A 144,179-nucleotide genomic window follows, 5' to 3' on the forward strand; every position below is an offset into this window, starting at 1 on the left:
TCTAGACTGTAACTCATCAGTTTCTCTAGGAGGAGGCTGTGGGAAACCATATTGGCTGTGGGAAACCATATGATTTATGCACTTGCCTTAGACATAATGTGGCACCTACTTTTAATGAAAACTGACCATTTCAGCTTTTCCGTTTTTCCTGTCTCTATACATTTTTTTACTCGTATGCAAGGAAAGAAGAGAAACTTATCCATACATATGTGGCACCACATGCTATCCTGGAACGAGGCTAAAGCATGACAACTATGTTAGTACAAGACTATGTGCTCCAACATTTCTTGCTTTGTGCTGCTTATTGGAGAGTTCCCCCATCTCATCCTTGTAGTTCTAGTTAAAACAGGTGTGTTTTGCTTCACAGATAATATCTCATCTTTACTTTGACTATGCACTGCAATAATATTTAGCAACAATGTTCTTTTCCTGTAAAACTGGGCAGTCAACTAGATCAACTAGTGCTTTAGTTCATCTATTGGAAGTGGTTCATACGGACTAAAAGTCTGGAATGGCAGGGCCACCAGCTGCAGCACCCTTCATTGTCAAATTGCGGGAAGGGAATTGTCAGCAGGGTAGTACAAAACAATGAAAGAATAATGTCCATCTACTTGGGACAAAGTGGGTTTGATAGGATAGCTTAACAGTGGTGCACACGTGGAGTGAGTTATTCAAAAGAGTAGCCAGAGCAAAAAGAACTGAAGGAAAAAAATCGAATATGCAATACCTTATGCCCCAAAACAGATGAACAGTCCAGAGAAAATGTCTGTTTGGGATAACTGCAGGAGCCAGGAGCATAGAATCATCCTGAGGAGAAATCACAGACCATCAGATTGCCAGCAGCTCAAAAAAAAAAAAAAAATGTAAGTACCATTTACAGGTTTTAAAAAAAAAAAAAAAAGTTTTATATAGAGTTGTTTCTGGCTTTGACTATATAAAAATTCTTGAATTTAACTTGAGCTGGGGACATTTCAGGACATAATTGTTTTACAATTAAAACCACTATTCTGCTAAGTTATTAATTTGAATTTATTTATCTAGGTGAAGAATATGTGAATTATAAATACTACTGGCACATCAGCCTTGCAAAATTCTGTTTGTTCGCTTATACATGACAAATATGTCATTTTGGCAAGACAATAAATTAGAAGGATTTTTTTTTCCATCAATCAGTGTGATGCAAGTATAAAGGGGAATTTACATGGATGTAGTTGTTGCTCATTCATATTATCACTTGGCTTTTATGCCAAGGCTAACATCCTTTCTTTCATGGACACTTATATAATGTCTGCAAGTTATTTAAACTCTAATTCTACCCTAACCTCATGTGACATACTGTACGTTGAGCAACACAGCACTTCCTACCTTTGTGCTGGACAACAGGGTTAGTTAGCAGTGACTCAAAAGAACGCTGTCACCACTGAGTTATTATCACCATGTAGTGCAGTATTTTACAGCAGCATACTTTCAGAGAGTTAGGGAGAGCTGACCATATATGGTCTAACTTCTTCTCGACTACATTTAAGATACTGCTTCTCACCTATTCTCTCGTATTGTTTTAGCTAAACTCCAGCTCTCCATTTAAAGTTGCTTTATATTTATGGTTTCCTAAACACATTAAAAATCTTTTAAAAATAAAAATATTTGCCACTTTTCAATCTCTAGTGGTTTTCCTGATCATTGTTAAATAAATCATATCACTTAGAAATGAGCTTGGAGCATGAAACATCATTGTCGTGGTTTAGCCCCAGTCAGCAACTAAGCACCGTGCAGCTGCTCGCTCACTCCCCCTGCCCCGATGGGATGGGGGAGAGAATCGGAGGAGTAAGAGTGAGAAACACTCCTGGGCTGAGATAAGAACAGTTTCATAATTGAAATAAAGTAAAATAGTAATGATAATAATAACAATATAATAATGATAATAATAATAATAATATACAAAGCAAGTGATGCCCAATGCAATTGCTCACCACCCGCCGACCGATACCCAGACAGTTCCCGAGCAGCGATCGCTGCTCCCCAGCCAACCTCCCCCCCCCACCCCCGCCCCCCCCAGTTTCTATACTGAGCATGATGTCATGTGGTATGGGATAGCCCTTTGGTCAGTTTGGATCAACTATTCTGGCTGTGCCCCCTCCCAGTTTCTTGTGCGCCTGGCAGAGCATGGGAAGCTGAAAAGTCCTTGACTAGCATAAGCAGTACTCAGCAACAACTAAAAACATCAGCGTGTTATCAACATTCTTCTCCTACTAAATCCAAAACACTGTACTATGCCTGCTGCTAGGAAGAAAATTAACTCTATCCCAGCCAAAACCAGGACAATCATGAAAAATATGATGTTTTAAAAGTATAATTAAAAATCTCTGTCTGAATATTATTTTGGTGCTACCATTTGAAAAATAAAATTAGTTGATCTCCCCACCCCCACCCCTGAAGCTAAGAGGAGAGAAGCAAATTAACTTATCAAAAAATAAATGGCAAGATGATGATGGTAAAAGCCATCTTAGCTTATAAACTTCATACACAGTAGAAACAAAGTGGGAAATAGATGTGAAACCACACAAAGTCTTTGGGTGATGAATCTGAGTTGGTTTCACCAGGGAACATTATTGTCTTGATAGAAATTAAAACTATACCCTGAGCCTCAGTAGAAAAACTACTGTACAAACATGAAGATTTACTAAAGGAAAGACAAAGGGATGCTTACATTTCTAACAGTTTATATCTGTTATCTCTCCCTAAAAGCCATGAATTTTTTCATGGGTTTGGACCTGTTCTGAACAAAGTGTGTAAATATATAAAGAATAAGATGAGTGTATCCACTTCTGGAATATATCTTTACTTTCAATTTAAACTACAGGACTCTCTCATCTTGAACTTAAAAACACTGATGTGCCTTAGATATTCACTCCCTCCACCTGACACATGATGTAACCTCTTTTATAATCTGGTTGCAGATCTACCTAGTACAGCATAGCATATGATGCCTAGTGACTAGTGTATGTTACCTAGTATAATTACAGTCACTTTGTTTCTTTAGCCGTAAGGACAACCAAAGTTCTAACTCCTTTTAGTGTTACTGTGTTATATAAAAGCCAGATTCCAGGATGTGGACATTTTCACTAAAAACTACCAGAGTGTCTGCTAAATCTGGCAGACAGATTATTTTGGGAGCACTATGAAGTTATTGTAGACAAATTCTTTAGTCTAAACATTCAGTTTAAGTCTCATCCCATCACAAGTTAAAGACTTTTGTTATGCCTGTGAGGTCCCAGAACCACCAATATTCCTCCTGGACAATTTGGGATCTGAATGGAATTGACTTCAAGTGGAGAAGATTAATAAATAACATAGCTAAAGGAAGTGAAGTTTCAAGAATGTCCCAGTATTCTGGCTTTCAGGACAACACTGTATTGTCATGTTTGTGAGAGTCTATGAACTTGTGAGATCCAAAATTTTGCTTAAATAATTGTAGATTATTTCTACAATTCAGCACAAGAAGGACATGGACCTGCTGGAGCGGGTCCAGAAGAGGGCCACCAAAATGATCCGAGCGCTGGAGCACCTCTCCTACGAGGACAGGCTGAGGGAGTTGGGGTTGTTCAGCCTGGAGAAGAGAAGGCTGCGAGGAGACCTTGTTGTGGCCTTTCAGTACTTAAAGGGGGCCTACAGGAAGGATGGGGAGGATCTTTTTAGCAAGGTCTGTTGTGACAGGACAAGGAATAATGGATTTAAACTAAAGCAGAATAGATTTAGACTAGACATAAGAAAGAAATTTTTTACAATGAGGGTGGTGAAGCACTGGAATGGGTTGCCCAGAGAGGCAGTGGAAGCCCCATCCCTGGCAACATTCCAGGTCAGGTTGGATGGGGCTCTGAGCAACCTGATGTAGTTAAAGCTGTCCCTGCTCACTGCAGGGGGGTTGGGCTAGATGACCTCTAAAGGTCCCTTCCAACCCAAAGCATTCTATGATCTTCATTTAATTGTTCTAACAGATCAAGTAACTGGGGATTTAGTAAATTAAAAATGCCATACATGAGGAACTAGATTTTGCATTATAAAACACAGGGCCTTGCACTCAAAGCAGGAAAATCTGGGATGATTCAGTACTATATATCAGTTGCACCGTCGCAACCCCAGGCTTACTGCTGATGTGACCCTTATGAAGGTATCCTTGCAGGACACCTGGCTAGCTGGCTGTCCCTCCCACTTCCTTGGCTGCGAGAGTCTTTCCCCGGGTGTGGGCCTTTAAAGTCTCTTTTACTACTCCAGCATTCTCATTTCACAGAAACAGAGGACAGCAGGTCAGAGAATAACTTTCTAAATGAAATGTAGTAATTCAGTTTACATTTTATACATACATACATACAGATGTGCATGTATGCATAACACACACACAAAATAGATATATAAAAATATATATATAAATAAAATATCCATGTAATAGTATCTGTTTGCAGTGCAGGTGAAAACAAACACCTGATACGCGTACAACAGGCTATACATACCAGTAAGAAGATTCATTCTATATGGGGATCCAAGATGATTTCCTTCAAATTTATGAATATGGGAAATCAGAACCCATGCTCCCACATAAGACTGTTTATGTGGAGTCAGACTCAGTGCTACTTCTCTTTTCAATGTCTTTTCCATCTCATGCCATTAAAGCTGTACTTAAAATTTCTCTTTCTTCTGGACAATAAACGCAGGCCACAGGGTTCCTAAATCAAAATCCTGTACCACATATGCCACCTGTATAATGTTTGCTACCCCTGCTAGCACCCAGCACACGATGGCTAGGAGAGCATATACCAATAGGCTGTGTCTGGGGTGATCCACCTTGGGAACACATTCCTAACCTGGAGAAGTCAGCAGGCAGCAGCCCTCCTGAGCACAGCTGTTTTCAGACCACTGGGCTTAATAGATCCTTATGGGTTCTGTCTTCCATTATTTTCTCAATTTGATTCACAACTCTTGCATTGTGCCCTCTATATTATCTGGCAGCAGTGAGTCCACACGGTAATTATATCCTGGGGAAAAAAAGATTTTCCTTTTTTTTATTGTTTTTAATTTAAACTTGGCAATTGTCATATTTTTGAGTACTAAAAAAATTTCTTCCTGTTCTACTCTGCACCAGTCATGATTTTTAACCTCTATCATCCCTCTGCCTTCATAATTTTTCTCCTTTATGAAATGAAAGGTCCTATTCTAAGGAACAAGCTCAGCAAATTAGAACATGGGGAACTCTGACTTAATATTAAGAAAAATAATTTACCATGAGGGTGGTGAAATACTTGAATGGGCCCAGAAGGCATGTGGGATCTTCACCGCTGGCAATATTCAGAACTTGTCTGGGCATTGCCCTGAACAAACTGCTAAAACTGGGCCTCGTATGTTTCATGAAGAAACATACACTTCTGCCCTCTAAGACATCCTTACCTGTAATCATCCATTATCTCATAATGGCTTCCTTTTGTGGTAGGTATTTAAGGCAGGATGTTATCAAAAGCATTTTGTTAAATTCAAGCATCGCCTGGGTTGCCCTAAGCATGTGTTGCAGACAAATACCACAACAGCACAAGGAGCAAACAGAATTCACTAGGTCTGACTTGAGTGCTGCTTCTTAGCCTGTTTCCAGTACACGGATGAGAAAAGTAATTTATACTACCTGAAAAACCATGTTCACGAGTGACATATTGGGCTGGAAAAGGAAAAAAAAAAACTGTCAGAAGAATGCATAATGCTCTCAGGAGGCCCATTTCAGATGTTTTGAACCCGAAAAATTACCAGATGAAACCAGGAGAGGGCAATGAGCACACAGAATATTGTTGATAGCTAGAAAGGCCCAAGTTCTTGAATGGTATGGTATTTTCCTCTTTTTAATTAAGGGGTAAATATTTATTTGTCCCATCACTGGCTCTGAAGAAGCTGCATTTCTGAGGTTAAATATTGCATTGTACATGATAGGTCTAAGGGTCTCTCAAAACAAAACAAAGGTTTCCACATCAATCTTGCTAAAATAAAAAACAATTCAGAATTGCTGCCGAGAGTTTCCTCTTGGGCTAAATGGAAGAATGTGTTTAACTGGAAAAATTCCCAGAATTAATGCCACAGAAATTTGCATTAAAAAACCCAACAATCAGCATTTAGAAGTGGAAAAACCATTGCAAAGATCTGTTCTAAGAAATTGCTTTCACAACACTCTTCACATGAATGCACTCTCTGAGTTGCTTCTTTCCCAACACATTATTTTAAGAAGCCTATTTAGTGCATTTTGGTCTCTTTCAGAATGTTTCACTTTTGGTGAACTCTGAAAAATCTATCTGTTCATCAAGAAAAGGAGGACAGCATTTGTTTGGTTTTCCCAGAAAGAAAGCTTGCTGCTATATGTGTGGCTGTTAGGTCCACTGCAGGGATAAACAACAATAAATTGTCCTGCTGAATTGAGCCATATAATTTTCTTAGTTTTCCTTAACAGGAAACTCCCTTTAAAAAGACAGGGTAACTTCTAACTTCAAAGATGCTACAATACCAAAAAAAAAAAAAAAAAAAAAAAAAAAAAAGTTGCTTTGGCTGAAACAAAAATAACCTTTTCCAATGGCAAATGAATAAGGTACATCATTATCCTCAGGTGTAAACAAGTGCAGGGGTTTAAACTGGAGGTTTTTTATAGCTGAAGTGGAAATATGTTCCATCAAAAAAAAATTCTTCAGAAGCTTAAGTCCTGAATTTTTATTTTTCAACCTTAGTAATTTAGGCGGCATGTGTTGGATTCTGGTTTTGTCCTAAAGGTATTGGTTTAACATTTTATAACATAATATTTAAAGTCCTGAGGAATTCAGAGTACTTTCAGTATCCACAGAAGCAAACAAATACATATTGCCTGCATACCTAATAGTCTAGTGGTTTACCGTAGTGAGAAACTGCCCAACACATTTTATGGTTTAACCTCAGTGCTTAGTTTGTTATGGGTTCAAATGAGTTGAGTTTGTGTTTCTCAAGGATATCACTATCTCACACGTAACATACATACTTTGTCCACTGTTTGGAATATCTTTCCAAAAGAATATATTTTAAATATCTGTATAGTTTATGTAAACATGATTTCATGTGGTATGAATAAGAACACAATCATTTTCTGTCACAGAAAGTGACTGAATTAAACCTTATATTCTTAAACAGAACAAACTTTATTATTTGTGAGATCATTACTTTTATAATCAAGGTGCTGCCACAGTGAGCAAAATAAAAATGAAGGCAAATTTATCTCAATGGTATTTTGAAACCTAATGAGATAAGAGATGCTCTCTAGATGCTATATAGCCACCAATGATTCAAAAGAACAGGAATGAATGTTCCAGCACTCATTTTTTTTGCAGGCTTCTTGGGAGAAGTATATCTCAGTAAGGATTTGATCACACAGAGCATGGAGGTGCACCAGACACTCTGGAGTGCACAGGTGAGACAGGACTGGGTGGGTCACACTAACCACAATGGAAATTTGTCCTTTTCTGGTCTCTGTTTGCTACCTTTTAATCCCAAAGAAAGGAACCTGGCCAGTTTCTTCAGGCATGGGATATTGTTTACCTGATATATTTTAAACCTGAGCAAAAGCTGCAAATCATGATGTAGGACTGAGTACATGGAGCTCTGCAGTCCCCCAGTACCAGGCTGTTTTTGAGCAGTCCCTCCACCCAGTATGCCTTTACACTAGAATGTGGATCTTAAATATAGTTTTATAAACTACAACTATAGCTGTGTGTTCTGAACATAAATTTTGAGTGATGAAGGAAATTCAATTTTTTCAGGTGATGCAGTATTCATTCTGATTCCAGCATTCAGAAAGCAAAAGCCACGTAACAAAAGAGAAGACTTAGCAATTTCTCTTAATTAATGTGTTTGATGACTCTCTGAGAAAAAGGTGTCAGACTGTCTTCAGGTACTTGGATATCAAAACTTCCCAAAACGCATCTGGGGGGTAAGAAAGTCTCTTCCACCCAGCTGACACTCACTGGTGGTTTTCTCAGTCCAGCAGCACTCCATTGTTTGGCATGAAGAATGCAAAGTTAGATAAATACATTTTCAGCACACCAGATACTGCATCCAAAACTGCTCCTTTACAACAACATGCTCCTTTCTCACAGGTAGAAAGCCAGTAAAGGACAGTCACTCCAAAGACCAGATTATGGTAGGGTTCACGTCCAAAGGTTCTTCAAAGCTGCTGCAGCTCTTCAGCACAACTCTGGCCCTCCCTCATGAAGAAAGAAGCCAGAAGAGAAAAGTGAGGGACCTTACAAAGGTGAGTGAACAAAACTTTGCTTTATTTTTTCTTACTTCTCCAGTCAGAACTTTCCATGCTTAAAACATGTTCATGCTTGTGTTGCCAGGTGTTTTCTTACTACAGGTGCTGTCCTGAATCACAGCTTCAGTGGAGGTGTTCAATTCAAATTATAAATAAGACATTGTTTTGTTTTGTTTTGAAGTGAAGGGAAAAAACTATTGCATCAGCTGACTCTGGGATGTGGTGTGCTCTCTATCATTTGATCTCTTTAATCCAAGACTGTCTTTCTAAAAAAAGATATCCTAGCTCAGTGACTAATTATGACCTTTATGCGAAATTACTGGGTGAAATTCCATTGCTTGTGTTATACAGAAGATCAGACTGTATAAGTCCTTCTTGGCTTTAAAATTTTGTAAATCCAAATTCTAACACATGTAATCTTACTTACAGATTTCCCCAGAGGTTTCTATAAAAGAATATTTCATTTTCTTCCTGTCCAACACTGCTCATTAACACTACACTAACAGAGGTGACATGGTATTCCTCAGCGGTGTGCAAAGAACAGTGATGGGAGAGATTTCTACAACGTGCTTTTGAATCTTCCATGATGTAGTGCAAACTAAAGCTACTACTTGTTATTGTTTAGTCTTTGGCAAATACTAACTTGTAAGGACAGTACAGTAATGATGGAAAAGCAAATGGTAGTTTGAGAAAGGCAGTATCTTACCCCTCTTAATTAACTCAGGCATTTTAAATTGTGCTCTGCTCCTACTTCCTACCACAGTCAAATTTAAACTTTAATTAACCAAAGTTTTACCACAGGAGAGTTGTGCTGGAAACCATTCTGATTTTAATATAAAGTAAAATGAGAAGCCAGAACTACAATAGAAAATGTGAAAAATACAGTATCTGGAAGAATTTTCATTCTTTAAAAAATACATTGCAGGACATATACAAACACGTTAAATGCTCTACTCTCAGCTGCTAAGTCCCACCCTGGTGTAACTCAGCTGATTTCCATGGGAGTTGTTCGCTAGAATTGAGTATTGTCCATAAAACTTTAAGGGGGAATCCAGACACATTGTATTCCTTGTGTGTCTGGGGGGGAAACACCTGCTTCTGGAACCAGACATTCAGTAAGCTTCATCCCCCTCAAGCAGCATCTTTGCTTCTTAAAATTGCCAATGCTTATTCAGGTTCTCTCTTCCTACAGGATCTCTTCTGCTGATATGGTTCCTAGAGAAGCCCTATAGGAGTTCCTATAGGCTCTGCTCTTCATTCCTCATGAGGTCTATGGCAGTGAGTAAAACAATGCCACCAAGCCAAGACTTTCTTATTCTTTATTGATTTTTCATGGGTCTTTAGAGAAACTCCTTCTGGCTTCCTCTACGAAGCCTGACTTCAGTGGAGCAGTCACAGTAACCTTCCACTAGGAAAAGTAGAAAACCTAGCAGCAGGCACACCTCCCTACAGTCCTTTCAGATTGTTGTGCTAGAAGATGTAATCTGGCATACTATGACTGGTGAGACACCCCGTTCTGCAGAACAGCTACCACCCTATTGAGTTCCCCATAGCAAAGCACGGGCGGTGACCAGATATATAAAAACTCCTAAAGCTTAGGACTGTATGTATCTGTTTATGATTATCTGTGTATTTGTATAGATCAAACAGTTTGATTTTGTTCAAGCTATGCAGGGAAATGGTACTTGTACCTAGATACAACATTACATAGATAGATACATACAGGAAGTTTTGCTAAACAAGAACATGTACAGAAAGAAATTAGCATGGCAAAACTAGACTAAAAGAAAAACTACTGTGGGTTTAGCTGTAGATTTACTGGGGAAGATAAGTAAGGGGTTTAATTGTTCCTGGTTTCCCCCATCTCATGTCCTCACATCCTACTTCCATGCCACCACACAGATAACTCATACAAACCCAGCCACTGTGTGAAACCACAGCTTTTCCATAGTGCCTCCAAAGCTACAGAGAAGTCAGTATTGTACCTGAGTCAAGACTGTTTGTCATCTGTTCTCTCCCTCATCCCATTGCCTATCCTCCTGTAGACCCTACGGGCAACATCAACCCATTGCCTGGCCTGATGCAGTCACACAGCCCAGGCATAGATCACAGGGGACAACACAAGTCAGCTGGAGGGATGGGGAAGGGGCTCCACTTTCTCAGATAAAGGCAGCAGCCACCTCTGTCACTACAGTATTCAACTGACATTAGCACAACTGAGTGTGTGCATTTCTGAATAATGTATCTATTTTCATGGAAGTTTGTGTTTGGCTACATGACATCAAATGTTGAGATAATTTTGAATGCTTTGAAATGACACACATGCAGTACAATTTAAACCAATTACTGTGTTAGGCTTCAACTCAGACAGAATAAACCCAATGAAATCAACCTGGCATACTATACCATGAGAGCTTTTGAGCTTACCCTCAAAGATCGGTCTTCAATTAGTAGCTGCTTGAGTCTGTTCACTGTGAGGAGAAAATAGTAGCTACCATCAACTCTTATTTCAGCTCATTAAAGCCAAACAAGCACTTTCTAAGTATATCTCTTTTCTTCTACTCTTAGTTGGTAAAGCAAATTTTACAGTCATTTCCCTGGTATACCTTCAACATCTTTTTATAAACATTCCTTTCATTCTAACTGCATGACTTAATGTTTTACTTCAAATAATTTCTCCAATCATCTGAGCAATAAGAAGACCTAAAGTGAAATCTGAAAATTACCATGGATGAAAATAAGAATTAGATTAGGAATGTGTTTCAAAAAGGATCTACTATAAAGCAGAATAGTAAAAGAGTTCATAATATTGGTATGTAAGACAAAATATTATGATGAAATTTAGGCCAAAGGGAAAACCACCATGGGTGTTTTATTTGAGTCAGAATTGCTGAGTGTCAACTTTGTTCAATAATACACACAGCTGCATGAGGGCTTTCACATATTCTAAATGTCGCATCTGTTCAATACAGCATTCTGTATTCCGTGCTGCTCTTCATATTGCAGCGGTGGCCAAAAGTAATAGTCAGACTCAGTGCCCTACTGTGAGCATCACTGAGCCTGTACATAGGAAGCCATGTCCCTGCCCTGGAGAGCTTAATATCTGGTTTGAGAAAGGACATAACAATTGTAAAAAACCCAAGAGAGCAGTAATGAAGAAAGATAATGGGACCAAGATCATGTATTCAGATAGGATGAAAATATGGACAACAAAAAACTTGTCAATAGGTTTAGTGTTCTCTTCATCTTAAAAGGAAGGTAAAAAAATGAAGTCAGTTCTTCCCAAGACAAATTCAATTAGACACTACTTTTTTCAATCTTCCTAGAATAGTTATACTTAGTTATGCCTAGAGAAAGAGATACTCAGCAGCCAATAAATGCTCACCAGTCCAGAACATCAATTTAGGCAAACTGGCATTATCTCCACTGTTGTATGTAAGCTGATTTGTTTCAGGACTGGAAGTATACCTATTTTCACAGAATCATAGAATCATAGAATAGTATAGGTTGGAAGGGACCTTCAAAGACCATCTAGTTCCAACCTCCCTAACATGGGCAGGAACACCTTTCACTAGGTCAAGTTGCTCAAAGCTCTGTCCAACCTCACCTTGAACACTTCTAGGGTTGGGGCATCTACAGCTTCTCTGGACAACCAGTGTCACACCACCCTCACTGTAAAAAAATTTCTTCCTTATATCTAATCTAAGTATAGCTGCTTTCAGTTTAAAACCATTGCCCCTTGTCCTGTCACAACAGACCTTGCTAAAAAGTCTCTCTCTGTCTTTCTTTTAAGCCCCCTTTATATACTGAAAGGCTGCAATAAGGTCTCCCCACAGCTGCCTTTTCTCCAGGCTGAACAACCCCAACTGCCTCAGCCTGGCCTCATAGGAGAGGACATGTCCTCATATTGCATCCCTCTGATCATTTTTGTGGCCCTCCTCTGGACCCACTCCAACAGGTCCATGTCCTTCTTGTGCTGAGGGCCCCAGAGCTGGACACAGTGCTCCAGGTGGGGTCTCACCAGAGCAGAGTAGAGGGGCAGAATCACCTCCCTCGACCTGCTGGCCACGCTTCTTTTGGTGCAGCCCAGGATACAGTTGTCTTTCTGGGCTGCAAGTGCACATTGCTGGCTCATGTCCAGCTTTTCATCCACCAGTACCCCCAAGTCCTTCTCCTCAGGGCTGCTCTAAATCCTTTCATCCCCCAGTCTGTACTGATACTGGGGATTGCCCTGGCCCTTGCTCTTGGCCTTGCTGAACTTCATGATGTTCACATGGGCCTATTCCTCAAGCCTGCCAAGGTCCCTCTGGATGGCATCCCTTCTCTCAGGCATGTCAATTGCACCATTCAGCTTGGTATCATCCACAAACTTGCTGAGGGTGCACTCAATCCTACTGTCTGTGTCATTAATAAAGATATTGAGCAGTACTGGTCCCAGTATGGACTTCTGAGGGACACGCCTTGTTACTGATCTCAATTTGGACATTGAGCTCTTGACTGCAACTCTTTGGATTTTGCCCTTCGTGAAGCCATGTTGGTTGTCTCTAATTACCTCTTGGTCATCCATATGTCTTGACATAGCTTCCAGGAGGATGCACCACTTCTGTTTATGTAATCCCCACAGAAACCCTTTTCCAGGGTTTAGAGATGAAACTTTCTATACATAACTCTATGATAAGCAAAAGAGAGCCAATGTGTCTTAATAATATCAGATATTTGCTTGCTAATACCAAGCTAGGAACCAAAATGGAGTTGCAAATTTGAAGGTATTTATTTTAGAAACATCCTGCCCCCTGATCAGACATTTACATTTTGAGAACATCAGATACAGCAAAACACTGCTGGAGATATCTAGGAGGGATTAAGGACTGATAGATGCCTAAATTATACTGTTTTTCTATGGGAACTTGGCTAATATAAGGCACCTTTTAAGTCTGAACCTGCATCTTTGTCAGAATACATTTTGTCAGGTAGGTTTCTGTGTCCTCCTAGAAGTAGATCTCATGGTGGAGAAGTTGGCCTATCCATCTGTTTCTATTCTTCCCTCATTTCTTTTTGAATACGAACTGCAAACTGTATTTCTAATGTCCTTGTGTGGTGGGTTGACCCTAGCTGGATGCCTGCTGCCCCCCAAAGCCACTCTATCAGTCCCCTTCCCAGCTGGAGAAGGGAGAGAAAACGTAACAAAAGGCTCATGGGTCACGATAAGGACAGGGAGAGATCACTCACCAGTTACCATCATGGCCAAACCAGACTCGACTTGCGGAAAGTAGTTTTATTTGTTTAATTACCAATCAAATCACAGTAGGGTAATGAGAAATAAAATCAAATCTTAAAAACACCTTCCCCCACCTCTCCCTTCTTCCCAGGCTCAACTTTACTCCCGAATTCTCTGCCTCCTCCCTGCCAAGCGGTGCAGGGGGACAAGGAACGGGGGTTGCGGTCGGTTCATCACACGTTGTCTCTGCCGCTCCTTCCTCCTCAGGGGAAGACTCCTCGTATTCTTCCCTTGCTCCAGTGTAGGGTCCCTCCCACTGGAGACAGTCCTCCATGAACTTCTCCAACATGAGTCCTTCCCACGGGCTGCAGTTCTTCATGAACTGCTCCAGTGTGGGTCCCTTCCATGGGGTGCAGTCCTTCAGGAACAGACTGCTCCAGCATGGGTTCACCACAGGGCCACAGGTCCTGCCAGGAACGTGCTCCAGCGTGGGCTTCCCAGGGGGCCACAGCCTCCTTCAGGCATCCACCTGCTCCGGTGTGGGGTCCTCCCCGGGCTGCAGGTGGATATCTGCTCCACCACGGACCTCCATGGGCTGCAGGGGGACAGCCTGCCTCACCATGGTCTTCACCACGGGCTGCAGGGGAATCTCTGCTCCCGTGCCTGGAGCACCTCCTCCTTCTTCACTGACCCTGGTGTCTGCAGAGTCGTTCCTCTCACAAATTACCACTCCTCTCTCCAGCTGCAGTTGTGCCGTTTCCCCCTGTCCCCCCCCTTCGTAAACATATTATCCCAGAGGTGCTACCACTGTTGCTGATGGGCTCAGCCCTGGCCAGTGGTGGGTCTGTCTCAGAGCTGGCTGGCATTGGCTCTATCAGAAACAGGGGAAGCTTCTAGCAGCTGCTCACAGAATCCACCCCTGTAGTGCCCCTGCTACCAAAACCTTGCCATGCAAACCAGATACACCCTGATACTCGCCTCTAAAATATTCTCTTTGATACAAAGACATGGAGCTTTTTGTTTGTTGTTTACTGTGTGCATATTCTTCAGCGAAAACAAGTAGTAGACAATTAAAATCCTAGTCATAGGGATATGGGAGTTCCTCTGCCAGTTCTTTATGACCTTCTTCATTGTCCCTTTTGTGCATTCACACTTGCATTATAAATGGCATTATTGATTGCTATTTTAATTGAGCCTTTTTACACACCTTATCAGTATAGCACTGAATTCTTTTCCAATGTCAGTTATGAAAATTCATCTTGGGCTTTGAAAGTGGGGCTTTCTCTGGTATTTTTCCATCAGACATTGAAGTTCCACAAAGAAAATTACCTGTTTCCATGACAGCCATGCAAATTCAGGGATGGTTGTGAAGACAAAGATACTGCACACCAGATGGAAAAGAACTATCGGATCCATGTATATAGGAGAGTTAGGAATTATACCTACTTGTAAACTAAGCAACCTAGATATGATGAATGAGACACAATGAATCTGGAACTCCTTTACGCTATTTTTGCAAAGTTAGCTTTGTTTAGAGATACCACTGCTGGACTGTGTAACTATCTTTGATGAGATGCATAGTAAAATCATGCTCCAACATTTCTGCCAAGGTGTTCTGCTCTTACATTATGTTGGACAGTGTTCCACTTTGTGAAAGTGTTACAAGGACTTCTCCCCTGCTGAAGAGGAAAGGAAAATGACAGATTTGAAATGTTAACCATTCCTCCCCCTTCATACATAATGTTCTTAATCTCAGTACAGTCTGGTGAATGCCTCAGTTCAAAACTAATTGTTTTCTCAAGTCTTCCTCAGCTTGGACTTACCAGCTGGATTTTTTTGCTTTTGTGCAAAATACACAGAAGGGAAGGCTCATTTTGGAGCCCTGCCACAACAAAGACATGTCTGTGTATAGAACTGTTCATCCAAATATTTGCTTTTTCTGAATTTACTTAGGCTTTGCAGGTTTATCATGACAACGTCTTCTCAGTATACAAAAACTTCAGTAAAATTAGGTAGTTGTGTCTGAGATGGTATTCAGTTCTTGAGCACATGCTCTGCTGATGGAGAGAATTCAGGACTGAACTCCCTAAACAAAAAAGTTTACACGTGCACTGTACATATCTAATTTTAATTTTATTAACCTTGCCAAATGAAACTAACTGGTACCTATCACAGGTATTAATGCACATATAGTGGGCTCTTTACTTTGAGTGTCTTGGATTTCTATTCCTTTGTACATGTCATCAGACAAGTTACTGAAATCAAAACAAACATACATGGTTATATTACTGATGGTAAGTTTTGCATACCATTGCAATGAATACTTCAAAGACAATAGTTAGGAAAGCTTTCATTGCAGACACTGATGTGTAAGAAAAGAAATAACTTTGGTGGATTTTCAAATCTCTGATTGAATTTTCAGTAGCTGCCTATTTATATATTTATCTCACTTTTTTAGAAATCTCACTTGAAATCTCACCAGAAACCTTTGGGATAGAAACAGAAAACAAATACAAAATTTAGAAAACAATATTCAGAGATGAAATATGCTATAAATTCAAGAAGGGAGAGGCATTTTGTTTAATTTTCACTATGCTCTTTTAAAATCTAGATTCAAGTAAGGAACCATGTAACTTCATGCTGTGAAACCGTTCATATTCAGCTTTACCAACACATCAACACTCTAAAAATACTGCTAGTAAAATCTCATTGCAAATCCTGATTTGACAAAAAATCCACTGACATCAGCAGGCTTTTTATCTTCAGGTCTCACACAAGAAAAGAACAGCTATCTCAGGTCCTGCAGCTGCTTTTCTTGGTAATGCTGTCAGATCCTGCAACGATAGACAAGTGTGCTTAATTTCCTTCATTGGGCATAGATATGAGCAATTCAGTAGCTCTGCCCACAGTGTATAAAACAAAGTAATTACAAACTAGTTTTGTAATGCAGATAGATAAACCCAAAATATTAGATAGGGGCCAGGTGGCATTTCGACTCATAATTTTGAACTGAGATTACCTACTAATAAAATTCTAACCATTTTCTTTCTTCAGCACATTGACAAGTTCATTCAAGCAACAAAAATCTGTATGTTCCTTTATAAATTCAGAGCAGAAAAAAGTCTGAAAGTTTACTTTTGCACTTTACTTATGGTCGTAGGAAGCTGCCTGATTAGAGACATCAATATCAGACCTACAAATGGTAGCTAAATTTAACTAGAAGATTAACTTTTGAGAAAATAAGTTCTTACAGTCTGCTCCAAAGACTACTGATGTCAGGAAAGGTCTATAACCCTGGTTTCTAATTAAGTTGGTTTGTCAAAAAAAAATCTCATTACAGGCCTGAATCTGAAAATAATAAATGTTCTTAGTTTCTAGTGAAGTTCACATACTGTGAAAACTATCTTAACATCTTAATTCCAACTATTAAGGGGAATTCATTATAGTGAGGAACCTTTTAATCCAGTGCAATGCCAAGTGAGTTTCTAAATAAAGATAACTGGACCTGCTGTAAAAGGTATGTCAGAAAAATCCACAGTGTTCTAGTGTGGAACAAGACTACCCAATTCTGTATATTTGAATGCAAAAAATGACAAGTTATAAAAAATATTATAAGTAAAATCTGCAAAACAAGATACATTTGAATAATCTAGTTGCAACTCTGTTAATGCAAACAGAAAAATCAGTCTTTTGTTTATTCAAGCATGACTCAAATGAGTAAACTAAATTTTTCTCAGATACAGAAAGCTGAAACCAACCACCACTCTTCAAATTTTTTTCATAGCGACTCCTCAATAACAACCCTACGATCATAAAACAAATAAATACTAGCTTCCAAGTAATATACTTAACACATATTAAGTTAGTCTAATTTCATTCTAGGATTTTATAAAATTATTTATATTTCTTGCTTCACGTATGTGACTTTAGCTAAGCATCCCAATTTAACACTAAACAAGAACACAAATTAGCTATCCTATAACAACAGAATTGATGATTTTTTAAAAATTACATTAAAAGTGACAAATAATATGATTGGTGTAAAATGTCTGTCATTTAAAATAACTTCCCCTTTTCTACACTACCACGCTTTTTTCATCTACAGACTAAACAGTAAGCTTAGAGAACCTTAAAAGGTCTTTCTTAGGATGTGTACTAAGACAAATAGATTTGGTTCTGCTTGGAGTTTTTTTGTTGGTTTTTTTTGAAGAACAGGTTAATCTTTTTCCATTTTCAAAATTCACCACTGCTGTTTAATAGTGGTGTACACCTAAGGAGGACTCCAGATGCTACACATGCCATTGAAGACATTTTTCCATTTGCAACCTTTGAATGAGGACTGCAACAATCTACCGTTTAAATTTAAATATAAAATACCTCCTGATCTCAGGTTTTGAGAAATCACTATGATTGTTTACTGATATCTGCTTCAATTAGTATCATTATCTGGTGAGGGAAAATTTAGTTTCTCAGTTGACATAGACTGTATTTATTTCTCTAGATGGCAGAAATCAAAATCCCCAGTGCAACAAGTACCCAGGCATACCAGTCATTCCAGCCAAAAAAGAAAGAGGTAGGCAAATGCTTAAGTAACTAAATTAACTCTGATCCAGTATCAGAACTGGGCTTTACAAAGAAGCTGTATTAACTTCATGAGCAGGCTTAATACCAGAGTACTTGACAGTTTTTAGGGCATTTTTAAAGCAATCACAGTACCTGGCTTGCTTACAAGACTTTTAAGGTATTGCAGAGATTTTCATCTCCATACCTCTGGTCACAGATATTGGTAGGCTTTTTGATGGTCTAGACAGACCCAAGGTATAAAAGCTAGGTATAATTAGGCAACCTGTGAGGAGGGGACAGCAGCTGAATGGACATAGGCACCTAATCATAAGTGAAGGACATGACTCTCTAGGGATGCTGATAGTGCTTTTTGTGCTTTATGAAAGCTAAATTAACAAATAAAACTTGTGCTATGGAAACAATGGCAAACAACTTGAATGGCTGTTAAATGGGCAGGACTAGCCTCAACTATGCTTTCTTCAGTTTCATGAAAAATAGTTACTTAATCAGGCAAAAAAAAAAAAAAAATGGCTAGAATCCTACTGTGTGGAAACATTGTCTAATATCACACATTGGGCAACAACCTGCTGTTTGTAACACTAGTAAGATTTAGAGGAAGATTAGAAAGACAGAAACCTCATTCCTTCAGTGTTGTATTTTCCCTATCTTCAACCTTTCCATTTTACTCAGTCTTAGTCACTGATTGTTCCAGGCAAACCCTTAAATAGAGAATAATATTTTGAAAGCCACAATGAGAAAGATCAGAGGGGATGAGCAGTCTGCAAATATGATGAATAAGAGAACCCAAACCCAACCACCCCTGCAGCAGGCTGCCCAGACTAGTACTAACTGGAGCATCAGGCATACCTTGCTTGTGGAAAGACACTGGTTACTGGTTCTGGCCTGGGGCCCAGTCCAGCAGATGCTCCCCACCAGCCTGGTTATCACTAACAACCAATCATTTTGCTACTGGGGGTATTCCCAAGTAGGAAGACTTTGCTCTCTTCAATGCATACCTGTCCTATGCTCCTTGGTGTTCTCCAGACTGGGAATTTTTACAGTCAACTGCTGATTTCCCAACCCTCTAGGTTGGTTGGGTGACTGCAGGGAAGTGAACAGTGCTGAAGTAAGTCCACTAGGCTGCACACTTGTCTGCAGCATGGGTCTCCCAAGACCAACAGCAGAAAGATCAAGCAACTCTGGCTCGGTGAGCAGTGGGCACCAGGCACTGGTCACAGGCTCTGACCCACCTGTCCACACGGGTAACTGATGCCCGGGATGGCACTGCTGATTTCAGGGGCTGTGAGGAGCTGCTTTAAAGCTAAGCACCACTGCTACTAATTGGATAGCAGTGTAAATCAGCATTCACAATCCATCACAGCCACCACAGCCACACCACAGGACTGTGTTTTGCAGGATTTCAATTATTAAGTGTGAACTGTTTGAAGTAATATGCAATTAAAATAAACTACAATACAAAGAATGACAGGAGAACTGTATCGAGAACATCGAAATGCAGCGGCAAATATCCGCCTGCCCAGTACCATGTGGACCATTAACCTGAGGTGGGGAGGCCAGCAGTGGCAGGAAGCTGCCTTGCGTGTACCTCAGGAGGGCAAAACGTTCCAGCCTGGGCTGATGGTCTTTGATGGGAATCACTGAAGAAATATCCTCACCACCGAATTTTTGGTGAAGGAGAACTTTTGTGTATTCTCCTCCATTCCTTTGCACGGAATCATAAGCAAACAGCCCTTGGAAAAATACACCCAAAAGGAGTTTTGGCTGAAATCCACAGACCTTAATTTGTTTGCCTCACTGGGTGATTGGATTTATCAAAACACAGCATTGATGAACTCTTGTAAAAGCAGGAAGGGAGGGAGAGGCTTTCGGGCCACAGCCTGCCCCTCTTCTCCAGCACGGTTTTGGGGAGCCTCTGCCCGAGCCCGGTTTATTTGTTCTGGTGACGGGGCTAAGCCTCTCCCATGTGAAATTTCACTTTTCAATGAAAACTTACTCCGGGAGGAGCACCGCCAGTATATTTCTCGCGTGACTCATGCGCAGATAACCCAAAAGTCAATAGTCAAGAGTTTATTTGATGGAGGTTTTCTCCTAATTGAGAGGTCATTAAGGGGATCCGACTGTTACTCAGCGCCGAGACGAAGGTCCCCAGCAGCTGCTCCAGCCCGGGAGATGTGCCGGCCAGCACATTTTCCAGAAACATGTTTCCTCTCTCGCTAGCGGCCCCTTCCCCCTCCCCGCCACCCCGTTTCTAGTCTCTCCAGCGCTGATGAGCTAATAGCATTTTTCCTTTGCATACTTTGGCGCTGCCCCACGGCATACTCTGGCAGCCTACGTGTGTCTGAGCGCGCCCGCCCGCCGCAGGCTCGGCTCGGCTCGGCGCGGCGCGGCGCGGCGCGGCTCGGGGCGCGGGGGGAGGCGGGGGCGGGGGGGCACGGGGGAGCCCCCGCCGCCGCCCGCCGCGCCGGACCTCGCCGCCCCGGACCCCCCCGGCCCCCCCCGAGCGGGGCGGGCGGGGGGCGGCCGTGGGGGAACTGTCAGGGCCGCACGTTTCCAGCCGCATTACGTGAACAAATGGCGGGGGCGCAGCCAGCCCAGCCAGCGGGGCTTGTGTAACTTTGCGAGCGTGCCAGCAAGTTTAAAGTCCCTGGTCTCTCCTCCTCCTCCTCCTCCTTCCCTCGCTCCAGACACCAGCGCGGGCCGGAGGACGATGAGAGGCTGATTGTTTGCTCCGGCTCCCATTCGCATCCCCCTCGCCTATAAATACCGGGGAGAAGAAAAGCCGCTCCCGCCGCCTCCCCCGGGCCGGGTTTCCTTCCCGACGGCCCGACCTGCCCGATGGCACCGCCCGGGTGCCGCCGCGCCTGAGACCCCGCTGCCCGCCTAACCCTTCCAGAGGCGCAGCCCGCACCCCCCCGGCCTCCCCACACCCCCCCCACCCCCGCCCCATCCCGGGCAGGAAGGCGCCCCTCGCTCTCCGCTCGCCTCCTCCCCCCTCTCCCCCCCTCCCCCCCCCCCTCCCCCCCCGGTTTCGCCCGTTTCTCTCCCCCGCCGGCACCCAGGAAAAGAGGAGAAGATGCATTTCGCGCCGCCGGGGCTCCTGCTCGCCCAGCTCCACGCGTGCATCTACTGGAGCTGCCTGTGGCCCGCCGGCGGCCAGCAGCCGCCGCCGCGCCGCGACCCCCCGCCGCCCCCCGCCGCCTGGAGGCAGCGGATCCAGTGGGAGAACAACGGGCAGGTGTACAGCCTGCTCAGCCTCGGCTCCCAGTACCAGCCCCCCCGGCGCAGGCAGGCGGCGGAGCCGGCGAGCAGCCCCATCCTGCTGCTGCGGAACAACGGCACGCTGCCGCGGGGAGCCGCCGCCCGAGCCGCCGCCGCGCAGCCCCAGCCCGCCGCCGGCAGCCGGGGGGGCTCCGGCGCACGGCACTGGTTCCAGGCCGGCTACCAGCCTCCCTCCGGGGGTCGCGCCGCCGCCGGGCAGCGGAGCCAGGGGACCGCCAGCCCCGCGGCCGACGGCTCGGCCAGGAGCCCCTCCTCGGGGGCGTCGCGACCCAGCGAGCCCACCAGCCCCGCCGGCGGCGCCGGGACCGACGGCAACCGGAGCAGCACCGGGGCCGGCAGCCTGCCGCCCCTCAGCAGCTTCAGACCCGGGCGGGAGGATGTCATGGTAGGAGACGACCCCTACAACCCCTACAAATACACGGACGACAACCCCTATTACAACTACTACGACACCTACGAGAGGCCCCGCCAGGGCAGCAGGTACAGACCCGGCTATGGCACCGGCTACTTCCAGTATGGTAAGAGCCCTCCTTTCCGTCCCGTCCCGTCCCTTCCCTCCCCTCCCGCCGGCCCCGGCCCCGCCGCGCCGCCCCGCTCGCTCCCGCGCACGCCGCTGCCAGCGCGGCGCGTCCCGTCGCGGCGGGCTCCGGTGCGGGGCTCGGCGGCCCCGCCTGCCCCTGGCTCGGGGCAAAACCTGACCGGGCCGGCGTTTGCACGGCTCCCGGCCCGCGGGGGAGACGGCTGGGCGGCAGGCCCCCGCGGCTGGGGCTGGGCGAGCTGCGGGGGGCACGGCGGGAAGCCCACCGCCGGGGTCCGGGCGTCGTGCTTGTGATGCGGTCTTTGAGAAAACCCGAAGGGCCTGCGCAAAAGGGAGAGCGAGCTCAATGTCGGGGGGCTGGGGTCCGTAGCAAAACGACGGCTCCTAACGATTGGGATGGACTCCAAGTATTTGCAGACGTGTCCTGGGTTGATCTTGCTGTTATGTGGTTGGTTTGATGAACTGCAGGTCTCCCTGACTTAGTCCCGGATCCCTATTACATCCAGGCGTCCACATATGTCCAGAGGATGTCCATGTATAACTTGAGATGTGCTGCCGAGGAGAACTGCCTGGCAAGGTAGGCATCACCCCGGCTTGTGCCTGTTCGCTGTGGGTTCTTGTGCTCCTGCGCCCACTGCAGAGTACCTGAGGACAAGGTGAAGAGTGGAGAAAAAGTGAGGCTGGAGGGCCTGAGGAAACACAGCCCAGCCTGTAACTTCTTCTAAGCCTGTGGCAGATGGTAGGGTGTGCACGTAAGAAAACAATGCCGCCATCTTAGAGAGACAAACTACAGGTGCTTTGAGGAACCTGCATTTTATGAAAAGTTTTATTGCATGTTGCTATTTTCAGGCTCATTTGAACATATCTGAATTTTGCAAAACGGAGGCACCTAAAAAACCCACTTGCATCTGGTGATTTTCATCTCCCTCCTCTAATCCAACCAGATCGTATACTACTCCATTTAAAAAATCCCACTATTCTTAACCGGCACAAGTTACTATTAAAATTATAACATGCTAATTGTTTCTGGGCCTATGCCTTGTCATGTCTCTTAAGACTAAAATCTCCCTGAAAAGTGTTTCAAAGTCTCTTTAACGTGTTGAAATAACAGCTTTGCTATGAAGTTAGGTCCTGTCCAGTTGGCAAAGAGGGATTTTTCCTGTTTTGTTTGGAAAGAAATCAGCATGGCTGTTTTTGACCATTTTAACTTGTTTGATACCTTATCATGCGAACCAGATTTATTTATTTACCAGCATCATTAACTGATGTCAGACTGTTTTCCAGGGTCATGCTCTTTCTTCACTTGCTGGAAAAAGAAAACATGGCATAAGAAGCAGTATTTTTTATGCTAACTTTACAGTGAAGACTAACTGAAAAGTTCTTGCTGGCTATCAACTGAATAAAATACTCCAGTATTTAAAAGACTGTAGATAATAGCTATGTGAAATAGGAAAACACAGCCTGAGGCATATATCTATTCATTTTGTTACAGCAGAAACAAACATCTGTTGTTGTGATCTTACATGCACAGTGAGTTATGTTGGTTAACAGTAACTAATGAAATTGTATTTTTTGATACCAGAGTAATCTTACAGCTAAGTGTTGATCTGCTTCAGAGACGGAGGCAGAGTCAGTTAAACTCCTGTTTATATTATTAGAAGCAAATCTGAATCTTAAATCTTACCCAGGTCTTGGTCTGACACCAGGCACATCTGAGCACACCATGTGGAAATCTTGTGCATCTCCAATGCATGAGCTTTAAGGGGGTGGAAAAGATCTATGCTATCAGTTACTTCTGAGACAACGAGAAGGTTTTTTTGACTGTTTCTTGCAGATACTTATGGCTCTTTTTTGCATTATTACAGTTCAGCTTATCGAGCAGATGTTAGAGACTATGACAATCGAGTGCTCCTGAGATTCCCTCAAAGAGTGAAAAATCAAGGCACGTCAGATTTTCTGCCCAGCAGACCCCGTTATTCATGGGAGTGGCACAGCTGTCACCAGTGAGTGAAGTGCTCAGTATGGTACCTTCTAATTATCTTTTTCACTAACAAATTATGACTTATAAGGTGACATTTTCTAAAACCGCAGTGAAGCGGGGGGAAGCCATGGGAAAACTTTAGCCTTTTACTGTCTGATTAATTTTGTGGTAATGGTAATTACTCTTTATATAGCCACAAGAAACCAAAATGAATATGAAGCTTATCTATAACTATAAAACTCTTTGAAGTATAAATTCACTATAAATACAAGTCTCAAATCAGTTTTAACAGTGGCACCTTGTCCCTTCAAGTATATTTTACATAGGTTATATTCCAGTTACATTTAAGTGGAACCAGTGAATAAAAGTCCCAATCATGTTAAAATAACTGTGGAAACCCTAAAATGTACATTTACTAGCATGTTCCCTATAATACATAATACATCATTGTAAACATTGACCCATAGCTCTTGACGTGAATTTCATGGGTTAGTTCTTGACAAGGAATGATCTGGTCAATATGGAAAAGAGAAGATACTGAGTTGACTGATCCCATTATCGAAATCCCTATCATATCATGATACTTTCACATAGCAGTATTGCTCTAGAAACAGCAAAATTGCTGGAAACATAGCAAGGCAAATGTAGAACATTTTCAACATTTTGGGAGCAGGTAACACTGCAAACTTGTACATTTTCAGAAAATTCACATGCAACAGTTTGCAGGTTTGTTCCAATTTTCTCTATTTCATAGCAGAACCAATTGTAAAATACTGGAAGGCTTATCTTACTTACACCTTACTTAAAATACAATTCTGCTCTTAGGGGTATGTAAGTGATAACTTAATACTATTCTATTAAAAAATACTATGTAATGTGGGCTTGATCTAAAGGCCCCTGGAGTCAATGGAATATTTCTTTCTAGCTTCAGAGGCTTTAAGCTTTGAATGAAAAATCAGTATCACTGGAACAAATACTTTCAAACAAAAGACTGATACTACTAGTTTATAAATCTCATAATGATCAAAAAGCGAAAACTAAATCAAACCAAACAAAAAAAGCCTCCGTAAATGCTTTAGTTAACCCCCACCCCTGAAAAAAAACACCACCAACAACAAAAAACCCAACCCTGGTGCTTATAAAGCTTATAGATGGATTAAATGGATAGGGAGCAATTGACATCTGCCATTTGTAGAAAAGCAGTTTCTTACTCTGCCACGATAGCTCAGCTATCGCTATCCAGATGCAAAGTGTCTCTGATGTTGATTCAGGTCTTGGACAGAAAATGCATTGGCTATAAAAAAATGCATTTCTCGTGATCATTTCCATGCCAGTGGAACAAGCTCATTTGGAAATGAACTATAGCTGCTAATTAGTTTGGCTAGCCATCAGACTTCAGTGTTAGTCATCATCATCTGTGGACTGGTTTTAGAGTTCTTGACATGCATGCTTGTGAGACTTGTGTGCTCCTCTTCATTTTAACAATATTTTTGAATTCTGTTTAATTATATCTTTTTCATATAACTCTTGAGCTGAAAGCATTCATAAGTAACAGCAGCCAAATGCTGCCCAGACGAAGTGCAGGTAGATAGTACAAGTTTAGTTTTCCATGTGTTTGGAAAAAGTGAAACTGCAAGAATAATAGGTCTCCACGTCCACAGTAAGAGCTAGAACTCACTTTGTGTGAGAGCAAGGAAGATGCACCACAGTGCCCAGATCAAAAGCATACAAATAAAATAGAGACTTTTAAAATAGAGACTTTTAAAATAGAGACTACATTAAGTATAGACTACAAAAATTGTTGACATTGGATGAGATCTGCATTGCCAGTACACAGAAACTGATTTCTTTATGCAGATTTTGATTTCACTGTTATGAATGTGTTACACTGATTGAGGGCCATGGAAATGTGTAAGTAAATTGCTGGGATTTTGCTAGCAAGTAGCAAACTTCCCTGGAATTTATAGTATGTAAGGTAAGCACTCCTAGTGAAACTCTGGCAAAAGGCAGTTATAAGATGTACGATTCAAATATGAACTACTTGGTACTTGCTATTGTTATTGGAAAGGAGCTGAAATGGGAAATTTTGGAAAAAACAGTGCTGCTATGGAGTCTTTCCCTTAACAAATTAAAATCTATTATTTATTTATAGAAGATGGCATTATTATAGTAATTGAAAATTAGAACAATGAACATAAAACCTAATTGAGTGGCCAGTAGTAGGAAGGTAAACTAACACACAAGTTCTGTGTACTAAATAAAATTTGGCCAGGTCTAACAAAAGGTAGATCAAATAGGAATATGTTAAAATGTTATTGACAAGATCTGATCCGTTTTAATAATGTATCTATGGTTTAACAGACATTATCACAGCATGGATGAATTCAGCCACTATGACTTGTTGGATGCAAGCTCACACAGAAAAGTTGCTGAAGGACACAAAGCAAGCTTCTGTCTTGAAGATACCTCCTGTGATTATGGATATTATAGACGGTACGCATGTACAGCACATACGCAGGTAAGAGTTAGTTCAGAGACAAACAAGTTTCTTTTTCCCCTCTAATTTATCTTTAGATATTTTTTCTACCAATCATCTGATGCCATAACTTATCTGATGTCCTCACTAGCTCTGAAATTCTCCATCACAGAGGCCAGGATGGCAACTTGGAGACTTTTAATTTACCCAGGTGCTGCTAAACGTGGGTGTCTCATTAAAATGCAAGGCCACTCATTAGCCTAGCATCTAGTAACTGAACTATATTAAAACACACCACAAGTTCCTGTCGTTATAGGACTGGTCAAGCGAGCTAAAGGGAACTCAAGGCAGAATCAGTAAAGAAGTAGTTTCCAGTGTTCGTCCCTCACAAACTGCTCGGTGATGTCCTTGGCTGATCCCAGAGTTCATAGCTAGTATTTTCTCCCTTGCAGGGCGTGAGGCTGCAAGGTGCTGAATTCTCTCGGCTCACAGTCCAACACAGAAAACTTACAGCATAGTTTTACACGTGTACAGAAGGCTGTTAAAGAGAATGGCAGCCACGTGAACATAACAATGGGTCATATATAAATGTAAAGCAAGGTGTTCAGGCTTATTAAGGGAATAGATAAAAAAATGGAATGTAGCACTGTGATATTATACAAATCCATGATAGACTCCTACCTTCAATATTGCATGGAGTTCTGGTCACCACCTCTCAAAACTGCTACAGAAAAGCTTAAAAAACCAAAACAACTAACCCCAGGAGAACAAGGATGATCAGCAGTGTAGTATGACTACCACTAAGAGATTTCTTAGACTATTCCATTTGGAAAACCAGAAATAATACCAAATCTTGAGTGGTCCTGGATGGAAAGAGGAAATTGTTGATATTTACTGTTTCTCACAAAACAAGAATTTAAGGATATCCAAAAGAACTGTCAGACAACAGCTTTAAAACAGAGAGAAGTCCTTTTTTGACACGATTAAATTCCTTGCCATAGGACGTTGCACAGATCAAAAAAATCTACATGGGTTGAAAAACAATTTAGAAAAAAGTAATGAAGGCTATTAAACACAAAAATCTGATGGTGCCCCATGTCTTAAATGCAGTTAAATGCCTGGTGGAAGGAATTTGCCTGGGTAAAGGACATTACACATCCCATTTCTTATGTTCTTTTCTCCTCAAGCATCTGCTGCTGACCACTGTCAGAGACACGACGCTGAGCTTGATGGATCTGTGGTTTAACTCGGTGTGGCCATACTTATACATAAACTTGTATCCCTTATTCTGCAGTTTTTAATCTGGGAGGTAGTTATTTTATCACAGAGAAATGACTGCTATGCTTCACTGGCTGACGTGTCCACATTTGAATTTTAAATATAATGAATGATCTGCAATACATAAAGGCTTTGAAGAGGTTTTATAAATATCTTTTCTCCTTCTGTAGACTATGACATCTAACTAAGCAACATACATATTTTACAGCTGGAGTATTTGTGTCACTAGAATCATGGCTGTGTCAGCATTTCCACTGGAAGCCCGTATTTCAGGGGTTTGTAATTGGACTGTAAAACTTTCCTCCAGCCTCAGACTTGGCACATACGTGTGAGAGTCTGAGCTGATCACCAGCTGGGTCAAGAGGCAATTCCTGCAGGACCTGGGTTTTGTGCACTCTGTGTGTTGCCAGAACCTATCAGCTTTGCCTAGCAATCTGTATTGGTCATGGTTAAAACCACCAGATTTGAACCACCAATACGTTCGTATATGGATATTCTTACTAATGTTCCTAACAGCAAAGAAGTTTTCAGAAAAGATTAATCTGGAAGACAGGTTACATTTTCAGTTCTCTCAGATTCTTGTGTCACTATCTGCCTGAAGAGATGCCATTTCTGCACAAAAGTTAATGTGAAAATGGCCTTAGACTCTACTATTCAAAGATGGCACTTCAGCCGAGTACATCTAGCAAAAAGTTGCATCACTCCTAAGGGTAGAGACAGGTTCCAACATGGTGATCAAGTTTGTACTCAGGGACCACAGAAGCTATTTACTTGAGATTTACAGATATTTAGGTTCAGTCTTTGGTCAGTTTTGATTTTATTCTCACCTTTTTGTAAAGAACAGTGAGTAATAGCATCAACAATATTTACCTAAAAGGAGTACTGTAACAAGTGATAATATAATACAGATCTCTTATAGATGAACAACTATCAATAGTATAGGTGTTTCTCATGCAGTAGTAATACAGTGCTGTCTATAAAGGTGATATAACGGTGACTTATGTGTTCTAGTTTAGATATTAAAATAAAATGCCAAGAAAAAATAAGCCTCATTTCCTGAGGTAATTTTCTTAGTGAAATATGATGGTTAAGTGAACTTCAGTCTGAGTGTCCCTAATGTCTAGAATGTTACTATTCCTAATGATTTTCTGACATCCATTTTACCTTAATTTTTAAGGGACTGAGCCCTGGCTGCTACGACACTTACAATGCTGATATAGATTGCCAGTGGATTGATATTACAGACGTAAAACCTGGAAATTACATTCTGAAGGTAAGGGTATTGGGAGTGGGGAGGTTTTGGGGGTGGGGTGGGGGGTTGTTGTTTTTTAAAGCAGCAAATCATATGCATACGTCCTTTTGAATGTAAGTTGGCAACTCAAACCTGGAAGTAGTCAACACTGTGCTTTCTCTCCTTAAGGTGAGTGTAAACCCCAGCTATTTGGTGCCTGAATCTGATTACTCCAACAATATAGTACGCTGTGATATACGCTATACAGGCCACCACGCATATGCCTCTGGCTGTACAATTTCACCGTAAGTACATTCCTTTGTCTTTGCAACTGTTTTATATTCATAATACTAAAGTTGACAAACAGATTTATAAAGCTTAGATATTTACTTTATATTGAAAAAATAACTCCCACCATTAATTCTAGTGATACCAATTTCTTCAGTACTTGTTTCTTGGGTTTTAGGATCTAGTGTGTTAATTCAAAATTCAGATGGTACTTTTCAAAGATCGTCTTTGGCAGGAATGATGGGAACAGTTGCTTTGCTGTTGATAACTGCATAGCTTTCAAATCCTGACCTCTGGTAATTAAACTATTTCTGTATGGCTAGCACTGATTTTTAAAAATTATTTAGTCTTGAAAAACCATCAAAAGTGAGAATATTGCTCTTGCAATCGTGCCATCAGGATACATAGCACTTTCAAAATTGCTGCTACTGTCTGGGCTGCTAGATAACTACCCCTGGCTCATGCCTTCTTTGTATTTGCACTAAAACCTTTCTGTGCTCATTCAATACCCATTTATAGCATCCACGCAGAACGGTTGAGCAGTCACACAGCTCTTAAAACATTCTGCAAAATCCCACACATGTATGTTACTTTGCTGCTGCTGCTGACACAGCAGCCATCCTCCCTGGAACAGTTCTTCCAGACACACTCTATTTACAGTTTAGTTCTTTAAAAGTTTAAACAATGCCACAATTACGCCCTTTTTTTCCCGTCCAGAAAGGCAAATTCATTTAATTAATATTCTCATGGTAGCTTAGTATCTGTGAAACACACACACACATAACAATCAGTCTGCTGCAACATAGAGGTAAGCAGTTCTCAGGATAATATATTAGCTGCTCATACAATGTATTTACCAAGTGGTTTCATTTGGATTGCATAAGGACTGAGTGTTAATATTGTATAGAGGTACATGTGAGATAAATTCCAGAGCAGTAAATGAAAAGTAAAATAAATGACAAGTATAGTCTGCTATAACAGCATCAGTGAAACAAACATACTGAATTTATGTGACTACTGCTTAATTAGCCTTTAAAGTATTCATTCCTTATGAGTAGTTAAATGAGGCTAAAATGAGAAACATTTTTTCACATCAGTGTGGAGATCTGTATTTATAATCACACTTTGGTCATAAACGCAACAAGTTAAATGGCTTCAGCAAAATCCTCTATTTGTTCTCACTGTGTGGTGGTCAGACTTGCAGGAAATGGAGGAAAATGAACAACAGGCGTCCTGCAGGTCATGAGCGAGTATTTTTGGCGGACCTGTGGCAGGAGCTTTTAAAGCATTTCTCTGTAACAGGACCGACTAATTAGTTCTTCTAGGAACACCATTTCTGCTCACATTCATGTGGAAGGGAAACTTACACTGCATGCCTTTAATTTTTAGTCTCCCCATCTTACCTCTGTAAATGTTATCAAGTAAATATATTCGTGCAGGTGAGGAAAAATTTGTGTTATTGTTTGTTGACCTGTGCCTTCAAGCTGACAAAATGGTATTTAGCAGATACTCTTTTTGTACCTCTTGGTCATCTGCATAACATTTTTTCTTTTCTTTCGACAGATACTGAGAAAGATGCAAGAAAATGGATGAGACGGTGCCAAATGTTTTGAACTGAAGTATCATTATATAAACTTCAATAGGATGTAAACACTATAGAAACAAACCTACAGAACATACACACATACACCCACACACCTTATGTGTTTTTGAAGCACTTCAGCTGCTTCTCAACCAAATCTGTAACTGGATTTTAAGCATTTAAATTGGCATTACTTTTATTACTATTGAAATGTGTGGAACTGGTGATTCATGCACAGATACTTTAAATTGTGAAAATCTAACTCATTCATAAAAACATGAGCATTTCTTAACTCCTGAAAATTTGGAGTTTAGGTGTTAATAAGACTTCAGTGGGAATATTACTGTTGAATGAGTTGAACATATTTTAAAAGGTAGCAAAAATTTATGTAAAATAAAATGCAATAGAAAGTACTAATGTCAGCTATCTCAGAAAATACCAGAATGAAAACCAGCTTAAGAATAATGCTACAGTACCATTAAAATAAAACTTGCTAGGACACATTGATATGAATGAGAAAAGTATGTTCAGTTTTCAAGGAATATTAACATATAGCAGAGAAATACATATATATATATATATCAGTTATACCCCTGCAAGAAAAGTTATGTTTACATTTTTAATACACTAGATGTTTTTCCATTTTCTTAAGTAAAAAACAGATGGGGTTTTGAAAGAAACCTTTCATCTGTGGAAATGAATTAAAGAACTTATCCACCTTTCTACGTTTAAGAGATTTTTCAAGGTGGGGCTTTTAAAAGACTTCTGCAAACTTAATGTGGATAAAAATAAATACCTGTCAAGAAAAGGGCTCTTGGAGATGACGAAGAGTCCCTGATGTGGTCATCTGTGAAAAACATCCTACTTGAACAGGTTAACCATCAAAATAATACAGGCAATTAACTCAGGTGGCACCACAAACAGAAGTAGGTCAGAATCTCTAACAAAGTATTTTTGTCGTGAAAAAGCCTACTACCTGCTTCCCCCTTAAGTACTGTATTTGACTTTAAAATGTGTATCTCAGTATTCAAACAATGAAGTTGAAAATATACTATATATAGAGGGAGAACAAAAGTCAGTGTATTTAACATCCTACTTTAGGCTGTTCAGGAATCAAATACAACATTGTTAAGGGGAAAAACTTCCAGCCCAAATTAAAGTTTTTGCTGAACTGCTTAACTGGTGCTGGGTACACCACTCCTCCTCCCATCCCCAAATTATTTTGCTTTTGCAGTGCACCCTGCTGTAAGCTACAGTAGCTGTGATTTTGTTTTTAAACTGTGAAATAACATATCACAAGGGGATCTGGCGTTTTTTTCAGAAGATTTCTGATCATTTAAAATGAAGGATCTACTTTTGAAACAAAGGGACCTAGAAATATTGATTGGTATTTGTTAAGTTTAAACAGCAGTTCAAAACACCTAATGAAACACGGAAAGCTCAATTTCTTTAAAAAAAAATTGAAAAATACATGTGTTATTCAGTATCCTTAAAAAATGAAAGATCTGAGGAGTACGGACAGGTTTTATTGTCACTGTTGAGAATAATTCAGGCAGTATTTGGAAGTATTTTATGCCATAGAACTCTATGGATTTAATTTGGAAGCTTTATGAATTATCATAATAACCTTTAAGGATCAACTTGTTCTTTACTACATATATTTAAGTTTATTTCATGATTATAAAGTATTTCCACCTTAATCATAACTTGGTTAAAAATTTGCACAACTAGTATGTAAACTTAAAAGGAATCTAAGAACCAGCAACCCAGTGATTACTACCCAACATTGGGAGTGGGTGCAGAATGAATACCATTTATACCTGTGGGTCCCTTTTTGTTTGCTGAGAGATCCATTTTAGCAATCAGTCACCAGTATGGGCAACGAACAGAAGCAAAATTTGGAAACTAGATTTACTAGAAAGCCATTTATTACATATGCCTGCAAAAATGAGGGTCTGTTTAAAGTCTAGGCTTCTGAAATCTCAGCCCAAAGAGTTTTTTAAGATTAAGAGGTGTTAAGGGATGCAAGTGCATTCACCTTCCTATAGACTTAGGTCAAAATTGGGGTGAAAGTCTTGATAGCAACTTGGGCAATGGACACAAAAGCTACTGTAATGGAAGCTAGGCTGTGGGCACGGGCTGTTTCCTGGTAAGAGGTTGTGTGCTTGTACCTCATTGTGCCTGGTGCTGAATGCGGGATAAGAGAGCACTAACTGGACACAGAGCAGCCACAGAAATTGAGTTGATCCCTCGGCTTACAAGGCAGTAACCTGCTCACATGTCTGTACCCAAACTACTTGCAGAACTCCGCTGAAGTCAGCAAGGAGCCAGAGGACCTTGAGCATCTGTGTAGGTGGAGCAAGTTCTAATACTGGACTTAGTCCTTTCAGTGGGAATGGTCTGGTTCGGAAAGGTGTTGAACGCCATAACTTTGAATATTGGGGATATTATAGCTACAAAAATGTAGCTTTTTTTTCCGTAGCAAAATATTGTATTTGTTTTGAAATGTGTGTTAAGCAACATGACAGTGATGTACAATAGCACAAAAATTACCTAAGATAACATGAACAGTCTATTTAGAAAAACAAGGGATTTTAGGATTAAAAAAAATGAAGGAATGTGACTTTAACTTCCCCTGTTTAACTACAGTAAATCACAACACAGTAGAAGAATTTATTATATAGCATGCATAGAAGTCGTTCTAAATAGGGGAGTGCCAACCAGTATTTTCAGTATTTTGGCTCTGCAGTTTTGACCGAGACACCTTAACTTACTTTTTTCATACTGGAATATATATTTATGGGATTACGTGCATTTTTGTTGAAAAACATTTATAAAAACTGTTTTGATAAAAGCTTATTTTATACAGCAAATTATATTTTGGAATCCTTTTTACCAGACACTTGGCTTATTCCCATCATCTTTGAAAGGCAGCTTGCCATTGGTCTCAGTGGGAGCAAAATCAGATTTAAATTTTGTAAGAATTCTAGTGCAAATTTGCTGTCTTGGAGTCTCAAATTTCCTTTGAAAAGCCAGATCGTAAAAATGTGTGTGAAGCAATTCCCTCCCACATTTCAGATCTTTAGATAAAAATTGCACATAAGGAACATATTGTATGTCAGGCTCATTACAGGAGGGGTTTGTTATGTATTTTTTTTAATCCTGAAATACATTTGATACTTGCATATTTCTAGACAAAAGTGTAACAAAAATGACAGATTGGTCACCAATGGAACCAACATATTGTGTAGATGATGTTTTTTGTGTTAGTAAGAGTCTATTAATTTTCTCTCTGCTCCAAAGTTTACTATGCAGTGTCGAATGAGTGCAAACACCAAACATACCTTCCTATAGTCATTCATGCATTGTTTGCAGTGTACTCATTCAAAACCAGCAGGGTGAGTTTCATAAAGGAGACATTGAAAGGTGGTTTATCCTGTGTCTCACATTTATGCCGATATGGCATTTTCATTTTCTCCAAATCCTAAAAGGTGCTGAAAGATTTTAACTTGAATTAAAACCAGAGTATGTTATTGGGAGGTTTTTATTATGCAACTAAATGCTACAGATACAGTGAAATGCCACTTGTTTTTCCAACTTTTTTGAAGGTTTTTCATTATTTCCTTCACTTTTCTTCCAAGAATCTTAATTTCAGTAACTTTGCATCTTTATCTGAGGAGCTCTAATTTATAATATTCAGGCACTAGCTTTGTATTCTTCATTGCACTTTCATATTCTTGTGTTACATGCCCATATTATGGTTGCAAGTTTATGTGAAAATGACTTGAATAAAATGTTTCAAGCGTTCTATTTGTTGAAGTAGTATACTTAATGCATAGGCCAGATCCATCTCTTGAAGAGAAAGCTTCAATTAAAGTTGTTATATCTATATGAAAATGCATGTCACACTGACATGGTCTCAGAAAAAATGACACGTTAGAAACAAGAAAGAAGTTGCAAGGCATGATAAATTACCTCTCACACTACACTAAGGCTTGACACGTGAAGGCGTAACAGGATGGTGTACGGTTCATCTGGATATAAGATTTCCTTATATCAGCTATCTTGGTAGGAACAGGAACTTAGAAACCATTTTCAGAATTTCTGCTCCAAAACCTTTACTTTCATGGAAAGAACATTTGAGCAGTCCATGGTAGAAAGTCTACATACTCTAGAAAATTGACTAACACATTTAACACTCAGTTACTCCAAAAACATTTTATCCTTTGTTATTTACATTCTCTGAGTACCAACCAGCGTCCTGCTGCCTCTTCAATCTGTATGCTAAACTGATGAAATAGCCTGAATTGTGAAGCATCTCTTGTCCCTGCACTGAGGGATCAATACAGAAGAGCATGGTTAAAAACTGTAGTTTCACTCCAGTAAGAGGTTGTCAAACACTTAAATATCAACTAATGGCACTCTTCGCTTTGAGTAGATGGAGACAAGAACAATGTAATACCTTTTAAAATTCATAAAATAAATGCAGAATTATTTCAGATATAAACAATGTTGTGATTATGTTTACATAATTTACTTAACAAAATTATTCCTATATTACTACATGTTAGAGCTAAGTGCTTCAAATTGAGAATTCCTGCAAGGGCTAACCCTAGAGCACAAAACTTGGTGTGGATCAGAATCCATGGAAATACAAAAATGCAGTCAAAAAATGCATACAATTACTGCAGAAAGTATATTCACATTTATTGAAAATAAAGCATCTCCTAGTTTCCAAGTATCTTCTACCTGCTATTCTACTATCTCATTTCCACATTAGAACACCTAGCTAGTATTGCAAAATGATCTGTCACCAGTCTACAGTTAGAAAGCAGCCCAACACTTTCGGTTAAGAAAGTACTGCTGTAACTGAATTTTCATTCAAGCCCTGTTTCTCCTGACCTAATCAGACCATAAAAACTGATGAAATATTTATGCCTGTTTCGAAATCTTCAAATTGGTGCTATCAATAGTATGCCTGTCTTTCTTATAAAAAAATCACATTTAAACTAATATTGACTCTCTTTAAAGATACTGAAAAAATCTCAGATAGTTTTGTCAGTATGTCTGAAGTGAAAAAAATGTGCACCTGAAGCAGTCTAGTAGTATCTTACAGTATGCACCCTGACTGAGAACACTTCCTCTGTGGCATGGTACTGAACGGGAAAGCATGGTTCTCAAAATTTTTTAAATCTAATCATCACAGAATGAAGTAACTTTCCGGTTCTCAAAGCTTTTTAAATCTTACCATCACAGAATGAAATAACTTTCCGTATCACTATAAAAATAAATTGGTAGTAGTTTGTGAGAGGTCTTTGTCTAAACAGTATTACAGATACAAGTTACGTTAAAATCATGTATATACTGAAAATGTTATGTTGTTATGAGGAGAAAATGTTCTGAACTTTATCAACAGCCTCCAGGCAAGTTCACTGGGTTTATCGTTTATTGCCTAGTTGCACATAAAAAATATTATCAAGTCTCAACCACCACTACTCATTTATATAGTGCATTAAGGCTGTGAACCAGGTGAGTCACTAAGTACCAGCTAAAAGTAGTAGTAAACCATTAAAACATGAAGCAATGCCAGCAATCGATGTCTCTTCTCTTATTCATGTTCAGTGTATGGTTTTTTTTTTTTTTTCCTTTTCTTTGAAGAGCTCAGAAGAAGTGTTTCTGAAGACAAAAAAAGAGATGTTTTGATAAGTCAGGCTTCCTTCAGGAAGAATTCTATGGCCACAAATTACAGCTGTAAGAATGGAGTAAGAAAATTCCTCAAATGCCAAGATAAACCAATGCTCCTGGATTTCTAAGCACATACAAAAAAGCACTTCAGAACATAAGCTACTTAATGAGTCTTCTCCCCCCCCACCCCCCCACCCCCCCAACTATTTGCAATCTTTAACTTTCTGGTCTTTAATGTGAATCAATTCTTCAAATATGGTGCTCATGTGGTAGAAGAAAGATAAGCTGTCCATGAAAAACTGCATTATAGCTGATGACATCTACCAAAATAAATTTTTCTTGCCTTTTATTGGAACCAGAGAAGTCATATACCAAACATTTGTTTGGCGTAGCATTCAGCTAGGATTTATTTACTTACTTATTTAAATCATTAAGGATTAGCATTTGCATCTGGAAAACTTAAGAGAGTTTGTATATAGCAGGTAAATGCATGGCTTTTTCTACAAAACAGGACTTTTCCCTACAAAACCACAGTAAACATGTTGCCATGTTGTATTTTGATGTATCTGGCCTTAAATGTTGTTCCATATGGTACAGTGAAAATAACAAAAAAATACACTGGGAAATGGAAGGTTACTTGAATTTCTAATTCCTCTGAGTGGCAATGCCATTCAGGAAGATAATACCACATATACTGACAGTTGTGTAGGATGCAGAAAAGAAAGCCTAACCAAGTGGGGCAAAGACACGCCTAGATAATAATACAAAATGGACCAACCAGAACATTTAGCCTTCAAGAACTTAATACGGGATGGGAGAATGGGCAGAAATTGCTGGGCTATGGTGCTGGGCTAAATATCAAGATACAAAGTCTGCAGGGGGGAGAGAGAGGTGGCCATACCAGCAACAGAGTAACACTACTTTAAAAAACCTTAAACTTTCTCCTGCCATTTGACTCTAATGTCATCCCAAGTGGAATACACTGAGGTATTACACAGTGACTACATGTTTTAGACACATCCACTAACTCCCCTGTGGAGCTGCTGATGGTTGGGGAGTCATTGCTTGACTCTGTCCTAAGCATACAAAATCACAAGGAGTAGATGATGTAGGAAGAGCCTCTGGGTATCAGTTAGTTCAAACCCACTGTCCAAGCAGGGTCACGTCGAGACGGTTACCCAGGACTGTGTCCAGTCAGGTTCTGAGTATGTCCAAGGATGGAGACTCCACAATCTTTCTGGGCACCTGTGCCAGTGCTCCGTCACCCTCACAGTGGAAAAGGTTCTTCTTGTTTAAGCAGGATTTCTTGTATTTCAATTAGTGCTCACTGCCTCTTGTCCTGCCAGCTGCTAGCACTGAGAAGAGCCTGGCTCGATTTTCTTTACACTCCCCCACGCAACAAGATCCCCCTGAGCCTTCTCTTCCCCCGAACAGCCCCAGCTCCCTCAGTCTCTATGTGTGTCATATACTTCAAGTCCTTAATCATCTTGGTCACCCTTTGCTGGACTCATTCTAGTCTATGCTTGTCCCTTGTGTACTAAGGAACCCAGAACCAGACCCAGCACTTCAGATGCGGCCTCACCAGTGCTGAGTACAGGGCAGCACCTCCCTCGTCCTGCTGGCAACACTAATGCAGCCCAAGAGGCTGTTGGCCTTCTTTGCCGAGACATAGAAAAAGATTGTTTTTCATAAGAGTGTAATACGTAGGAAGGACTTCTACACCTTAAGGGATTGCAGATTCCACAAGTTTACATGGATTTAAGAGCAGACAGATCTGCAGAAATCTGTTGAGGATTATTAAACACAATAAGCTTGTTCCTGAGCTATAAAACTGGAAGCTCAACAAGTTGCAAGTTGGATGAGGTATCACTGTGTGCTTCCTCTATCCCTATGTTTAAAGCATCCCTTTTTTAATACTGTTGAAAGTATTAGGCTAGATGGACCTGTGGTCTGATGCAGGGCTATTCTGAGACATTGCAAAATGCTACATGAATTGTACAGTGTATTATCTTATACACATTGCAGTCATTTACCAAGTTTCTGAATTAATTTGATTATGAAAGATACAAGATTATGAAAGATAACTATATTTAAATAAACAACACTGCTAAAGATTAATTAAAGTTCAGAACTTGCTTCAATTAAGCAGTAGGAAAAGCCCCTGAAGAAAAATACAATGAAGATTTTAGCTCATATCCCCATCAAATGAACTCCCAAACTCAGAATGGCACTTAAAAGTCAGATGTTTCTTCGTGTACAAAGACCCTTCAGTTTTTCAGCATTCTTTCAGGAAGTGCTAGGCAGACTTGTTGGAGCACCCAGATATATCCACCAGGACAATAGCATTGAAGACAGTCTTTCAGTTCTTAAAATTGTCAGTATAATCAAAGGACAGAGATCACAGTTTAGCAGGCCAATATTTTATTGCTCTCCAGAAATTTTTGTATCATGCATACTACTGATGATCTTTTCCAGCTACCTGATACATTCATAAATTTGTGAAGTCTGTTCAAGTTTAAAAATCTCTTACATTTTCTCAGTTGGGATGTATTTGATAATATAGTCCTAGGATTATCACCTAAGTATTTTCTATTTTCCCCTCTCTTTTGACATTCAAGTCCTCATATAAACTATATTTTTACACAAAAAAAAAAAGCTCCAAAGAACCTGTACTATTCCTACAGGGCACAAATGATGTTCCTAAAAAACATTAATTCATGTTAGGGTGCATTTCATAAATGGTGGCACTACATAATAGGATTTATGAACCAACACCATATGACCATGCATTAATCAACAGACAGCACACTGAATAAGTGAAGCAAACTTCATTATTAACAGACGGTAAATTCTAGCAGTTGCTATTTTACAGGCTGCAAAGGATAAGGAGAGTATAACAAAAAAGTTCAAACAGCAGCTGTTACTTCATAAGAAAATACCATGGGATGCAAATCTGCCAGAATATTTTTTTAAAATCTCCGTTTACATATAGTCTAGTCATCAAATTTAATCTTTTTCCCTTGGAATGCTGTAATTTGAGACATTTGTTCCCTGCGTCTCTTGCTTGCTTCCCATGATGGATGAAGAGGCTGCTCCAAACACGCTCTCTTATTGTCGCATTTAATACCTGCAGCTTTTGCAAATGGTTGCTTCTTGAGCTGTGGTTCCTTTTTAACAAGAGCTGTGCAAGAAGTACAAAATAAAACATTAATTACATCATGAACCTTCATAAAAATATGCTAAAACTACCTTGGGATTGAAGATATTTTCAAGAAGTTTTTAATGAGCCATGGTGAACACATTCATCTGAATGTTCACAGCAAGATTTCCCCATTTTGCAGCCCAGTAAATTGTCACTCGGTAGACTGCAGATAGTTAAGATTTATTATTACTGACCACATTCAGAATTTGTGTAGACAAATATTCAGCAAAGTCTGAAGTTTTTTCTTCACAATGAACCAATGAAATATTACACAATGTAACTCAATATGACACAAATTATATCCTTGATCCAATGAATTCAAAAATGGAACCATATACTATAAATGGAATAAAATATTGAAGGAGCTATTGAAGGAATGAATTACTCACGAGATAAACTACTTGTTAAATATCATAATCTGACACCTTTATCTGTGCACAGGTAACACTAACTGCTCAACATGAAGACAGACAGAAAAGCACTTTCCTGTGTAAGCCCTACTTTAAGTATTTCTAATATTCAAAAATAGGAGATAGCAAACAATATCCATAGATTAAAATGAAATCTCAACAATTTGACCATTTTAACAACAAATGTTAAAATATGTGCCATAAAATGGAAATGAACAAAAACAAGCCTATCATGATTAGATTGCAGAGGCAACAAAATCTCAAGATGTTTTTACTCTCATAACTTTACCAGCTTAAGTAGTACATACCTGTTCTTCCATTTTTGAGAGGCTGGTCTTTGGTATTTCTAAAAATAAACAGATAATTTAGGATTTTTCAAAACACTTGCAAGATGACAAACACCCACGAATAAAGAATTGTTATCACCAAAACACTCGTGCAATGACTTTTCAAGCATAATGTGCAAAACCCTTATACATTGTTTCCTCTTTGTTAACAAAGAAGTAAAAATAGAAGTATTCACTAGTGATTTAATCTGGATGCAGGTCTAGTTAGGAATCCTATGTATATGTCAGTGCTAATGTGAATATGAAAAATACCTAAGTGTCAAGAAAGCACAAGAAAACTGCAGAGTAGTTTATGTGAAAATGTTCTAAGCTGCAATGGGCTGAAATTCTCCTTGTTTGGGAGGAGAGGGCTACTAAAAATCACAACAATTTCCATTACGGGGAAGGACAGGGGGAATGGAGAACTTAACAAGGGGAAAAGGTTTACCTTCTTCTGTTTTGAGATTTCTGATTAGAGGTAGACAAAGAACTGCAGAACATTGATTCTAGCTTGCTTGCTTTGGCATGTGGCTTTCCTTCTTCCATGATCAAATCTTGTGCTGACCCAGGCGTGGTATTCTTTTCTTTCTTCACTATGTTTTTCCGAAGTCTATCCTTTTCTTTTGCTGAAGAAAGATGGGTAACTGCTGCTATCTTTTTCTTTCTTTTTACTTTGCCAATGAAGAAATCATCATTGCTGTCACTGTCAGAATCTGATGACTGGTTATAAAACCTCTCTTCAGTACTATCATCAAAGTACTCCTCTTCATTAGGATGTTCCTTGCCACTATCATCATTCATTATTTCTTTTGTTGCATTTAATTTGTTCATGCTCATATTTTCTTTCCTTTTTTGATAGCCAAGTTTCTTTCCTGTTTTATTCTGAGTGACTGCTTGTATTTCTACTGTCTGAAATGAAGATTCTTCTGGAAGATACGCTCTCTCCATTTCCACAGTTTTCTGCTCAGATTCATTCTCACACAGTTCTTCAGCCACCCTGTCAGTTTCTATTTTGACACTCATTTCTGTTTTGTGTTCACGTCCTTGCTGGTTTTGAGCTAGTTTAAGAGCTTGGTCACCCAAATTGCTACTGAAATGTTGCACTGATTTAGGCTGTTCTGACTTAGCCTTTTTCGAAGGAGTGGCTTCGTCTGGGTTCTTTCTTGCATCCTTAAAAGCTTTTACAGCAGCTATACAAGGGACAGAAGAAAAATCTTTTGTTGCAGCTACACGAGTTTACATACGTTATTTTAATATAATAAAACATTTTTGCAAGTTTAATATGTTGTATTGAGTAAGCATATTTTGAATGTCTATCAATCATTTACTGAACACACGGGGCAAGAAATACCTTAGAGTACAGCATCAACAAAAGTGAGGAAAAGAACTTGAAATTATTTGCAATTGAATACACTGTTAAACTTGCGTTTAACTGTGAACTTCTCTTTCAGCAAATAATCTGCAGCTGATAATCATGTTCATTTACGGCACTATTTTGTGTGTAAAAACTGCAAACAAATAGTATATTGCTCAGACATAATTAAATGGGTATTTGACATGCTCTGTTATTAACAAAGTAACTTTGTGACGTTATTACTAAGACTTGACCCTTTTAAACATCAATTTTAGTTGGAAAATTTGAGTTTAAATAGAAAAGGAGGTAACCTAAAGAACGAGGAAAGATTCTCTAAGGATTCTGGGGACAGTTTCCAGGGAAGTTTAAGGGAGTAATTTGCAAAACCTTTTAGCTGCCTTTGCAAACTCAGATGTAATGCTCCTTCTACCTTTGTATCTGCATGCTATTGTGCTCACTGCCAGTTTAGTCCTATTATTTAGAGATACTCCATCTTATCCACTGAATTTTTAGAGTTCCCACTATGAACCCTGTTTGCCCTACAACCTATATCTTAAATGTCATATAGCATACTGTCATGTATAAGCCCATTTCAACCAATATAAATGACTACAAGCTTGTGACACTTGTTTCACTGCAGCTAGTTAAGGTAATTGCAGGAGCTTTTTGGTTTTTTACTTTTCTTTTTATACTGGTTGTTCATGTCAGGAATATACAGGAAGAAGGTAACACACCAATAAGCTACTGAAGTCATAAACAAGTTAATACAATATTTCATACCTTTAAGTTCAACAAATCTGGGTTTCAAGATGGGGTGTGTTGCAAGTCTTGCAATGGCTCTCTCAGCTGCAGTACAATTTGGCTATTACAAAATAAATTCAAAGGCATGAAGTCAATAGAATGGTGGATACTTACACGGGTCTGTATCAGTTACGCTACAATGCATACTAATGCCATTCTGGATTATTAATGGAACAAGAGGAAAAGCTTACGTCAATAATATTTGAACATTTCTTAATTTTCTTGTATTTCTGTAATTCTAAATAAGGAAAAATCTGACTGCCCAAACATTGACAGAAACGTAACAGATATGTAAATCTGCTATTTCTCAGGTACGAATAGGGATAACACGATTTTTTTTTTTAAGCATACCAGATACACCTTTCAGAGCTAACATGCTGTTTTTACATTCACTATGTCTTACATGTGCAAAGCAAATTCATGAACCCCCTGAAAAAAGAACACCATATTGGTACAAGGCATTCTGCATGAAGGAACACAGCAGCTTGCAAGAAGTGCAGTATGGATGCCATAGAAGTAGGCAAAATGACATAGCAGGTATTTAAGGAATATACATCAAATGTGGTTGACAGGCAAGGTCTAACCTGATCTTAAAGACAAACAACCTTGAATTTGATGTGGTAGAATATTGGAGCTCGGCAGAGTGATTCAAAGAACAAGTATGATCTTCATGCTTTAATTTGAAGAAAAAAGAGAAAAGTAGGAATTGCTTCCATTTCTGACTTCCTCTTTTAAATATTAGAAGTCACAGGTATGACACATTGTAAAAGCTATCTCATTTTCAGGTTCTTGTCATCACTCTGCTTGAAGAACAAAATGAGAGGTATCTAAGACTTTTCCAAAGTCAGCTTTGTCTTCTTTTTTTTGAAGGGAGGGAAAGGGCTGTAACAGGCTTGTAAAACACAAATTTAGCAGGAAGATTTCTTAAAGCCTGCAGTGGAATTCTTTGGGAGGGAGGAGAAAAGCCACACCTTCCTCCCTTCCTTTTAGTGGTACTGTAATAGGTATATGTTCAAATTGTTGCTACCTGTGATTTGAGCTATATGCTGCAGGAAGCGCTACAGCAGAAGCCACCCAAACCAACAGATGATGAGCCTCGTAAAGAACCAGGCAAGCGCCCTGTGACCCAAACCTGAGCTGGTTTTGGTGCCCAACAAGTCAACGTGACATGCTGCCTCTCCTGTCCTAAGTAAGCACCACAACAGATGGAGCCCAAGTCACAGACATGTAAATGGTAGGGAATAAGGGGTGGAGAACATACTGGCTCTGCCCTGGGATGGTTACCTTTCTTCATAGCAGCCAAGATGCTGCTGTGCTTTGGATTTGTGACTAAAACATTTTAGAGTTGGCAACACACCAATGTTTTAGTTATTGCTGAGTAGTCCTTGCACAGCATCAAGGCCTTCTCTGTTTCTCACTCTGCCCTCCCAAAAAGCAGAAAGGAGGTGGGCAAGAGGTTGGGAAGGAAACACACCTGGGACAGCTGATCCAAATTGACCAAAATGATATTCCATTCCATATCAAGTTGGGGTCAGTAATAAAAGCTCAAAGGAAGGAAAAGGAAGGGTGGATATTTGTGGTTATGGCATTTGTCTTCTCAAGTAACTGTTATGTGAAATGAAACCCTGCTTTCTGGGATGTGGCTAAACATCTGCCTGCCAATGGGAAGTAGTGAATAAATTCCTTATTCTCCTTTGCTTGCACACTCAACTTTGCTTCACTTATTGAACTGTCTTTATCTCAAGCCACCAGTTTTTCTCACTTTTGCTCTTCTGATGCTATCCCTACCCTGTGGGAGTGGGGTGAGTGAGTAGTTGCTGGGTGCTTAGTCGCTGGCTGGGGTCAAATCACAACACAAACACTACCTAACACATCAGCAAGGCATGTTAAAAGTATCTGATTTGCTTGACATAAGAGTGCTCCATGGGGAATCTTACTTGTTTGTATGTACATTTTCTTCCAGCAGAACTATGCCACTTAGTATAAAGAGTTATGTATTCATTGCACAAAGATAGATGGACACTTCGTGCCAACAAATAGTGCAGAGGAGTCACTTTCAGTGCTTTGGTCTGAAGGAAACAGAGAAGAGGACACTACAGCCACAGCAGAGCCAGTACTTCTAAATGCAGAAACATTTAATTGGTTTGCGAAATGTAAATCTTGTTCTGCAACCAGTGCAAAGCAAATCCCATGTGTATTTCTTTTGCTGTAGTTCTAGAGCTTACAAAATATACTCTGCATATGTCCACTCATATTTCCTGTTTGAAGTGCAGAGCATCTGGGAATTCTAGTACTTTCCTTTCTCCTCAAGTCTCTGCTATTACAACGTTATTTCTTCAGGTCAAGAAAAGCTGGAAAAACGTTTTCTCTGTAGACTGTCTACAGAAGTATGAACACTGGCCAGAGAAGACAGGTCAAAAGATGGGTCCATTTCCAAGGGCCAAAGACTGGCTTACTTTCAGGTTAGCCTAGCTCTGAGAACTTGAAATCTGAATTTTGATCCCCATGTGACAGTGCTGCATGCTGCGACCAGATTCCTGGGACAGCAAGCTCACATTTCCGAAGATCAAACACTATTTTCTTTGGAGATTTTTCTATAGCTGGAAAATCTATTTCTGAACTTAATTAATACACTTTTTCCCTCAGCTACTTCCTGTGGGTTTTGAAAGAATATACCATGAAGTTCAGAAAGCAGCAGCAGCTTCTGTGCAACATCTGGTGTCCTTTAATTCAAATATTTATAGAAAGGGTTTAAGCATATACATGCCAATCCATATGGAATAACCACATTTTTTCCTTATAGCAAAATACTTCACAACCACTACTCATGCTGATAGACAGTAGCCAACAAACATACAATATGACATTCACATTCTTTAAAATTTCCCATTTTTCTCTTTTTTGGCACATCCAATTCTCAATTTATTTTTCCTCAAGTATTTTCCAGTATATAAAACCTTGGCAGAAAATAAAACTTAACAGAAAAACGTCAACTGTATTTATAGCAAGAACACCCTTTCCGCCTCCTCCTGCCCCCAATATGTTTAATTATGCAGATACTGCAATTGCACACATTTATTCTCATGTGTTCCTGCTACTTCTTGTATTATTTTGCACTATTCATTTTTTCACACAAGAATGTCCTAGTACTTTCCATAGGAACATTCTCCCTCATTCAGTGTGCAACTGAGGTGCTGCAAAGTGAACAAAGCAACTGAGCCGTGTATAGTCACACTTTTCAGTGAGAAGTTGTAAGCTACATACAGAACTACCTGAAAGTCAGAGTCTCCTCAAACTTTTTATATTGGTAAGTGATGCATTATTTCTGTATACAGTATTAAAGACGTCCATCCATCATCATTGACATGTTTCATCAAACTCCATGTGGACATTTAACTGAATTAACTGCACTGACGTCTCTATTTTCAAATCTCTTAAAATGAAAGGAAACCCAAACTGCATAAACAAGCATTCTTCATCCTGAATGGTAGATGTGCACACAGATGCACAAACTTCAAAACATAACTTGTCAGTTACAGCATAATAAAGCAACAGTTGCATAACTTACACATGTGCAAACACATATGCATGCCCCACATAAGAGAGACAAACTTTGTACAATGTGGCAATGACTGGGAAGAGAATGGACATTACAAGCTTGCTAAGATAAAAACAGATTCACAATGCAACTTTTGCGATGTGCTGGAATAGGGGTCAGAAGTATGGAATGGCTCCGAAAGCTGGCAGCATTGGGTAAAAAAAAAACATCAGGCAGAAGTTGTGTGGGTAGTACCTACTTCATACAACACAGGTGATAAAGTGAGAACAAGAAACTGAGTGTCACTGCCATACCCTTTGGAGCAGCTTAGGAGAAGAGCTGTCTCTCTACTAAAAAAAAAAAAACCAGAAAACCTGTTAAGCCACACGTTCTCCCCAGAGCTCCAACTAGTTACAGCTGTCCTTCATAATAGCAGATGTGGTTAATGTGGAGTCACAGGGTGGCTCAAGGTGCCAGATCATGGCTGCCATCCAAGTCCATGCCATGACCTCATACTGCTTTGGAATAAGACCCCTGAGAAAAGTTACTTTCTGACTGTGAAATGCTGCTAGTCCTCCCTCTTCCTTTACGTCTGTAAGACATACAATATATAACTTGTGGCCATCAGATATGGTGAGATATTGGTACGAGAAGCAATTGGCTATTGGTATCACTCGTGGCAGCATTGTTGTCTCTCAGCTAATAGCAAGAGATTGTTTGTTAACTGTGGTGCCATTGACCCTGGCTGAATACCAGGTACCCACCAAAGCTGCTCTATCACTCTCCTCCCTCAGCTGGACAGGGGCACGCTGCCGCTCCTTCCTCCTCAGGAGAGGACTCCTCACACTCTTCCCCTCCTCCAGTGTGGGGTCCCTCCCATGGGAGACGGTCCTCCACGAACTTCTCCAACGTGGGTCCTTCCCACAAGCTGCAATTCTTCATGAACTGCTCCAGCGTGGATCCCCCATGGGTCCACAGGTCCTGTCAGGAGCCTGCTCCAGCGCAGGTTCTCCATGGGGTCCTTTGGGCACATCCACCTGCTCTGGCGTGGGGTCCTCCCCGGGCTGCAGGTGGATATCTGCTCCACCATGGACCTCCATGGCCTGCAGGGGGACAGCCTGACTCACCATGGGCTTCACTATGGGCTGCAGCGGAATCTCTGCTCCAGCACCTGGAAGACTTCCTCCCCCTCCTTCTGCACTGACGTTGGTGTCTGCAGAGTCGTTCCTCTCACATATTCTCACTCCTCTCTCCAGCTGCAATCGTGCAGTTTTTTTCTCCCCCTTCTTAAATATGTTATCCCTGAGGCGCTATGACTGTTGCTGACGGGCTCAGCCTTGGCCAGCAGTGGGTACAACTTGGAGCCAGCTGGCATTGGCTCTGTCAGACACAGGGGAAGTTTCTAGCAGCTTCTCACAGAAGCCACCCCTGTAGCCCCCCTGCTCCCAAAACCTTGCCATGCAAACCCAATACATTCACTTTGATAACAGGAGGATGGATCAGCTAGGGAATGCAGTAAACAGGTCTCTGTTGGATTTGGCAAGAGTTTAAAAGGCAGTGGTTCTCCCAAATACAGAAATGACAGAGAGCAATCCCATAGTATTCAAAGGGAAGAAACATCAGCACTAAATGCTTCAGAGTGCACTGGATAGCCAAAACCCATCAGATTTATAATCAGCTTTTACTCAGTTTCTACACAAGGTTTCCCAGTTTTCCATGTAACAACAAAATGGTGGTACAGGTGTTATGAGGAAGTAACTACACAAGCTTAAGAACAAGACACGCGAGAAGTTCTTACAGCAGTTACTTCTGTATGGATCTCAGGAAATGATTCAACAGAGTTTCAACAGAGGGGTTTTTTTTTTTAATTGGACTATATACAAGTTTTAAAATAGACTCATGAAAAATTTCCAATTGAAGCTAAAACGTATGTCCTAACAGATCTAAAGCCTTTGCAAAAAAAATTCAGCACTATGTCTTGCAATAGAACAGAAGAAAACCAGAACAATTTCTTACAAAACCTCAAGATACACAAGTAAACCTGAAGTCCCCCTTGCCTTCTTGTTTATTATTCTTCTCAACGCTTGCCACAGTTTATATTGGTTTACATTGTTTTCTGTTATCATGGTAATTTGACCATGAAAATATTTTTATATTTACTTTATTTATCTTGCAAGCATTATGGAAGTTGAAGACCCATGGCAACCTGGGGTACTCTGGACAATCTTTCCTCTCATCTGCAGAACTGCACACAATAGAAGGTAAAGGTCTGGAGAGTCTAGCTGACCTTGCATTGATGGCAGTTAACACTGACTGATCACTGATTTCTGCAGACTCTTGAATCCATCAGGGAGAAGCATGAGATTCTTCTAAATACCAGCAAGGTGCTTACACTGCCCTAACTTCATTTGTATGTCTGGACCAAAGCTATTCTTTTCTCCAAAGTTTGTTCACTTGGATTTACCTTCACTCCTACATCCAGTTTGGCTTGTCTTTTATCAAAAAGGAGTATGAAGTATATACTTGTTGCTATCATTTGTTCTCTTGTTTTAAAATAAAAATTTCAAAATAGGCTATAAATTCAAAGAAAGATAGAATTCCTGCTGCTCTTTGCTGCATGCATGATAAAAAATATCTACTATCCAAGCACTTGAAGAAGTTTAAAGGGCCTTTAAGAAGCCTAGCATTTTACATGTGTTATAAGACCATATTTAATTGGACTATAAAAGAATCAATAGAGTTTCTCTGGATTAACCTGTCACAACTAATTTAGCCAACCATACAAGTGTGAGGCAAATGCTTATTTTTCAGACTGGGAAATGGTCAAAAAGAAATGGAGTGTTTGATCCCAAACTACCACAGTGATCTACAGCAAAGCTTGGCATAAACCCCAGACCTGCCCAAGTACAAATTATGTACTTAATCTTCTACTAATTCTTTCCTTCTTCTCTTTATGCATAAAACTGTCCAGTTAGTGGCTGGTCATGAGTGGTGTTCCCCAGGGCTCAGATTTGGGACCAGTCTTGTTCAGTATCTTTATCAACGATCTGGATGAGGGGATTGAGTGTGCCCTCAGTAAGTTTGCAGATGACACCAAACTGGGTGGGAGTGTTGATCTGCTCGAGGGTAGGATGGCCCTGCAGAGGGACCTGGACAGGCTGGATCGACGGGCCGAGGCCAACTGTATGAGGTTTAACAAGGCCAAGTGCCGGGTCCTGCACTTGGGTCACAACAACCCCATGCAGCGCTACAGGCTTGGGGAAGAGTGGCTGGAAAGTTGCCTGGCTGAAAAGGACCTGGGGGTGCTGGTTGACAGCCAGCTGAACATGAGCCAGCAGTGTGCCCAGGTGGCCAAGAAGGCCAACAGCATCCTGGCTTGTATCAGGAATAGTGTGGCCAGCAGGAGCAGGGAGGTGATTGTTCCCCTGTACTCAGCACTGGTGAGGCCGCACCTGGAATACTGTGTCCAGTTTTGGGCCCCTCAGTACAAGAAGGACATTGAGGTGCTGCAGTGTGTTCAGAGAAGGGCAACGAAGCTGGCGAAGGGTCTGGAGCACAGGCCTTATGAGGAGCGGCTGAGGGAACTGAGGTTGTTTAGCCTGGAGAAGAGGAGGCTGAGGGGAGACCTTATTGCTCTCTACAACTACCTGAAAGGAGGTTGTAGTGAGGTGGGTGTTGGTCTCTTCTCCCACGTAGTTAGAGATAGGATGAGAAGAAATGGGCTCAAGCTGCGCCAGGGGAGGTTTAGGTTGGATATTAGGAAAAATTTCTTCATGGAAAGGGTAGTCAAGCATTGGAAGAGGCTGCCCAGAGAGGTGGTGGAGTCACCATCTGTGGAAGTGTTAAAAAAAAAAAATGGGTAGACATGGCACTTTGTGACATGGTTTAGTGGGCAGGGTTGTGTTGGGTTGACGATTGGACTGATGATCTTAGAGGTCCTATCCAATCGTAATGATTCCTAGTTTTTACCTTCATTATAAATGATCCAGCCACCAAGCCAGGAGGCGTGGGGTTGCTACTCTACCTTTAATTGGTTTAGTGGTGGACTTGGTAATGTTAGGTTAATGGTTGGACTGGATGATCTTAAAGGTCTTTTCCAACCTAAACAACTCTGATTCTATGATTTCTATGAAATAATTACTATGATTGTTTCAGTAAAGAAAAGTCAGAGAAAAAAAAAAAAAAACCTGAATAAAGCAGGCATGGATTCTTAATTATCTCCTCATGGAGAACAGGGTCAACTCCAGGTGTAAGCTGAAACAGCAAGATTGTAGGAAAACTCAGATGCTGCTAACTCTTCCTCACTTCTTCCAGGGCTAGTACGAATATGTGTCTATAACCCTCTCAGTTTGGCATCCCACACAAACAATGCACACATTTTTTAAGAAAAACATGTTCACTTAAATTTATGAAAGAGCACATAAAGTGAGCACCACGTCAATGCCGCCCCCAAGTCTAACTCATTGCGACTGCCAACACTGAAACCTCTGCTGGCCTTTGAGAAAACCTACAAGCATGTTGAACATCACTTTATGCTATGGACAAATGTGTCTACGATGTGGACAAATTCCCAGTGGAAAGCAGTTGTTAAGAGAGCACTCCTCATATTAGATTCTAAAAAAAATTATTAAGAAATATCTGTAATGTAAAAATACTACATAATTTGAATTGTACATCCAGTACAATTAATCAGTATAAAATATGTACAGCTCTGACTTATAGCAATGTAAAATCAAACACATAAAACATAACAGTATAAAGGCTACATGTTTTTGCTTTTTATATATAGTTTTGTATAATATATGCATTTCATATATTTTGACATTTGAACAGTTGAGGGACTATATCACCATAAAATATATGTCTTGCGAAATTGAATAAAAAAATTTGGCACACATCGCAGTAAAATAGATGCCACTGAAGAAAAAAAAAAAACCCAAACCCTCCCAAAAAACCCAACCAACCCTCCCCCCAGCCCAACCCAAATCAGGCAAAAGACAATCATATTGAGAAAGTAAACTGGAAAGCAAAACATGATGAAATAGAAACCCTGAAGCAAAAAATGTACTTCAGGGGGAAGAGAAACAAAATGCAGCTTGGATAACAGGCAGTAGCTCTGAACAATACAAAGAGAAAGGTCTCTGCCAGAAAATTCACACAAACTTCTTCAGAGAACATAATGAAATTTGGAGGAAAGGTCACATATAAATTAGTTTAACAACTACTATATATCAGATCTGAAACCACAACTGACTTTTGCAGAAAACAGAAGTTGACAGATCATTTGCTCGTAACTGGCCATCTAGAATGGGAGTCTGGAGACTCAAAATAGGCAGTTGTTTATTAACTCGGAACAGGGAGTTAAGCTGGCCAATCTCAAAATGGAATTTGAAACAACCACTAATTGGGAAAACCAAATTAAAAAAAAATTGATTACTTATTTGTTATAGAAAAGAGAGCAGAAACACAAAGTAGACCAACAACACTCAGGCAGTGCTGCAAGCTGAGCAGGAAACAGAATTGTCCCGAGTTCACTACGACCTGAATGCATCTGAGCTCCCAAGATCCAGCTGTGCATCACAGGCATGTCCAAAGACTGAGTGGAAGCAGATGGTAGCAAATAAATTGGCAAGATACATGGATGAGCTCCACATTATTAAAACTATTTAATGGACCAAGAAGTTCACAGTATTCTGCCTTGGACGAACCTGAGAAGTTTCAGAATTGAGTTATCTACCAGTCTCCTTATGAAGTCAATTTGGTGACAAAACTCTGTACCAAACTTTCAGGAATGTAATCCTGAGACATCCTTACAATATTTCACTGTAAAACAGATGCTCAAACCTCAAATTATCACTTGTCAGACGCGGCCCAATACAGCACCATATGTATAAGCACATATGAAAGACAGTTTATAACAGAGAAAGTAGACATAGTTCAGGTCTTCAAATATAAAACAGATGCAAAGCTTCCAAACTAGCTAACATTTGAAAAACAAGCTCCAATTTAATCAAGTATATTTCAGATAATTTATAATATAAAGGTAAAAGATTTATCCCTGCCAACAAACCCTGTCTTGCTCAGACCTTCACATTTATAAGCATTACCACCAGGGAACACACCTATATATAACTAAAGTATTGTCAGGTCAATGCCTTTGGATAAAACTCTACAGAGAGATGTATTTATGTTCAGAGCACTGCTGAAGGAACTAAATATAAGAGCCAGGGATTTGGAGGCACAGGCGACTTAAAGACTTCACAAATCTGCACACACTAACCAGGGTAGGCCATGTTATAATATGCTATTCAAAACAAGACAGAATTTCTTGGCATACCACATTGCAATTTATGTGCACAATTGAAAACACATTTCTTTTAATCTATATGTTTTTCAGCCACTTTCTGAAAAAGACAATGGAAATACAAATTCTGTTCACTGAAAAGCTATTAAAGCATCTGAGATAAACATACCAGTTCTCTGGCACCAAAATGTAGATTTTCCATCATTAAGTCTATTGAGAGAGTATATGCATTTGAAACTTACTCTAATGATAAACACATGTCAGATATATATGGAAGCCCTGATATTACTTGAGCATATCAGCAGATGATGGATGTAAAATAAATGGAAATCCTGGATGTTCACATTGTATAGCAGGTATTTCACCATATGGCACACAGAACAGTCACCTTTATGCTTAGAGGCTCTCGGGCATCTTCTAGGCATTACATTATTATTACTGAACTATGGCATGCAGAATTTTCCTAATGTGTAATCACTCAACCATTTCAATCATCATGCAGTTATTTGTCTTCCAAACCCAAGAAAAACTACACTATGGCCCTTTAATGCTGTTATACTTTCATGAAGTGACTAGTTACCCTGTATTTCCCATACTTTCTCTTACCTAATAATCTTGCTATAGAGGGGCAATATGCTGTTAACTTAAGCTCTCAGTTTACCAAGCTGTAACTTTTTATGTAGCCGGTCTTAGCAGCTACATTCACTGACATCCTAATAGATGAGATTTTTCCTTAAACAGAATTCCAATAATTTCAGAACATTTAATTTTTCTCCTTCTACAGTTAAGTTTTAAAAAGTTCAAGCAATAGTGCCTCCAGCACTTTTCATCTAATTTTCCAGTGTTAACAAACTGATGGGCTTCATCTTGAGCTCAAAGAGCCCTCCTAATTCCGTAGCTTCTTTTTTTTTTCGTTTTTATTTTTATAAATCTCAATTTCGGCAGCACTTTAAAAACTGATCTGGATAGGAAAGGGGGGAAGAAATCGTTATAGTTTTGTACATTATTTTTATATGATTTATAATGAAAAACTGATAGAGTTTTATTTATAAAAATAAAAAGAGCAAAAGACAGCAGCAGCTGGTTTTAATTTTTAGAAATATCAGGAAAGTCAGATTTATTTTTTTCTGATTTTGTAATGCAATTCTGAGTCACACTACAAAGCATATATACAGAAAGATCTTTTCCAGTTAGTAATGTATGAGTAGCTGTCAATCTTTAACATAAGTGACTACAACAATTTATGTAACATTAAACACATGTTAACACTTTAATTTCTCTAGTCAACCAAAATAATGAAAGATTCCAACTCATGTATGTTCTACCTTATGTTCTCTCTCCTTGCACTTATTGTCTGTGCCAACTCTACGGTGCTTCTCAAAACAAGATCAAGAGGTAGTGACCTACGGCCACCTTTCCCTCAGTGGTACACTCATCTTGGTTTCTCACACAAAAACCAACCTGCTGGAAGTTAATACTTTTAAAACTACCTCCGGTAACCTTGGTTGAAACTGCTCAATGGGTACCAATACTTAGAGGATGAGCAAATAGATAGATGGCTAGACAAGGGAAGAATTTTGCTTTCTCATTTGGTTGAGCATATCCTTCTCCCTGCCCCTTCATGTGGATCAACTTTATAAACTGATTACTTTCCCTATGGATAAATAAATAAAGGATGCAATTCAAAGATTCTCTCTTTAGTACTCAAATGAATTAAGGGTAACTGAAAACTCTCACTGTTAATATCTGTCCTGAATCTGTAGCTTCTCTAATCTCATTTAACATTTTCTGTTCACCATCGTCATTCTGACTGGAGGCTGCAGCACATTACTAGTACCAAACTTTCATGACAGTTGGAACTTCCATTCAAAAGGCTTCTTAGTGCTTCTCTTTTCCTGCAATATATTTGTGCTGTTAGACTTAAAATACTTCACAACACAGCACCACTCTCATGCACATACATTCTACACCATTACCCCTGTAAAGATAGTACCTTTCATTAATTGTCTTTAAGACCTGGTGGAAGAAGGACATATATATTATCTGTGATGATGCTATATGGCAGGTATTCTAGTTTCCCCCCATTAATTTTTTTTGGTCGGAGGACTGGTATGGAAGCATTCACAATTTACACCCTTTCTCTGTAGCTTAGTATTGGAGGTGCCAATTAGTTGGCACTGTAGGCAGTCTGATTCACCTTCATTATTTATTGGATCAAGCTGTTCCCTCCTTGGCCTTTAAGAGGCATCCTGAAAAGTAGCAACATGCCCTGTGCTGGTCATGTCATTGTGATTCAGATGTTCCTCCATGCATATTGTCTTCCCCCTGCTTTTAGTTTAAGTATTCCTTTATGACCTTTACGATTGTCGGTGCCAGCAGCCTGGCACAATTTTGATTATGATGCAGCTCATCTTTCCTGTCTAGCTTCATCTTGCCCCAAAGGTTCCCCAAACACCTAAATCTTTCCTTTCTATACCGTACTCTCATCCATGCACGAGATTTTGGACCTCCCTCTGCCTCTTGGGCTTTGTATGCAAAACTGAATGGTATTTTGGAGAAGGATACCAAGGAGGTTCTGGACATCAGTAACTTGGCCTTTTTTAATCAAGGAAAAAAAGCCAAACCAACCACCATACCTTGAGAACCTCTTGTTACATGACCCTTTTTTTCCTCTGCATTTTCTTCAAGGAAAGCATAACAGCAAGACCACTTCTAACATTTTCCTCTATTGTTCCCATGACATCTCATATCCAGTAAGATATTTACACACATCACTTAAATACTCATTCAAAATAGGAATGAAAGTTGAGAGTTGCTGTGTTTCATGTGTGCTGTGATATAAATCTTTCTGGGACTGAAAAAATACAGCCATGTGCATGTGAAGCACCATGCATCACAACATCACTACCACAGGCATATCTGACCTTAAAAATACTGCTCTTCCATACCCACGTTTTTGTCCAATGATGCTCCTGCAAGTGTGTCTATTGTTTCTGAATTACCTAGATGATCGAAGCCAAATATTGCTTACAAAAATGTGAACTGGCTCCCTCTGAGCTTTACTGACAACAACATGCCTGGCCACACTCTGGTCTGACACACCACATAAGTGAAATAAGCATATTAAAATCAATAGCAATCACATCACTTTTGAGATTGAGCCTTCTCTAAGGACAGGAATACACTTCAATAATCTTGAACAATCAGTTCAGCCAGGCAACAAAATGAAGTAATAGAGCTTCACAGGAATGCAAATAAGTGGTAGAAAGATCCCTCGACTAGTAATTTAAAATTTGACAGAAGACAGCCTTTCTGTGTCAGAGATAAACATAGTAACTTTGTGCAAAACTGCCAAAGTTACTAGCAGTTTATTTCACTACTGAACTTTAAAAAGATTCTTTCCAGAATGGACAAAATCCAAGCCGTAATTAAACTGAGATCACTACAATTGCTACTCTGCTGTTGAAGATGATGGTAACTTTGGTCTAGTCTAGCTCCTTGCTCTCAAACAGTGACCCTACTGAGGCCCATGTGTGGCAGCCTAGTTTGAATGCAAAGGGGCTTAATGTAGAAGAGATCTACAAATTGGCCCAGACAAAGTAAGGGAAAGAATGTGTGTGGGTAAAGGAATGGCTAACCAGGGGTGGGAGGGCAATGGACAGAACATAGCATAGACAGGACCCTGAACTCTCCCACTGGAAGCCTCAGAAGGGATTGATACTGGCTGGGCTGGCAGACAGACAGACAATCAGGTGGAGAAGTAGGTGGGAGAAGAGTGGAGAAAGATTTGTCAAAAATTGAGAGACTTAGTTTTATACTGACACAAAACTTCAGTTGCAGCCATAGCAATGGATTCTAGGCTCTAAAATATAGAGGAGTATATCTAAAAGACATGCTGAACAGCTCGCAGTTCAAGCGATCAAATTTGGAAGATGAGGAACCTTCAGGAAAAGAAAACAAAAAACAATCAGTCACACAGAGAAAGTATTTACGCCTGAATGTGATATTCATCACTGAATGCAAAATTCTTCACTTCATCAGTAGTCCTAGGAAGACCACAGACATTCCTGTTTAAAGTTAACATCTGGTGTTTGACATGGAAACTTCTCAGGAAACAGTGGCTTCATACATTCAGTGTAACTTCCATTCAAAGAGAGTCAAAATAGTCAGGACAAAAAGAATTCAACTCTGCAACACTGATTCAAGCCAATCATTTTAGCCTATGTTACAGGAAATCGTGCTATTAAATCAATGCAACACATTTCCAAAAACACAAGATGTTGACAGATGCAACTATTGCATAGAGAAAAGTATATCTGGTATCTGATATACAAGTGAATACATTTATTTCCATACTGAAATAAGAAAGGAACATAACATTTTAACATGTAGGAAAATAAGTGGAGTATTATTATTTTACTATTCTCAGCATAAACATATTGTTGGAGAATGGAAACATCTTTGTATTTACAAGGCAATCCATTCATTCTGAAGCAAAAGTAAGTAAAGTTGATAACAATGTTTCCAATAATTGATACTTAGAAAGAAGCAGGTGGAAAGGAATGAGATGGAGACTGTTAACAGAATCCAGGTAGGTTATCATTAAGCTATTAAATTATCACATATTATTCTTACAATTATGCTCTCATTGTCTATACATGATTTCTAATTTAAGAATACTGTCACAATCAGAATTTAGATAAAAGAAGAGAATGAAATTTTTCATGGGTGCCTCCAAAACACCAGCCATTCACCCTCACATTGCCAAAATCAAACCACAAAACAGCAAACTGCAAAGAATTAATGATAAGCATAGTAGACAAAGCTGATGAACTATCACATCAGTGTCACACAAAAGACTGATTCATACAGTAGTCCTCTCCCTATGGTTTATGGATTGCAAACAAAATATTTTCATAAGCAAAGAATGTTAAAAATCCACATAAGTAATTATCTAGTTATGTGCTATTAAATGCACTAACAACAGAAACAGAAGTTTTATATCAATAATAACATCTATCCTAATCAGAATGTTTTTGTAGTGAGTAGAATTCTTCAGGAGGGCTTGGGGGGGGGGGCGGGGGGCGGCGGGAGGGCGGGGCAGGGAAAAGGGAGGAGGTTGTGGAAAAATCCCCCAAAGCCCAAATGAAAGACAGTAACCATTCTGTGCTTGATCCAAAGCCTTTGAAGTTAATGGAAAGTCTTCAATTAAACTGCAGGAGACTTTGCATCAGTCCCCTTTTCTGATTTAGTGCATTTCCTCAGATTAAATCCACAGAGAATACAGAGGTTTTGTTTTTATGTATTTTCCACTAGAAAGTACATTTTTAAAATAAATTAAGGTAAAGATCACAAATGTACATTTAGGACTGTCAGCTAAAATAGAAACCTTTATATTTTTCAAAGTTAGAAAACACAGATATGACTGTTCCTCCTTGGATGCAAATGCGTTTAATCAAAAGTTCTACTCAATTCAGAAATTACATCTTCCTTTCTTTCCCTGTCACACAGTTAAAAAGTACTAGCAGCATCAAGTTTAAAATTTCCTCAATAAATAAGGAAAGTGTATTCATTAGAATAAATGCTATACATTTATTGTTTGTGTAACGATATCTTGTATGTGTTAGTGTCTTGTAACCAAAGACTACCATTCTAGTGATATACCCTGGGGAACCTGATGCTGCAAATAACTACTTGCTGACTCTTTGTTAATGCCTCCAAACTAGCAGCCTTTCATAAATTGCCTTTCACAGATTGTTGGTGTGAAACATATTTTCAGCGTAAATCTACAAAGAAGAACATAAAACAACACAAGCACTGTGACTGCCCTATCCTTGCTCTTTTCATGGTTACAGATGTGAGAGAGGTTGTGGACTGATAGGCTAATCTCAGGCCATCACCTGCACAGTTTAAAAAGAAGGTGATAGGAATCTGAGAAATGTTATTTTGATACTGTGATTTAAACACTCTTTTGAAAGAAGTAAATGTAATACATTATCGGTCCTGTAACTTCACCCTTTTTGTTCCTCTCTCTCCTGGCCAGAAATACCTTTCTGCCTCTGTCTCATGTCCTTCTTGCTCAAGGACTTCCTTAGTCCCACACCAGAGGCCCAGTGAATTGATGGAGGAGTTTGGGAGGTGAAACAGGGTCTTTTCACATGTGAAGCAGTAGAACTCTCATTTGATACATTGATGAAAACCTTTTCTTATTAATGTTAGTATTTTAGCTGGTTCCCTAGTCCCAAATTCATTTGAGCCATATAGGTAAAGAACCATAGATACTAAATTCACTCACCCCCAAAATAACACCCAGAACTTTTCACAGTAGCGTAACAGCCTTTGGGCATCCATTAAAAATATCTGCACCTGAAGCTAGACAGCACTAATGTCACCCCTCCAAAATCATGCTAAGTACAGCTGTCCTCATCAAGCAGCTTAGACTTCTAATGATCAGAATCACACTGTGCACCAGGCTGCTCAGTCAAATCCTGGTATGTCTCTCTATGGCTGTGCATGAGCTGCCTGCGATCCTGTTTCTAAAGCCTTTGAATTCCTTTTAAATTCCAAACACGACAAAGTTGGTTCCTGAACATGGAGCAATCCAAAACAAGCTCACCAGGCCTTACATTAACAAAAAAAAGCTTCTAAGAGCTAGTAATGGCTTACATCTCTGGTCTAGAAGAAATTTCTCAACACACTTAGAAATTGTGAGAAGCTTTTCAGTAATCTTGAGACTCAGAGGGACGTGGCATGGCCCCAACAAACTTTGTAGATCACAATACTCAAAATTTGCTGTGCAGAATCCTCTTTGCAGACAAGCATCTGCATGATTCAAACACGGCAGGATTGGAGTAACAGGTGAAAATACAGAACTTAGTAGGAAAAGGTGGTGCTCTTCTCAAGGACCACAGATTAGACCTCAGTGCAAAAAAAGGGAAACTATTCTACTAATGTTATGTGAAGATGGCATCTGGAGACAAAAAATAGAGGATGTATTTATCATCTGCAAATATTTGCTGGTATTTCTGCAAGTCAGAAGCATGTGCCAAATCAAGCTCTGACGATAATGTATACTGGTACTCTATTCTCCACTCAAAGAAAAATAAAATACTTCTTTGCAGTTGCAGTTTCAATTCCCCCTGCCCCAAAAGTCTTAAAGTCGCTGAATTTTGAAGTACATAAACGTTATTATTAGAAAAAGTAATAAGTATTTTGACTTAAGGAAGATGGCACTCCAGATTGTTGCTTGTAGTAGAGAGTTCCATTATGCTGGAGCAGAATTGTGTCATTCTCAGTGTTTAAAACACAGGGATTTTTTCTCTCATGTCCCTATATATCAAGGACTTATAGTAGAAAAACTAATGAGATGCTACAGTAAGTTAGTTAATATCTGTTAGTACGAGTGCAAAGGCAATAAAACCAACTGCAGTTACAATGAAGGTGTTCACAGGTGGACTAATATTCACTTTTCTGGAGAAACAGCAGAGATGATACATATAATTTCTCTAATACTGGAAAAATATTAATATGTATTAACTTACCTATCCTGCCTATCTTAACCTATCGAAGTTACCTTAACCCTATGTTAGCAATAAGTTGAAAGCAACAGTTAAGACCTTTGTCAGTTCCCAGGTCAGTTTCCTGCTTGTAATGAACAGCATTTTTAGGATTAGCTTCTGATTTATAATTCTGGCATGCTGGAGCACAACACTAATGAACCAAGCCTCCTGTAACAGTTCAGGTATGTATGCTGTATGGAACACTTCAAAATGCAATCACAGCTGGAAATACCAGTTTGAAAAAGCATTAGACAACAGATCTGCAATGTTTTTTTAATTTTATTAATGGTTGGCAAATATATGTGTTGCAGACAGTACAAAACCTAGAAAATACAGGTTCCATTTTTCAACAGCTGTAACTATGCACCAAGAATATAAAGTCTAGTTAAAGTTGCATGGCAACATTCATTACAATTTTTACAATAGAATTTATCACCTGTTGATAGAAATGGTGCCAGCTGCAGCAATATTAAAATGGATTAAAAATACTTCAGCAGAGGTGCACAAAGAAGAACTGTTCACCAACTGCTTCTTGTCTTACAGTAACGTGGTAAGCCCTATAACATTTTCATAAATTAGGAAAGGAAGAAGTCTTGTGTCATGTGGCTAGTGACTCTTGCCAACTCACTCCACAACTATCACAGATTTTGTTTGCTTATTAGCAACCACCAGTACAGCAATATTGACAGCTAAATCATAAGAACTCAAGTTAGAGTGCCACTTGCTAAACACTTAGCACAATTTTATCGTACTTGACTGAAATCTATGCAAACTCTTTTTAAATAGAAAAGTATGCTTATCTTATTCTGAAAAACATATGGGGAAACAGTAATAGAACATAAAATCTCAGTGGGCAGAAGGAATTAAACAAATATCTTGACTACATGTCCACTATGCAAAACTAATATCCAGCATTCCACAGTGAATTAAAAGCAGATTGCCTTTTATCAATGAAAACAAACCTATTCTGAAAATGAAAACAGCCACAGGATGTTTTCCTTCAAATATTTCGAAATTCAAGTTAATGAAAAGGTAAACAGTGTGGTCTGCATTTCATGTGACCTACAGAATATTCCTAGGAATAGAAAATCAATGATGTTTTTTTATTGTATGTTTAATAACTAACTGTGGGAAAAGAAGAAATAATATATTGGAAAATTAACTTTTGTTCAAGCACAGAAGGGACGCCTTCTTTAGCTGGGGATATGCTGCGGCCAACCAATAGCAACCAATAAAGTTATAATGGCTTAGCCACCACTTGTCAACAGTCCTGTAATAATTAATCGTACATGTTCTTCTACTGCAGTGAGTTTAAAAATGCTCTATGGGTTTAAAAAAGCATCAGCACCCACCCATAAACATGATTTGAAACATGAGACCCATTCACTACATGGTGCGAGATTAACAGACTTTCATACCACTGAAAAACAGGACCAGCAGCAGAAAGTAACAGAAATAACAACAGTTCTAAAACCCAAAACAATTCCATGAAGATACCTCTATTGTCTGTTTTCAAGGATTACAGCTAAATGAAAGTCTATTTTAAGTAAATACGGAAAGCATACAGTCAGAGATGACTATGAATACATCAAAAATATACATCAAAAATAATGGAACAAAATAAACTAGTAAGGTTAATATTCCTTCTGTACTCCTGGCAATAAAAATGTCCTCTTAGAAAATAAAATTCCAACTGTAAACCTGTAGAGTCCTTTAAAACAACAGCATTAATTATTTCATTTTGGGTTTTCCTATACTTTATGCAACCAGCATAAACCTGATGCATTCGAATTCTTGGCAGAATAATCTCCTACAGGAAGTGAAAAAATGTCTCCCTCTTTGAATTTAGCAACCCTCTTCAAGCATGAAAATCCCTCTCCATGTGTCCTCACACATCCAGAATCTTCACTTCTGCACCATTTCTAACATTACAATAACCAGTTTCTGGACTAGCTCACCCTTCAGACTGGAAAATATTGGTCAAATAAATGTTAAAGAACAATGCTGCTTTTTAGCTGCATGTCAGTATATCTGTGACCCTCTTCCTTCCTCTTCTATCATTAAGAGAAGGGAAAAGCAATATGACGCCCTCTATCCAGACACTGCTCCAGAAACACCAAATTCCTGTGATATTTTCCTATTAATTGATTTTGTTCACATGAAGCATGGAAATCCTGGTGCACGCTATGCTAATAGCTTTAACTACATCACGCTTGACTGTGCTTTGCAACAGCATAGTTATATTACAAACTAATTATGCCATTATAGGCATAGTAACAAACACGCAGCCGTCTGGGTTGCCGGCTGCAGGGAGTGCCTGAGCCCTGTTGCTTGTACCGGAGGGCAGCGGAGACGGCAAATGTCTTCGGTGTGAGCAGGCAGATGATCTGCTCAGCCTGGTGGCAGAGCTGAAGGAGGAGGTGGAAAGGCTGAGGAGTATCAGGGAATGCGAGAGGGAGACAGATTGGTGGAGCCGCAGCCCTACCATCCCTGGGGCCAGGGCAGCAGAGGAAGGCCCCACAAGGAGCAGAGGATCCCCTACCCTCTTGCCAGCAAGCAGAAGGAGGGGCTCCAAGAGACCAGGGGGAATGGAAACAGGTCCCTGCCCGGGGAGGCAGGCAAATCCCCTCCCGGCCTCCCTCACCTTCCCAGCTGCCCCTACACAACAGATACGGGGCTCTGGAGTTGAGGGCCAGGCAAGTGGGGAGGGAGGTGAAGGTGAAGGTCCAGCCAGGGGGTTGCCGAGGGCCAGTCAGTCACCCCCATGGATTATGACTGCCCCTGTTAAGAAAAAAAGGAGGGTAATTGTGGTGGGTGATTCCCTCCTGCGGGGAACTGAGGGCCCAATCTGCCGTCTGGACCCATCCCACAGGGAAGTCTGCTGCCTCCCTGGGGCCCGGGTTAGGGACGTTACTAAGAAACTCCCCAACCTCGTGAGGCCCTCCCATTATTACCCGTTCCTGGTTGTACAGGTTGGCAGTGATGAGATTATACATAGAAGTCCTAAAGCAAGGAAGAGGGACTTCAGGGCACTGGGGCGATTGGTTGCAGGATCGGGAGCGCAGGTAGTGTTCTCCTCAATCCCGTCAGTGGCAGATAAGAGTGCCGAAAGGAATGGGAAAACTCACCTGATTAACAGGTGGCTCAGGGGCTGGTGCCATCAGTGGAATTTTGGGTTTTTCAAACATGGGGAGGTTTACATGACACTGGGCCTGCTGGCGGCTGATGGAGATCAGCTATCTCCAAAGGGGAAAAGGATTCTCGCCCATGAGTTGTCAGGACTCATTGAGAGGGCTTTAAACTAGGTTTGAAGGGGGAAGGGGATATAAACGGGCCCGCTAGTGAGGAGCCCAGGGGCGGCATGGCAATGCTGGGGGTGAAATCGATAGCCCGGCTCAAGTGCATCTACACCAATGCACGTAGCATGGGCAAGAAACAGGAGGAGCTGGTAGCCCTTGTGCAGCAGGATGGCTATGACATAGTCACCATCACAGAAACGTGGTGGGACAACTCTCATGACTGGAGTGCTGCACTGGATGGCTATAAGCTCTTCAGAAGGGATAGGCAGGAAGGAGAGGTGGTGGGGTGGCTCTGTATGTTAGGGAGTGTTTTGACTGTATAGAGCTCGACAGTGGTGATGATAAGGTCAAGTGCTTATGGGTAAGGATGAGGGGGAAGGCCAGCAAGGCGGATGTGCTGTTGGGAGTCTGCTATAGACCACCCAGCCAGGATGTAGAGATAGATGAAGCATTCTACAAGCGGCTGGCAGAAGTCTCGCAATCACTAGCCCTTGTTCTGGTGGGGGAATTCAACTTGCCGGACATCTGCTGGAAATACAACACAGCAGAGAGGCAACAGTCTCAGAAGTTCCTAGAGTGTGTGGAGGATAACTTCCTGATGCCACTGGTAAGTAAGCCTACCAGGGGAGGTGCCTCGCTTGACCTGCTGTTTACAAACAGAGAAGGGCTTGTGGGAGATGTCATGGTTGGAGGCCGTCTTGGGCTTAGCAACCACCATATGATATATGAGTTCTTGATTCAGGGCAATGTAAAGAGGAGGGGCAGCAAAACCACTACCATGGACTTGCGGAGGGCAGACTTTGGCCTGTTCAGGATGCTGGTTGGAAAAGTCCCTTGGGAGGCAGTCCTGAAAGGCAAAGGGGTCCAGGAAGGCTGGGCCTTCTTCAAGAAGGAAGACTTAAGGGTGCAGGAGTGTGCTGTCCCTGTGTGCCGTAAGACCAACCGGCAGGGAAAACAACCGGCCTGGCTGAATAGGGAGCTTTTGCTGGGACACAGGGAAAAAAGGAGAGCCTACTGCCTTTGGAAGAAGGGGCGGGCAACTCAGGAGGAGTACAGGGATCTTGTTAGGTCATGCAGGGAGGAAATTAGAAAAGCAAAAGCCCAGCAAGAACTCAATCTGGCCAATGTTGTAGAAGATAATGAAAAATGCTTTTACAGGTACATCATCAATAAAAGGAGAGCCAAGGAGGATCTCCATCCTTTGCTGGATGTGGGGGGAAACGTTGTCACTGAGGACAAGGAAAAGGCTGAGGTACTTAATGCTTTCTTTGCCTCTGTGTTTAACAGCCAGAGCAGTCATCCCCAGGGTACTCAGCCCCCTGAGCTAGAAGACAGGGATGGGGAGCAGAATGGAGCCCTCATAGTCCAGGAGGAAGCAGTTAATGACCTGCTATGCCACCTGGACTCTCACAAGTCTATGGGGCCAGATGGGATCCACCCGAGAGTACTGAGGGAGCTGGCAGAGGAGCTTGCCAAGCCACTTTCCATCATCTATCAGCAGTCCTGGTTAACAGGGGAGATCCCTGATGACTGGAGGCTTGCCAATGTGACGCCAATCTTCAAGAAGGGCCGGAAGGAGGACCCGAGGAACTACAAGCCTGTCAGCCTGACCTCGGTGCCGGGAAAGATTATGGAGAGGTTCATATTGAGTGAACTCAACAGGCAAGTGCAGGTCAACCAGGGGATCAGGCCCAGCCAGCATGGCTTCATGAAAGGCAGGTCCTGCTTGACCAACCTGATCTTCTTTTATAACCTGGTGCCCCGCCTGGTAGATGATGGAAAGGCTGTGGATGTCATTTACCTGAACTTTAGCAAAGCTTTTGCCACCGTCTCCCACAATATTCTGCTTGGGAATCTGGCAGCTCATGGCTTGGATGGGTGTAGTCTTCGCTGGGTAAAAAACTGGTTGGGTGGCCGAGCCCAGAGAGTAGTTGTAAATGGAGTTAAGTCCAGTTGGTGGCCGGTCACGAGCGGTGTTCCCCAGGGCTCTGTTTTGGGGCCAGCCTTGTTTAATATCTTTATCAACCATCTGGATGAGGGGATTGAGTGCACCCTCAGTAAGTTTGCAGATGACACCAAACTGGGTGGGAGTGTTGATCTGCTCGAGGGTAGGATGGCCCTGCAGAGGGACCCGGACAGGCTGGATCGATGGGCCGAGGCCAACTGTATGAGGTTCAACAAGGCCAAGTGTCGGGTCCTGCACTTCGGGCACAACAACCCCATGCAGCGCTACAGGCCTGGCCGAAAAGGACATGGGGGTGTTGGTAGACAGCCGGCTGTACATGAGCCAGCAGTGTGCCCAGGTGGCCAAGAAGGCCAGCAGCATCCTGGCTTGTATGAGGATTAGTGTGGCCAGCAGGAGCAGGGAGGTGATTGTCCCCCTGTACTCGGCGCTGGTGAAGCTGCACCTGGAATACTGTGTCCAGTGTTGGGCCCCTCAGTACAAGAAGGACATTGAGGTGCTGCGGTGTGTTCAGAGAAGGGCAACAAAGCTGGTGAAGGGTCTGGAGCACAGGCCTTATGAGGAGCGGCTGAGGGAACTGAGGTTGTTTAGCCTGGAGAAGAGGAGGCTGAGGGGAGACCTTATCGCTCTCTACAACTGCCTGAAAGGAGGCTGTAGTGAGGTGGGTGTTGGTCTCTTCTCCCACATAGTTAGCGATAAGATGAGAGGAAATGGGTTCAAGCTGCGCCAGGGGAGGTTTAGGTTGGATATTAGGAAAAATTTCTTCACAGAAAGAGTGGTCAAGCATTGGAAGAGGCTGCCCAGAGAGGTGGTGGAGTCACCAGCCCTGGAAGTGTTCAAAAAACGGGTAGATGTGGCACTTGGGGACATGGTTAGTCTAGTCTACCCTTGATTGGCTTAGTGTGGACTTGGTAGTGTAGGTTAATGGTTGGACTGGATGATCTTAAAGGTCTTTTCCAGCCTAAACGATTCTATGATTCTGATTCTATGATTCTATGAAATGACCCAATTCTACATTAAAACTTAGCCTGTGGACTATAAACATTTCAGAAATCAGAATTCCTCAGCGGATCACCCACAGGAATTTAGGATAATGTGGAGGAAAATATACAATATCATGTATTAGTATTTTTTGATTCAGAATTGCTTTCTGGCATCTCTTCTGCAGCACATGGTACTTATTTCTGCTATTCTTCACTCTTCTTTTAAAGTGTCCTGTCTGCTCTCAACCTCAACTGCTGATTTCAACAAGCATCTTCCCACTTGTATGTCTTCATTTCATCTCTTACAGACATCACTAGTTAAGACAGTTAATATTTAATAATGTACCATCAATGGGCTTCAGGAGAAACATTACACTGAAATTAGTGAGCCATAGGGGTGTTAAAATTCCACCTTTATTTCAGGCTAACGTTTGTCACGTTTTGTTCACTTGTGGAAACCTCCCTCTGCATCTAAAAGTAATTGGAGCCTTTTTCCAACTGTTGCTGAAAGCTTAGACTATTTACACTACCTGAACCATGTATATGTAACTATATAAACAAAACAAATCTATTTATAAAGACTAAAAAAAACACTACTATGCTTCCTGGTATTCTATTCCAGTTACTAAGGATTAGCCCACCAGCCTAGAGGACAAACCACTTGTACTAAACAGCTATACAATTTTTTGTAGACATGCCTCAGTGCATAAATTTCCTTACAAAAGGAAGTAAGGTCTACAGTGAAGACACAATATAACATACAGGACACACTGTGCAAATGCAGGTACTCCCACCCACATATGCACCTTTTCCCAAGGAGTGCTCTCACATTCACAGAAGCAGGGGAAAGAAAACGAAAAACAAACCTTACCTTTCTGCAGACACTTTCAAAATTAACTTCTGTCCTAAGAGCAAGTCTAGTAACTTCATCTGGCTTTATTTCCTGTGGATGAAAGATATATTTATTCTTCTTATGATCAGACCTTATGAAATCTTTCTAAGGTTCACCTTCCTCCTAAGCATTCTAACTTCATGGCATCTCCCACTGATCTTTTAAAGGAAGAAAATCAGTTTGTTATATAGACATTTTTTTTGTGTGTATGCAAATACTACATTTACTGACTTCCAAAACATTACTTACACCTAATCTGACTCCATCTACTACTACTGAGGGATACAGAGATTTTCAACAGCAAAGTATGCAGAAGGGTGATTTTATTTACAGAAATGTTTAAATTGGCTGTATTGTGCTACAAATAAACTTGAGAAGATTTGAAATGCCCCACTTATCTTAGACTTTGAAGTTACATCAGAACTTATCAACATATGTGGATATGTAAGTTTAAGACAATGAAAATGAAGTTGAGAAAAATAAAAAAGTCTTTTCTGAAGAGACTGACTACACAGGCAGTTTTCATTCCTGGACTTAAGCATTTCCATTGGCAGCTGAAATAGAGGAATGAAAATCCTGGACAAGCAGATTTTCTTAAAAGTTGAATATCTTACGAAACATGCCGCCATGACAGATTTCTCATTATTTTAAAATACATACTTTATATATGTTGTATTACAAAATGCCCTATTAACCTTATCAATTCAGTGCACTGAATATTGGCTTTTTACTCCTAAAGCACTGCGTCAAATAAATCATGTTACATACCAGTTGTTTGCCAGATGGCCATTTTAAAAGCAGTTTAACTACTATTATGCAGGGCCCAAGTCACTTCCACACATTTACAGTTCTGAAAAATGAAAAATCTTTGCACAAAGAAACCTAGTTATTCTGATAGCTTTCATCTAGATCTAGCCTATATTATGATGCTGGTGGCTTCAACACCTGAAGAAAATTATCTGTTTGCTGAATTTCTAAAGTCCAGCTAAGTAGGTAACTTAAATTCAAAATATAGTAACTTTGCAACACTTGTGGTCAATAAAGAAGAAAACCTAAATTGGAAGTGCCCATGCAAAGCATTACAGTTTGAGAAAATAAGACATGTCCAGGTACTTGAGCTGCACCTGTAGTTAACATTATGCTCAGATCTGGACAAGAAAGACACTAACAGAAAACCCTTAAAAGTAACTACTATAACTATTGGCTCAGAATAATTAATGTATCAGCACAGATTCAAATGCAAATCAAATTATGGGGGACATGATAATTTACAAATGTCTAGAAAAAAAATGTCCTATATCATAGGAAAAGCCTTTCATGTTCAACTACTAAATTATGCTTGTTCCTTTCTCTCTTTTCCCCTACTTAACAATCCTTGATAAATATTCCAATACTTCCATTTAACATACTGCTCCATTGTTAAGTTTCCATACTCAATCCTGTTTCTGTCCTAAATCTGGAGCAGTCTGTGCACTTCCTTAGATGTAATTTCAGGAAGAATCAAGTAGCTTGTTCTTACAGAGGGTCATACCTTGCATTTCAAAACCTTATGTAGTCCTTCCTTCTATATATTAGATACCTTAGAGAGTTTGCATCTTACCTACATCTTTTGGGTATTGTGCAAATTGCTATGTCTTAAAACTATAAGCAAGCATATAATAATGGGAATAAAGTAACAGAACAAAACTAAATTAACAAAAAAAAAAAAAAAAAAAAAAAAAAAAAAAAAGCTTTTTGTGAATGTCAAAAGAACTTCCTGACAATGAGGTCTAGAAGTCTGCAAAATCATCTCCCAAAGGTACTGGTGGAAGCCCAATCACTTGGAGCACAGAATCCAGACTGGAAAAACACTGGTGGATGTAGGAAACAATCTTCTACTGGCAGATGGACAGTTGGATGACCTAATAGAATCTAGAGATGGAAAAGACCTATGATCCAGTTTTCCATGACTTTCCAAAGTGTTTCACAGATGGCGAAAGTAGGACACAGTAGTTAAGTGACATGCTTACTGTCACATAGTTGGTTGGGGGCTATGAATGAAGCTCTGGAACCCAATACTATTCATTAAATCAAGCTGTTGCTTTATTTTAAAAAAAAAAAAGAAAAAAGAAAAAAAATTATCATTTATATGATCTTCATCCCAAATAAAACTGCCTATTTCCTGACTCTTTAGGATTTAAAGAGTCAGCAACATGGTTCAGAGGGGAGGCAGGTAACTTCAGAAATCCCTATACTAGAATGTCAAAGGTTTAATTTTTATATGACAATATTGCAGAATTCCCTTAACATTGCAGAATCACACATAATAATGGAGAAAGAATTACAGTTTGGAATGTGAAGTCATGCACTGATCTTCAGTGAAATGCTTAGTATACATAATGAGGCCAAGAACCTCCTGCTAAGGCTTAAACCCCCAAATTTATAAAGCATCTCCTTCACTTCTCTTAGATTTATGGCAAAACAAGCATTTTTGACCTACATTGTCTTCAGCAGCACCCTGGTTTTGTAAAAGCCACCATATAAGTCAAGTAACTGGAATAAATAGACCTTTCTTCTGTGTCTATTAGTGGTCAGCAGCAGACAAGAAAACAGAAAAAGGATATAGTGATATTCCCCTCCCAGCTTTCTGAACTTTGAGATGCATGTAGCTCAAGAAGTCCTGACTCACAAAGAGAACCTTGGTATTGAATATCTGTTATGAAATCTTCTTTCCTTGGTTATGTTAAGGGATGTTACAAGTGGCTGCCACCTCCAGTGATTCCTTCTGCCGTGCTGCTGGAGCCCAGCCCTGTCCATCCACAGACCTGGAGGTCTCCACCCCAGGTCCATAGATGTGGCAGTTGCTTTCTCATTGGCAGGTTCAACCAGTAGCGAAGCTCAGCTGTGCAGCTAGCTGCCACAGACAAGGCACTGCCTTCCACAGCACCCACATGTAACACTCCCAGGACTCACACAAACTCAAGTACAGCCAGCCAAGACCTCTTCCTTCTTTTTGTCTGGTCAGGATTGAAGCTCACTATTGAGAGTATGCCCCCTCCCACCCACTCTGGATTCACAAGCACATGCATATTCATGTACCCCTCAAATATCAGCACAGCATATCCTCTGTCCATCTAATACCCCTCTGCCTGGGTCCAGAGCCCTTTTATCCATTTCATGGGCCTTCTACTTGCTGGTTGGTAGCAAGTCACTATCAGGCAGATGCATGCACACTCTTGTCTTACAGGCACCGCACGCCCACTTGTCCCTCCTGAACACCAGCACAGGCCCTCTACCCACCTGATATCCCTGCCCAGATGCAGCGCCTCCCACTCACTGCTAGTCCAACTTGAAGTGTGCGAGTGAATTACACATTCCAAAGAGACACACGTAGGGTCAAACCACGTGAAAATACAGACACTCTGCCTGCCCCCATCAGCAGCAGGCATCAGGCATATGGGCTGCGACCTGCGGTCCCAGTCCAGGTGCTGCATGGAGAGCCTTGCTTCACTTGCCCCAGTCTCACCTGTAGCTATGCCCAGGGCATACACTGCCTCTGCCCTCCCAGTTGGGACACGTGCTGCTCCTGCCCCTGTGGCTGGAGCCGACACCCTCACCCGCTCCTGCTGCTGACACCACAGGCTTGGGGCACCTATACCCCTGGTCTGACACCAGTTGCTGGCCCCATATCCACTCATACTGGTTTCCCCAGTAGCTGGCACCAAGTCCTTACAGCACTTGCACACACAGGAAAAAGAGTGAGATTACAGAGAGTTAAGAAAAGATTCATAAAAAGATGACAGATTGTGGTGATCAGACACAGGGCTTGGTCAGATAAGTGTACTGACTGGCACTGGTTGGAACTGGCCCCTCTGATACCCGCTCCCACTTATGCCCCGTAAACATTCTTCAGTGAGTTTTGCATAGTCTACAGGATCCCCATATCCCAAAATCCTCAAGTTCATCTTGTTTCCCCTTCCTACCAGTTACAAAGTCCAGGCTGGCCTTTCCCAAAGCAATACCAGTAGTTTCTTCATGGCCTGTTACTTAGCGATTGGAGACTTTTTGTCTCTGTCACTGTTTCTCTTATCCCTTGTCCACCAACTCTGTTCCTCTCTGTTTTTTCACCCCTTCTCCTTTCACTTATTATCCCCCTAGCATTGAAAAGGTCCACCACTGGAGGCTCATAAGGAAGAATGCTTTCACCACCTTCCACATACCCTCACAGATTATAGCTGCTTTCTGAAATCATGTTAATACTTGGTATCATAACATCCTGTGCTAGTAAATTTCCAAGATTAATGAGGTGTTATGTTCCAAGTGCAGAGGGAATACAAAAGTTAAGAGGGAACCAGATATGTATGCTACTTTATGAAGTATCCGGTCCACAATAATCCCAGGTTAGGTCCCAGACAAAGCTTGCCCCCACCCCCCCAACCAACACACACACTCTCCTTCTCTCCTTGGAAATCATCTCTGACAAACATTTTAAACAACCCCCAAATACTTAAAAAACAAACAAAAAAAAGCCTTAAAAATAAGGTGTTGAAGTACTGCCTGCCTCTTGAGGGATAAAGAAGAACAATTGCTGGGATCAACAGACCCTTCTCCCCTACATGATGACCATGTTTTCCCTTCTGGGAAAGAGACTACAATTACAACAAGAGCTACTGACTTTCAGATATACTACCAGCACCGATGGCACCAGTGCCCTAGCTGGCAAATGCTGGCATGCTGATAGATAATGGGTTTTCTTTTCATTACAGACTTCATCCCTATCTCAACTTCTGTCATGAAACCCTTTAAGAGACAGGGATGTGAGCAAGGGAAGACTCTCTTCTGTACTCAGGCTGAGGTACATGACACAAAGCACAACAGTGTAGCTTGCTTTGTCCTGGTGCCTGAGCTGAGCCAACAACTGCCACAGCAGCAACCAAGACGAGACTGGAAGGAGGTGGCAAAGGTGACAGAGCAGCAGTAGCAGGACCAGCCTGACTCTCAGAGCTGGGATTTGCACAATTTTTCAACAATTTTCACAGTGTGGAGACTGAGGCTCCTCCAGGTGTTGGCTGCTCAAGCAGCTGCTCTGTGCTCTGGCGGGGGGACATCAGGCAAACCAAACTGCCAGCCAACTGGACCTCATCACGGCTGAAGGCAGATGACTAGGCCCTGGCCTGAGATTAAGCTGAATAAACAGGATGTAAAACTACTGGACATGACATAAGAAAACTGCTGGATGTGACAGATAGAGCGAGAAGTTGACAGAACGGCTAGATTTTACAGATCATGAAAGGAGAGTTACGCGAAAAACAGACAAGCTCCATGGAAAAGTGGAGTATGGGGCAGCTTTTGGGGGGTGGGGTGGGGAGGACAGGATGGACGGGGTGGGAACACAGACATCTTGCAAGGCTGACAGTACCGAGGTAACCATACTGGTAATAGCATATGACGCCAAGACCACCTGCGAAGTCACGCTGAAATGCCGAATTTGGTGAAAAAGTAGCTATGGGTGGGCAAAGACTGGCCTGGGCGGGGAAAAAGGAGTGCTGGGCGGCAGGAAGGGATATGGCAGCGCGCAGCGGAGATAGCTGTGGGGCAGCCGCGCAGCTCTGAAGTGACTCCCAGCACCAGAGGCAGGGAGTTCACCCCACTACTCACAGAAACTTAGAACAGGTTTTGTTTTTTAAATGATGAACTTATTTAAATAAACTGTAACTATCTTACACAGAAAGGCAAGGCTACATTGAGCAGAAGTATGTCAAGCATAAATAGCATCTGAAAGTTTTGATTTCATGCTGATATTGATCGTGGTTGCTCAGATGACACTTTACCCAAGTGATACTGAGAAAGACACAGTTTCTAACTTAACGGGTATGGAAATGTAATTCATCGAATAGCCTTCAGAAGACAGGAAAGACACAAAAAAACACCGTCAGATGAGACTTTGACGCATCTCAGAAATGCAAGATTATTCACATAAAATGTATTCCAAGCTATGCTGTATAAGGCAGTTTTAGATGACTCAGTAAAAAAAAAGTTTGCCAGTAGTGGCCTGTAGAAGCAATTTAGGAGTCCTCACACAATTAAAAACTACCCAATTTCAATTCTGCTTTGACTAGTACTTTCTTTTCCCCTTTATCATGCAATTAATTCATTTTCCTCATTATTTTTTCACATTTTCTTAGCTGTACAAGTATTAAGCCTTTCCTTATGAAATCACTCCATACACACCATCTTTATAAGATGATTTTTGTCTTAAAGTAGAGGAATTTCTATAAAAAGTAAGTAATAGATTCAATACAAGTAGGTAACAGAACACCCATACCAGAAATCAAATATTTCTGGTGAAATCTCAACTGTAGTTTGTTACCCATTACTGCATTTGCATCTTTTAAAACATTATCGTAATTTTTACCCTTGAACAGGTATTTGAGACTACTTTATCATGCAGTTTTTTATATTTTCCACAGCATTCAGTCTCATTTTGCTGTTTTCTGTCATTTTTCTAGGTTCCTTAGTGAGGAGAAATGGATAGGAAAAAAAAAACCCAAACACAAACCTCATTTCAGAACAGGCCTTCAGCTTATTTTTTCTATAATTTAATCACTGCATGGCTTCCTGTCATAACCAGTCTGTAAAAGTCCAGTATAATAAGTCAGTGTAAATACTACCATTGTGAAAGAACACAAAAATGGGATCATGCACTTAGAAGCAGGATGTCTTCAAAGTAGTGAAATAAATCAGCCATGGTTCACCTGAAAGTTTATATGCTTTTCAAAAAGAAACTAAATCCATGATAAGAGTACAAGGTTGTTTCAGCTATGAAGGCTTGTTTTCAAGAAATGCATTACTCTAACTGGTTATACCAAACTGATTATGAAGAAACAGTGACACTTTTTTCGCCTGACATTTTACGAATCCAAATGCTTTGTCAGTAACTGTGACTCAAATATTTTTATATATACATACACACAAGAATTTCTACAGATGTAAGTCTCATTAGTGGACCACCATAACAAACTAAATGGCACTCTGCCTATGTAAAAAAATAAAATAAATCCACCCCCAAGCCATATCCCCCCAATTTTACCATATGTGAAACGAAGATGAATAGTATTGCCAGTAGGGGAACTTGGATAAAATTAATAAATGGACAGAAAATTTAAACTGGTAAGTAAAAATCTGATATTGTCTAGTTAAGTGTGGCTTAAGCCTATTGCTAAGTTTATTAAACAGATCAGTGAGATATCTGCTTTATTATAAAACCACTATGTAATTTTACCAACAGACAAAATTAAGCACTTTCAAGTAGCTGGCTGCCTTCCTGCCAGTACTTACAAACTATTACCAAGGCACCTCTCAAGCCTCCTTTTGAGTAATTAAAAAAATGTCCTGAACTTCATCTACCACAGAATGAAAATTTGTCCACATGTAACCTCTGTAAGTCTTTTCTGTATTTGCTCTCATTTTTAAACTACGATTTTTAAAATAGGAATAAAATGTGATGCAGTATCTGCCTTGGTAATACCATACAGAAGAAAACTCTCATTCTAGACAAAGAGCCTCTAGCCTTCCTCACTCCTGGAAATTTAATCTTCCATTTGGCTTTATTTTTTTCCTCAATGGAATCCAGGCAATCCAGGTCACTCTCATCTTTATCCATCACCTTTAAATTACATAAAATCCTTCCAGACAGGTCTACTGATTTGTCTCAAATTTCCCTAACTGTAACCTCATGTTAGATAAACTCAGAACACTGTATTTGCTACTTGTTTGTGACTGCACCTTCTGCAGTAAAGCTTTTGACACCTGAAGACTCAGACTTTTGTTTTAATGAGTTCCTGCTTTGTTGACTGTGACAAGTAATCCCAAAAACCCATTTATCTCCTCTGGCTGAATGACAACATGAGAGTGCTCAAATGATGCAACTGCACCATTTATTTTACTCGGTGCAAACAAATAGATTCGATAATCATTAAAATGGTTCATTCCTAAGTAACAAAAAGATAAGCTGATACACTAATTTAGATGGATATAGTAGCACTACTTTGATACTAAAAATTCTGCTGCTAGCAGCCCCTAGAAATCTCCAGTCTTTTGCACCCACATATTTCTACTAAAAATACAGCACAATCTGGAAGTGTGGCAAGTAAAAACCAGATTTTTTTTTGTCAGGAATTCAATCCAGCATTTCAGCATTTCAATTCTAAAAAGACCTGCCATTGCCTCCTGTTGCAGCAGACTGCAAACAGACACTTTGCATAATGCTTCACATCCGTGAATGTGAAAGCATTACATCACAGTTACCAAGAGTTTCAAATTACTGCTGAGGAGGACAGAGGTTTTCAACCACAGGTGAGAATTCAGGGATGGCTGATAATAGTCTCATGAGAGGTAGACTGATTCACAGGGATTCTAGGATGGCGCTGTTAGGGCTATCCCTGTCACAAGTCTGAATTTGACTGATGCCCAGAAAATTAAGAAGGTGTACAGACTGCCAAGTTACTTGTTCAGAATATTATTGTCCTTCATGAGTCAAGTAAGTATCTAGGTATCTCCATGCTAAAAGCTTTCCTGTCTTTTTTTTTTTCTTTTTTTTAAATAGTCATTTGGAAAAAACCTGCACTCACCAATCCTAAAAGTGTCAGCTCACCCACTGGCCCATGGAACTGAAATGGGGATTCATTCTTGGGGTTCTTGAGTGAATGACACTTGGGGCTCAGAGCAGAGGATATGCTGGGAAACTTCAGCACTTCAGCTTCCCCAGTTTACAGAATCCTCCCACACTACACAGAGCAGGGCCTTGTTACACCTCCCAAGCCACACTCAGTTCATGCTGGATTTCAATAAACTCTAATTAAAAGCATTGATTTGTAATACTCAAAACAGACATATAAAAATTTATAAAATGCTTAGGTAAAGAAATGAAAGGCAAGATATGCTTAATCTACTCACACTTGGGTTAAAGATACCTCTGCCTTGCACAGGTTGACTCACCATTCTTCCTGGCAAAGCAACACTCAGGATTTTCAATGTTCGTGCATATTTACGCCACAGCCTGCACCTTTCAGACAGTGAAAGTAAGGGAGTCTATTTGGGAGCTACTGTCATGGTTTCTTTGGTGACTCACCGGCACCTCACTGGCATAAACCCTTGCTTTTTAAATTATAGATGGACACAAAATCTAAGTGGTGCAAATATGTAAAGCTTATGTAAAGCTTATAAAAACACCCAGTACTTTACTGTGTGCTAACAGAGACCATAAAAGACAATAATTAACCACTGTAGGGTGAACGTGTTTGGGAAGATGGACTCCCAGTCCTTTTCATGTAGTATAATATAATATACTGACAAACTAAAGACTGTGTATTGAGGCATAAGTACACTCAAAATTAATATAAATAAGACAAATAAATCAGCATGTTACTAATGTATTCTTTTTTCTAAATGAAAATGACATGTCACATTACAATGAGGTAGGAATGTCTTTCCAGTCAGCAATGCTCTGCAGGTTGTGGGAACTTCTCACTCCTAAACCGTTTTCATACTTTCAGTCTTACGAATATTTACTAACACTGTTTGAATAAATACTATTTCAGAAGTTTGGACATTTTCAGGAATGACTTCTTATTTTAATAAATGCCTTCAAGAAGTTAAACTTTTGCTAAGCTTACAGCCAATGTAGTAAGTCTGATAAAAGTTCAAAGTATGCAGATATACAGATTTAGCTTTCCACAGAAGTCAAGTTTTACTGTAAATACCTGTGTCATAAAGACAGACAACTACAGGAAAGCAAAACCACAACAAAAAAAGATTCCACTCTAGCCAACAAAGTTTTTCCCGGCAACCTGACTGGATGACTTGATTCTATATCATCATATACTGAAACCAGAGGTTTTATCCAGTAGAAATGAAGACATTTTCTCTCTAATTTCAGGCAAATTAAGTGAATTATAATTTAAGTACCTTCCCCTGTATCATTAGGGTTTAAGATTATTATTATGTCCTACAGTAATTATAGTATTTTTAACTTATCAAATAGCTAGATTCTGTATTACAAAGAGGAAGGAAAGCATAAAAAGAAAGGGTTCTACAGTGGCTGATTTTCCTGAAGTACACACTAAAGAAAAATTAATGTTTTTTTTAATGACTTTGCATGTTTCATCAATTGCCTTACATTTTCAAAAGCTTTACAGAATTTAATGTTATTTTAACTTGCCTTTTATTTTAATACGTGACCTCTCAAAATAAAAAATAATCTTCCTTGAAATCATTAATTTTCAACCTTGTTGGATTAATAACAACTTAGGCAGGAATACTACTGAACAGATTAAGAAAAAATAGTAAAACTTAATTCTCATTTTAAAATAACAAAACCAAAGAAGTCACTAGAGGAAATTATCAGAACACAAACTCCCAAAAAACTGAAAGCTGTACAACCTTCTCACTTTAAATGAATATATGGCATTTGATTTTGATGGGAATTAACTATTACTAACCTGTTAAAAAAAAAGCACTCCAAAATTACAGTTAATCACTGGGAACACAAGAATGTATTTCAAGTGGAACTTGTCTAGCAATTGTTCTTTTTGTAAACTACATTGGTGTCAGGTTTTTGCTGGCACCAATTTTAAACATTACTAAATGTCTACAGTATTGCTGTCTCAGTTTAGATCCAAGTGAAATTCAATGTCAACCTGTGAGTTTTCATCTACTAGGTTTCACACTACAAAATTTTATAGTTTTCTGGTTTTATTGTTCTCTGGAAAATTAAAGTTATTAAAATACTCATCAAAGAACACTACACAATATTTTTATAAACATAGTTTTGTCCAAATGGTTACCTTCCTCTAGCTAAAGATCTTTATTCTGCTATGCTGTACAAGCTCTCTTAAAAGCAGAGCATGCAGCTGAGGCAAAGACTACTTAATTCATGCAGTTTAGTAACAAAACAAAATGAAAAAACAACTCCCCAAAATAAGAGTTAACATGGCTAGTTTGTTTAAGCTGTTGTAAAATACCCAAACTTTATTTGGCAAGTATAGGCTGCTCTTTTCTGCCACGTTTATAAACTAATTTAATATTTCAAGAGGTATGCAAGTCAATTGCCAGCAATTACATCAGTCTACCAAGATGAACACTGTGAACTTGGGATTTTATTTAGCCAATTAGATTAAATGAATTGTTTAATTTTGGAGGTTCCCATCTGATTCAGTAGCCACATTCAGGGAGCAACAGTCACTGTTTTTGCCATAGGACACAAAAAAAAGTTAGCAAGTCTGTAATCTTGTGACAGTTTCAGAAGTAGAAGGTATTATGAAAGTAAACTACAATTACAAACATTTAAAAGAAAAGTTACCAAAAAAAAGAAAAAAACCAAGCTCACTGGATTATTCAGTACAGCAAGCATGATGATGCCAAAAGTATCATTATTTGAATATTCTTTTTCCTTCAAACATCTTTTAGTTCTGAATGTCAGTGTTCACTTGGACTGGTACAATCTGTAATTTCACTCTGTACTGGCAATTTGTTCCACGCTGCTTTTCTAATATTAAAATAACAACCACATGCAATTTCAGGGTTAACATATTTCCAAGCAGTCCTGTGTTGGCTGGAACTATCTTCGGTTTTGAATTACTATCCCCGGTATTCACAACCGTTGCCAATATCACTGGTTGCCAGATGAACTGTTTTTGTAAAAATTAAAGAAAAACAGTGTTACCTGCCAGAAGGGGACGCTATGCACAACTAGCAGAAAGCCACCTCTTTTTCAGCTTAGCCTCTTTTCTCCCAGCAGGAGCTTGAGCCAGTAAGACTGCCACCAAAGCAGCCAGGAAAAGGATGTGCTATATTCTCACAACATTCCCAATGAAGACCGTGACTGACAAATGAGTGCAATCCAGTTAATAATCCCCACCCGCTAGATTCTGGTTTGAAATAGATACGGAAACTGAAATGAATAATTAACACAGAAGAACTCGGAGAGATGCAGAAAGAGCTAGAAGAGCATGAATACAGAGCCATATACACAGCCCCTTTGTCTGCTTCCAGAGGGCATAAAAGAGAAAAGAGTTCAAAGATTAGGCACAATGGAGAAAGAAAGAATTTCCTTTTTCCATTCCCTTTCCCAGTATGCACTATCTCAGGAAAAGTACTCCTCCTCCAGTCTTTTCTTAAAGAACCATGGAGAAGAAAATAAATTACTTTTTGTCCTTTCCTAGAGATCTTGAAACCTGAGCAAGACAAACCTGCTATCTCATTTGCCCAAGGTGAGGGGTAAAGGTGGAAAGAACAGCTCTGGCAAGAAAACATGAAAAATATGATTTTTTTTCAGTACCTGCAGATTTCCAAATTGGCTGCTAAAAGCTCCTGAGGTATACAAAGTGCAGAAGAACTATCCAGGACAAATACATGAATTGTGTAAGGCTCCAACATCACTAACTCACCTTGTATCCTGGGGAATCCTATTCCAATTTTGTTACACTTTCCACAGATGCCATGCCAGATCTCTGATCACCCTTGACACCTTTATACTTTTACTATTTTCTTTTCTTTCTTTTTTTTTTTTCTTTTTAAATACACTAATAAGACTTATGCAGTATATGGTAAAACAATTGATCTAAACACAAACAGACTGTCTTCTGTCTGAGGACACTGAACAGCAATATAGCATCTTCACACAGGTGTCTATGGTAACTCCAATATCCACCTCCTCACTGGTAATAGCCAATTTTGATCCAGTGAAAATGAACCATTGGAAATGTAATTCTCACCACCACCACATGCGTTACTTCGCATTTATCACTATTTAATTTCTTCAGTCATTTTATTGACCAGTTAGTCAGTTTTGTAATACTATTCTGCAGTGTCGTAGTATTTTCACTATCCTGAAATTTTGGATCATCAAGCTGTCATTCATTCTCTTTTTCTGAATCATTTCCAGCACTGATCTCCACAAACTTCACTGTTAGCTTTCCAACACTAGGAAAGCTAACCATCTAGTCCTCTCTTCCACTTATTATGTTTAACTCTGTGACTAAAAGAAGAAAACTCATATCCATGAACAGCTTTTTTTTAAAAAAACCCCAAACAAACCACCAACACAAAACCACAAAAATACACCAGAGGCTTTTTATGAAAGCTGAACAACTGCTTTTTTGAAATTTAACACAATATACAGACTCAATCAGCAACATCCACTTATGTATTTATTCCTTCAGAGAACTCCCACTGATTTGCTAGGCATGACTTCCATCTCCTACAGGTACAATTATTCTGCCTCATCCTATTCATCCATGTGTTCACCAAATCCATTCTTTAGCAAAAGTGCCAACGAGTCTGTCCAGCACTGAAGTCATATTTAGATTAGTATTACATTCCCAGAACAGACTTTATATTTTTTTTTGTAAGCAGAAGGCAACCATGGGGGAAATAAGATTTTACACACAAAAGCATCAATTGGAATAAGGAGTCATAGCAGCTGCAGTCATCATTCTGAATTAACTAGTTTCCAAGTGACTATAAAGATATTTAGAGTAGGTCTCCAATTTATTTTTTTCTCCCCCCAACCCCTCCAATTAGAAGAAATACGAATAAAACCTGTACTACAATATTCAAGAATAATTTATTTTATAGCTGTGAAGAACGGAAGACCTAATTTCTGTGGGAAATGTCTTCAAAGAAAGAGTCCCAAAAAGAACAGCTGATTAAGGATATTGAGACAGTTTAATATTGATCCACCATACTAAGCAGATTCACTGTTTACTGGAGATATTTCTCTGAGCTTCTCCAGAATAAATTAAGCACAAAGACCAGCTAGTACAGAGCAAGAAATTAACAAGAACAGCCTCAGAGATCTCACAAGGACCATCGTATTTGGCAACTGTTAGTACATCTCACCATGGGATGGCCAAAATGTAAAGAAAAGGTACACAGTGCTTAGAGAAACATTCTTTTCTATCTCAGGTTCAGAAGAATTATGGAGAAGGTTAACAGAGGCCCAAGTTGGTGCGCTAAAGTGAAATACATGTGATGATGAAAGAAGTCAACAACAAAAAAAGTATCTATTTGGAATATGCATAAATATTTTCAAAATAAGCACAGAAACATGCTGACACTTCTGTCATTATTTTGAACCATAATAACAATAAGTGTTTTCATTTGCTGCCATTGTTCAATTTTCAAATAATATAAGGCATATGGGTTCCATTAATTTGTTTTTTTGTACTACTGCAAAGGTTGCCTCTTTATTAAAATAAACAATAAAAAATACTTCTGCAGAATTCAGACAGGAGATGGAGTCTCATCTGCAAGCCATATTTTTTAAAAAGTGAAAATAGCTTATTTTGCATCCTTACAAAAAAATAAAATAGTAAAATTCTTATGCAAGACTCAAGGAAAAAGCTTCATCTGCAAACCATATTTTTAAGATAATTGACAACCTTTACTTAGAGCCTACTTTAATATTTTCCTTAAGTTGTCTCAAATCCAAAAAAAAGCTGTCTCTGTGATCTGTTTTCACTTTGTAACTAAGAATCTAGTGCATAAGAAAAAAAGCACATGATAACTGCTTCTACTTAAGTATGTTGTCAACGATGAAGTCTTGAAAATGAAGCTGGTGATATTTTTACTGACTTTTATATTTAAGAAATGCAGCCCATGTTCTTTTATGCAATCCAAAGCAGTATTTGGTGTAAAAAAAAATAAAATAATTTCTGTTATCAAAATGAAATAACACAGTAGGAATGGTTGTCAGTCATTTTCTCATTCCAAATTAAAACTGTACAGTACAAGACTTCCCCACCACATTTTTCTCTCAGTTTTCCTTACAATTCTAAGTATTTTTTATACTTGCTATGTAGAAAAAATGTATCATATTCCACAGCTTTCTGATGCTGAGATTGTTAAGCTTGCTCAGTTAAGATATTTAAACCCCGCAAGAGCAGCAAACATGAGACTGACTTGGGAAAAGAGTTATATTAAATAACGGGTTTATCTTTTTAGCATAAAGTGAATGGAAGCAATATACCAGTGAAAATAATATGAAATGCTATGAAGGTTAAGAACAGAACAGAACAGAACTCAGTCAGTGAGTATACCAACCTGCCTTCTCACTATTTTAAGAATCATGTCAGAAAAAGGTGGTAGGTACGAATATTCAAGGAAAGTGGGTATACTGAGGAGACATGGTTATGTAGTCTCCCGACAAGGTGTTCCTCCCTCATTCTTATTAATCAAGAATATCAAGAGCCAAGCGTCAGACCTCATAAACACTGAGAAAGGCATCGCAACAGATGATCAGAATCTGTTAGCTTTCTTTACACCCTTACAAGTTATCCAGAGAAGTCATATGGAGGCTGAGCTATCAACTTTCTATCAACTTTCCAAAACTATTGCATTGCACAACAGTCATGCAGAGTCAGGCCTTTCACCTACAAATAATTTAATGAGGAAACAAAAAAAGGACTGGCATAACTTTCCTTTGGAAACCAGTGGTTAAAATGTTAATGCAGTACATAAGCCATGAAGCTGAAAAACAGAAACCAAATTTATTTCCTTGGCTTGATCACAGAATTGAGCAAGAACTTTGAGCAAGCCACTTAGGACCTTAACAAGTTAAATTCTTACATCCTGAACAGTTGAAAAGACCTTCTTAACATGTCTGTTATGGCTGTCCTTCTCTCTAAAGCTGCCCAGAAGTGGGTATGCATCACTGGACAGCAAGAAATCAGAGGATGTGAAATCATTTCACAGGATTTCTTATTCATATATTCATTTGAAAATTGTGCTTGAAATATGCTTCGTTCTGATTGGAACAAACTGAATATACTCGTTAATTTTCCAGGCATGACTGTCACGAATGGAAGAATTACAACCAGGTATTAAGCAAGTACTATTACAGGCTGTAGGGATTTTGTACATTAACTGGCAGAGAAACAAACAAGAGCACTATGTGCATACATTTCTTCATAAAATACCTGCTATTTATTCAGAGCCTTGTATCACCATGACTGCCCTCCACATACGCATATTCTCTCATGGTGACCGTTTTCAGGAGAACTCAGATGCATATTTACTTACTATATCAAGCCAGTCGTCTCTTTCCAAAACTAACAAAAACCAAGAGCCTACAACCAGTCCCAAAATATTGTGACTGAACAATTGCCTGCCACTGTTTTCAATGCCTTGGGGAGTTTTCTGTTGCAACAGAAGCAACAGAGAGGCCAAGTAATTCACTTAGCTCCTCTCCTATTCTATCTGCTGCAAAAGGAACAACATCCAAGCAGAGCTGTGTCTGCACTAACTGAGCTGTGCAGGTGCTGCTGCACCAGCCTTATTAAGGCCTTGTGAATGCACTCCTGTACATTTTACTCAGTAGTACAAAAGACTTTCCTATTTATTCTCTCATGTAGTATCAAAACACAAGGCAGAGGTCCATGGTGGACGTGTGCACACACACACAGAAGTCAAACAGTGATAAAAATTAAACACTAATATATAGTACTGACTATGCATAATAATGCATAATAAGGTATAACTAATGTATGATAACTTACTTATTAGCAGGCTTAACAAATTAGCTAATGCTACAAAATCAAGGAAAAAAGCAAATAAGAAATGTAAATATTCTTCCTACAGTTATTATAAATTCAAATGCAGAGGTTAACAAAATTGCTGGAGGGCTAGCTGAAAACTTCAATGCATTTGCAAGAGAAAATGAAAAAAAAAAAAACCCCAACAGACATTACTACTTACACATTCTTTTTCACAGCTGATTGCATCAAAGACAGGCTTTTGTTACAGAAATGAAAGATAGACCAACTTAGAACCAAGACCAGATGTATATAATGTAGGCAATTTGAAAAAAGACAGGAAGAAATATCAAGAAATCCCTGACAATCACCAGATGGAACCTGTACTCTGCAATGGGCTGAAAAGCCAGGACTAATCTGGAGAGTGTGAAGAAAACCATGGAAGGTGCCCAAACTATTCATGCAGTAATACTGTCCATGAGTCTTACATGTTCTAGCATATTCCTCCACTCCACTCGCTTTCTACAGAAAGCAACATCCACCTTCTCAGAAAATGGCATGTCAGAAAATGAAAAATCAGAAATAGTAATGCATTCGCGTTTGTCCAAATCAGTCAAGTCTGTTGACTAATGTCTTTTCACCATTCTAGCAGAAAGCCAGATGACCAAAATACTAGATTCTACCACGGATGTGTTCCCTCAAGAAATGACATTGGAAGTTGCTCAAAAAAACCCAAAATATGGAGACTTAGCGATGCTCTGTTTCAAAACAGAAAAATAAACACCCAAAGCTTACTTATACCCTGGGTTTTGTTCTTATTATCAGTTTGTGCCCACTGCCTCTTGTCCTATCAGTGGGCAAAGTGCTCCTCCCTCATTCTTATTAATCAAGAGTACAAGAGCCAAGCGTCAGGCCTCACAAACACTGGGAAAGGCATCCCAACAGACAGTCATTCACCTCTTCACTTCTTCTGTATAATTCTACTCCATCGCAGCTATGAAGACCAAAACATTTGTGTTTTGATAAAAAACGTTGTTATCTTTCACTTCAACGGATAAGCGCATGTACGTATTGGTAGACAGGCGTAAGCAAAATTTCCATGAAGTAAATTCCATTCGGAAGGGAAGCAACACCCTTACTGTCTTGACTGGAGAACAATTACCTACACCAGCATTTGCTCCAGGGATAATTCTCTTACTTCTCTCTGGAAGCGTAACATTGTCTTTGCTCATTATTTCAATCTTAATGTAATGTTTCTAGCTTCAGAAACACAAGGAAAGACCTTTTTTCCAGTAAGAATTTGTTTTCTGAATTTTGAAACAAAATGCTCATATGTAACTGACAAATTATCTCCTACAAGGATATCACAGAAGACGAGTTCCACGGAACTTCATGATTAGAAAAAAGTAAAAGGTATCAGTGAGCACATTCAACCACCTATCACGATAGTCTTGACAGACGAGCTAGAGAGAGCATACCGTAAATGTGAAAGAGACAAAACCCTGACCTTGAAGTTACAGCAACCAACCCCTCTTCCCTTCTAATCCAATGCCCAAGATGCTTTAATATGCATACGGAAATGATGATAAAACACTATGCTGCAAACAATTAAATACAGAAACACATGATGCCTTCTTCCCCACCTCCAGTCACAAGACATTGATTGTCACACAAATATCTTTGCCATTTTTGTACGGAGAATGTACTACGGGACACTTGTTGACATCTTCTGTGAAGCAGGTCTATTTACAGGTAGTAGCAGCTCAGTAACGCAGACTAGCACAGAACAGAATATCCCTAAGTTTAGCCGTTAAGGCACTATTAAAATCCACTGTACAGACAAGTAGAGGGACAGTACTGCTCCACACAGTATATTCTCGAGCACTTGATCTAGCTGCCTATACTCAATGCTGTTTACGATGCTCTTCCACACACTCCTTGTATGTCCATGTCTTTCCTGTACTGGGAAGCCCAGAACCGGACACACCACTCCAGCTGCAGTCCCCACCACAACCAAACAGAGGGGAAGGACCACTGCCCTGGGCCTGCCAGCTACACTAATGTAGCCCACAATGCAGTTGGTGCTCCTTTCCCCAGGGGCACTTTCTTCTCTTATGTTCAACTTCTTGTTGACCTAGACACCCAGGCCCTTTTCCACAAAGCTGCTTTCTAGCCAACCGGTCCCCAGCCTGGACTGCTGCATGGAGCTATTCCATCCCAGATACAAGACTGTTGTGGTTTAACCCCAGCCAGCAACTCAGCACCACACAGCCGCTCACTCACTCCCCCTACCCCGATGGCATGGGGGAGAGAATCAGAAGAGTAGGAGTGAGAACAACTCCTGGGTTGAGATAAGAACAGTTTAATAATTGAAATAAAATACAGTAAAATAGTACTAGTAATAACAACAATATAATAATAATAATAGTAATGATAATATACAAAGCAAGTGATGCACAATGCAATTGCTCACCACCTGCTGACCGACACCCAGACAGTTCCCAAGCAGCGATCGCTGCTTCCTGGCCAGCTCCCCCCAGTTTCTATACTGAGCATGACGTCATATGGTACAGAATAGCCCTTTGGTCAGTTTGGATCAACTATCCTGGCTGTGCCCCCTCCCAGTGTCTTCTGCACCTGGCAGAGCATGGGAAGCTGAAAGAGTCATTGACTAGCATAAGCACTACTTAGCAACAACTAAAACATCAGTGTGTTGTCAGCATTATTCTCATCCTAAATCCAAACCACAGCACTATGGCAGTTACTAGGAAGAAAATTAACTCTATCCCAGCCAAAAACAGGACAAAGACTATACATTGGCTTTTCTTGAACTACATGTGGTTCCTCTCAGCTCATTTTTCTATACTGTACAAATCCCTCTGAATAGCAACCCTGCCCTCAGGCATATCATCCGTGTTCCCCAGTTTGGCATCATCCATAAGTCCACAGAGAATGCACCCCATATCATCATTTATAACATTACTAACACACTAAACAGTACTGGTACTACTACAGGCCCCTAAGGGGCACCACTTGAAACCAGCAACCAAGCTGGATGTTCTACCACTGATCATAACCCTTTGAACCTGATAGACCTGACAGTTTTTTACCCACTCTATTGCCCAGTTGTCCACTTCGTCTCTCTCCACATCATCACTGAACTGTGGAGTTTGGAAGGGAACCTCTGGAGTACTACTCCAGCTAGAGGCTGGATCTCTAGTCCAACCCCCCTGCTCAAGCAAGTCAACTAGAAAACATTCCTTGGGGCTATGTCCAGGCAGGTTTTGAGTATTTCCAAGGATGCAGACTTCACAAACTCTCTGCGAAACCTGTTCTAGTGGTTAACCACTCTTACCGTGAAAAAGTTTCCTCTTCAGTTTAAACAGTTTCTTGTATTTAAGTTTGTGCCCACTGTCTCTTGTCCTATCAGTGGGCACCACTACAACCATCAGGTGTTTATATACATTAACAAGATCACCCTGAGCCTTCTCAAGGCTGAACAGTCCCAGCTCTCTCACCTGGTCCTTGATGCTCTAGTCCCGTACTCATCCTCATGACCCTTCACCTGACTTGATCCAGGATGCCCATATCTTTCTTGCACTGGGGAGCCCAGAACTGGGACGACCGCTTCAGATGTCTCTCACCAGGTCTGAGTAGAGGGGAAGGATCACTACCCTCAAACTACTGGCAACGCCTTTCCTAATGTAACCCAGGAGAGTGCTGGCCGCCTTTGCCATGAACGTGCATTGCTTACTCATGGTCAGTTAGCATCCACCAGGACACCAAGGTCCTTTCCTGTAAAGTTGCTTTGCAGCCTGTCAGCCCCCAGCGCAGATGGGTGCAAGGGTTTACTGCTACCTGGGGGCAGGACTTGGCATTCTCCTTTGCTAAACTTCACAAAATCTCCTCTCTGTCCATTTCTCCAGCCTGCCCACCTCCCTCTGAATGGCAGTACAGCCATCTGGTATACTCTTCCCATTTTTTATCTTCTGCAAACTTGCGGAGCATGTGTTCTGTCCTGTCCTTAGTGAAGACATTAAATACTATTGACCCCAGTATTGAACTCTGCAGTATACCACCAGTTACCGGCCTCCAGTTAGGTGGTCATTGTGCTGCTATCAAAACTCTTTTTGCTTAGCAGTCCAGCCAGTTTTCGATCCACTTCACTGTCCCTTTACCTAGTCCCTGCTACTTCAGCTGGTCTTTGAGGATGTTATGGGATACAGTGTTGCCAAAAGCTTTATTGAACTAGAGATAAACAGCCACGGTTCATCTTGCCCACCAAGCTCGTCACCTCCCTGTAGAAGGCTAGGAGGTTAGCCAAATGTGATTTCCCGTTCGTAAATCTATGCTGACGATGCCCAATCAGCCACTTGTCTTTTATATTTTTGTAAATGGTTTTCAGTATTATTTGCTCTGTTCATTACCTCAGCAATTGAGGAGAGGCTGCCCGGCCTGCAGTACCCACCCTGAGCTTCCGTCTTGCCTTTCCTGAAGATAGGAGCGATATTTGCTTCTTTCCAGCTGTCAGGAACCTTCCCCTCTCCCAAGTTGGTCCTGCCAATCAAGCAAGCTAAGCGGTTAAAGCCTCTCTGGTATGGAGGGCAATGGCTGAAATATAAATATAGGGAGGCCTGGCAGATTGATTATATCATACTTCCACAAACACACCAAGGCAAGTGCCATGTGCTTACAATGGCGGAAGCAACCACTGGATGGCTGGAAACATATCCCGCGCCCCATGCCACCGCCCGGAACACCATCCTGCGCCTTGAAACGCAAGTGCTATGTCGACATGGCACCCCAGAAAGAATCGAGTCAGACAACGGGACTAATTTCAGAAACAACCTCATAGATACCTGGGCCAAAGAGCATGGCATTGAGTTGGTATATGACACCCCTTATCATGCACCAGCCTCCAGCAAAATTGAATGATATAATGGACTGTTAAAGACTACCCTGAGAGCAGTGGGTGGTGGGACATTCAAACATTGGGATACACATTTAGCAAAAGCCACCTGGTTAGTCAACACCAGGGGATCTGCCAATCGAGTTGGCCCTGCCCAATCAACACTTTTACGTACTGTAGAAGGGGATAAAGTCTCTGTAATGCACATGAAAAACATGCTGGGAAACACAGTCTGGGCTATTCCTGTCTCAGGCAAAGGCAAACCCATCCATGGGATTGCTTTTGCTCAAGGACCTGGGTGCACTTGGTGGGTGATGCAGAAGGATAGTGAAGTCCAGTATGTACCTCAAGGGAATTTGATTTTGGGTGAAAAAAGATAATGAACTGAATTGTATTATGTTAATTATGTCATCTCTTTTATGGTTGCTATTTGCCACAGCAACGGTATTACAGTAAGAATCGCCCAGACTAATGAAGAATGAACTTTGATGAAACCGAGCAAACTGCAGCAGAGTTGGAACCAGAACTGGCTTCAGCATGCAACTGTCCAGTATCACACACCATCTCTCTTGCCCTGAAAGACTGTGATGATAGATGGAACCCAAAGTCATGGACTAAATTAACTCAATGGACATTTTAGGGGGATGGCCCATAGACAAAGGGAATGATATCCGTGTGTATATATCAAGACAGGGAAAGCGGTGGTGATTGATTGCAATGTATTGGAAAGGGTAGGACCTGGGCATGACATAGATGGTACAGAATAAGGGGTGGATACTGTCCTGCTTTTGGCTGGGATAGAGTTAATTTTCTTCCTAGTAGCAGGCATAGTGATGTGTTTTGGATTTAGTATGAGGATAATGCTGATAACACACTGATGTTTCAGTTGTTGCTAAGTACTGCTTAATGCTAGTCAAGGACTTTTTAGCTTCCCATGCTCTGCCAGGTGCACAAGAAGCTGGGAGAGGGCACAGCCAGGACTGCTGTGCCATATGACGTCATGCTCAGTATATAAACTGGGGGCAGCTGGCTGGGGGGCAGCGATCACTACTCCTTCGGGACTGGCTGGGCATTGGTCAGCGGGTGGTGAGCAATTGCATTGTGCATCACTTGTTTTGTGTATTCCTTTATCATTATTATTATTGTGTCTTCCTTTGCTGTCCTATTAAACAGCCTTTATTTCAACCCACGGGTTTTACTTTTTTTTTTCCGATTCTCTTCCCCATCCCCCTAAGAGGAAGGTGGGGAGGAGGGGAGGGTGAGCGAGCCCCTGCATGGTGCCGACTGGGGCTGAACCATGACACCATTAAATGTGTATTCAGAGTTTGTGTAACAAAAATAACCTGCCGTACTAGGGCATACGTTACCTAGGAGAGCCACGTCATGCCACTGACAAAGTAGAACGTGCTGTTGAAAACACAAGCAGCAAAATTCTGTCAGGGACTGAAAGAGTTAATGCCTGAAGCATTGTGGTGAGGCACGTTAAGGTCTGCAAAGAGACAAGTTAAAGTCTACACCGCGATAAAGTGGGGTCTGCACAGCACCACAGGTGAGAAGCCGGTATTCGCGGAGCCGGGAGGCTGCCGGAGGATGCGCAGTTCCGCCCTCTGATAGCCAAATGTCACGCAGAGTTCATCTGAGGAAGGGGCTCACAACCACCACCACCACCCCCCTCCCCCCCAACCCTGTGGCACCTGCACAGAGGATGGAGAACATTCTGGAACTAGCATCAAGGGGGCGAGACTGGAGGCGGGGACTGGCCTACCAAAGACACAGCTCCCAGGAGCCACACGTGCACCCCCACCCCCAGAGGGGCGCACGCTCCAGGAGCAGCGCGCCCACCGCCGGAGGCTGCCACGTTTGGCATCGGCATCGCGGGATCCATGGCTGGTGGTACCTCTCTCTCTCTCCTCTTCCTTCCTCTTCCTTTCCTAAGTATTTGGCCTCCTTATTCACATAAACCGTTGACCAAGCCTGAGACTAAGATTAGACCTAGCTGCACCTAGACTCCTGTCTGGAAAGGAGTTTAGGAAGCAAAGGGGTCTATTCTAGAACCTCATGACTCAACAGGAGGGTCTCCCCTTCCCCTGCATATCGTGGTGCTTTCCAAGTTCAGGTTGGTGTTTACTGTCGATAAAGTGTTTAATTGATCCTTTGGTGTTGTTTCACCTTAATTTAACCCAAGGGAATCACAGAACCTCCACAATCCTCTCTGGACAGTCCAGTTCGGGTCGTAACAAATTCAGTGTTTCCTAGAAGTGCCCCACTTCTTGCACATGTACCCCTGAGTAATGCACACATGGGTCTATCTACCACTCAAAGCACCAAGTTTCCTGCATTACTGCAGAGAAATGCATCTTATATAGATGCCAAAGCAAGGATCTGTACAGCTTCGCTGAAGGAGGGCTGAATGAGTTCTACCCCTTCTTCCTTCCCTGAAATGGTCTGTAAGTGGCATCTGGCCCATACAATTGTGAAAGCTGGATCGCCCCTGCCTCTGTCTAGTTGAGAAGCATCAAGGACCCTTCTTAAGCTGATTACACTGGAGTTTAAGAGTTTCCCATTACTCTTTCAAAAGCCTTTAAACATTGAAGATTCTGTAACATTAAGACGAAAGTTTGCTATCTATTATGAAAGAAAATATGCAAGACTGTTGTTGGAAAGGTATGCTAGGAGAAAGAAAAAGCAAAACTGCAAAAAAGTGCATTAGTCCTCACTCTCACTTAAGAAAATTCTACAGTGAGATGTTAACTGAAACCAAGGCTACAGAAGATGAAAGCATTAAGCAAAAAAGAAACCACTACTGTTAGAAGAAAATGATAAGGCTTTTTGAAAAAGCCTGGTATTTCAGGACACAAAAATTCCATGCAAAAGGACTGTACTAAAAGATCTGTCAAGCTCCTTAGGCTGACCTACTCTAAAATCAGTTACCCAGTCCTGACCAAAAGCCCTCTCTCACCCATATCACTATTACTTTCATGAAATTGGATGATTTTTGTTCCAAGGCCAAAGATTGTGAAAACATCCTTCAGATTGAAGCTCTACCTTTACAAAACAATTTGGCTTTCAAAAGCTTGCCAGTAGTACTGGAGTTCATACTTAGCTCTACTTCTGTTCATATCTTGCTAAAATATGAAGTTGAGAGAACATAACTAAGTGTAAAGCACTATTTTTTCCTGTATCTCTTGTACTAAACTCATTATTCTACAATAAATACTGTGTCTTAACTGTATTAAAAACATTGTATTGACTTATCTGTTTCTTCAGTGATAATTTTCAGGATAGACAACATATCTTTCCAAGCCATTTAACAATGATTGTAAGCAACTGCTGCTCATTCCCAATAACCGGAAGCCATTTTCCCTTCAAGCACTGCAAATAGTCTCTCTTCCGTATCTCATTAATGAGCATCCTCCAAACATGATATTGCTATAGCAACATCTGCCATAATACCAGGGTTTTTGTATAAAATAAAGGCAAAACCTACTCCTAAATACACAGTAAAGCAACCACATGAAGTTGTATTAAGGCCTAATTTCAGCCAAGAAATTTAAACAATTCAAGATAAGCTACACATTGCTAAGGAATCACTAGACAATCAGTTATTTTTGTGTAAAGACACTTTTAAAAATATCATAGCTTCCTAAATATGGTAAGAAGTACTCTACAATGGCTAATTAATCCATTTTGACAGTATCATTAAGCTTGACAAGTAAAAAATTTCCTGTAAGTATACACAATTTTGTATTATAAAAAAGTGGTATCATAGTAGAAAGACTTGAAAGGATAACACTGTTCTCTCTTTTTTCCCCATCTTTCATGAACTGTTAAATACTTTATACAGTTTTGGCAAAATGAAATCTGAAGAACTCAAAAAATAGTGTACTATTCCAATAGCTTTGAGAACTCCTGCAAACAATTAACCCAGTTCCTGCATCTATGTAGTTGGAATTTTTAACTGCTCTCATTTCCCACAACGTTTATTTCTGATTGTTGTGCTTGAAACATTATTAATTTTATTTGCCAATTAAGTTATTTTTGATCTCTAGTTCTAACAATGAAAACACATAGAATCAAGAATTACATGTCATTCCAACCACAACGCAACAATACATGCTATTTGCAAATTCAAATAACAAAAATGTTCTTAATACAGTCCAGCACCAGCACTTCCTAGCTTTTCAATATATGCAGAACTGTGCATGTGTGCTTATGTATAGGATTTTAACAGAAAGTATACATGGACACAGTATTTAACCTGAAAACTGAGCATCTAATTATGCCCCACTCCTAGGAAACAGTATATTTACAGTAAAATTATGTCAGCAGTGTCCATTTAGAGTCTACTTGAAGACAGGAAAAAAAGCATCCCCACAAGTTAGTAATAAGACTGAGTTATAAAATAATAGCAAGCATTTTCTCCTTCCTATAACATCAGATTGTAGTTAGTAAAGATCCACACTATAAAAGGAAGTTAAGATCTTGTAACTGAAAGTTCACATTTGTTTCATTCAGAAGGACAGCAGCTCTTACAAGTCCTGCTGAGCTGCAGGCAGCCAGCCCCTAACAACAGATGCACCATCAAGCAAGTGATTTTTTTTTTTGTTTTGTTTTGTTACAGTCTGGATGAAAGATAACAGTTGTTCCATGAAGCGGCTGCAGCCATATTGAAACACTGTGCCGACCAAGAAACAGATCCCCAAGTCATTGAACTAGTTCAAAAGGTTTGTGGGTTTACAGACAGCTGAATGAAGAAATGTAATTCTTAAGATGGCAAGGAATTCTCCCTTACTGGGATTTCAACCCCTCAGATTTCCTTCCTGAGGAAGAGAACTTAAGCCACTGCATTAAAAACTTCAGTAAAACAGACAACTGTGTCAAGGTCCCAGAATTTCAGTCTCTCTTCCCTGAGCTTGAAACAAATTCCCTGTGAAATTGAATCCTCCTCTTGTGCCTTCTAAGGTCATCAGGATACATAAAGCCTTTCACAAAAGTCCCCAGAAGGCTGTTTTTTTTCTGGATATGTGGTAGGGGAAAGGTAGTCTGGGCCTGTTCTTGACTGATGGAAGAAAAATGCATATTTAGAAAGAGGTGTGCTGTCTTTGGCAACTGGGAAAAACTCAGAAAAAAATTGTACTGTTTTCTTTCAAAGATGTATTTTCTTCATCTACAGCAATCCTTCGTGTCTTTGTCCAACCAATAAAGAATCATAGAATGCTTTGGGTTGGAAGGGACCTTGAGAGATCATCGAGCCCAACCCCCCCTGCAGTGAGCAGGGATTGAACCTGTGAACTTGGCGTTATTAGCACCATGTTCTAACCAACTGAGCTAAGTTCAAGAAGTTGTAAGTAGCCATCTCAAGAAATCTTTTAATCTGAAAATACACATGCTGTCAGATCTGGTGTAACGTCCACTTCTGGCTCCAAACCACTTTGGCTGGTATAATTATTTTTTGTTGTTTTCTGTCTTTTAAACTGAACTTCCCCTTGCAGCTTGCTATATTCCTCAAGACTAAATATTCAGTAAGAGAGAAGGCAGACATTTTTTCTTACATAAAACACGTAAGTAGAAGTTTATGGACTATTTGTGCATGTTTCATGGAAAATAACCAATTCCTATATTCTACACACAGTCAGTCAATCAGTTTTGAAAGGATTTGCATCTCCTCTGACAAGTGTTTGGGATCCACACACTGCAACTGCTAGAATAGTCTGGATAATACAAGCCTGCTCAAAGTTGCAACTTCATAGACGGCTTACCAATTTACCTTATTAACCACTTCTGTTCTGTTCATTCTTTCCTAAAAATTCTAAAATATCCATTCAGGTTACGTAAAGTTCTTTATAAATCCTATGAGCAATAACTTAAGACAAAAGGTTGCTGGGAGTAACATTATACCAATAGAAAATCTCCCACTATCTCAAATAATATCAATGATTTCTGTGAAAGCTGTTTTGTTACTCTTCCATGCTGAATAAGGAATATTTCTACGCCAACTCTAAAAGCTTTCTTAGTCTAGAAATCAACAGTGGTGAAAAAGATATGTAAACAACTAGTGCCTTTTAGGCTGTGATTCATAAGAAACAGGAATTTTTCTTTCGTCTAAGAAACATACACTGTGGAGCTATTGTCTATTTGTTCATTTTTAAAGACTAAAAAACACCAACAAAACCAACCTTTTTGCTATAAAAATATTACTAACATAAGGGTGCATTTGTTTGAACAATGAAGTCCACTTAAGCACAATTTCCGATGACAGAGTGGATTTACTAGCTATTTGCTGGAGAAGTAAGAGAGCTTTTCCTCTTTCTCAGCTGCTCCCTTTGAAGACTCCTCCCTTTCTATAAACTATTTCAAAGCATAAATTTGTTTGCCTTCAGCTCTCCAGATTACAAATCTATCCTCCCTTGATAACAGCTCTTAAAGTTAACACTTACAAGTCTTGCACTCAATAACGTCAGCTGAAGAAACAGCTTGAATGTACTTGGCCAACACAATCCTGAGTGCAGGCAGCCTTTAAAATGTCTGCATGAGCCAATCCTGGAAGGAAAAGCACAATGTAGACAAAGCAAACACTTCTGGGAGATGTGTGCAGAATGGATCTTGCCGCAAAACCCTCTCAGTAGCGCTTGCAGAAGCCCTGTAAAACATGGGCTTGTGAGCTCAGTGCTGTACCACACCTGATCACTTAATATATACTCTTACAAATTGAGATAGATTTCCCGAATCCTCACCATGCTCCAACAGACACATAAATATGTCATTAAAAAAAAAAAAAAAGGTGCAATCACAAGACCAAGTTTAAGACCGATGGCAAGCCAGAAAAGCAGAATGACTCAATATCACTATCATGTTGCTTGACCAGTGCTTCACCCATTAATATAGTGCTGTCCATTTTCTTTTCCCCTTTACTGATTTGTGAGGACTCTTGTTTTTGTAAGTACTGTGCTAAAAACCCCTGTGATTCTACCTGATGAATCTGGCACAAAGCACATCTAAATGGGTCAATGAAGCCTTTCCAGTTATCAGCTTTTTTGAAGACTAAGGTCTGTGCAAGGATCAGGAAAGAAAAAAAAACAAACCAAAAAAACCCACACACCAGAACAGAGAAAGGTTAAAAAAAAACCCCAAACAAACCGACTCCAAAAAACCACCCAATGGTAAGGATGATTTAATCACTAGAGCCATCATGGAAAAACAACACAAACCAGCCATTTTATGTGAAAACAGTTTTCTTAGCCTATACAGGACTCTTGTGCTCTAGCCTTCTGACTGGAATTTGTACCTCATTTCAACACACATAATTTTAAGCAGTATTGGTTAAAATTGAGATATGACAAGTACAAAACATTACAAAGTTATAAAATTCCTGAAGCATTTGCTGATATGTCATAATGTAAAAGATACAAAAACTGTATCAGGTGACAGCAAGGCTGAAGATAAAAAAAAGTGTTACCAGTCCCTTGCAGCTAAATTTTCAAACTACTACAGAACTTTGAAGTTGAAAGTAAAATACAAGTAGCATCATACTTAAAGCTAAGAGAACTGGCAATGAGGATACTGTATTGTCAGGCACACAAAATGCCTTCCATACTCCTGAGTGGCATAAGAACTTTATTTCTGTGCTTTAACTGTTGCAGTAAAAATTTCATGTTTAGCCTGGCAAGCTTAAGACTCAAATTGCCTAACACTTTGACAGATGCAGCAAACATGGAAATACACAAATATTCATAATTTTCCAGCTGTGTTACAGCAATGACCAAGCTGACTCTTGAAATATTTCAGTTAAGTTTCAGTAATGCTGTCTCAGAAAACAGACAAAGCTTTTTGTTACTAAAATTAATTGCCTCTAATATTTAAATATCTAAACATCTTATTACCTTCATGGCATGGATTTCTTCTATTAATCTCTCAACTCGTTTTTGGTTCTTCAATTTCAAGTCTTCTGAACCCCTGCAAATGAAGTCTGTCTTTATTAAAAAGATCTTGATTTTGTTCATGTTATTTCCCCACAGGCTAATAGCAAGTAGCAAAATAAAAATATCACAGGGGTGAGCATAAACACATTCCCTTGCTGTTAAATGAAAATTTTAGCAAAGAGTTGAACATAATCTAATGCTTCTACTGTTCTGAACAGAGGAAAAAAAAACAGTGAGGATTTACCAGAATAATAAGAAAGACAAATGTTACTTTATTAGAAAATAGTAACAACAATTCCTATCAACAATATGTAGGAGACACCAATATCTCAAATATAATTACATTTTAAGATCTATAATAATTAAATACAAAAGATCATTGGGCTTGCTTATTATTTTGCACAATTTGCTAAAATTGTGGGAGACGAGTACGCTCAATTTACACTTTGAACACAGTAACAGATGTATCTTATACCGTCTTCCATAAGACACGTCATAAGTTACTTTGGGCCAGTTATCTTTAAAAACATGATCTACAAAGTGTTGTTTTAACTATGTACTTAAATATTAATTAACACTAATTATTAAAAATCAAGTATGACCTGTATATCTGTGCAAACTGAACAATATTTTTTGCTGTAGAACCTTGCAGATAATTGCAGTGAGAAAACGTTGCACAACTTACGTTCAACAACTTAATGTTCAACAGCAGAATTTAAAAGTGCTGTAAAAGGTTCTGTAAGTGATTTGGATTAGCTTCCAATACACTAAATCCCTTTAAAAAAAAAGTTAACCTAATTCTGCATTATGAAACTGCATTTTAGTTAGTATTTTTAGTCTAGCTAAAGTGACATAAAAATAAGACAAACAGAATTTGTGCATTGTAGTGCCTTAAGTTTTAAATGTAATACATGTTTCTACCACTTCTCCATTTTTGGGAAAACAATTAAGATACTGTCTTATTTATAAACACACAAGTAAGAACACTGATATTTAAAACTGACTTTTTCAACTTCAATTTCCCAATGTGTCTGGTTAGTCTGCGAATAGTCAGGACTCGGGCCTTCTTCACATCTTTTCTCATCTTCACAACCTGTCAGAAAGATGGAAGGCATTATAAAGGTTGTTTTCCTTGATTAGTTTCCATATATAATACATTCATTACATTGACTTAAATTTTAGAAATTAGTTCAATAAAAAAAACCTATTTTTGAAAACAGAGTGGACTCTCCTGCTAACCAAGTCCCAGTTCAAATGAATTCAGATTTCATTTAAAATCAAACTGCTTCCATAAATATCAGAGGAAGAACAACCAACAGTCTAAAAATGTGTCTGAGGTCTAAACAGAAGACAAGACATTCCTAACTAGCCATACTTTAATATTATTCTTAGAGCTAGACTGAGCTAGAGATTTGAAAAGACTCACCTTTTGCCTTTGTTTATTTTTGTCCTGGTGAAACAGCACCAGTACTTTTCCATTAGCTCATAATACGTAAAAGCATTTTCGTTATGAAACATTTTGGAAGATTAAGGAAAGATTCCCAAACTAAACATTTACTATAGGACAGAATTTGAGATATGAAAATCTTTTTACATATTTGAATTGATTCAATTTTCAACAAAAATCAAAGTGATTTCCAATTCACTACAGTCTCTTTCAACTTCCTACGCTACCCAGTACTCTGTTCCCAAAATGTATTTCAAAGTAGACAGTATTAAAGAAAACTTGACAATGATGTTTTGGTCTTACTTCTCACCCCCAAATAAAAGAAACAGAACTCTAATTATTATTAGACAGATGGTACAAAAAGAGGAATCTTTGGAATCTTTTGCTATTAAATTTCATCATGGGAAACCTTAGGCCTAGGCGTTGTCTTGTCAATGATGCACATTTTGGAGATACAGGGACTCAATAGTGACTTATAACCTTACTTTTTACAATTGAAAAAGCCCCTTATTTATTCAGATATATCTTACTATCACTATTTTGATTTTGTATTTAACAGTTAAACTTAGAAAATATGAAATATTAAACAAAAAAAAAAAATCAGTCTTCTGGACAAAAAGCCAAATTTCTCTTAAATTTATCCAGTGGAATAAGCATCAAAATAAGATGGCACCTCTTTCTCAAGGAAGTTCTTTACCTCAGATTTCTATTTTATCTTCTAATTTCTCGGAGATAACATCAGAATGATTGCTTGATGGTGACCACACCATCAAGTCAGTTCCACCAGGAGTATTAGTATTATAAACCTGCATCAAGCTTGACCAAAAAAGAGAAAACATAAATCTTCAAAGCTCGCAGAGGAACATTTCACACCTATGATGGGAAGCCTGGCTAGTACATATCCCCTGTGCAGAGACCATAAAGGTGAGACTATATAATTTATTTAAAAAAAAAAAAAAACCAACCACAAACAAAAAAAAACCCAAGTATTTTGCACAGCTGATTATGTTTGTAGCTATGTTACTGACACAAGCAAGCTGTTAAGCCTTGAACCACAGTGGCTCTATTGAAGGCAGAATCAGTCAGAGCAAAACTGTTTCTAGAGAGGGGCACATACTGACTGCCAGCCCCACCTCTGCTAGGGTAGAGGAGGGGCACGTGGAGCAGCGCTCGCCCAAAAAGTAGAGGAGGGGAATTGTACTGGGGCAGCGTTACTGGCACTTGCACAGAGAGAAGGGAAAAGGCAAAGAAGGTTTTTGGGGCAAGAATGACTGACTTAAAATTCGTCTCCTAAAATTTGTACAGCAAAGCTCAGTACTTACCTCGGTTACCCTAGTAAAATAACTACTGCACACAGGCCTACCTACAAGGATTTCTACTTCAGTTAACAGCAGAAACCATGCACCAAAAAACACTTGTGACAAGTCTCTGCTAGACAGCAGCACTGCTCAAGTCTCCATGCGCTAAGGAAGAAATCCTTAACATTACCATTTGCCATCTGAGCATGTAAACATTTTATAAGATACTGAAGAGAATTATCACAGCTCCCTATATTACGTCATCTTCTAAATGGAAGAAAGAAAATAAAGCATCTTCTGGTTGAATACCTGTTAGATACTGTGTACATTCAAACAGTTTGGCACTTCAGATGTAAACAGAGTATGCCCTCTTAGAAAGTCTGGGGGTGAGGTCGTTTGTTTTGGTTTTTTGTCTTTTTTAAATAACCATTACAAAAATCCACAAGCTACAAACACATCTGAATTTAAGTAACTCACACTTTACATATTAGTTACTATGTATCCAAACACAAAGTATATTTAACTTTATCTCAAAAAATATTTTGTAATGTATTTTTTAATAGATATATTAATGCAGACACAGCATGTTTCCGGGGCCTACAAGAGCCAAAACCCAGCCTCCCTTGCTACCAGCCAATGAAGGCTGTGTAGACATATGACAGCAGGAATGAGGGAAGGTATTCGCTCTTTGGCAGACTAGGAATATCAATTTATGTAATCCACAGTCACTTCTTTCACACGGGACAGTATGCATCAACTGTGTTCTTGGAAGTACTCACAAAGTTCTCAAGAAAGCAGTCAGCTCTTTGGGACAGAAATCAAAAAAGTTTTGCTTTAGATTTACAGTGTGCCTGAAACAATGGGGCTTAGACCACCAGGGTGGCTCCTAGGACTCACTGAACTATCCACCTCTCATATTACAAAGTGAGATAGGCGACTTCCTCTGAGTAAAAAAAAAAAACATACCACCACCACCCCCTGCCCCTACCAAAACCAGTAGTAGATTTTGAAAAATAATAACAAATATTTACTCACAGTAAGTAAATTGTTTCTAAATAGGCTAAGGAAAGACAACAAGAAAATGAGAAGTCTTTGCACTGAAACTTAGAAAGGCTACAGTAATGTCAGGGTCAGACTCATCTATGCTTTAAGACCAGGCAATAAGGATTTTTGATCTACTCAGAGGTCACAGTAAATGCAGAAGAATAAATACAGGCAAATCTCAAACCAAACAATTTCTTCTAGCAATAGAAACACATTCTAGGATTCCTGAAAATTCAGGAAGCCTGCAATTGTAAGCGGAAATAACCACTTCAAGGATTCCTTGCAACAAAGAACAAGAGATGCTTTCCTTTGTTGAAGACATTTCTTTATTCTGTAGGAAAACATTATCTACAAGGCAATGATGCCATTACTGTTTACTAATACTAATAAGTATCTGTGTTTATATAACGATTAATACATATTTATTAATTACAATTCTTAAATAGAGTAGATAATGTAAGGGTAGATAATATAAAAGTAGTACAGATAATATATAAATTATTAAATCTAATAATTAAATCTAATCTAATGAACGGAAATGAACTCACTTTTAAAAACAAGCCTAGGTAGTAACACATATGAGCCTGAAAGCACACGAGCTTGTTTCAAAAGCTATGGTTAGGAATAAAAATCACATCTATTCTGCACTGTGCCTTTCACAGTATACTAAAAGCATTTATATTACTACCGATCCTAAACAAAGATGAAATGCAAAAAAATTCCATGCCTGCAGGGTGTTCCACAAAGAGAGGCTTCCATCACCCCAACAGCTTGCAACCTACAGTAAGCATTGCCACAAAACACGGTGTGTACCAGCCAACTACACACAAGCCATTTCAAGCCATAGGCTGACAGTAGCTGTTGCTGTTTCAAGAGAGAAAGGGCAAAGAAAGAGCACAGCATGGGATGAGCAGATTACTAGCCAGACATGAACTAGAAACCCTCTCCTACAATTTACCTTTGCCCAAAGCGTGCACATTACTGAGGGGGATTATAACAGGAATTGCTGACTTCAGCACAACCTACGCTAATAGCTCCCAGTACTCACTGCTAGTAGTGGCAGTATCTGGCAATAAAAAGAGCCCCGATTTGGATGGATGGGTACACTTGGCATGGTACGAAGGAACATAAGGGTTTATGTCAAACCAAAAGGGTGATTTCCAGCAAACAATGCATCTAACAAGCATGTGTTTAAAGGCATCACAAGAACTATATTCAACCCAGAATTTACAGCTGCAGAAGGGAAAAACAGCTTCAGCCACTTTGCATTCTTATTCCAGGTTGCTCCTGCCTCTGAAGGATGAATAACCATTCCCAGAGATTTGTCCTCTTGTGTGGTAGTCCAATCAAGCCTTCCCCAATCCTCAGGATGTCCAAGCCCTTCTCATGCCGAGGCAGGGGGAATAGAGGGAGAGACACTGACACAGGACTGTTTAGTTGTACCTTTGATCTCAGAGTTTCTTTCTAGCTTTTTTGGTTGGGTGTTCCCTCCCTTCCCCCCCAAGAAAACAGTTTGGTTTGGATACTGGTATTTCAGTCATAGTTACAAATTACTTTATTTCAACTAGCAAAAATCTTGGAAGGGCTGAATCAGTGCCTGAATCAGTGTTGGACTTACTGGAAAGGGCTTCTGATCACATATTACCCCTTTCATATTAATGGGATATCGTTGTTGTATATAATACAAGACAAAACTTGTGTGTAATAGAATAGAAGTTATTTTAAGAGCCTCCCACACAATTAAGCTGTTGCAAAAAAAGTCAATGAAAAACTTCAAGTTTCTTGAAGAGAAACCTAAGGTATTTTCAGATGAAAGAACCAAAGAATTACCTGATTTAGGTTCCAAAACCCTGAATCACTATAGAATGGTCCTCATATTGGTGATGGCAACAAAAACACACCAAGCAATGTGGACAGAACAACAGTATAGGTACAATATTACATTAAAATTCACATGACTGGTCAAAGGTATTTGCCTTCACATTTTTAAGACAACAGCAGCAAAGTTCTCAAAGGAACACTACATTGGAATAAAATGTTATACTTGGCCACTTCTGAAACTTGTTTTGAGGTTTGTACAGGCAACATGCCTCCAAACTAAGCTAGTGTTCAGCCAATTAGAAAAAAATAAAGGAAAGTGTGACTAAAGATTTGTAGATATATCAAGAAAGGTACGTGTCTACTCTGAACTATAGTATCAACTATACTTGACCAAAAAAGCCCCCCGGAACCAAACCATTCTTCAAAAAAAAAAAAATTCAATGGATTAAGAGAAAAAATAAGCAATAACATGTTTCTGCCCATGACTTGTTTAATATATTCTACTAAAAAACCACTTAAATACTAGAAGAACTGTGTAGGTTTACAGTATGAGAAGTGTTTTTATCATGTTACCGTGTACAAAAGCTAGTAGTGTACATGAAAATACCTGAAAGACCCAGAATGTCTTAAATGCTTCTTAACTCAAAGTTAATAAAAGTTTACTTACGCAGTCAGCCCCAGCTATCCAAAACGCGTGAAAGCCAATAAACTGATAGCCATGTCTTTTTCCTCTGAGCAGCCTGGAGCACATACAACTGTTCTCCTTGGGCTTCAGCCCACGAGGTGCTGAACATTTTGGTCCTGACCCAATAATGCACTTAAACAAATTATTAAATCCTTAAACAACCGGCACTAGACAGACTGGAGTTTCTTCATCCACTTCTGCTTTATGCCAGCACACAGTCTAGTCCTAGTTCTTATATGAGTAACCAGAAAAGACAAATCATTCTGTTCTCCTCAAGGAAGGACACTGTACCAAACCTCATCCATAAGAGTTTATAGTGTTCTGAAATATCCAAAATGTTATACAAACACACATCCATTAAATAGAGGCCTCCCTACTCGCCCCAACATGGCGAAGTCTCTCCTACAGGAAGACTGTTTTCAAGGTCCAGACACAATTGCAAAAAAAATTTCATTTATTAAGTTATTTATTAAGTTATCATTGTTAAGCAATATTCTGTAATTTTACATAGACATGTCCAAATCCACTTTGCAATATAAGTTCTCTTATGTCTTTTCTATCACTTGATGCCTGAAGAAAAAAAGGGTAGTTCCAAGTTTGCTTTTCTGCTTCAGTTTCTTCCATGTGCTCTCAAGGCTAACAGGCTTTATCTGACGTGAAGGTCACACCTGAGAATGGGATGACAATGAGAAAACATCAAGAATCTACCTTGTAAATTCTGTCTCAGGGAAGTACATATCCCTATCAACAAATTACCATATACCTGCACAAACTGGGTCTAGTGAATGAACAATCGTGATAAATGAAATCGTAGGTGCAAGCTATACCTGAGTCCTAGTGGAGCCCTTTCATGCCAAGAGAACCCTAGCAGGTTGAAATGACAGTCTGATCCATTAAGATCAAAATGGCTCAAAGCAAAAGGAAAAAATAATTTACACGCGCCCAAAGGTATACAATAGCTTTTTGATTTTAGCGCATTAAGAAATTTGCTTCTGAACCCCCTCAAGTTTAAGCAGCACTGCTAAAGTAGAAAGGGAAAAAGTCATTAAAAACACACTAAAACCAGTTCTGTATGTTGCTTAAATTATGCATCAACAAATGTCAAGGCAAGAAATCCAGCTTAAAAAAAAAAAAAGTGAAATGTATTTAAGTTGAGTATTCAAGGTCTCTCTAATACCTACAAGAAAAACATGGAACTAAGTAATGTTTCAGTTCTCAATTATCTTCTTCCCTTTCCTCATTTTAAGGCACACCAAAAGCATTGGTTTCATTTTATAGTTAGTTGGCAGTCTTCTAACCAAGAAATTACCATGGCAACAGAGTATTCTAAACGTTAATTTTTGGTGCTATTTGGCAACAGAGAGTTTTAAAATTCAAAACACCTGCAGCTGGATCACGTATTAGCCAGAACTAACAATAGTACATAATCTTTTGAGTGAATAATCTAAGTGAAAAAATGTCTCTGGAACGTCATTACAAATATTTTTCTCTATTATCTGGAATGTCAGCTTGAAAGATCTAACGATTTTTAGATTCTTAGGAAAAGTTAGGAATTGCCAAGTTTACTTCTTTTTTCTTTTTTACAAGAAGAATCACTATATTACAGTATATATTTTACACATGTCAAAGTATCTGGAAATAGCCAGTCTTAGACGTATTACAGATTCATATATTTGCATTACAGAAACATATAAGTAGGGAGGTAAACGCAGCAAGAACAACATAAATACACCTATGTAGAGTATCAGGGTTCAATTGTTCAGTTCCAGGACAGTTTTACACAAATATATATCCACAGAGAAGGAAAACCCCACACATCCCAACCTTACAAAAAACAAAACAAGGTGAGTTTTCAGCCAGATCATTTTCCTGAACTGTTTCCCCTTATGGTCACATGAATGCTAGCTAGTTCCAGGGCAAAAGAGCAAAGTGAGAATGTACAGAAGGCAACAGAGAGATGGGCTACAACAAACCAGACTAGGAGCGATGAGCTCTCCTTGTATTTAATAAAAGGATCAAATCCCAGCATGGAGACTGCTAAGGAACGCACGGTTGCTTCAGCTAGTGTCTGTGCCATACCAATGTAGCATTAATCTTGCCTTTGACGTCTTCAGCTACATGCAACCAGGTTCAAACTAAGTGGACTGAGTTAAATCACAATACATCTAACAAAATATAGAGAAGTTCATGAAACATGAGGCAAATTTTTCTGGATTAAAACATAGCACCCTGTTGCCCAAAGCAGGCAGAAGCGCCATCACCAGCTGGAGGCATGCACAAAGCAAAACACCCGCAGCCTCTCAGGCCTCTGGGCACTCACCCTGTCAGGTTCCTGAGAGGGGTTGCTAAAGATGAATGGGAAAAGCACACTAGGGCATGTTTCCACTTCTCTCACGGGAAGAGTAAGGCACACACTCCTTCTGAGTTACTGTCAAACCCTTCCTCCAGAGTTTGTCTGTGCTGCTTTCTTTTTGCTTTCTCAACTGAAGCACTGAAATACGAGTTTCTTTTTTCAGTATAGCATTGTATTTCCTCCTGCATGGAGAACAGTTGTCATTTCTAGCATAATTTCTCCCAGTAGAAACCACAATGAGTGCTCGGACAGCTAGCAAAGATCATTTTCATCTAAAGGTTTTGAAAAGAAATTCCAAATATCTCAGATAGTTGGGAAGGAGTAAGGCTAGTCTTGAATTACTTGCTCATTGCCAAAAGACCAAAATTTAATGGATTTACTGCTTCAAAGTCGGTGTCTCACTATATGGAGTCAGGCTATATGTAGTATTTCAGAAAGCATTCAAGCTCTCAAGTCCAAACCAGGATCATGAGCTGGCTAGACACATTTCTAAAACCTAAATAAACAGCAGTAGTTGTAAACATCCAGATAAGAAATAACTGTGATAAACTAGCCCGAAGATGCTATATCACATAAATCAGCACATAGGTCACCACATGGAAATAAAAATTACACAACTCTTCCAAAATGGAGGACTACCTGAAGGCGATTTCTAACCCTGTATTTAATTGATCAGCTGGACATGAGTTTGAAAACCCCCAGCTAGCACTCTGCTAAAAATACTTCCACAGAATGTTGCAGGGGGATGTGACCAAGGCAGTCAACATAGCCAAGCTCAAATCAATGGATTTCTATGTCTGGGATTTCTTAATTAGACCAGAGCTCTAGCTAGAAGCCACATGTGAATTTTACACCCCCTTATGCTTTGATTTCACAGGAAGACAGTAATAGCAGAAGCTACAGTAGTGACATAAGAATTATCAGGATGAACACGTGAATAAATAATGAGAGTGGTGAGGGTTTTTCCCCCTTTTTCTCTTCAGATGGTGAACTTTTAAAAAGCAGGTGAAACAGAGAGCACTGCTCCCATGGCAACATTATGAATCTCTTCATTACCTGCATGATTTGAAGCATAACACCATACCTTGACTATAATGACTCAGAAGCAATCTGTGTCATTTTTTTTGTATTAATTAGACAAATTGCAAACATTATCCAAACCTGCAGAGTTGAACTGCCATTATGAAAAGAAAATTGTGGCAAAACTGAATATGACACCTTTCACATAACAAAGTCAGAAATGCAACAAGTGTTTCCAGCATTAATTTGGGGGGGTGGTGTGATTGCTTTGGCTTGGGATTGTTATCTTTTTTTTTTTTCTTTCAAAGATACACTGTCATGTTGCTACTTCCTCTTCTTCCACTTCAAGTAAGATAGGCACTTTTCTGTAGTAACTGCACAGTTGTTAAAAAAAGAGACAGTGAAAAGAGGTTTACAAACTTACACCCCTGTTCTGAGGATATTTTAAAAATATGATGACTGAGGTTAATGTATAGTTTTTAAAGATTAACCTCCTTCTATCTAAAAATGAGCCTGAGTAATGCTGTTGAGCAGTCCACACCCTTTCACTTGCCACAATTCACGAACAACAGTATTAGCCTAACCACCAGCAAGGAGCTAGAACTCTCTCTTCTGACTGCCTGGTACCAGATCAGCAAGCACTTTACATGCAAGTTAAATTCAGTCCGTCTGTCAAAGCCCCATAACATCAAGGGATGGGTCTGTCTGACAGAACTAAGAGATGCAAGACTCCTTGCTATGTAAGCCAGCAAGAGGTCTATTAAGTATCAACTGCTTTGCAAGAGAATGAACTAAAGCATTTGAATAGATATCACCCCATCTTGCAAGAAAAGCAGCAGCAGAACAACCAGTTGGCAGCTCAGCTGAAAGCACAAACCAGTGCATCAGGCAATTTTCCCTTATTCTATCTCAGTTTGATTGTCTCAGTCATGGGGTATCAGTCACTTGAAAAAGTGCACTGTAGAAATATTTACAAGAGGGGAATAATAAGAGAGAGAATAAACTTTGTCAAACTGTAAACACAGTGCTGTTTCTCTTATATTCTTCTCTACCTTCCCTCATTTACATTTACTTTGACATAGCACTTGACTATTGAATATTCATAGAACCACAGAATAGTTTGGGTTAGAAGGGACCTTTAGAGGTCACCTAGTCCAAACCCTCTGCAATAAGCAGAGACATCTTCAACTAGACCAGGTTGCTCTCAGCTCCGTACAAACTGACCTTGAATGTTTTTAGGGATGGGGCATCTACCACCTCTCTAGGCAACGTGCTTCAATGCTTCACCACCCTCACTGTAAAAAATTTCTTCTTTACATCCAATCTGAATCTATCCTCATTCAGTTTAAAACCATTACCCCTTGTCCTAACACAATATCCTGGTTTTGGCTGGGGTAGAGTTAATTTTCTTCCTAGTAGCAGGCATAGTGATGTGTTTTGGATTTACGATAAGAATAGTGCTGATAACACACTGATGTTTTAGTTGTTGCTGAGTACTGCTTATGCTACACAAGGACTTTTCAGCTTCCCATGCTCTGCCAGGTGCACAAGAAACTGGGAGGGGGCACAGCCAGAATAGTTGATCCAAACTGGCCAAAGGGCTATTCCATACCATATGGCATCATGCTCAGTATAGAAACTGGGGGGGGTTGGCCAGGGGGAGCGATTGCTGCTCGGTAACTGTTTGGGTATTGGTCGGCATGTGGTGAGCAATTGCATCGTGCATCACTTGCTTTGTATATTAGTATTATTATTATATTGTTATTATTATCATTACTATTTAACCTTATTTCAATTATTAAACTGTTCTTATCTCAACCCAGGAGTTTTTCTCAGTCTTACTCCTCTGATTCTCTTCCCCATCCCATCGGGGTAGGGGGAGTGAGAGAGCGGCTGCGTGGTGCTTAGTTGCTGGCTGGGGCTGAATCACGACACACAGCAGGCCCTACTGAAAAGTCTGTGTCCCCATCTTTCTTATAAGCCCCCTTTAAGTATTGAACAGCCACAATAAGGTCTCCCCAGAGCCTTCTCTTCTTCAGGCCCATCAACCCCAACTCTCTCAGCCTTTCTTCATACCAGAGGGGTTCCGTCCCTCTGGTAATTTTTGTGGGCCTCCTCTGGACCCACTCCAATAGGTCCATGTCCATGTCTTTCCTGTGCTGAGGTCCCCAGAGCTGGACACAGTATTCCAGATGGGGTCTCACCAGTGTGGGGTAGAGGGGCAGAATCACCTCCCTCAACCTGCTGGCCACACTTCTTTTGATGCAGCCCAGGATATAGTTGGCTTTCTCAGCTGCAAGCACACTTTGCCAGCTCATGTCCAGTTTTTCATCCACCAGTACCCCCAAGTGCTTCTCTGCAGGGCTGCTCTCAATCCCTTCATCCCCCAGCCTGTACTGATACTGTGGGTTACCCCAACCCATGTGCAGCACCTTGCACTTGGCCTTGTTGAACCTCATGAGGTTGAAAATAATGAGCTAGTAAACTGCACTTGATTAAATGTGCATTTCAAGCATCCTCATACCATTCTTCTGGCCAACCAGTTGTTCTTTGCATGCTACAGTTCACTCTCAAGAAACTACATGACTTCGGCATTTGTGGATCATCCATCCCTCATCAAGAGGCCTCCAATATCCTATGGCCAAACAGTCAGCATGTCAACTGTCATACTGACTCAGATTAGTACGCAAGCATTTTACTTAATGACAAAGCACATCAAGATTCGTTTTCAAACCACAACAAAGCTGCTCTGCTCCAGCTGTAAGCACCTTCTGTGCTAGGTTACTAATTGGGGGTGGGATGGAAATGGGGAAATAGGGACAGTGGCAGTTGTATGCCAATTAGCCCTATAAGAATTCATGCTGCTCCTTCTTTTTGCACTGGTAGAACTGATCTTATATTATTCATGCACTCATTTGTTTTAGTAGTACTTTGGACAACACTCACTGAAAGTAATTATTTGCATCCAGAAAGGTGGCACAGCTTATGATGAGCTTTAAAAGCAAGCAGAGAATCAGCACCTGAGCTGACTCAAAGCTTAAGATGGAAACTCTGAAGACTGCCAGCCAAGCTGATTCTTCTATATATAAGTTTGCTTTTTAATAGTTTATTTACACTTGAAGTTCTTCAAACATTACATCAATTTGTATAACTACTTTTATGTAACACTGATGTTATGATAAATTACTTTATTTGCATGCTCAAAAAATGAAGGAAAACATATCCTATCCTACATTTAAAACATACTGTGTCCATGTCATCTTAAAAGTCCCAGTTTCTCAACTTTGTTTCAAAATTTAGATTTTCAAAATGTATTTGCTGCTCAGCCTTTCCAACTGAGTCTAATTAATGATCATTTTTGCATAGAGATGGTAGTATTGGCCTCATAAGCCACCAGAGAAAAACCTCAAGAGTCCTGAAAGCCAATACATTACAACTTTTTTCAGCTATCCTCAAAGAGTGGAACATTAAAACTGTGTGTATTCTGGAATTAAATTTGTTAACCTGGTTTCAGAGGAAATTAAGTTTGTCAGCACATTATTTGCCTGTCAGTATCCCTCCCCAGTAACTTTTGGGCTTACTAAACAGAAACCAAGTTTGACAAATCAGCACAGGCCAGAGCTCCTACACATTTTCTGAAAACTGGTAGCCAAGTAGGAGATAAGGACTAAAATTAGCATGCCTAGCATGGAAGAAATACACAAGCAGTATTCAGATCCTTTCCATTTTGGCTGCCAATTAGTACATGCATACTCATTTGCCAGCACATCTGGCAACATCCACAACCTTTCCCTCATCCACTAAGCAGGTCACCTTGTCATAGAAGGAGATCAGGTTAGTCAAGCAGGACCTGCCTTTCATAAACCCTGATCACCTGGTTGACCTGTACGTGCTGTATGATGGCACTCAGGATGATCTGCTCCATGACCTTCCCTAGCACTGAGGTCAGACTGACAGGCCTGTAGTTCCCCAGATCCTCCTTCTGGCCCTTCTTGTAGATGAGCATCACATTTGCTAACCTCCAGTCAACTGGGACTTCCCCACTTAGCCAGGACTGCTGACAAATGATTGAAAGTGGCTTGGTGAGCACTTCTGCCAGCTCCCTCAGTACCCTTGGGTGGATCCCAAGGGTATAGCTGATTCTAAAAATAATGAAGATGGCATCTCAAAATTTTTACTGTGATAATAGACTATCTACCTGACACATCATAATCAAAATTTACAAATTTAATGGAAAATGTTCTCCTAACCACTTAGAGATTCTTATATCAATACTCAGCATTTGCTAGTTGTTCTCTGCCAGTGATATACTGTATGTATTGCTTATATAAAAATCTCATCTGTTTGCGCAGCTCCACCATTAGCTTTAAATAATTTGTTTTCTTTAGAAGGGGTGGGCTTTCTTGTGAACACTTTCTTTCAAGACAAAACAAATCTTATTTCAATACTTCTAGTTTAAAACATATTCAGAGTTATACCCTGAGGAATAAGTTTTGTTTTCCATTGGTCAATTTTAGTTTGCTGGCTAGCTTTCATTCTCTATTGAAATTATCAAGGTCAGAATCTAGGGAAATGAGCTAAGAACTCCTGAACTGCAGAAGAAAACAGAAAACAGAAAGAACAAAGGAATAAACACAATTTTATAGCCATTTTAAAGCATGTTTGGAGATTTTTATTTGAAAGTGGCTTATTCTCATTATTAGAGTCATGTGGAAACTGAGTAAGCCAAATCATAAGATGGCACTCTTTTTCTAAAATAGCTTCCAAACAAAGAGCTATTCCAGATTTACTGCTTACATTTGCCCCTTACCTTAACACACAGTGTCTTTCAGGAGAAAGACAAGCCCTAATTCCAACATTTCATTCATTAAAAATGGGAAACAAAAAGTCCCTCCCATTTTACTCCTCACTCTGAGCTCCTGCTCCTACTGGAACATTACTGATTTCTGCTCCTAGTCAGGGTAATGAATTTTTGAGATTGAACTCTTTCACACTGGATCAATTTTAAAGACCTTGCAATCTAACTTCTCACCATACCAAGCTGCTATACAATAATATCTTATATCTATAGTTGCCCAATTCAACTGCTGAGAGCCACTTTATATCCAATGTTTGCTTGACCACAGACAAAAAGAGTTTAAACTAGTCTACAAACATGCGATAAACTAGCTTCGAACACAACCAGAATCCAAACAGATCTCTAGAGAGTACACTCAAACTTAAATTTGTGAATTAGAGCCCCTAGTGTATTTTTGGTGTTATGGAGATGTCAGTATCAAGCTTCCTGGTGATTTAAACAGCAGTTCTCTATAAGAGCCGTTACACAAATACTCTGCTGGACCCAATTTTGACCTGTTTACTCAACACAAAAATTACCAAACAAAAAAGCATGCCTCTAAGTCAGGTGACTACAGAACAGAAAATACACCAGAATAAAAACGAACAGAACATTTGCATGCTAAAAAAATGGTAACTGATTTACATTCTAAGTAGTTAATTTTGAATATATATACACACGCAGACACTTTTCATTTGGTATTAAATGCCATATGAATAAACATGTATCATTGTGACCCATCTTTGCAATGGAAATAATGTAATGGTCATTTTTTCATATAAAATCAATACAAAAATTTAAAATGCCTTTATCTTATATGATTTAAAGGATAATCAAAAAAATTACTGAATTTAGTAGCTGGCCACTTTTGTGCTGAAAACCCTAACTAAAAAGTTTTCCCTTAATTGCTCTTCACTACTGACCTCCACAGCATAAGACAAACTGAAAGGAATTTTATCATTCACAGTGAATTCACAACTGATTACTATTCTCCTTCTAGGCCCCACTCCCGCCCCAAGCCTGAAATTCTATTAGGAAAAAATGAACAGCACCCCTTCGCTCCCACAGCCATTTTAGCCTTGCGTCCTTCTTCATTTGGCAGCAAGCCTCATGCCCAGCAATGCAAAGGTTGCAGAAAGATGTCTGCAATGACAGCAGTAAGCAATTAAGCACATTTACTGTAATAGAACCATTTTTAAAAATTGTATTTTATGCATGCATAAATTACATCTGATACAAGACTATACTGTGTACTGCAAGTATCTCAGAGTTCCTTTAAAATAAAAGTTACAAAGTTTCCCATGACCATGTTTGCATGTTTTTTTCATTATTGTACACTACCACACCAAGGAACCACAGATGTTTTGTTTTATGAGAGCATCTTACTAGTCTACGTGGCCTACCACACACACTTTATATAAACCACTTGAGCTAAGGAAAAGTTTTCATTTCTGTCCTGAAGTACAGTAGTTTGATAATGTCTGTATACAATATTGCCAGAAGCAAAAATCTGTGTAATTTGCCATGTTTAATTGCTTCAGTAATCTGCCGAAACAAAATCTGTGTGAAGAGCAGATCAGAATTCGCTGTTAATATTAGTATAACTGATGATGTGGCAACTGTAGAAACTTCAGAAACAGCTGCTGGAACAGTTCCTAGGAAAAAAAAAAAAGCCACAATTCCTCAGAATTCTATCTCACAGAGTATAAGTTTGGAAATTTCATAAGCTTTCAAAAGACCTTTTCCTTAGGACATTTACATGGTCTGTAAAAGAATGTCAGTAATTTAACACTTGAACGGTTTTAAGCAGAATTCATGCCCAACCTAGCACAATTTTCTTCTCTTTCAAGAAACTGTTGTGCTTAGAATTATTTATTAGTAACACAAGTAATGCAAGAATTTTTACTTGCATTTCCATAGAGCTAAAATGCCTGCTGCCAAGTATTCCAGAGTTTAAAGAGAAACTCCTGTTTGCTTTCTGACTTTGCATAGACTTGTAATTTACAGAAAAAAGTAGTGATTTGCCAGTGTACTGAGAAATAAACTGATGGAATAGATTAGCTCTTTGGTTTTGAATTGTGTAGAAATTTATTTTTTCTCAGTTCTCACAACTTGTTTATATGCCTTTCCGAGACTTTAGACCAATTTCAGTGACATGTAAGAGACTGTATGACCAGCTTCAAGGAAGTATTTAAGAGCACATGCAAGCCAGGGATATGCAGATCTTGGCAGTGCCAGAATTCAGCCACAGCTTCAGTTTTGACCTCAAAGCATCCTAGGCACCTGTACTTTTTCAAAAGTATCTCAATGCTAACCACTTTACCTTAAGAATAAGTTTGAAATGGTCACAGATGAACCTAAAGCTGACTTAAGTTGCTCAAGAGACAGCCTCTCTGATACAGGTTAACTATACTGGCAGATAGCTCAGAATAATACTGGAACTGGTGTCCACCATCTGAGGAACAGTCTAGATGTCTGGGCACTTACCAGAACTGAAGAGCCTAAAATTACAGACCTCCTTCAATGTAAGGGAGCCTAGGACAAATGCTCCTCCTTCAAGAGAGTGGCTTGGCCAGCATGCTGGATAGGTGCTGGAACAAACAAGGCTCATAAGCCAGAGACAAAATAGCAAAAGGGAACTCATCTGTAGACCAGCAAGAAGAATTTCCTCAGGGGTAAAAAGTTCTGAGTTCCAGTATTTCCTCTGAGGGAGCTCATGTATTTTATGTTAATTGTTGGATAAGCAGCCTTTGGAGAACTGCCAAGGATTTTTCCTATGGAAATGCTCCCACTGGTGAAATACATGACCAGGCTCCCCTCACCCCATAAAATCCCCCTTCTTTGCCGGACAGTAGCCCAGTGTTAGTATTTGTTAGTATTTGTGATTAGTGCACTCTGCTGGTCGTTGAGATCACAGGATTCAACTTATCGCAGACTGAGGGAACTTATACACAAGGTTTCTCAACTACTGGAAAGCTAAGCCATTAAACAAAAAATGCAGCATTTTCCCCATCAGACACAGGCATGCCTCGAAAGCAAGCATAATATTTTGAATGAAAACAGTAAGACATCTCACAGCTTAGTCTAATACTGGATAACTGGTCGGATACCTCACCTCCCCTTTAGGCAGCTACGAAGTCAGCACATAGAAATATTAAATTGCCCTAAAGGAATTCCTAGACTCCCACACAGCCCAGGGAATAGCACACCAAACAGATCTTTGGGGGTAGCTACTTTATTTCAAAACGAAGCCTGGATCACTGCACTGGTCTGGCTGCCCAGTATTTCAGTCAGCTTTAAACACCTTAATGCCTACAGCACTCAGTAACTGTTATTTTGAAAGTTTCCAACTAGGATTCTTTTTTATCACCAGTAAAGAAGGTTCAAGAATGCACTTAAAAATATCACAACATACCTTAGGTAACACTAGTCTTTTGGCTATAATACACTAAAAATTGAATGCTCACATCAGCCTATTCATGATAGTGAAAAGCAATTTTAAAGAAAACCCAAGAAAGAAGGCCTAAGTGTTCATTTCTCTGATTATTGTGGGAAATACAACTCCTGAAAATTACATTTTGCTTTACTTATTACTGGACTGCAACTTGTTTTAAGAGTTCTTTTGCAACAGGTAAGACACCAGGTTTTTTTCCCCTTTGATATACCTTTGGTCACATTTTCCAAAAATAAATATAAACTTATTTAAGTATAACAGTGGAATTGTAAGATTCTTCTTTCAAGCTGATTTGTAACTACTCTCCAATGAACTCATTATGTAACATTATCTAGATCAGACAAATATAAGGACTCCTTTGGCTTCCTCTTCAGGCCCTCTAGTTCTCCTGCCCTTACAGCCTTGACCACTAGTTAACTTCCGTAACATAAACACTGGACAGACAACATAACTGCACATCATATAATCATCCTGACTATTTTAGGTTTTGGTGGTTGAACACTCTCCCCAAATCTTGTGCTTATTTCACAGAAATGCCACTGCCTAAAGATAAACACTTAAGTGAGATGAGCAGCACAGTTCTGCCAGCCCCACAAGCCAAATGAACAGCTCACTGTGGTGGAAGGGGGACAATCCATCTCCACCCCTCCCATTCATCCCTGGTCCTTTGTTCCTGTTGCTCTCATTCACGGTAAGACCTTAAATCAGTAACAGCAAATTACCCTAGCAAAAGATTTATTCTGCTCACAGAAGAGGGAGGCAGGACCACGTGCCCGGAATGGGTGAGGAGCAAGGAGAATGAGAAGCCCCAGCTTCAGAAGCAGTGAGTCCAGCTGCCCGTGAAACCACAGCCAGAGAAACACACTTCTTTGGGGGCACATCACAGGTGTCTGAGACACCACACACAGAACAGCCATGCAATTCTTCACAAAAAGCCTTGTACGAAAGGCCTTTCAATGTTAAAAACTGTCCCAGTTTCTATAGTCTAAAATGTGTGTGTGGGGGGGAAGTCATTAACAAACAAAATATTGAATTATATGTCAAAATTGTCATCTTAAGTCAATGAAAACACAGAGAGGCGTATCATGTCTGAGTGATGTGGCAGTCATAATGCTAAAGACGACTGAAAATAAGGAAGACCTTAAGTAACTGCAAATAAATACCATGGAGAAGTCTTAAACTCACTTTGTATGGAATGTTTTTCTGCAAAAATGGCTATCATTCAATGACAAAAAAAACCTTTCAGTTCATTTCATTTCGGATCAATTTAAAATTGACATTTATACAAGCATGCTGGACTTACTGTATCAATAACAGAAATATATAATGCACTAAGGACTAGCATGGGTAAGTAATCAGGTTTTTCACATTTAATGCACCTTACAAAAATCATGATGCAGTTTCTGGCTATACAAGTCAATTCAGCTTCAGGAGGAATGCATGACCCTCACAAATTGCCCCCTCCCCATTCTTTAATAATTCCACTTGATATCCCAGTCAGACTGATTTTTTCACTGCTATACAGAAACTTTGGTCACCAAAAGTTATTTACTTTTAAAAGCATGTACTTGGCCTTTCAGCAATTTGTGAGTGAAGGCATGTACAAATGCAATTTCAGTAACATTTTTTCTATTTACATTTGTTATCTTGGCTGTGTCTGAGCACCTAGTGACAAACACGACACCTACCCATGCTACACCAGGCCAAGCCAGCCTTTATATAAGCATCTCCAAATACACATTTACTTCTGGTTGCACTGTGATAAAAGATTCAAGTTTCACAGAATTACAGATATAACTCAGACTGCAGTTTCAGACCTTCAGAGACTGTGTGTCAGTCTTTCTTCACAAGTTAAGGTTATTTCCCATGGCTTTTTGTCTGATTTTTTCATAATCACCCACACTATCCATCTCTGACTTTGTTGTACACCAGTCTAAATCTTCAGCCACATGTCCAGATTGCCTTCTGAATATGTCATTTATTTAAACTGCAGTCCAGTTATACCTGACTTAGGTCAGTCCTAAATTTAGAGAGTAAAAGGGCCTGAGTATTGCCACACTGAGTATCACAACACAAAGTGTTGGGACCAAAACACTACTGAATGGAATCCACCACCTCCAGCTTCATTACTAAGCTCCCTACATAACATTTTTTTAAATCCACACTTTGTTCAGCAGACTGAAAAATGTGTGTGCACACATATTACTCTGAAGATATACTTTTATCTTGACTCTACCTCTTAGGACAAAAAAAGAACACTTCAATTGTGTATGACAAGCATTACATAGATATCACCTTTTATTATCTAAAAAACATAGTTCTGTAAATAAAGGTAACCTTTTCTAATTCAGTAAGAGGTCCATAACATTTTTATGGAGAGAAATTATTTTGGATGCATGCAATTGATCATTAAATTCAAGTTTAAGAGAAAAATTCACCTGATACCAAAGTCTCCATACCCAAACAAGTTTGGCAAATTCAGTTCATGTCCCATGGACAGAAACAACTCTTAACTCTGAGAAGATTTAAATTTGCTTTACATAATATGATGCCTTACTAATATTCAACTTCAGCCATTACAGCAGACATGTAGATACACATTAGAACACTTATTTTTAAAACAATTCATACAGACATCATTTGCATTAGCTTCATGGGCTTTCTGCAGCTAATTCTTTGAGGTAGTTGTAAGCAGAATTTAATTCCAAAAAAAGGAAAATGTGGGCAGAGAGATAACTGTGTTTGTTGTAATCATACAATATTGGTAGCAGAGTATGACTGTAAAAACAGAACAACACAATTTAAGAAGCACAGGTTCTGAAAAAACACAAATCTGTGTTGGTTCCCATTCAAAAGCTTTGGTTTCATACTATTGTATATTGCTGATTAACAACCATCATTTTTCACATTAAACACAAGCTATGTCCCTTTAAACTTGCCCTTGTCCACAGCAGTTGACGATTATGTGCTGCCATCTAGCAAATGTTTCCAGAAAAGTTTAGTTTTGGAAGCTATTCTGTGACAAGACACCTGAAAATTCTTAGAAAGCTTTTTAAAATAGGAAACATATACAAGACACCAGTATATTTTTAAAAAGATTCCTTCAGCCTGCACGCTTATAAAATTAAACACGAGATGAGAATACAATTAGGCTTAATACAGACAAACCCTGCAGGAGCATGATCCATTTGCAGTTGTTACATAATTGCAAAACTGAACTTTTTCATTCTACAAGTTATGTTTTCCCTTGCGTAAAAGAACACGATGAGTAGAAAATGGTAAGAAATACTGCATTTGCCTCTTCTTTCTCAAAAATTCTAGTCTTCACTGTTTCACTTTGTTTTAACTTTCTGCAGTCTTTACTTCCTCCTCCCCCCCAACTCCTCCTTGGGCAAAGAAATCAAAATGCAATAATCCCATGCAGGAATGGGATGTCTGAACTACAAAAACATTTGTGTTTTCTAACTCTTTTCAATCTTAATTTTTCAGTCATGCAGTCACACTGAAACTGTACCATGTTATTTGCCAGCAGCAAGATGATGGTTTCTTAGTATTACTGGACCTTGCCAACAGTGGGTTCTGCCAAGATCTTACTTTTTTTTTGTTATTACCTAGGTATATATGCAATTAGAGGAGAAGAACATTCATACTCTTTTGGCACAACGCTCATTTGTTAACATGGAAATAAGGTGAGTTTCTGAAGCTCTTACACCGATATAAACAACTTTACATGAAAAAACAAATAAATGATTCATATAATGTCTAAAACAATTACTCTGTGAATAGCTGAATAATTATGACTGATTTCTTATATTTTTTCTGCATTATTTCATCTCATCACAACAACTGCAATTCCCTCTTATTTTCACCCAGGATCCTTACCACTGTACAGTAACTTTAGATGCCATTCATACGGTCACCTGAAGAGTACAACATTTTCATTCTTTGTTCCCTGTTAGATCAGAACAGTTGGCAGCACATTGCTTCATGGAGCCACTATTCTTTAACCAAATGATAATTAAAAAAAAACCCAACCACACAGCTTTTGACATCTCTACTCCTTTCCAAATTCTCTTAATTTACCCAATTAATTCAGAAGCTGTCAGAAAGGAGACACACATCACAGTCCTTTATTTTTCTCATTTCCCTGGATGATTAGATTTTCATAATAATAATATTCAACTTTCAAGTTTTTTTGGTGATAAGAAGTTAAATCATCACCCAATTAAATGTCCTTTAATTTCAAAACACATATACACTTCATTACAATATTGGAACCAAACGCTTGATTTTTACACTGTACTAATGCTGTAGACCCTCCAGAACAAAAAAGTGTTTGGACATCAACAACTACTTGTTTTGTTAGTTACTAGTATCAAACACGTAACAGGAAGTAATGAAAATAAAGGTCAATTAACATTAAGAAAGGTGCCAATTTATGTTACTGAGAAACACTGGTCTTAGACTATTTGTTCTTCCTGTAAACAAAATATGAATTGGTAAAAAAAAAATTTTGAAACCTATCATCCTAGAATTTCTGAAGACTCCATTATTTAGCAAGCCATTATAATTTGTGATATTAATTAATAGCAGATGTCTGCCTTTGCCAGAATTAAAACCTGGAATCTGTAAATATAATACAGCTGAATTTACATGGCCTTACACAGAACTACTGTAAATCCAGCTAAGATGAACAAGTTTATCAGCTATATAAGGGTCACACAGCTCTTTCTGCAACAACTACCATCATGCCTATTTGATATAGCCTAATGGAGGAAGAAATTTGCATGATCCCTAGCACTGGTTGATTGTGAATGCCAAAGATGCATAGTATAGAGCTGCTTTGTAATCACAGTAAATCTTGCCCTTAGCAAACCGGAAGAATACACAAGAAAAATCCAATAGTTTAAAACATTAGACTTTCTAAAATCATTACTTTATTCCTGCTCAAATTCCACCACTTCACCTTTATTAGAGGAACATAAATATTTCCGACCCGTAAAATGTGTTCTTACAAGGGCATCTCAGTAATAAATACACAAAGGATATTCAGGTATTGGTAAAGAAAATACTTATTTCAGATTTTATGACTGGTCACCATAATAATTAATACAGCTCTGATGCTTATGAAAAGGCATAGGTGTAGAAATGGAAAAAAATTGTTTAATCTATTCACACGAGGTCTACATCCTACTCTCTTAGCCAGCCTGACCTTCTGTCCCTCTTGATGCGATGGCATCCAGGATTTCAGTCTCTGTACTACCTTATGTCTCGGATGGACCTGTTATTAGAGAGTACCTGCTTTTTGTCTGAGCTTTGATGAAAGCTCCCACTTGCAGAAAATCTAAGAACTTACTTTCAGTTTCCTCTTAGGATAGGGTGATGTTTGAACTACAAGAAGGCATCCCCAGTGTCCTTACTGAAATTTTTCAATATTTTGTACAGCAACTCATTGTATTCTATCTTTTTCTGAAGAACTGTTTGGTCATTCCTCAGTCAAAATAATACTTCTTTTTCCATCCCTTGTTATACAAGTATCTCTTCGGTGAAAGACTATATATCACCACCTGAACTTCATCAATCAAAAAAATTCCCGCTTCAACAGTGAATGAAATGCTCTCTTCTTTCTTTGGTGATTCACTGACATATTTCAATGTGAAATCACTCACATTTGACCTTACATTTGTTAATAGCAAGGATCAAAAGCTTGTAATAAATTACCAAGTAAATATAGATATTTTATGTAATAGCTAACTACACTTTTTTTCTGACAAACAGGCTACCTCTCACTAAATTGCTGACTTGCAAATCAACCTCTCTGAGTTACCACACGCCTAGAACATAAAAATTACTTTAAATACAAGTGTACTCTGAGAATGCTTGTATGATCTGTTGTTCTGGTTCTGCTGATGACAAATACTAAGTTTAGCCATACTGTGAATTCTCTAGGAGTCCTGGACATGCACAATGCCATCTGCAGAAGCAGATACAACACACGCTCAGCAGAATTGTCAGGTACTCTTTAGGTGTTGAAGCAACAGTTTAAAGAGGCTGGTTTAGTTGTGTCAGAGTTATTGTACATAATGATTTGCAAATGTGTAGTCAAAACCCATCACAACTGAAACACACCTAATTTAATTCACGCTATAGAGCAGGAAAGAAAGTTCTGAAAGAAATATGAAACACCAAACTTCTTAAAGAACTGGAAGAAGTTAGCTGTAACCCATTAATTTCTCATTCTCAGGCCATCCACCTCCAAGAAAATAGGGCAACATCATATCTTTGCTATCCAGGAGACAGGCAGCTGAGACTTTGGTAGGTCCGCTAGAATCACCTGCAAAACTTCAGTGCGAACACCAACACAGTAAGACATGAGATGATACGATGATAATATGACACTCAATGACAGGATGCTGAACCGAAGCACACGTCAACAACTGCGTAACACCCCCCTAAAGGTAGTTTCCCTTCGCAAGACGGATCTTTATTTTCATTACACAGCCGTTTCGCTGAGAGCCAGCACGGCGCGCAGCGTTTCCCAGGGGCCGGCGGCAGCCGTCTCAGGCCACATGGCGACGGCCGGGGCCGCCCCGGGGCCTTCCCCACCGCTCCAGGCAGCCACGCCGGCCCTGGAAGGGTCGGGTCGGGCCGGGCCCGGCCCGCTGGCAGGGTGACACGCTGCCGCCCTGCTCCGCCACTTCCCTCCGCTCCCGCTGCCCCGGCCCCCTCCAACGGCCGCTGCCTCCACCTGCCCCGCCGGCCCTCCCCGGCCCCAGCCGCCCCCGCCGGCCTGCTCCGACCGCCACGCCAGAGGACGCGGGGGCGGGTGGCTCACCTCGTTGTTGAGGTTCAGCACGGGAGCCATGGCGCCGGCCCCTGCCCGCAGAGCTCCGCCGACCCCCGGTCCGGCCCGGCCCTCGCCGCCGCCTCCCCTCCGAGCTCTCCCCACGCCGCTCCACAGGCAAAGCGAAGCGAAACCGCGCGCATGCGCTGCGCCGGCGGTGGCAGGCCCGCTCCAGCCTGAAGCTCGATGGTTAGGGCCTCTCTAGGCCACCTCTCGAAGGCCTCGGTCCTCCGACCCCGCTCCAGCTCCGCCGGCCCCCGCAACCCCCGAGGCCCTGCCGGGGTCCCCGGCCTGAGGCGGGGGGCAGGCCTCGGGTGTCCCGGCGGGCCGTGGGGGTCCCGGCAGTCCAGAACGCTTCTACCCCGCCGACCCGGAGTCCCGTTTCCTTTAGAAATGGGGGTAAAGAAGGTTTTCTCCTGTTTCTCGTGGGTGATAAGCAGCGTGGGCAGGAGGAGGGTGCCGAGCCTGCGCTCAGGGACAGCTTTTTGGGAAGGGCCCGCTTCGCCCGAGGTTAAACCTGACGCTTCCCGCTGTGGCCTTCCACCTTGAGCTGCTACAGTGCATCTGAATCAAAGACACGAAAAGATGTACACCTCTAAATCCTTAAACTAAAGAGACATCTGCGCCTCCAAATAGTTTATAATCTTAGAAATAGCCTGGGATTCTCACTTTTCTGGTCTTGTTGCTGCCGTTATGGAACTAGCCTAAAAAAGCTTATGATTCTATGAATAAACTGTGCACAGTGCCGTATTTCTAGACTTCGCTTTATCCTTCCCCCCGCCCCTTTCCCTATGACACAAAACCAGACTCCATTTTCAAACTGCTTTAAAATTTTCAGATCAGTTTTTTTCCATTTGTGCAGAAGGCAGAGCATGGACTGTGCAGAAATTAAGTCGTCTGAAGTTTTAGCTTTGTAAAGTTTTATATACGCAATTCATTTTAAGTCCCTGTAGTAAAGTGGGGCTGAGCATGTGTTTTGGACTTTGCAAGATCTCAGTCTGAAAAGTGTGGCAAAATTTCATCATAACTTTTCCTCATGATTTCCAGTTTATTGTGCTAGAAGGAATTGTTGATTTAAATTGTTACAGATATTTTTCTGTTTTACTGAAATGGGACTTTTACAAAACTCATGCCTAAATGTAAGCAAGTTTTAGCATGTCTAGAGAATTAATCAGCTATTGTTTCACATTACTGTTTATCTGTTGCAGTATTCAAAAGAACTGAGATCATATTTGAAAATATTTGTGGAAATTGTTTTTAATATGAAACCTTTTTGTTTATAAAAATAAAATCAGTTTCAGGAAATTCTTTGGACGTTCACAAGCAATTAACTGGCCCCTGGATGGCACTATTGTGCCTGGAATTCTTCGGCTTTGAAGTCTGAATATTTAAACAGATACAACTGTTGTCAGCTGTCTCTGTAATGCGTTTTGTCTGCAAGATCTAGCATTTAGATCTTGTTATATTTTAATGTTTGATTTCTAACTGGTGCTCAGGCATCTCCTGTAAGTGATCTGCAGCTAAATCAGCTTTGGATGTAATTTTCATCAAGTCTTAACATGCAAGTGGGATCAGGCCAGGCTAGTCCTTCAAAGGAACTTTCAAGTTCCATTTAGGCTATTTCAGAAAGTGGTACTGGTTGTTCAGTAGCCGTCTAGGTTTCATTTGGATCAAAAAAGAGCCAACTGAAACTACTTTGAACCCATCCCTTCATGATGCAGTAAGGGTATTTTGTTCCAATAGGAGCTGAATTTCACGTTGAGCGTATAGTTGCCAAGAATGCTTTGGCTCTAACTGCAGGTGAGGGGTATTTACCACAGCTGCTATTTCAGAAAAAATCTGACTTGGGCAGTTATATATGACCTACCTATCAGTCTTGGATGTGACATATTCAATACCATCAATATGTTTTTAAAAATTAAAGAATATGATCTCATATCTAGATAGGATTTGTATGCACTGAGTGTAAAATTGGAATCAGAAAATCAATAAGGAAAGATCTTCCAAGGAAAAAAAAAAAGAGGTGCTTCCATTTGTCTTGATCTTTCATGCAAAACTATTTCCTAGATACGCCATTCTTAAATTCCATAGTGCACCTTAGCAAAGAGAAAGACAAAAGCAGGACCAGGGAGCCAGCTGCGGTTGTGTGACTCCAACCAGTGCCACCCTGGCCTTACATCAGTTAGAGTTGTTCCCTGTCTGTGTAGCCTACTGGGTCATAACCAGTTTCCCTTTCCATCTCCTCTGGACACTGAAATAACTTGCTTTGGAAGTTTCTTGTAGACCCTGGTGACATACTTCTGTCCTTTCTTCATTCAACAGTTTTGTTTTCTTGTCAGTCACTGATCAGTCAGTCACAGATCAGTCAGTCACTGATGAAAATATGTATTTTTGTTGCTTTCATCTTTTTAAACCTTAGTGGCCTTCCAGAGTTTAGAATTGCTGTGCCTCATAGCTGGTTCATTGGCTCTTGTCATGCTATTTTTTGACTTAAATTCATTCTAAGTCAAGATTTTCTTGTCAGCTTGTCACAGTCAGGATGCTTTGAGGCATTGCCCTATATAACACTTTCATACTTTGATGCTTTGTTCTGACCTTTCTTCCTTTCATGTCAGTATTTCACTCAGATATTTTTGCATGCTTTTTCAGTGTTTGAATGCATTTTTCTGGACCATTCTTCTCTACTTTGAGAACAGCAGCCTGTGTGTGCACGTGAAAGGGCAGCATGTATTTGTAGGACATAATATGTTGCAGAACAATACAGGAGAGTTGGAATGCTAAGCTATTTAAGGAAAAGGGGGGTTATGGCTGGATCCCGTTTCCCTCCCTTTATCCTGGCTCTCTTCAGGGTTATGTGATGTGGTAGCAGCTGCGCAGACCGTCTTGTAGCTACATCTGCCCTTGAGCCCAGAGGCCATGCATATAAGTCATATTTTTGGAGTACTTACTGGAATTTGTGATTATTGCAGACACTTGCACTCATAGGCACAGTACAGACATAATGAAATGGGTGTTAAGTGTGTCTTGTATTTAAAATGACAATAAGTAGATTTTAGTAATTTCAATTAATTGTTCATGTTTTCTGAACCAAATTTAGATTTAAGAAGTTTCACAGAATGAAAGTGCCAATAGTGTTAACTAGACATTGAGGAACACAAAACTGGAAGGTGTTCTGCAACTTGTAGCTACCTGTAAAGCAGCTTATGCTCTGACTTTTCCAAGGGGAGTTTCTTTTTACTGATACCAAGGCATTGTTTCTGGACTTGCTCCCTTTCTTTTATTGGAAATTATATATATTTTTTTAAATTATAATAAAATTTAAAGGATCTGGCTGACATTAGGATCCTGTTTTTTACTTAGCTGTCTACATGTGTGTAGTAAGAGAAGGTTTCAGCATCACACAAGAAGCAACTGAAATAGCCAGCTTAACTACTGAAACTGCTTCTTATAAAAGGAAAATGTAGGCTATAGGAATTATTAAGTGATCTATGATAGGTTGCAGAAGAAAACAACATGCATTGTGCATATAAACTTAATGTCTGAGGTTGGAGTTCACCACAAGATCACCTTTCCAGGCTCTGTTTTTCATATACATTAAAATATTCACTAAATTCAGAAATATTTTTGAAATTTAAGTGGTCACAGTGTGGCTGAATGTTGAATGGATTCTAAGTAGGAAGCAATTTCAAAGTTAATTCTGCTTCTTTAATAACAGAAGGATGTGATCACTTAGGATTCAAATACAGTGAATTTCACTGAAGAGCATGTTCTAGTGTGTACATAACAAGGGCAGTAGGTGGTAAGTGGGTATGAAGACACAAAAACTTTTAGAAGTGAAGCAAGTAATAAGAAAAATAAGTCTGCAATGACAAGAGCTATTTTTGCTATTCTGTCCTAAAAGTCAAAATAATTCATTTCATAACACATTTTTATAGACTACCAAGAAATTTTTTAATATATATTTTTCAGTCTTTTTCTTACATAAATAAGAATTCACATTTCAATACAATAATTAAATTATTAACTAGGTTCACTATATATTCATACATGGCTTATTAATGTGTTAAAAACAAGGTCAGTTGCATTTTCTGACTAATCTTTTTCTGAAGAGCATGTTCACTGGATTTTTGGTGTGAATTAATATTATTAAATCACCCATATTATAGCAACTACATGGCATGCACAAAACACACCCTTACAAAAATAATGACACTAGCATTTTGTGGCATGTTAGCTTGACTGGAATAAGATGCAGCTATAACTGCTGTAACATACACGTACGGCATAGTAGATTCTATGTGTTGAGAAAAAAATACAAGAAACTTAAATGGAAAACATTTCACATGTTAAGCATAATCTTGTTTTTTTTTATGTGATGGGCTAAGAATTTGTAAAAGTTTAAAATACTAAATATAGGATAGTCTAGAAACACTCCACCATAGGAGTAACTTTGTCTGGTGTAGCAGTTTTTGCAGCTGCTTTGCAAGCGGTGGATTCTGTCAATGTATCCAACTGAAATTGCCGTTAAAAGGTATTCTAGAACAGTGGCAGTAATCGCAAAGGCATAAAGCAAAACTTCTTGAGATAAAGGTGCCAGCATTTTAATAATGTTTCTGAGACAGTAAAAAGCCTATTTCAAAATATATTAAATATGCTTTCTCAGATAATACTAAGAAATTGAGATTCCTCCAAGTATAAAAGTACTTTGACATTGTCCTGGTTTCAGCTGGGATAGAGTTAATTTTCTTCCTAGTAGCAGGCATAGTGCTGTGTTTTGGATTTAGTATGAGAAGAATGTTGATAACACGCTGATGTTTTAGTTGTTGCTAAGTACTGCTTATGCTAGTCAAGGACTTTTTCAGCTTCCCATGCTCTGCCAGGTGCACAAGAAACTGGGAGGGGGCACAGCCAGAAGAGTTGATCCAAACTGGCCAAAGGGCTATTCCATACCATATGACATCATGCTCAATATATAAACTGGGGGGGGTTGGCCAGGGAGCAGCGATCGCTGCTCGGGAACTGTCTGGGTATCGGTCAGCGGGTGGTGAGCAATTGCATTGTGCATCACTTACTTTGTATATTATTATTATTATTATCATTATTATATTGTTATTATTATCATTACTGTTTTACTTTATTTCAATTATAAAACTGTTCTTATCTCAGCCCAGGAGTGTTTCTCACTCTTACTCCTCCGATTCTCTCCTGCATCCCATCGGGGCAGGGGGAGTGAGCGAGCGGCTGCGTGGTGCTTAGTTGCTGGCTGGGGCTAAACCACGACAGTCCTTTTTGGCACCCAACGTGGGGCCCAAAGGGTTTGAGATAATAACAGATTAACCAGAGTGTGTTAAGGAATCTGTTAACAGTTGCCAGTCACAATATTAATTCATCTGATCAGCACCATGCTCCTTTTTTTGCTGTACATGTTAAAGATTGGTGTTGGTTTTTGCAGTTTGCTGTGCTCTGCAGTGATTAGTGATGTTTTGCCTGGGAGATTTGTTATTAAAACACTGACCTTGAACACTATTTGGTATCTTGGGTTTGTACTGAAGCCATTACTGTACTTCGGGTATCACCTTATGGAGAGGATTAGCAATTATACCTCTTCATCTGAGAGGTTTTTTGTGGAGGAAATACAGAACAGTACCTTCGCTACCTTCTTCTATGATGTTTCCTCCTGCATTACAATAACTTTTCAGTGTCTTGAACATCCTTGGGTAGTTAAGATATATCTATTGCTATTTCTTGGGAATACTGTTTCGGTTTTGATGAAGGTTAGTAAGCAATTTAAGAATATCATCCAGAGATCTGCCCCAAGGCTGGATAGTTATGAGTGGCAAGGTGTGTGGGACAGTATGGGCAAGTACCTAGGGCAGTGGGCATCTCCAGTGTTTTGGAACTTCACCCCTGAACAAGTGCAGAATCCTGAAGAACTAGTAAAGTATTTGGAAAAAATATTACACAAGGCGGTTCTCCCAGGAAAATTGTAGCTCCAATTTCCAGTGAGCAGTTCCCTAGAGTAAGAGGGCTAATTTTACTTCTGACCTTAATCAAGGGACTTTTGATTCACATTTACAGGAAGAGAACAGCGAATACTGTGACCAGTGTTAGAGGCGCCCTGCCTCCATCCAGGTGGAGGAAAGGGACAACCGGATTTACTGGACTGTGTGGATTCGATGGCCTGGCACATCAGACCCACAGGAGTATAAGGCTCTAGTGGACACTGGTGCACAGTGCACGCTAATGCCATCAAGTTATAGAGGGGCAGATCCCATTTGTATTTCTGGAGTGACAGGGGGATCCCAACAGCTAACTGTACTGGAAGCTGAAGTGAGCCTAACTGGGAATAGTGGCAGAAGCACCCCATTGTGACTGGCCCAGAGGTTCCGTGCATCCTTGGCATAGATTACTGCAGGAGAGGGTATTTCAAGAACCCAAAAGGGTACCGGTGGGCTTTTGGTATAGCTGCCTTGGAGATGGAGGAAATTAAACAGCTGTCCACCTTGCCCGGTCTCTCAGAGGACCCTTCGATTGTGGGGTTGCTGAGCGTCGAAGAACAACGGGTGCCGATCGCTACCACAACAGTGCATTGGCGGCAATATCGCATCAATCGAGACTCCCTGCTTCCCATCCATAACCTGATTCGTCAACTGGAGAGCCAAGGAGTGATCAGCAAGACTCGCTCACCCTTTAACAGTCCCATATGGCCAGTGCGAAAGTCTAATGGGGAGTGGAGACTAACAGTGGACTACCGTGGCCTGAATGAAGTTACACTGCCACTGAGTGCTGCCGTGCCAGACATGCTAGGACTTCAATACGAACTGGAGTCAAAGGCAGCCAAGTGGTATGCCACAATTGACATCGCTAATGCATTTTTCTCAATCCCTTTGGCAGCAGAGTGCAGACCCCAGTTTGCTTTTACCTGGAGGGGTGTTCAGTACACCTGGAACCGACTGCCCCAGGGGTGGAAACACAGCCCCACCATTTGCCATGGACTGATCCAGACGGCACTGGAACAGGGTGAAGCTCCAGAACATCTGCAGTATATTGATGACATCATTGTGTGGGGCAATACAGCAGAAGAAGTTTTTGAGAAGGGAAAGAAAATAGTCCAAATCCTTCTGAAGGCTGGTTTTGCCATAAACCAAAGTAAGGTCAAGGGACCTGCACAGGAAATCCAGTTTTTAGGAATAAAATGGCAAGATGGACATCGTCAGATCCCAATGGATGTGATCAACAAAATAACAGCTATGTCTCCACCAACTAGCAAAAAGGAAACACAAGCTTTCTTAGGCGTTCTGGGTTTTTGGAGAATGCATATTCCAAATTATAGCCAGATAGTAAGCCCTCTCTGTCAAGTGACCTGGAAGAAGAATGATTTCAAATGGGGCCCTGAGCAACAACAAGCCTTTGAACAAATTAAACGTGAGATAGTTCATGCAGTAGCCCTTGGGCCAGTCCGGGCAGGGCAGGATATTAAAAATGTGCTCTACACTGCAGCCGGGGAGAATGGCCCTACCTGGAGCCTCTGGCAGAAAGCACCAGGGGAGACTCGAGGTCGACCCCTAGGGTTTTGGAGTCGGGGATACAGAGGATCCGAAGCCCACTATACTCCAACTGAGAAAGAGATACTGGCAGCATATGAAGGGGTTCGAGCTGCTTCAGAAGTGGTTGGTACTGAAGCACAGCTCCTGCTGGCACCCCGACTGCCGGTGTTGGGCTGGATGTTCAAAGGGAGGGTCCCCTCTACACATCATGCAACTGATGCTACATGGAGTAAGTGGGTTGCATTGATCACACAACGGGCTCGAATAGGAAACCCCAGTCGCCCAGGAATCTTGGAATTGATCATGGACTGGCCAGAAGGCAAAAATTTTGGAATATCACCAGAGGAGGTGGTAACACATGCCGAGGAGGCCCCACTGTATAATACATTGCCAGAAAATGAGAAGCAATATGCCCTATTCATGGATGGGTCCTGTCGTCTTGTGGGAAAGCATCGGAGGTGGAAAGCTGCTGTATGGAGTCCTATACGAAAAGTTGCAGAAGCTGCTGAAGGAGTAGGGGAGTCAAGTCAGTTTGCAGAGGTGAAAGCCATCCAGCTGGCTTTAGATATTGCTGAAAGAGAAAAGTGGCCGATACTTTATCTCTATACTGACTCATGGATGGTGGCAAATGCCCTGTGGGGGTGGTTGCAGCAATGGAAACAGAGCAACTGGCAGCGCAGAGGCAGACCCATCTGGGCTGCCGCATTGTGGCAAGATATTGCTGCCCAGGTAGAGAACCTGGTTGTAAAAGTTCGTCATGTAGATGCTCATGAACCCAAGAGTTGGGCCACTGAAGAACATCAAAGCAACCAGCAGGTGGATCAGGCTGCTAAGATTGAAGTGGCTCAGGTGGATCTGGACTGGCAACATAAGGGTGAATTATTTATAGCTCGGTGGGCCCATGACGCCTCAGGCCATCAAGGAAGGGATGCAACATATAGATGGGCTCATGATCAAGGGGTGGACTTAACTATGGACAGTATTGCACAGGTTATTCATGAATGTGAAACATGCGCTGCAATCAAGCAAGCCAAGCGGTTCAAGCCCCTCCAGCATAGTGAGCGATGGCTAAAATATAAACATGGGGAGGCCTGGCAGGTTGATTATATCACACTCCCACAAACCCATCAAGGCAAGCACTATGTGCTCACCATGGTGGAAGCAACCACTGGATGGCTGGAAACATATCCCGCGCCCCATGCCACCGCCCGGAACACCATCCTGGGCCTTGAAAAGCAAGTCCTGCGGCGACATGGCACCCCAGAAAGAATTGAGTCAGACAACGGGACACATTTCCGAAACAACCTCATAGATACCTGGGCCAAAGAGCACGGCATTGAGTGGGTATATCACATCCCTTACCATGCACCAGCCTCTGGGAAAATTGAGCGATACAATGGACTGTTAAAGACTACCCTGAGAGCAATGGGTGGTGGGACATTCAAACATTGGGATACACATTTGGCAAAAGCCACCTGGTTAGTCAACACCAGGGGATCTGCCAATCGAGCTGGCCCTGCCCAATCAAAACTTCTACATACTGTAGAAAGAGATAAAGTCCCTATATTGCACATAGAAAATATGCTGGGGAAGACAGTCTGGGTGACTTCCCGCTCTGGCAAATGCAGACCCATTCGTGGGATTGCTTTTGCTCAAGGACCTGGGTGCACTTGGTGGGTGATGCGAAAGGATGGGAAAGTCCAATGTGTACCTCAAGGGAATCTGATTTTGGGTGAAAATAATCAATGAACTGAATTGTATCATGTTAATTGCTATATAATACTGTATGTTATCTCTTAACTGTATGTTAATATAGTAATATAGTATAAAGTTAATATAATAATAGAGTATGTTAATGTTAAGTATATAATACTGTATGTTATGGTTGCTATATCCAACATCAATGGTATTACAGTAAGAATTGCCCAGCTTAATGAAAATGAACATTGATGAAACCGTGTTGGAATGAGAACTGGCTTCAGCATGCAACGATCCAACTCTGCACACCACTTCTCCTGCTCTGAAAGACTGTGATGACAGATGGAACCCAAAGTCATGGGCTAAATGAACTCAATGGACATTTTAGAGGGATGGCCCATAGACTAAGGGAATGATATCTGTGTGTATATATCAAGATAGGGAAAGTGGTGGTGACTAATTAGAACACATTGGAAAGGGGAGGGCCTGTGTGTGACATAGATGGTATAGAATAAGGGGTGGATACTGTCCTGGTTTTGGCTGGGATAGAGTTAATTTTCTTCCTAATAGCTGGCATAGTGCTGTGTTTTGGATTTAGGATGAGAAGAATGCTGATAACACACTGATGTTTTAGTTGTTGCTAAGTAGTGCTTATGCTAGTCAAGGACTTTTTCAGCTTCCCATGCTCTGCCAGGTGCAGAAGACACTGGGAGGGGGCACAGCCAGGATAGTTGATCCAAACTGACCAAAGGGCTATTCCATACCATATGACGTCATGCTTGGTATATAAGCTGCGGGGGGGTTGTCTGGGGAGTAGCGATCGCTGCTTGGGAACTGTCTGGGTATCGGTCGGCGGGTGGTGAGCAATTGCATTGTGCGTCACTTGGTTTGTATATTGTTATTATTACATTGTTACTATTATCATTACTGTTTTACTTTATTTCAATTATGAAACTGTTCTTATCTCAACCCAGGAGTGTTTCTCACTCTTACTCCTCCAATTCTCTCCCTCATCCCATCCGGGCAGGGGGAGTGAGCGAGCGGCTGTGTGGTGCTGAGTTGCTGGCTGGGGCTAAACCACAACAGACATCTGACAGAAAAGAAAGAGCATGTAATAGTTGGTGTTCTGCAAAGGATTATTGCCTTCTTGAATTTCCTAGTTTAATGCCATTGCTAAGGTGGCAAAAAGCGCAGGGCGAGAGCAGGCACCCCAGCCCCCTGCCTAGAGCAGGGAAGAGCGGGAAAGGGCGAGCTGCTGACGTGCGGCAGCTCTGACGCAAAGTGGGCGGGGAAAGGAGTGATGGCGGCCAAACCCCCTCACCTATAAAAGCAGCCCCCAGGGAGCGCGGCGACCAGGACGGGCAAACAGGGCATGGGGCGGCAGGAGGGCGTGGGGCGGCAGTTCACGCGGGCAGGGCGTGCAGGGAAGGCCAAGTCCCCATCCTAGCTCCGAAGGGAAACTCAGGCGGTGGTCATCGCCCTCCCAGGAGAACACCTGGCAGCGATGGTTACCACCTGCCCGAAAGCCGCCGCCAGAAGGAATGTGGTGACCCAGACGGAGCTCCCGCACAAACACGCAGCCGTCCAGGTCGCCAGCTGCAGGGAGTGCCTGGGCCTGTCGCTTGTACCGCAGGGCAGCGGAGACGGCAAATGTATTCGGTGTGAGCAGGCAGATGATCTGCTCAGCCTGGGGGCAGAGCTGAAGGAGGAGGTGGAAAGGCTGAGGAGTATCAGGGAGTGCGAGAGGGAGACAGATTGGTGGAGCCGCAGCCTACCATCCCTGGGGCCAGGGCAGCAGAGGAAGGCCCCACAAGGAGCAGAGGATCCCCTACCCTCTTGCCAGCAAGCAGAAGGAGGGGCTCCAAGAGACGGGGGGGAATGGAAACAGGTCCCTGCCCGGGGAGGCAGGCGAATCCCCTCCCGGCCTCCCTCACCTTCCCAGCTGCCCCTACACAACAGATATGGGGCTCTGGAGTTGAGGGCCAGGCAAGTGGGGAGGGAGGTGAAGGTGAAGGTCCAGCCAGGGGGTTGCCGAGGGCCAGTCAGTCACCCCCACGGATTACGACTGCCCCTGTTAAGAAAAAAAGGAGGGTAATTGTGGTGGGTGATTCCCTCCTGCGGGGAACTGAGGGCCCAATCTGCCGTCTGGACCCATCCCACAGGGAAGTCTGCTGCCTCCCTGGGGCCCGGGTTAGGGACGTTACTAAGAAACTCCCCACCCTCGTGAGGCCCTCCCCTTATTACCTGCTGCTGGTTGTACAAGTTGGCAGTGATGAGATTATACATAGAAGTCCTAAAGCAATGACGAGGGACTTCAGGGCACTGGGGCGATTGGTTGCAGGATCGGGAGCGCAGGTAGTGTTTTCCTCAATCCCGTCAGTGGCAGATAAGAGTGCCAAAAGGAATGGGAAAACTCACCTGATTAACAGGTGGCTCAGAGGCTGGTGCCATCAGTGGAATTTTGGGTTTTTCAAACATGGGGAGGTTTACATGACACTGGGCCTGCTGGCGGCTGATGGAGATCAGCTATCTCCAAAGGGGAAAAGGATTCTCGCCCATGAGTTGTCAGGACTCATTGAGAGGGCTTTAAACTAGGTTTGAAGGGGGAAGGGGATATAAACGGGCCCGCTAGTGAGGAGCCCAGGGGCAGCATGGCAATGCTGGGGGTGAAATCGATAGCCCGGCTCAAGTGCATGTACACCAATGCACGTAGCATGGGCAAGAAACAGGAGGAGCTGGAAGCCCTTGTGCAGCAGGATGGCTATGACATAGTCACCATCACAGAAACGTGGTGGGACAACTCTCATGACTGGAGTGCTGCACTGGATGGCTATAAGCTCTTCAGAAGGGATAGGCAGGGAAGGAGAGGTGGTGGGGTGGCTCTGTATGTTAGGGAGTGTTTTGACTGTATAGAGCTCAACAGTGGTAATGATAAGGTCAAGTGCTTATGGGTAAGGATGAGGGGGAAGGCCAGCAAGGCGGATGTGCTGTTGGGAGTCTGCTATAGACCACCCAGCCAGGATGTAGAGATAGATGAAGCATTCTACAAGCGGCTGGCAGAAGTCTCGCAATCACTAGCCCTTGTTCTGGTGGGGGACTTCAACTTTCTGGACATCTGCTGGAAATACAACACAGCAGAGAGGCAACAGTCTCAGAAGTTCCTAGAGTGTGTGGAGGATAACTTCCTGATGCCACTGGTAAGTAAGCCTACCAGGGGAGGTGCCTCGCTTGACCTGCTGTTTACAAACAGAGAAGGGCTTGTGGGAGATGTCGTGGTCGGAGGCCGTCTTGGGCTTAGCAACCATGATATGATAGAGTTCTTGATTCAGGGCAATGTAAAGAGGAGGGGCAGCAAAACCACTACCATGGACTTGCGGAGGGCAGACTTTGGCCTGTTCAGGATGCTGGTTGGAAAAGTCCCTTGGGAGGCAGTCCTGAAAGGCAAAGGGGTCCAGGAAGGCTGGACCTTCTTCAAGAAGGAAGTCTTAAAGGTGCAGGAGCGGGCTGTCCCCGTGTGCCATAAGACCAACCGGCAGGGAAAACAACCGGCTTGGCTGAATAGGGAGCTTTTGCTGGGACACAGGGAAAAAAGGAGAGCCTACTGCCTTTGGAAGAAGGGGCGGGCAACTCAGGAGGAGTACAGGGATCTTGTTAGGTCATGCAGGGAGGAAATTAGAAAAGCAAAAGCCCAGCAAGAACTCAATCTGGCCAATGTTGTAGAAGATAATGAAAAATGCTTTTACAGGTACATCATCAATAAAAGGAGAGGCAAGGAGGATCTCCATCCTTTGCTGGATGTGGGAGGAACATTGTCACCGAGGACAAGGAAAAGGCTGAGGTACTTAACGCCTTCTTTGCCTCTGTTTAACAGCCAGAGCAGTCATCCACAGGGTACTCAGCCCCCTGAGCTAGAAGACAGGGACAGGGACCAGAATGGAGCCCCCATAATCCAGGAGGAAGCAGTTAATGACCTGCTATGCCACCTGGACTCTCACAAGTCTATGGGGCCGGATGGGATCCACCCGAGAGTATTGAGGGAGCTGGCAGAGGAGCTCACCAAGCCACTTTCCATCATCTATCAGCAGTCCTGGTTAACAGGGGAGATCCCTGATGACTGGAGGCTTGCCAATGTGACACCCATCTTCAAGAAGGGCAGGAAGGAGGATCCGGGGAACTACAGGCCTGTCAGCCTGACCTTGGTGCCGGGAAAGATTATGGAGAGGTTCATATTGAGTGAACTCAACAGCCAAGCCCAGCCATCATGGCTTCAAAAAAGACAGGTCCTGCTTGACCAACCTGATCTTCTTTTATGACCTGGTGACCCACCTGGTAGATGATGGAAAGGCTGTGGATGTCATTTCCCTGGACTTTAGCAAAGCCTTTACCACAGACTCCCATAATATTCTCCTTGGGAAGCTGGCAGCTCATGGCTTGGACAGGCGTACTCTTTGCTGGGTGAAAAATTGGTTGGGTGGCTGAGCCTAGAGAGAAGTGGTAAATGGAGTTAAGTCCAGTTGGTGGTCGGTCATGAGTGGTGTTCCCCAGGACTCTGTTTTGGGGCCAGCCTTGTTTAATATCTTTATCAACCATCTGGATGAGGGGATTGAGTGCACCCTCAGTAAGTTTGCAGATGACACCAAACTGGGTGGGAGTGTTGATCTGCTGGAGGGTAGGATGGCCCTGCAGAGGGACCTGGACAGGCTGGATCGATGGGCCGAGGCCAACTGTATGAGGTTTAACAAGGCCAAGTGCCGGGTCCTGCACTTGGGTCACAACAACCCCATGCAGCGCTACAGGCTTGGGGAGGAGTGGCTGGAAAGCTGCCTGGCTGAAAAGGACGTGGGTGTGTTGGTAGACAGCCGGCTGAACATGAGCCAGCAGTGTGCCCAGGTGGCCAAGAAGGCCAACAGCATCCTGGCTTTTACCAGGAATAGTGCAGCCAGCAGGAGCAGGGAGGTGATTGTCTCCTTGTACTTGGCGCTGGTGAGGCCGCACCTGGAATACTGTGTCCAGTTTTGGGCCCCTCAGTACAAGAAGGACATTGAGGTGCTGGAGCGTGTTCAGAGAAGGGCAACAAGGCTGGTGAAGGGTCTGGAGCACAGGCCTTATGAGGAGCGGCTGAGGGAATTGGGGTTGTTTAGTGTGGAGAAGAGGAGGCTGAGTGGAGACCTTATCGCTCTCTACAACTACCTGAAAGGAGGGTGTAGTGAGGTGGGTGTTGGTCTCTTCTCCCATGTAGTTAGCGATAGGACGAGAGGAAATGGGCTTAAGCTTCACCAGGGGAGGTTTAGGTTGGATATTAGGAAAAATTTCTTCATGGAAGGGGTAGTCAAGCATTGGAAGAGGCTGCCCAGAGAGGTGGTGGAGTCACCATCCTTGGAAGCGTTCAAAAAAGGGGTAGATGTGGCACTTTGTGACATGGTTTAGTCTAGTCTACCCTTGATTGGTTCAGTGTGGGCTTGGTAGTGTAGGTTAATGATTGGACTGGATGATCTTAAAGGTCTTTTCCAACCTAAATGATTCTATGATTCTATGATTTTAGTATATCTTTGTCCTCCTTTTCATACTACCTTGTAAATACACAATATATTGTGAATAGACATGAAAGCGCTGTTCTCCTATTTCAAATGCTGTTTGCTTGTATTTGAAGCAGACTCAAACTTGTTTTGCTCCAAGTTGTCCAGAAGCCATTCAAAATGGTCTTTATGGCACTGTTGTTTGTTTGCACTGGTGAGCAGCATTGAGAGGCAGACCTCGGGTTTGACACTGCTTGCTCCCTGATTTCACCATGATAACTGTTTGTACACAGTTTTCTGTTGACTCTAGTAGTGACTGGGAAAGAATATTAAGATCTTGAAAGTGAAGATAAGAAGCTTGTATTTAATGCATAAGGAAGGCTTCAAAGAGAAGGGTGGTAAGGTGAAAATTACTTTATAGGAAGATGATCTATGCATACAGTACAAAGGCACAGAACTGCATTAGCCAAGGCCATGGACTACAATGTAGCAATAATTGTAATACAAAAGTGGTAACAGAAATCTGGATGGGACTATCAGCTGCATGAGTAGATAGGAAAGACCATATGTTGGAAGCAAAATCATTATGCTTTAGACAATGAGGTTCTCTGAATATTCAAGGCCCAGTATATGCGCTCTGATGCCCAGTATATGGGCTCTGATGACCAGTATATGTCTATTGAAAGGACCGCGCTGCTGTCGTTGATTCAGGAAGGACATGGGAGAAAGGGCTGGAGGGTAAAATTAGGTCAATAGCCTATATGATGATTAGAACTGACAAGATAGCAGGAAGACAGGCTGAAACATGAGTTTGACTGAGGGGCAAGTTTGGAGTAGAAGGCTACATCTGTATGTTTTAGTCCAGTGATTACTGCTGCATTTGTGATAGCAGAAAAGATTATTCAAAGGTAAGAATCAGAGTGAGAAAAGGACAAAAGACTGAGCTCTCTCCAATCCCTTGCAGGAGGATCACTTGAAAATTAAGCTGCAGAAGCACTCTAAAGAGATCCCATGAGCAGAAGCTGCGTGAACATACAGTATCAAGATTAATAGTAAGTCTTTGTCACAGCACACAAACAACTGATGTGCTGGGAAAGATGAGAGTGGACAAGCGGACCTGACTTGCTCAGAGAGAGGTTGTTGGAATTCATAGCAAAAGATGCACTGGGGGTGTATATATGGCATCTAGGGTGAAAGGTATATAGGATGAGTACTAACACTGAGTCCCTGGAAGGGACTTTGGGAGTGGGCGATGGAGCTTGGAGATGGACCGGGAAAGGGTGTGTGGGATAGTAGCTGGAGTAACTGATGGGCTTAGTGGGCTGTCTGCTGACTATTGTAAAGAAACAACTGCAGAGAGTGAGTGGGCAAGGAAAGGATAAATTGTGGTGTGAAACTGAAAGTAAGTGGGATCAGGAATAGCATGGGGTCATTAGTGCAAATATAGAGGTGTGAATAGGCAAGTAGATAAGAAACTTTCTGGCGAAAACGTAAGAGAATTTAGGGTCCATAGAATAATGTTAGTTACTTGCGTGAAAATATAAGGCAAAGTATCATAGTTTAATCGTACTCTGACAATTCAGAAATTATTTTATTCCAAAATTTAAAATTCATAAGCATAAATTTTCTGTATAGAAAAGTCTGAAGGCTGAAGTCCATCACACTCATTGTTAGGCTTTTAAACAGGGTGTTTAATGAGGAGTCAATTCAGCATTAACTGTCCCTTCTATTTCCTTCAGAGGAAGACAGAGGGATACTTCCAGAGAGCACTTAGGCTTATCTAACATGGTGCTGCTGAGGATAGTAGAACTCTAGGGTGACTAGATTCTTAACTTAAATGCCTCAATTAAGGGTTAGTTAGGTAGGAAGAATCTTGACATGGGTATCATTGTAGTTGTGAAGAAAAGCTCAAAAATGTGAAAAATGTAGTTGGTATTTACTGTCTACCTAAGTCTTAAATCATAAACAGATGTGATTTACTCCAGATATCAGAAGGTGTTTGTTGAGTAGTCCCAGTGGTAATTAAAAGTCAGTGTTTGAGTCAGTGTCATCTTTCATCAGGTTCATGTACAAAAGCATTGTTTGGGGTTTGGAGTCTCAACTGGAGTGTATTCCAAGGGGCATCTGACTAATAAAGCTCACTTTCTGTTTTCTTTCCCCTTTAAAACTGATCTAGGAGTTAAGTCTGTGGAGCTGAGCAGAATTCAGCCAGGATTCCTCCCTCAGATGAGTCAAGTCAAAGGAACTCATCAAACTCCACAGACCAGAAGGTGACTTAAAGCTGTCTGGTGGAGCCTGCTCACTTTTTAAGTGAAGCCTTCATTTGGTAACTCAAAAGATTAGAGTTTTTCATAATCAGAGTTTGGAAGAGTACTGCTTTGGAATTGCATATTTGCGCAATATTCTTAGGTGGTGATTAATGACACTCCTGTTCAAGCGTTGATACTAATGAAACTTTTGATATATCGGGAAAGACAACAGACATACAAGAACAAATTTGTAATGGTGTAAGTTCTCTGAATTTCTTTCAGTCTACTAATTAACAGTTGTTTTCACCAGAATGTGCAAAAGATTGTTGCATTTTAACCTAAGCATTCTTAAATGGATTGTTTCCTCATGTCCTGTTCTCAAAGTAAAGTAAATTTATACTAGAAAAAAAATTCACATTTTTTTTCAAAGAAAATCAATAAAATGTAAACAAAAGTCTAGAATGCACTAGTCTTCTTAAGTAATTAGTTATTCACAGTAGTTCTTGGAATTATCACATTTTCTATCACTGGTCTTCTGGCTCTAAAGAAACAGCTGCTGGCACTTATGAGCATAATCACAAAACTAAAGGAGGTTCTAAAAAGTTTGGGTAGCTAAGAACATGAATAAAAGTTGCAGTATCAGGTGCATACTGTATTTTGTGTTCTCATACATATTTCATAAACTGCCTTTATATGTCTTCACCTGGCCATCTGGTACAACTCTGAATAGGAAAGTACATTACTGGTCACTTTAAAGATGTATGTAATACAACAGATGGATTGTAACAACTTCAGAACAGTTAAGTTCTACTTGTAAACACATGAGTCCAATCAATGGATACTCACTTGTAGTAACAAGTTTTCAAAGATGAATGCATCATTTCTTTCATTAAAATGAGCCAAAGGTTAAAACTAAATTTTGCATAATCTCTTCTCAAAATGTAGTTTTTAAAACAGGCTGCTTTTTGTTTTATACAACTTACAGGAACAAAAAAACCTGGGAGACTTAAAGCTTTAATTTTTTTGTTTTTTGTTTTTTAATGTGGTCCTGGCTTAGACATAGTTTACAATTAGTCTTAGAAAGCAATCTGAAGCTAATGTTAGTACCTAAACACAATTTTATGATGTAGCTTTGAGAGTAAGAGTCTGTAGTGGAAATTCCGACTGATGAATCTATAACTGCAGCAGCGTTAGCAGAATTGTGTTTTGAGGTTTTTATAAATGGAGTTGAAAAATACAGATAAAAAAATGAGTAAGTCTCCTTAATTTACAAGGTTGTTGAACCAGCAAAAAGGGTTTTATTTAAAAGCACTCTGTATCTTTGCAAAAGAGTACATTATGTGATATACCCAGAGTTTATGTAACATGTGATCCTTTGGCAAAGATTAAACTTACTGAGCTTTCAAGCCACAAAATGATGGAAAAAATCTGCTGTCTTTCCAATGTCAAAGCAATTGTTGAATGTTTGCTGTGAAACCAGAAAAAACAGGATGTAATTTCCTGAATTCTGAAGATTAATATATATAATTTTTAATTTCAAATACATCTTTTCTCTATTACAGCAATGTTTCAAAGTAACATCAGTGGTTATACACTAGTTTCTGTATTCAGTTTGAAGGGAAGTGTTTTTGGTATGAAAGTGATGATAAGGGAATCACTGCTGTAATATTTACGCTACAGACACAGATACTCCTTATTTTTGAGCTTCCAGGAAATTTATGGTGCCTTCTTCATGTTTCAGTTTCATTGTGTTTTCACTAAAAAAAAAAAAAAAAAAATTATTTGTAGGAAGTTATATACAAAATTTCTAGCAATAAACAACTTGTATTTCTTAATCTGCTCCACTGATTACTTCTGATTTGTGAGATAATTAAATAATTTGGTTATACTTTTCTTTGGGATTTGGCTGGTTTTGAAAATCTAGCCAAATCACACATTAACAAACTCACATAACTTTTAAATCACTTTCAGTACTACCAGCAGAATCCAAAAACTACAGAGTTGTTTTAAAAAGAATCTTTCAGAAATTTCCAATTAGGAAAACACCCCCATGCCTCCACCTCCTTTTTTTTAATGTGACAAAGAGACAACTGTTCTGGAATTCATGAACATTGGAGCATGCCTTCTGAATTTGTGACCCCTGAGGTAGGCAGGATTGTTTTTTTTTTTGTTTAGCGCTTTGGTCTTTAGGCAATTAACAGAATCATAGAATCATTTAGGTTGGAAAAGACCCTTAAGATCGAATCCAACAGTAACCTAACACTGCCAAGTCCACCACTAAACCACATTCCTAACCACCACATCTACATGTCTTTTAAATACCTCCAGGGATGCTGACTTAACCATTTCCCTGGGCAGCCTGTTCCAGTGCTTGACAGCACTTTCAGTGAAGACACTTTTCCTAACATCCAATCTAAGCCTCTCCTGGCACAACTTGAGTCCATTTCCTCTTGTCCTATCACTTGTTACTTGGGAGAAGAGACCAACACCCACCTCACTACAACCTCCTTTCAGGTAGTTGTAGAGAGTGATAAGGTCTCCACTCAGCCTCCTTTCCTCCAGGCTAAACAACCCCAGTTCCCTCAGCCGCTCCTCATAAGGCCTGCGCTCCAGACCCTTCACCAGCTTCGTTGCCCTTCTCTGAACATGCTCCAGCACCTCATAGAATAGAATCATAGAATCATAGAATCGTTTAGGTTGGAAAAGACCTTTAAGATCATCCAGTCCAACCATTAACCTACACTACCAAGTCTACTCTAAGCCAATCCAGGGTACACTAGACTAAACCATGCCCCGAAGTGCCACATCTACCCGTTTTTTGAACGCTTCCAAGGGTGGTGACTCCACCACTTCTCTGGGCAGCCTCTTCCAATGCTTGACCACCCTTTCTGTGAAGAAATTTTTCCTAATTTCCAACCTAAACCTCCCCTGGTGCAACTTAAGCCCATTTCCTCTCATCCTATCGCTAACTACTTGGGAGAAGAGACCAACACCCACCTCACTACAACCTCCTTTCAGGTAGCTGTAGAGAGCAATAAGGTCTCCCTTCAGCCTCCTCTTCTCCACACTAAACAACCCCAATTCCCTCAGCCGCTCATCATAAGGCCTGTGCTCAAGACCCTTCGCCAGCTTCGTTGCCCTTCTCTGGACACGCTCCAGCACCTCAATGTCCTTCTTGTAGTGAGGGGCCCAAAACTGGACACAGTATTCCAGGTGCGGCCTCATCAGCGCCGAGTACAGGGGCACAATCACCTCCCTGCTCCTGCTGGCTACACTATTCCTGGTACAAGCCAGGATGCTGTTGGCCTTCTTGGCCACCTGGGCACACTGCTGGCTCATGTTCAGCTGGCTGTCGACCAACACCCCCATGTCCTTTTCAGCCAGGCAGCTTTCCAGCCACTCCTCCCCAAGCCTGTAGCATTGCATGGGGTTGTTGTGACCCAAGTGCAGGACCCGGCACTTGGCCTTGTTAAACCTCATACAGTTGGCCTCGGCCCATTGGTCCAGCCTGTCCAGGTCCCTCTGCAGGGCCATCCTACCCTCCAGCAGATCAACACTCCCACCCAGTTTGGTGTCATCTGCAAACTTACTGAGGGTGCACTCAATCCCCTCATCCAGATGGTTGATAAAGATATTAAACAAGGCTGGCCCCAAAACAGAGTCCTGGGGAACACCACTCATGACTGGCCACCAACTGGACTTAACTCCATTTACCACTTCTCTCTAGGCCCAGCCACCCAACCAGTTTTTTACCCAATGCCTTTCTTAGACCGAGGGGCTCAAAACTGGACACAGTATTCCAGGTGTGGCCTCACCAGTGCTGAGTACAGGGGGACAATCACTTCCCTGCTCCTGCTGGCCTCACTATTTCTGATACAAAAATGAAGACCCCCTTCCAGGTGACTTCACGTTCCCCATCCCCTCCACAAAGCACAACTTCCCCATGTTACACAGCTCCTGCCATGCAAAGGCTGCCTGCTGCGGTGTGCGCGTGCTCTGCACTGCAAGCCAAAGCACTGTAGCAGCCTGCCCTCTCAGGGTGCTGTGTACCAGCAAGGCCCAGCCTTGGCTAGTGTCTGATTTCTCCCATGCTCCCCACCAGCACCTGCAGCACTGGCACTCTGCCATCACTGCCCTGCCTGCGTCCCCCTGCCCTTGCCTCACACTACCTCCCAGGACACCACACACTCCACCCAGCCAAGGTCCAGGGACTTGCCCAGCCCCTCAGAGGGCACGAAGGAAGCCACTGCCAGCACCTTGGCTGGGCAGAAAGACCTCCTCACACCTCCACTCACACAACTCCAAGGAGGTGGAGGATGCGTCTCCCAGTCTACAGGCCAGCACCAGAGGCACTGACTCTGCAGGCCATGACGCCGGTGGGACAAAAAGGCGGTGGGATATTGCGCTACACCCACTGTCACTCATCTGGCCAATTTCTACATTGCGTGTGAGGAGGCTTTAGAAAGAGGACAACGAAGCCAGGGCAAGAGAGGAAGGGGAAAATCCCAAAACAGAAAGGAGCAGAGGCACAAAGCTTCCCCAGGCAGTCTCCCATCTCAGTACTAACCGGGCCCACCCCTGCTTTGCTTTTGAGCCTGGGCACATGAAAGGTCATGTGGCTGCACCCCCTGTCCCCTGCCAACACTGGTGCCAGTGCTGGCCTAAAGCTCGCTGCCCTGGTCCTGCTTTCCCTGCCACCAGCTTTCCCCCATGGCTGTGCACACCCTCCCCAGGGCACAGGTGAGGCCTTCTTCAGACAACTAAAAGAAGCTTCATGTCTTCTTGCAGACTTGAATTGCCCCACTATCTGCTGCAGCGATATAAACCACAGCTGTCAAGCAATCCAGGAGATTTTTGGACAGCAGTGATGCTAACTCTCTAACACAGGCGATTGAGGATCCAATAACGGAAGATGCTCTGCTGGACCTGATATATACAAACAAGGAAGAACTGATCAGCAAGATGAAGGTCAGGGGGACCATTGCTACCAGTGCCCCTGAGATGGTGAAATTCAGGATCCTGAGAGAAGGGAACAAAAATAAAAAAAAAAAAAAAAAAAAAGCAGGATCACAACCCTGGACTTGAGGAGAGCAGAATTTGACCTTCTCAGGCAGCTGTTTGGAAGAATTCCATGGGGGATACAGTCCTGGAGGGGAGTCCAGGAGAGGTTGATTTTTCTGGTACCACCACCTCCAACCTCAAGAATGAACCATTCCAACACAAAGGAAGTCAAGCCACGGCCACAGGAGGCCTGCAGGATAAACAAAGAGATTGTGAACAACTCAAAAGTAAAAGGGAAGCAGAGGCAGCCAGCCTGGGAGGAATATAGAGACACTGTCCAGGTGAGCACCTGCAGTTGAATATGGCGAGGGACATGGAGGGCAACACAAAGGACTTCTGCAGGAATATCAGCAGCCAAAGGAAGACTAGGGAGAATGTGAGCCCACTGATGAGTGGACAGGAGATTTCTGATAAACTACATTAAAAAGGCCAAGGTAGTTAATCATTCTTCATTGCAGTCTTTACTGGTAAGAGGAGCCCTCATGAATCCTGTGCCCTTGAAACCAGTGGGAAAGTCCAGGCCAAGGAAGACTTACCATTGCTGGAGGAGAATCAGGTTAGGGAACATTTTAAAAAAGTGGACATACACAAGGCCATGGGACTTGTTGGAATGCACCCATAGTTGATGAGGAAGCTAGTCATTGTCACGAGTCTCAGTCATTTTTGAAAGGTCCTAGTGGGGCCAGCTGGGGAGGGTGGAAGATTCCTGACAGCTGGGAAGAAGCAAATATTGCTCCTTTCTTCAGGAAAGGCAAGATGGAAGCTCAGGGGTACTGCAGGCCGGGCAGCCTCTCCTCAATTGCTGAGGTAATGAACAGAGCAAATAATACTGAAAATCATTTACAAAAATATAAAAGACAAGTGGCTGATTGGGCATCGTCAGCATAGATTTA

The 144,179-nt window shown here is 40.7% G+C and overlaps 2 protein-coding genes across 3 annotated transcripts; one reads left to right on the forward strand and one right to left on the reverse strand.

Annotated features, from left to right (window-relative positions):
- The first annotated feature begins 21,177 nt into the window (after positions 1-21,177).
- On the forward strand, positions 21,178-29,196 carry LOX (lysyl oxidase). Of its 2 annotated transcripts, XM_075726967.1 has the most exons (7): positions 21,178-21,578; positions 21,630-21,901; positions 22,390-22,498; positions 23,787-23,924; positions 26,264-26,420; positions 28,834-28,929; positions 29,077-29,196. In XM_075726967.1, the coding sequence occupies exons 1-7, from the start codon at positions 21,178-21,180 to the stop codon at positions 29,194-29,196; spliced, it is 1,293 nt and encodes a 430-aa protein (XP_075583082.1). The 2 variants fall into 2 exon arrangements, with proteins under 2 accessions (XP_075583082.1, XP_075583081.1); XM_075726966.1 differs by having other exon boundaries at positions 21,178-21,901.
- Positions 29,197-38,885: 9,689 nt separating this feature from the next.
- Positions 38,886-121,237, reverse strand: SRFBP1 (serum response factor binding protein 1). Its single transcript, XM_075726656.1, has 8 exons — positions 121,207-121,237; positions 97,417-97,505; positions 96,374-96,446; positions 67,053-67,124; positions 42,515-42,596; positions 40,829-41,570; positions 40,363-40,400; positions 38,886-39,623 (listed from the first exon to the last, which is right to left on the reverse strand). The coding sequence occupies exons 1-8, from the start codon at positions 121,234-121,236 to the stop codon at positions 39,436-39,438; spliced, it is 1,314 nt and encodes a 437-aa protein (XP_075582771.1). The 5' UTR covers position 121,237; the 3' UTR covers positions 38,886-39,435.
- Positions 121,238-144,179: the final 22,942 nt, after the last annotated feature.

This window comes from Pelecanus crispus, chromosome Z (assembly GCF_030463565.1).
Source record: "Pelecanus crispus isolate bPelCri1 chromosome Z, bPelCri1.pri, whole genome shotgun sequence".
Lineage (NCBI taxonomy): Eukaryota > Metazoa > Chordata > Aves > Pelecaniformes > Pelecanidae > Pelecanus > Pelecanus crispus.

Bases quoted from the DNA above. Each gene is read 5' to 3' on its own strand.
- SRFBP1 (XM_075726656.1), bottom strand. From the start codon at position 121,236: ATGGCTCCCGTGCTGAACCTCAACAACGAG. The intron at 97,506-121,206 runs GTGAGCCACCCG...TCTTTCTGACAG, and splicing joins TGCTGAACCTCAACAACGAG to GTTGTGAAGATGAGAAAAGA. The intron at 40,401-40,828 runs GTAAACCTTTTC...GTTTATTTTTAG, and splicing joins AAATCTCAAAACAGAAGAAG to AAATACCAAAGACCAGCCTC.
- LOX (XM_075726966.1), top strand. From the start codon at position 21,178: ATGCATTTCGCGCCGCCGGGGCTCCTGCTCGCCCAGCTCCACGCGTGC. The intron at 23,925-26,263 runs GTGAGTGAAGTG...ATGGTTTAACAG, and splicing joins GAGTGGCACAGCTGTCACCA to ACATTATCACAGCATGGATG. The intron at 28,930-29,076 runs GTAAGGGTATTG...TCTCTCCTTAAG, and splicing joins CTGGAAATTACATTCTGAAG to GTGAGTGTAAACCCCAGCTA.